The sequence below is a fragment of the Macrosteles quadrilineatus genome, unplaced genomic scaffold, assembly GCF_028750875.1.
Source record: "Macrosteles quadrilineatus isolate MER2022 unplaced genomic scaffold, UCM_ALF_1.0 Scaffold_1__1_contigs__length_201487025, whole genome shotgun sequence".
Taxonomy (NCBI): Eukaryota; Metazoa; Arthropoda; class Insecta; order Hemiptera; family Cicadellidae; genus Macrosteles; species Macrosteles quadrilineatus.
Genome location: NW_026542594.1, coordinates 72,035,930 through 72,145,886, shown reverse-complemented (window position 1 = coordinate 72,145,886; position 109,957 = coordinate 72,035,930). Strand labels below are relative to the sequence as shown.

The 109,957-nt window shown below is 36.1% G+C and overlaps 1 protein-coding gene across 1 annotated transcript; it reads left to right on the top strand.

The window, feature by feature from the left end:
* Positions 1 to 22,106: 22,106 nt before the first annotated feature.
* On the top strand, positions 22,107 to 99,059 carry LOC128983569 (uncharacterized). The gene is made up of 4 exons (XM_054402891.1): positions 22,107 to 22,131; positions 78,703 to 78,774; positions 95,236 to 95,368; positions 98,171 to 99,059. The coding sequence occupies exons 2-4, from the start codon at positions 78,703 to 78,705 to the stop codon at positions 98,980 to 98,982; spliced, it is 1,017 nt and encodes a 338-aa protein (XP_054258866.1). The 5' UTR covers positions 22,107 to 22,131; the 3' UTR covers positions 98,983 to 99,059.
* Positions 99,060 to 109,957: the final 10,898 nt, after the last annotated feature.

Below are 109,957 nucleotides of genomic sequence, written 5' to 3'. Positions count from 1 at the left end.
ATATTTTACTCAAAAACACACTTTATTAGTTTCCTTGTAGCAGCAAACCTAGGTACTCGTTAAACCTAATGTTATTAAAATATATTTAACTGAAAAATCAATTCAGACAAATGGAAATTCGCTTAGTCGGCAGGTTTGCTGCGGCGGGGGTATTTTTACTCTTTCCCGCTATTTCTATGACTCTTCTTAACTTTCTACTTCCAAAAATCTATGTTTAACTTCAGTTTTTTGCCTCTATTTAATTGTTTAATAAGGCCTGACACCGGTGAAGACATGGTCTTGTCTGCCCAATACGCTGCACAAGGAACGTTCTTCCAGGGAGTGCCAAATTACCCTACCCATAATTCAATGTTTTAGTTTTAAAATCGGCCAAAAGATGTCACCACTTGATAGACAAAAGCACAAGGAACGTTTTTCTATCAAAAACCTGCAAACTCTAATTTTGGTGCTTGGAACGTTTTTCCGGGGAGCCATTCATATAGAACTATTCCCGCTTCGATATTGTCCTAGGGCTCTGCCCCGTGGGCTTTCAAAAATTTGAGGTGAGAGATTTAAAAGTAAATATTGATTGATGGTATCCATGGTAACAAAGAACAAACCTACAAAGCTCAAAAATGTAAACAAGCAGAACTAACAAACTGTCAAATGAATTTTGATTTCACAATGCCACACAGCTGGTTCAAACAAATTAAATACTGCACGAATGTTAGAACAGAGAGGGTACGGATTATAAATTTAAAATAATGATGTCACTAGCCCTATTGTAAACATTATTTAACATTACTTAAATGGAGCTGTCAAACCATAATATGTTAATGTGATTTCATAAGTATATGATTCTTTCAGTTACTTCATTTGTTTATGTTTATGATCTATTATACTGAGTCTGTCTAATATTTGTGAAATGCTGTAATAATGTTTTACTGGGAAAAATTTTTTGTAAAAAAATCATTTATAGATACCGGTATAGGAACTAATTAATATTCTATAATCATTGCCGTATCAACCGAGGCCCTTCCTTATCGTGAGTTTTATAAGGTTTATTTCTTTGCATTATTTTTGTGTAAACCAGTAATATATAATCCCCCTGCCGCAGCAAATCTATAGACTGAGCGAATTTCCTATATGCGAATATCTTATATGCATTAGAAATCATATACTACCACAAAGTCTTCTTTTACATCAATTACAATTCCATAATACCCCCACCGCAGCAAACCTGCAGCCAAAGCAAATTTCCATTTGTGTGGCTTTATTTTCAATTCAATCTAATTCAATAACGTTAGGTTTAACGAGTACCTAGGTTTGCTGCATACAGGGAGGGTAACGAACTGTGATTTTTAGAAAAATATTATTAGCTTAGTATGAAATAAATAAATTTGCCAAGTTTAAAGAAAATCTATTCATAAACGAGCAATATTACAACAGTTTACTTATCCGGCTAAATATTATAAGTAAGAAAGTTTGGATGTATATGGATGTATGGATGGATGGATGGATGGATGTTTGTGACAAGTAAACGCCAAGAATACTAAACCGACAAGGTTGAAATTTGGTATGACGATAGCTGACATTCCCAATTAACATATAGACATATTCTTACCTCAAAAATCCTTTCAGGCTCCGCCCCAGTGGCTCTGGCCATGGAGTGTCTCATGTTAACCTTATGAGTATTCATATTTAAAGAATTTTGCCAGCCTTTTCAACTGCACAAGTTGGTTCTATGATATTAAATAGCATTAAAAAGTTATAAGGCTTGCCAATAGGGTACAGCACTATTATGTTTTTTTGCATTTATGACCACAGCTAATTTGAACCAACTAGCAACAAAAAGTTGTGGTACACAATGAGAACTTTACTTTTTTCCATGGTTTAGGTGCAGTGGTAGAACATTAGGGCTATGGTAGATGTGTGTTCCACTATAGGATACTGTATAAATTAAAAGACCAAATTGTCTTAAACCGCGTCTTCTTCCATAATTGCAATAACATTTATACTTATATGCAAACCCCGTACGAAGGACGGGTACTCTGCTAGTTATAGATAAAACATAGTCTCTTAGCTATTAACCTACAAAATCAGAGCTATATTGCTTCGGTAGTTTAGGTGTGGTTGAAAGAACTGGGCGCTGGGAGGCAAAACGCGATAATTCCTCGGACGATTCGGTAACGGGGATATTCCCCGCGAGCCGGGTAGATGCAGGGAGACGTCCGCTCAATTACCCACCCGAACCAGTTTTGTCCGCCTCACGCACTGTCCGCCTCAAGCACGTCCGGGGGGGCACCATCCTCGAACATGAGGTGCAGGGCTACCGCCAGAACAGAGCCAAATAACACGTAATTTCGGTGCCGTGTTTCCCCCGGACGTGCTTGAGGCGGACAGTGCGTGAGGCGGACAAAACTGGTTCGGGTGGGTAATTGAGCGGACGTCTCCCTGCATCTACCCGGCTCGCGGGGAATATCCCCGTTACCGAATCGTCCGAGGAATTATCGCGTTTTGCCTCCCAGCGCCCAGTTCTTTCAACCACACCTAAACTACCGAAGCAATATAGCTCTGATTTTGTAGGTTAATAGCTAAGAGACTATGTTTTATCTATAACTAGCAGAGTACCCGTCCTTCGTACGGGGTTTGCATATAAGTATAAATGTTATTGCAATTATGGAAGAAGACGCGGTTTAAGACAATTTGGTCTTTTAATTTATACAGTATCCTATAGTGGAACACACATCTACCATAGCCCTAATGTTCTACCACTGCACCTAAACCATGGAAAAAAGTAAAGTTCTCATTGTGTACCACAACTTTTTGTTGCTAGTTGGTTCAAATTAGCTGTGGTCATAAATGCAAAAAAACATAATAGTGCTGTACCCTATTGGCAAGCCTTATAACTTTTTAATGCTATTTAATATCATAGAACCAACTTGTGCAGTTGAAAAGGCTGGCAAAATTCTTTAAATATGAATACTCATAAGGTTAACATGAGACACTCCATGGCCAGAGCCACTGGGGCGGAGCCTGAAAGGATTTTTGAGGTAAGAATATGTCTATATGTTAATTGGGAATGTCAGCTATCGTCATACCAAATTTCAACCTTGTCGGTTTAGTATTCTTGGCGTTTACTTGTCACAAACATCCATCCATCCATCCATCCATACATCCATATACATCCAAACTTTCTTACTTATAATATTTAGCCGGATAAGTAAACTGTTGTAATATTGCTCGTTTATGAATAGATTTTCTTTAAACTTGGCAAATTTATTTATTTCATACTAAGCTAATAATATTTTTCTAAAAATCACAGTTCGTTACCCTCCCTGTATGCAGCAAACCTAGGTACTCGTTAAACCTAACGTTATTGAATTAGATTGAATTGAAAATAAAGCCACACAAATGGAAATTTGCTTTGGCTGCAGGTTTGCTGCGGTGGGGGTATTATGGAATTGTAATTGATGTAAAAGAAGACTTTGTGGTAGTATATGATTTCTAATGCATATAAGATATTCGCATATAGGAAATTCGCTCAGTCTATAGATTTGCTGCGGCAGGGGGATTATATATTACTGGTTTACACAAAAATAATGCAAAGAAATAAACCTTATAAAACTCACGATAAGGAAGGGCCTCGGTTGATACGGCAATGATTATAGAATATTAATTAGTTCCTATACCGGTATCTATAAATGATTTTTTTACAAAAAATTTTTCCCAGTAAAACATTATTACAGCATTTCACAAATATTAGACAGACTCAGTATAATAGATCATAAACATAAACAAATGAAGTAACTGAAAGAATCATATACTTATGAAATCACATTAACATATTATGGTTTGACAGCTCCATTTAAGTAATGTTAAATAATGTTTACAATAGGGCTAGTGACATCATTATTTTAAATTTATAATCCGTACCCTCTCTGTTCTAACATTCGTGCAGTATTTAATTTGTTTGAACCAGCTGTGTGGCATTGTGAAATCAAAATTCATTTGACAGTTTGTTAGTTCTGCTTGTTTACATTTTTGAGCTTTGTAGGTTTGTTCTTTGTTACCATGGATACCATCAATCAATATTTACTTTTAAATCTCTCACCTCAAATTTTTGAAAGCCCACGGGGCAGAGCCCTAGGACAATATCGAAGCGGGAATAGTTCTATATGAATGGCTCCCCGGAAAAACGTTCCAAGCACCAAAATTAGAGTTTGCAGGTTTTTGATAGAAAAACGTTCCTTGTGCTTTTGTCTATCAAGTGGTGACATCTTTTGGCCGATTTTAAAACTAAAACATTGAATTATGGGTAGGGTAATTTGGCACTCCCTGGAAGAACGTTCCTTGTGCAGCGTATTGGGCAGACAAGACCATGTCTTCACCGGTGTCAGGCCTTATTAAACAATTAAATAGAGGCAAAAAACTGAAGTTAAACATAGATTTTTGGAAGTAGAAAGTTAAGAAGAGTCATAGAAATAGCGGGAAAGAGTAAAAATACCCCCGCCGCAGCAAACCTGCCGACTAAGCGAATTTCCATTTGTCTGAATTGATTTTTCAGTTAAATATATTTTAATAACATTAGGTTTAACGAGTACCTAGGTTTGCTGCTACAAGGAAACTAATAAAGTGTGTTTTTGAGTAAAATATTTATAGCTTAGTACAAAATAAATAAATTTGCCAAGTTTGATCAAAATATATCCATAAACAAGCAAACTACAACATTTGACAATATTCTCCATAAGAATAACATGGGAATTTTAAATTTACAATTTTTTTTAATTTTCTCCGTTACTAATAATTGAACAAAAATACTTTTATATACTAAATTATTTGTTTTTTTAAGCTCTTTAAAAAGGTCTAAAGAGAAATTGGGAAATTTTGTGTTTTGAGGGTCAAAAGTGAGAAAACCCAATTTTTACCCCATAAAACCCCCCGTAAAGCCCCGTTCCCATGGTCCGATCGTGCTGGTTCGCGAACTCATTCAAGTTTATCCCGCTTTACACCTTTAAACCAAATTTCATCAAAATCGGACAAAAATTACTCAAGTTATCGCGTTCACGGACGTATATATATATATATATATATAAGTCTATATATATATATATATATAAAAATTTGAACGAATGGTGTTTTTGGCCTCTGGGGACATCAAAATGAAAAAGTAAATCGGTCCCGGGTCTAGGTCTTACCGTGCCACCTACGGTAATAGCTACTTCCCTATAGGGAAATTCGCTAAAACTACAAAAATGAAGTAGTGCCTGAAAAAGTACCTATTTCTGAGGTAAGTGGAAAAACGTTACTTGTGCTACAACGCACACTACAGTTGAACACTATAACGTTTGTCATCCAGAATATTTACCAGGACATAGGAATTTGATTTCCATTTCTAAATACAAAATTCTCTATCTAAAATTTCTAAATCAAAAAATCTAAAATTTCTAAATGTACTTATTATTAGTAAATTACAACCTAGATGTTGTCAATTTACTGTTTACTGTCTTATATGTTATTTTTGTAAAGTGAATGGGCTGATTTATTTAAGGATTTCTCATGTTCCTGCACACACAAGGGCTGCAAGACTGTACCTTTTGTGACTGACTATACTGTTGACTATAGTGTACCAAGATAATATGTTTTTTTACAAGATTTGTGTGTTCTTTTAGTTAAATGAAGTGCAATATTGTAAAATAAAAAGTCCCAAGCACACAAACAATATCAGCTTAATACAAAGGCTAGGGGTTAAGTACGTTTCATTAACAAGATATTGTGTATTCTTTTAGTAAAATAAGATTCAATATTGTATAAAAAATCTTTCACTTGCAGTTTGAGAATTTCTTTACCTAAGCAATAAAAATAATGAATTATCGCAGCTATTAAAACTTTATTCTTTACAAAACGTTCCAAACGCCAGTATTGTAGAGTGCTATGTTTCAGTAGAAAAACGTTGCTTGTGCATATCAACTATGCCCAAGCAACGTTTTTCCACTACATTTACACTTAAAATGTCAGAAGCTTAATAATTTGGATTTTTACTTGAAAAAAATCCTTATAACATTGTTTTGACTAGACCTATCAAGTAGAATCTAAAAAAAATCCAAAAATAATCTTTAAAAAATTACTCTCTTAACGTTTTTTTTAGTTTCTGTAAAGTTTACAAAACGGCGCATGGAACGTTTTTCCAGGGAGCCATTCATATGTATCCTCGGAGCAGTAGCTACAGTTGTGTGCAATTTGAGCCCAGTCGGTTCAGTAGTTTTTGAGATTATCTCATACAAACACACAGACACCACCTCTTCTTTATAATAGTATATCCTTATATGTATAATACGTGAAGGCAATTTCTACGAAACACTACTCCTCCGTTAATAATGGAGGGATTTTTACAAACGACGTGTCAAAATAAAGTATTTTTTGTGTAGACACCCCGTTCACCAATACCGTAATAAAAGTCCTCCGGCTTTTCCCCACAGGCCATCAATGTTGGAGTTTCTCCCATAAGATTAACATGGGTGAATCTAAATATTTAATTGGAAACTTTGTCCCCACTAATTTGAGAGAACGGCTCGGCGTAGAAACTTGGTAGAGGTGTCCAAAGAAAGGTCTGTAGATGAGTTATCAAAAGGAAAACTAAGCAAAATCCCTTAGTAGGACTCTGCCCCAGAAGCCTTTAAAGATCCCTCCACAGAGTTGTTTACATTTTGGCCATGTGACTTTTTAATGAAACAGCTGTTCATTTTTAAATTGTATTTCAAACAACACACATTTATTGGGAGTTACTGAATTCTACCAAATAAGTATTTGCAATGTTATTTTCTGATTAAACAAAAATTGATTTTCTTCTTTATCATGTCATGTTTTGCAACGTTCCATTACGAAATCAGTGGAAATCCTTTTATCACAGCAATTCTTAAATTATTTCTTATTGAACTATCTTATATCTATTGTACGGGTAGGTGTCTGCTTTTTCACCATTTTTGCCTACATTACATTTTATCATATTATTCTACACACATCAAATATTTATGTGGAAATATCTGCTCTTATCGTGTCTAATAAAATCCAAACATAGAAACCTTGCCTAAAATGGTACCCATCTTGAAAAAATATTTGCACCTGCCTTTGTTACGGACTTTGGCACACTGGTTTGGTAACATTATTGAAAATAACACGACGTTTTGGCTGTAAAATATGGCACAAAGAGAAAATACTATTTAAGCAGCTACTCTCATGACAGAAAGGCCATATTCCTTTTAAACTAGATCACATAATCCTTTATAAGATACGTTGATTAACGATATGTAAACGTCAATATATTTATACGTAACAGCCAATTTATAGTATTTTTGCTTTTTGGAAATGTCCCATTGCTATGTCATTTGCATTATTTGTTGTCAATGAAACCGCATGACCATATGAACTAGAAGGCCCCTAACAGTTCAAGAATAAAAGCCAACTTCACTTCAAGTATTCCACTACACCTAACATTCCGTAGAGAGATTATATTGACAACTTTATGGATAAGGCTGAGACAACTAACTGACATCCCCCATGTCAAGGAATTCCATCAGTAAACCACAATCAATTTCTCAAAAATATGCTAGAGGGTTCATTCATTAGCACAGAAGTGCGATATGAACTGACGCGACGTGACGAAGGAAAAATTAAACTTACACTGTAGAGTGAAAATTTAAAAACGTACGTTTTCATGTCCCTGGCCTTTTACTTCGTAGATACTGGATTTGTAGTTTATTACTATGTGTTTTAATATTTTTTGGGACGGGGGCAACATGTTACACACATTTATTTGGTTTTAAATAGGTTCTAGGTATTTTTTTCGTATTTTTAAAGTATCAAAATTCACGACCATGACGTGTCCCTAGGGTACATTTTCCAACTTTCACGCTGTTTTTAGACTAATTATTCATGCCAAAATATATAAAGCCATATTTTTATGTTATCAATGGTTATTAAACTTACAAAAAAGGAGCATATTATAATTTTATTGTCATTGCAAACTGACTACCATGACAAAATAGGTCTGTCCCTCGATTTGGCGTCACGACCATTTGGGAAAAATTTTCAACTTTGGAGCCCGACAGTGGCAAGCCTGGCGTCGATGGAGTCAGTTGGTTTGAGAGACTAGTTCGGGGTGTACGTCAGGATTGTAGTGCCGGTAGTTTCGAGTTGAAAGGAGGAATTACAAGATTAATAAAGGAAAGTGTGTTTTTTGTAATTTTGGTGTGTCCATGACCGTACGTAGTCATTCGATGAAGTAGACATGGTGTTAATTTTTGTTTATAAGTTATTTCAATTGCTAGATTAACCTAGAAGTCCACTTTGTATCCTCGAACATGAGGTGCAGGGCTACCGCCAAAACAGAGCCAAATAACACGTAATTTCACGACCAAAGTTTCACGACCATCGCGGGTTTTTTCACGACCAATCCAGCCTTATGGAGTATAGTGTGTTTGGTCGTGACAATAACTTTAATATAATTGTGAATTGAACAGTTTAGTTCAATTGAAACACATATTTTTATTATAACTAAGAGTATAATTGAAGGATTGCCTAGAAAGATTTAAATTATTCCAGACAATTCACGACCGTACCGCTTGTCCCTGACCATCACATTTATGATTTCTATCATAAAAATTTCAAAAATTAAAATATCGTCATATTTCAATGTTTTATACACAAAAGAAGCACACCTCTATACAAACATAACGATTTTTCGGGTCTCAGGTAAGTTTTTTCGTAGTTATACAAACTTAAAAAGATTTTATTGGCTTTTTTTCAATTTTTGAGTTTTTTTATTTTTTTCTGGAAAGACCAAATATACTAAAAGCTTAGTGACCTTTTTATTGTATAATGGTCATAAAAGTAAATTAGTTTATAGCAAAACATAGTTATAAAAATAATATTAACCATTTTTAATATTCATTTAAACGTCCGTTATGGTCGTGACAGGATTTTGTGTTTTTCCACTAAAGATGCTCTTTTAAAAAATAACTACCAAAGATATTGCGTTGCCATGGACATTTTATGAAACTTAAAATGTTGATGAAATAAAAAAAATAATAAAAGTTTTGAAAAAAGGGGAAAAAAATTTGCAAAGTGCTTTTCCTGAAAACGTACGTTTTTAAATTTTCACTCTGTAACGGATATACCCCTTTGAAGTTAGAATATGTCTTCCCAAACATTATTTTCTTTGGAAATAAAACCATGTTACAAATCACGGAAGTGATTAACTACAAAAGATCCACCAATACGATTTTAATACTGTTTAAAAGTTCTTCCTGAGAAAGAGATACAATATAACATACTAATAATAACAGCGATGACGTACGGTATGGGGAATATGTTATTCATTGAATGATCAACCAAATTTGGCAACTAACGCAATTAATATCATTATTGTTGTTACACTTATTACTCTTAAAACAATGCTAAATGCTCAAAATGTGTATATTTCACCCAATTTATTGCAGTTAGATGAATTAAGGTAAGCCTTGAAGAGAGTAACCGTCGATTTCGACGGGTTTCACCTAGTAGATTTCTAATAACCCAATTACAGTAACATGTAGGCCTATTCACCTCTGGTTACTCCCCGTGGACGTCCAAATTTTAAATGTTAACATTTTAGAAGGGTTAGACAAATCATGAAACTCTAAAATGCTGTGGAATCCAACCAAAAATAAGGTAGAAAATAGAATTTAAGACAAACATTCGGTGATTGGCTCACACATCTACATGTTTTTTTAGTTAAAAAATGGCGACAGCTGGTCCATATAGATGGGATGTTTACTTCAGTACCCAATAGTGAATACGGTGTACATTACATGTTTTGGTCGAGTTTTCGACCACCGGACGACCACTAGTATTATTTAATTTATAGATCACTTGACTTGATTAAAGTAAAGCCATAGATCAAACATACTCCTAGTAGATTTCTCATCCCGTTTGGAACAGCTGAAGCCGGTGCATAACCAAACAGTAAAGCACAAATCCTTAAATTAACCCTAAAATAATAAAAAAATCCGTCGACACTAACGCACGCAGTGTCGCCGAACTAGACACGAAAGACGAGCTTCAAAATTTACAATGGGATAATAAGTCTACTAGTGGTTGGTTAGTCAATGGTTTCACCTAGAACAAAATTAGCCTTACGCGCAAAACTGGGGTTTTGAGTGTTCGTATTTTTTATTTCCAATGGACATAGGCACGTTTCAAGTAATTAAAAGCCTTCTCAAGCTTGTAGAGAATACATCAAAATAGTTTCATCGTGATCTGTTTGTTCGTTTTCCCGTCGAAGAGAGCGTAAAATAACATCTTGTGCGTCACAGACAGACAGGCAGAAATTGAGTAAGCACGCGTTTCTGCTTTCCTATAGTATGACTCGTTCCATACGATGAAACTAACCGAAACATTTATCATTCTTAGCCATGTAAAGACAAAACTCTAATTTTAGCGAATTTCCCATATATTCCATATAGCAATTACAGTAGGTCTCATGGTAAGACTAGATCCAGGACCGATTTACTTTTTCGTTTTGATAGGGTGTTTTACGGGGTGAAAATTGATTTTTCCTATGTTTGACCCTAAAAACACAAAGCTTTATAATTTCCCTCCAAGCCATTTTGTACAGCTTACAATTTTTTATGAATATTTTAGTAAAAATCGAACCCGGTAAAAGGAAATTCTGCAAAGTCTGCAGGTTTGTTGCGGCGGGGGTATTATTTACATAGATTTTTGGTTCTTATGTCACTGAATTGTATTCACAGCATTAGTCATCAACATAAATTTCTGTGTATTCAAAATATACTGAACTAATAAGGTAAACAATTGAAACATAATTCAAAGATTTGAATATAGTCGAGTAAATCCGTAAGACAACCCTAAGAAAATTGCTTAATTAAAGATTGGTTATTTTGACTAAGAATTGTGTGCATTTACTAGTGAAATGGTGTAAAGAAATCGGAGTCTCTGAAGTCCATAATTAAAGATGGCGTAAACGATTTTTGTCAAATACTTGTATACTGTTCATTCAAACATTTTTTATTTATGAGTATTTTTTGTTTGAAACAATCATTGTTGGGGAGAGTGTATTTAATTAATCTGTTGGGTATATTTATATTTATGCTGTTAGGAGATAGTTACGTTTCTAAATTTCAAATATTGTCAAACATCTAGAGTTGTTTACGATCGCATAAACCACTCATTCGTTCTGCTAGGGCAATTAGTCGGCTTCTTAACAAAGCAGTTAAGACCGTCCTTCTGCGTAAAGAACAAATACGGTCACAAAAACTCCTTTTCTATCTAGGACCGTGGGGTGGTATATAGTCCTATGTGGTCTGTGGGGCTTACCCCAACTCCGCGCGGTGGTCAGAAATCTGTCAAAACCGACTGCCCAATTCCGCGCAGTGGTCACTTCGGGTCCCTCGCGGCACATGCCCAACTCCGCGCAGTGGTCAATTTTGGCTCTCACAGCCCTGACGGATGGGAGTTTGTGCTCTAAGTTTGAAATTATGATATATTTTCATCATTTATAAGAAAGGGAAAGTAAAAAGGTATATGCCTACCCAAAACAGGAGACGAAGCTTAAAAACCACTAATATAAGAATTTTTAAAAAGCCCGTGAGAAAGAGTGACTGTAAATTTATATGTTCTAAAGTCTACAATACTCAATCATTCATATTAGCACTGGGTTTATGAGCTTGCTGATAAACTTGAGTACCAAATTCAAAAATGTTAGTCTTGTAAACAACCACAGATTGCTTCAACAAATTGGCTGTAATCTCTGTTTCATAGAACAGTTTGCTATACACCTCAAATTGGGGGGAAAATTGGCTGAAATTGGTTTACGAGCATATTTCTTTTACATCTTATTAAAATTGGCAAATTTTACGTCTATGACGAGGGTTTTCATTGAATCCAGACCCAGACAAACGTTTTCGCGAATTTCACATATATAGGGAATAAGCTATTACCGTAGGTCTCATGGTAAGACCTGGACTCACTGATTAAATTTTTCGTTTTTATTTCCCAAAGGCCGAAAACACCATCCGTTCAAATTTATATATATATATATATACCGGTATATATATTTTATGTGTATATATGTAAGTCTGTTAGCACGATAACTCAAGCAAAATGATCTGATTTTGATTAAATTTGGTGTGAACGTGTAAACCGTTTATTCGAACGAGTTCACAAACCAGCAAGATTGAACCATGTGAACGGGGGCTTATGTATATATTATGAAAGTATAACGTTTTGAAATTTCTTTTGAAACCACTTTGTAAAGCTTAAAAAGAAATAATTCAGTATATCGAAGCGTAAAAGCGCCATAATAGTTACAGAAAAAATGTCAAAGAATTCTTGTTTTTAAATTCTCATGTTATTCTTATGGAGAACTAGCAGAGCACCCGTCCTTCGTACGGGGTTGGCATATAAGTATAAAATGCTTATTGCAGTTATACTCAAGCTTTGCGTTTGCAATGGGGGGAGGACACAGTTTGATAAAATTTGGTTCATAAATTTACGTTATGATATAGTATAACACATCTACCATTGCCATTGTTCTAACATTGCTCCTAAGCAATAGAAAAAAATCAATTATCAAACATTCACACATAATATCTCAAATTATTCATTAAATTAAAAACTCAAATCTAACTGTAAACAATCCTACTTTGACAGTTCTCATTGTGTATCATAGCTTTTTGTAGCTGCTTAGTTCAAATTAGCTGTTGTCATATATGCAAAAACAAAATAATAATAGTGCTGCACCCTGTTGGGAAACCTTATAACTTTTTAATGCTATTGCATATTATAGAACCAACTTGTAAGTTGAAACAGCTGACTACATTCTTTAATTCCCTTTAAATATGAATACTCATAAGGTTAACATGGGGAACTACAGACCCACTTGGGCGGAGCCCGAAAGGGTTTTTGAGATAAGAATATGCCTAAATGTTAATAGGGAATGTGAGCTATCATCATGCCAAATTTCAGCCCAATACGTCCAGTAGTTAATGCGTGATTGAGCAACACACAAACACACGCACAAACTCACAAACTTTCAGATTTATAATATTAATATTAGTAAGATAAGTAAACTGTTGTAAATTCCTGTAAAAGGAACATATTTTGATTAAATTGTCAAATGCATTTATTTTACAATTAACTATTGACATTTCGCACTTTTTACCCTGTCTCAAACACTTTTTGATGGGTCTGTAATTGACGGGTAACCTTAATATTACAAGTGGCCACCGCGCGGAGTTGGAATTGGCCCTAAAAGTGACCACCGCGCGGAGTTGGGCTGAACCCTTCGGGGGCCATACAACTTTTCCTCGGATTAATTTTGACCACTGCGCGGAGTTGGGCAATCCCCGGTCTGTGGTCTATGTGATCAGTAGCCTACTGATTGTCGTGTCAGCCGAGTACAATTGTTTTCTTTCAGCATCTCACGTATTTCATTAGTCTTAAATTATGACTCTTAATCCACATTTAGTAGTTTCGTTATAGAAATTAATTTATTACAGTTTCACTATACAGTCCACTGATATAATTTGCTTTACATCATATCTACATCAATAAAATCATAGTTAAGTTGAAAGTGTTAGTTTGTATTATTACCAAAACATTGGCGCATCACGTGCCGCAACAATTATTAGTAGATATGAAAATAAAGAACATAAGCTAAAGATCAACATGTATATTTTATCTATACTTATTTAATACGCAAGCAGGATTTTTGTGACAATTACTCCTCCGAAACTACTGAACCGATTGTCATGTTTTTGGTGTCATTGGAAAGAGCGTAGCGTGAAGTTGTGCAGGAAACTTTTTTTTTTTGGGGAAATAATGAGAGAGTGAGGCCCTGGAGCCCTTTAAAGTTTCGTATTTCTCCATAAGATTAACATTGGAAACAAAAATTGTTATGAAACTCCAGCTGTTGTCAAAAATCAAAAGTGAGAAGAAGAGCATAGGTTAATCCTAAACAGTCAATAAGTTTGCTAATATAATATTATAACAGTTTGCTACAAATATTTTCTTAGCAATTGCTCGAATTCGAGCAACAGGGACACTAGTTTACTTAAATATGTCATATTTATGACGGAAACCTTATCTTAACCTACATTAATTTTGTATTTAAAATAACGGCATTATAGCCCAGTTCCGATTGCTTATACAATTATTAACGTGGAACACATGGGTTATGGTTTAAACGCTTGAATCAATGCAAATGTGGATGTCAATATAACTTTTTTAACGATATTTTTCGTATATATTTCGTGGTTTCGCTGATATACTCACCATCATGTTTTCTTATGCTGTAATTAGTAGCCAAAATGGTGGAATCCGAAACTGTTAAGGATTTATTTCTAGGTTATAGCTCGTACCGCTCTGTTTTAGAATAAGTTCATGACCAATCCTTAGGGTTTTTAATTAACATGTAAATTCAGGTCTCCGAAAATGTCTAAAATTACATCTCTATCTGTGTTTTAGCGAATTTCCCTATAGGGAAGTAGCTATTACCGTAGGTCTCATGGTAAGACTTAGGCCCGGGACCGATTTACTTTTTCATTTTAATGTCCCCAGAGGCCAAAAACACCATTCGTTCAAATTTTTATATATGTATATATATATATATATATATATATATATAGGTATATATATATATAGATTTATATATATATATATGTGTCCGTGAACACGATAACTTGAGTAATTTTTATCCGATTTTGATGAAATTTGGTTTGAAGGTGTAAGGCGGGATAAACTTGAATGAGTTCGCGATCCAGCATGATCGGACCATGGGAACAGGGTTTAATGGGGGGTTTTATGGGGTAAAAATTGGTTTTTCTCACTTCTTACCCTCAAAACACAAAATTTCCCAATTTTTCTCTAAACCTTCTTAAAGAGCTTAAAAAAACAAACAATTCAGTATATCAAAGTGTTTTTGTACGGTTATTGGTTACGGAGAAAACTAAAAAAATGATAAATTTAAAATTCCCATGTTATTCTTATGGAGAATATTGTAAAATGTTGTAGTTTGCTTGTTTATGGATATATTTTGATCAAACTTGGCAAATTTATTTATTTTATAGTAAGCTATCAATATTTTACTAAAAACACACTACTTTATTAGTTTCCTTGTAGCAGCAAACCTAGGTACTCGTTAAACCTAATGTTATTTAAATAGATCAATTGAAAATCAATTCGGCCAAATGGAAATTCGCTTAGACGGCAGGTTTGCTGCGGCGGGGGTATTTTACTCCCCTTCATTACGAACAACGTGTATCTTACACCAATACCTATCTTTACACAAACGTTCTCTTCCTTCACTTAAAATTGTTGGTAAAAATTATTACTATATGGAATCCTGATGACTCCGCTCAATTTTGTAAATGCCTCTGCAAACGCCACCTAGTTAATATACAGTATATAGATGTGTCATAATTAAAAGAATCCGGAACCGCAGTAAAGCAGTATATAAAGTACAGGCTGAGAATCATGAAACAGTCTTGTTCCCATCCGTGGTTCAGGACTAAAAGTGAAGTTTAAATTTTGATTGTAAAATAGACACCTAAGTAATCATTATCAAGTAAATTGTTATGGAACATGCTCAGGTTCATTGTTCATAAGCATGTGCAATATTTGATGTAATACTAAAATTTAAAGGCTTTACTTTCAATTTTTTTTAAATTTTATTGTTAAATTTAAAAGTGATTACTAGAACCAATATTTATAATTTATAATAGTATAGATTCCGTTGCACATTGCAACGTGCTTGCAATTATACAGGTCTTATAATAATAATGTTTCATTTTTGAAATCCGAATGGAATTAATAATAAATAAAAGTTTTTTCTCCCACTGGTAGCTACGGGCCAGTTCTGGTTACGATAATTATAAATCTTTGTGTTGTGAGGGAAACGCCACCGAGCGTCCTTACTCGATAATGGGGGCGAAAGGTGCCGAATTACCCAACCGGCCTTGGCGCGGGGATTTCTAAAGCGTCCGTCCGCGCGCAACACCATTTTGAGGGTGTCCGCGTCAAACACGTCCGGGCTAAACACGGAGCCTTCGAGGATACCAAGTGGACTTCTAGGTTAATCTAGCAATTGAAATATCTTATAAACAAAAATTAACACCATGTTTACTTCATCGAATGACTACGTACGGTCATGGACACACCAACATTACAAAAAACACAATCTTTCCTTTATTAATCTTGTAATTCCTCCTTTCAACTCGAAACGACCGGCACTACAATCCTGACGTACACCCCGAACTAGTCTCTAAAACCAACTGACTCCATCGACGCCAGGCTTGCCACTGTCGTGCTCCAAAGTTGAAAATTTTTCCCAAATGGTCGTGACGCCAAATCGAGGGAGAGACTTATTTTGTCATGGTAGTCAGTTTGCAATGACAATAATTTATAATATGCTCCTTTTTTGTAAGTTTAATAACCATTGATGACATAAAAATATGGCTTTATATATTTCGGCATGAATAATTAGTCTAAAAACAGCGTGAAAGTTGGAAAATGTAGCCTAGGGACGCGTCATGGTCGTGAATTTCGAGACTTTAAAAATACGAAAAAAATACCTAGAACCTATTTAAAGCCAAAAAAATGTGTGTAACATGTTGCCCCCGTCCCAAAAAATATTAAAACAAATAATTATAAACTACAAATCCAGTATCTACGAAGTAAAAGGCCAGGGACATGAAAACGTACGTTTTTAAATTTTCACTCCTAAACTTAGTTGATACTACTAACAAAATAACTTAGCCATCTTAAAGACATCAAGTAATTAAGTAGATCCATTTTATTGGTCGTTGAATAATCACTGATTACTATAGACCTCGTCCGAGACACATTAACTCACGGTAGGCTACTTGATCAATAGCGATATATTATCACAGTCACATTTTTTATGCATAGCCTATCAAATATATAGGCTCTATCACAGACGTTAAAATACATAATAAGTATAGTTGTGCAGTTAAATAGATCAGGGTTAGTACTTGTTGTAATATGTAGTTCTACTTCATCAAATCCATTTCAATGCATCAAGCAAAAGAGCTGTAACCCCATGTCTAATAAGTCCTATATAGTCTAATAATATTTTAAGACATTTTTATTTTTTGATATTAAAAACATTAGGCTACACTAAGCTAATGAAATCTTCCCATAAACTTAGCCTACTCGGCTTTTAATTTTTGCTTCTATTTTGACTGCCCTACCCGTCAATGAGGTTAAGGGTATAAGTTAGGCCTAACCTATACAAAATCCTGCCTTAATCTGAATGGGAAAACATTATTATTTGCAGATGATACAACGATGCTGTCCAGAACCTTTAGGATTATTACAGTTGTTCGGCATTTTGATCATTGCCGGCCAATCTTAAAGGATCTTAAACTACGTTTCCATTCCTACAAATTTGTGCCGGCACAAATCTCCGAATTTGTAGGAATGGAAACATCCTGGCTCAAGTCGCGGCACAAATTTGTGCCCGCCAACTGCGCGACAAAACATGTGCCCGTGCCGCGGGCACATGTGCCCAGTTGGAATGGAAACGGCCGGGCACATGTGCCCAGTTGGAATGGAAATAGCCGGGCACATGTGCCTGCAACTCGCGCATTCACAGGTCCTCCAAACTACCGCATGCTCATAAATGACAGGTAATCATAACCTCAAATTTCGTTGAGTCCGTTGGAGGAAATTTTCAAAGCCACTTTGTACGTGCAAATCTCTCATCAATTGATTAAATGCACCTTAAAAAACTTCTTATCCACTATCTAGGTAGTTTCCTTCTTTTTCTTCTAAGTTCATTGTATGCACCAGCCATAAATAAAAAAGCAGAGGCTGTTATGTCATCCATGGTGATTTGTAGACCACAATATAATCAAAATCAGCCACCGAACCTCACCACATCACAATAAAAGAGAACACTACATTTGTCTGCCAGTTGTAGTCGCGGGACTTGTGCCTGGAATGGAAACTGGAAACGGCATGACAAACTACGTGCGCTGCGACTTGTAGGAATGGAAATGTAGCTTAAGGGTACTCACGGCGTAGTGCTTGATATCCTGACCCTAGAAAAGATGAGGTGCAGGCAGTGGTGGATCTAGAACAGTCACAAGGGGGGGACCAGGGTGTCTGAGAGGTTCGGGGGTACCCCCTCCCACCAAAAAATTTTTTTAAACTAAGTCTCCAAAAATGGCAGTTTTATACCATTTCTTTGTCCTAAGTTAGTGTGACAAATTATTTTACGCAATTTGTATGCACTACTGTATTACATGCAGTCAAAAATATATGACATATATTTCCAAACTGCGACTGCCCCTCTCTGGATCCGCCACTGGGTGCATAGGAGTACTATACCAGAAGAGCACAAAATATAGACTTTTCCTGCTGTCGTCTCAAACGTACCTAGAATAGCTATCCTCGTTCTACTATTAACTAACTGTACTATTAATTAACTGTCGTATTAACTGTCGTACTATTAATTAACTTATTAGGTAACTCATAACTGCCTATTCATTTGCAGGAGATAGATGCACCCTCCTTCAGAAGGCGCTGAAAGGAATGCTAATTATAGGCCGCTGTACTCCTGAACTGTTTCCTTCGTAAAAAAACTTAAGGAAGAGCACCTAGTGAGATAAGTGTATGTCTGCCATATCATCCGTTAAACAGCCAGGTTTTTGAAGGTATAGTTTATTGTAAATATTATTTAAAGAGTTAATTATTAAATCACTTAATAATTTGCTAGCTGCTGTGCCCGTGCTTCGCAACGGGAAGATGAACTACTGTATACCGCCTAATCCAAACAGTTGTTAAGTAGTCCGAATTTATGAACAAAAGCCACCAAATGTACTGTATAAAAACAATTATGACCAACATTGTAATTGCCCTACTGTTTACGTTAAAATATATCAATAACATAATATTAATTTTCATATTTGAGTTGTTTTGTCTCTAGATCACTGAACCAACTATAAAAGGTATAAAATTACCTCAGTACTGCCAGAGTCATCCTGTATAGTCCTGATGGATTACGGGTTTTAAGGACTTAAGTCCTCATCATGAGATCTTGTACAAGAACATTTAACACTGTAACTTTGAAAGGGTCATCAAGAGTTTAAATGCGAAACACGGACATATACTATTTACACTTCATAGACGTTTTATGAAAAAAACGAGTAGGCTTACTGACAAAAACTTACAATGTCCAACCACGTGCGCACAGTTGCAGATGAGGGTCATAACTATGCGATGCGGAAGATGGTTGGGCGGTGTACTTTTTACAGCTCGGCTCCTTGTTCATAAGCTGTTCTTGTTTTTTTTTTTATTAGAGTATCATACAGAGCGTTAGACTGTAAACTGAGTTTGTCGTTTAATAATGTGTTAGCTTGAATTTTGATTGTTTTATAAATTTCAAATTCCTCTAAAGCATCCATTTGTATATTGCTTTTACAATCAAAATAAACCCCATGGTCAGGCTCCCGCTCCTGACCCATGGTTGGTCTTCTTGTCTCTAGTGGTAGCTCTTGATTAAGTCCTGGGTGGGTGACCTCCCGTTGAATTCTAGTTAAATTGTTTGAAACTTTTTTTAATTTCTAGTAAAAAAAATTTAAAATTTCACAATTTCTGGTAAAAATTTTTTGAAAATTTCGAAAAGTCTATATATAGAAGTGGCATCCGGGTGATATTTCATTCTCGAGCGCAATGCCGACCTGTCAACACTGCTTCGTGTCGCTCTCCACCAAAAGTAATCTGATTCGCCACTACAAGGTAATTCATCAAATGAAGGTGAAACTGTGCAAAGTTTGCAATTTAATCTGTGATAATAACGTGGCTTTAAAATCACATATATTACAAAATCACAAGACTTGTATTTCTGTAAAATGAATGTTGTTGGACATTTTAAAAGACACGCCAATTCTTGTATCAAATGTCCATATACAATGATTAAATTTGTTGGTGAATCGATTAGAGCTAACCTTAAAAATACTCTTCAGTCTTGTCCTCTGCCAATAAAATGGACTTTAGTAAGGAGAATCAAATTTATAAAATATTCAATGGATCAAAATGGACAATTAGTCAATGAAAAAGAATGTATTGCAGATTTTAGAAGCCTTACTACCTTAACTATTGAGAAGAGAGATTTAAAGCCTCAAATTGAAAATGCACTTTTAAAGATTGATGCATCCATACACAAATATCAAGCCCAAGGCAGTGGATGGATTTATGACCATACTAAATATTTGCAGCTGCAATTTTTACAAGTATAAGCCCCTAACTCCAAAGTCATATATCCCTACACCAAAAAGTATTAAATTGACAAAAGCAGTTTTAAATATAAAAAATGCTGATAATAAATAAATGTTTCCTTTGGTCAATTTTAGCAGCATTACATCCAATGAATTGTATAAATGAACATGCTAATAGAGTATCCAATTATGTACCCTATGAATGTCAGTTAAATATGACAAATATAAAATATCCCGTAAAAATATCTGATATAGATAAATTTGAAAGACAAAATAATATAAGTGTTAATGTATTTGGAGTTGAAGACCAGAAATGTATATATCCATTATTAACAACCAAACTAAACAGTAATACTCATACAGATTTATTATTATTACAAGAAGGTTGTAAATCACATTACTGTTTAATTCGTGATTTTAATAGGTTAATGCTGCGGTCTACAAAAGATAACAATAAGAAGTATTTTTGCAAGTTGTGTTTACAACATTTTTATACTAATGATATATTAGAACGTCACGCAACATATTGTAAAAACTTTGATGCCCAACGAGTGGAAATGTCTAAACAAGATACATTACAATTTAAAAATTATAAATATCAACTTAAAGACCTATTTGTGATTTATGCAGATTTTGAATGTTTTGTAAACTCAAACAAGCGTACTACATCTGGATATGCATTTGTTGTAGTGAGAGATTCTAAGATTATTTCATCTGAAGAGTTATATAGTGGTGCAAATGTTATGGACGTGTTTTTCAAAAGGTTATTTGAGACTTATGACTTCATTAAAAGTCAAATGTCGATATATATTCCCCTTGTAATGACTCCAGAGCAAGAGGTATCTTTCCAAAACTCAACACACTGTCACTTGCGAAAAGCCCTTATATTTTGATAGGGTACGTGATCACTGTCATTCATCTGGCCGATACCGTGGAACCTTGAATAATATAATACAACTACAACCCCAAACTACTATCTATTGGTCCTTAGACAAAAACAATAGACCACGCATAGACGTAACCATAGCCACAGCGTTCAACAACACTACAATTAATTTGTTCGCAGAGGATACGCGTCCGGTAACCGGACGTGGATTAGGCGTCCGGCAGTTACTGGCATAACCTAACCTAACCAACCAAACTTGCTGATAATTAAAAAATCAAATGAAGGTTCAATTCTCTTCATAACATAAAATTATAAATGCCAAAAATTCTAACAAAAGATGTACAGTTAAGAAGAAATTACATTCAAAGCAAAATCTGTGACAAAAAGTTAAAGAAACCGATGGGTTTCGAACCAGGGACCTCTAGGATATCAGCCGAGAGCCGAGCACTCTATCCAGTCCACTACACCACGAACAACGCTGACCGAACATCGTCGTATCGTTGTGGTAATGGCGTTCCGGGACCCCACAACGGCCACAACCCGGTGACGTCACTACCGGACGCCTAATCCACGACTGGTTACCGGACGCGTATCCTCTGTGTAATTCGCAATTGACTACTTTTAAGAGTGATCCTGTCCTGTCGTCTGTCCTGTAATACTGTAGCCTATTACATATGGGTATAATTAGAGACTCGTGATAGTAGGAATGTTTTATCTCAATTCAACAGGTCCTCTCCTCCCAACATAAGCCTAACCTCAGCCTCAGACAGCGGAGTAAGGTAGGCTACTAAGACGTTGGTTAATCAGTCTTCTTATAGTTGGTTAATTATATTATTATTTTATTCTATAGGCCTAGGCCTACTCGCAATTTCGACTGATCTGTCTAGATTACCGGGCAGGTAAGTTAATTATTTACTATAACTTAACTAGCCTAGGCCTAAGTTAGGTGCCTCCATCCGAATTTGTACCGTAAGTTATTTAACTTTGTCGGCTTTTATTTCCTGAAGGCTGCACTTTACTTTACACTGAGCTAAAATAGGTCCTACACAAACAACCGAATGAAAATATTAGTCTAGGCATATTAGGAAAGTTTAGGTACAGTCCTAATCATCACTTTTCTTTATGTTTTTTGGGTCGCTGAACACGAATATGAGGTTTGCTGACAGATATTTTGCCCGGAACATTGTTTATTTTGTTAAAAACCTTAAAATTTGGCCACTTTTTTTAGGTTTTTGGGGTAAATCTTTGTTATTATGGGTTTTTGAGAAGACCCTGCTTTGTAAAATTAAAGAAGACAAAATCTACTACAAGTTTCCTATGTAATGGTATTTGTTTACTTTAGGGGCTTCTAACGAATTTAGAAAAAAATGTTTTTTTTCTCATTATTTGGCCTATTTTGAACACTTTTTACATTTGACACTTTTGGGGCAAACGCCTATTTCACCCTGAAAATCGCGTTTGAAAATTGCGAAAATTTTTCAGCAATTGCCATTTTTACTTAGAAAATCTGGGTTTTCCCCCCTTGCCTTTCTTTAAATATTAAATGTGTTTTTATTATTTTAGTAATAAGCAGATGTATATTTAAACTAACCTAACTTAACCTAACCTTGGTTTAACTAAAAATCCGCTATTTTCGGCATATTGCTAACCTAAGCATTGGTTAGGTAGGGTCGGGTTAGGTTAGGTAGGATTGGGTTAGGTTAAGTTAAGTTAGGTTAGGTTACATTAAATATAGTTATAGGTTAGTTTACGTAAGGTTAAGTTAGGTTAGGTTAGGTTAGATTTAAAATATTCAGGTGATTTTAGGTTAATTGAACTTAATAACTAGCCATACCTGACTTAACCTTAACTAACCTAACCTAACCTAACGTAACCTAACCTAACGTAACCTAACCTTGGTTTAACTAAAAATCCGCTATTTTCGGCATAAGTATTGCTAACCTAAGCATTGGTTAGGTAGGGTTGGGTTAGGTTAGGTTAAGTTAGGTTAGGTTAGATTAGATTAGATAAAGTTAGGTTGGATTATATTTAGTTCTGTAGGTCCTTAGTAATAGTAAAAACACATTAAGGGTTAAAAAAACTACGCAAATTTTTAGCATTTTTTGCAATTTTCAAACGCGATTTTCAGGGTTAAATAGGCGTTTGCCCCTAAAGAGCCAAATGTAAAAAGTGTTCAAAATAGGCCAAATAATGAGAAAAAAACATTTTTTTCTAAATTTGGTAGAAGCCCCTAAAGTAAACAAATACCGAACTATTTATTCATGATAATGAACTGAAACACACATAATAAATCTATGCCAAGATGTATGACTGACTGCTGGAACATTTCCCGTTCCCACAAAACCCCCATTTATTTTCTCAGCACAGGAATTTTGCTGGCCACATGGTTGACTGCTATAGTGATTGAGAAAAAAGGATGAAAGACATTAAAAGAGTTGTAGATAACTTTAACTTTGGTATCGTCAAATTCAGACGAGCAGACTGTGTCCAGGCACTTGCCATAATAAATAACGCGATGAAAGTAGAGAATTCTTGCCCGTAAACCCCAACACATTGTTTTCGTATCAGCATCGCTAAGAATTCTGATGAAGAGAACTAAAACACTTCTTGTCCTACAAACTGGGTCCAAACTCTTTCTCGTTGTTTGATAATAAGGATTTGCACAAGGAACCAAATCAAATCTTTATAGGCCTAAAGCCCCTGTCCCAATTGAAAACGAGCACTTCCATGGTCAAGTGCAGTATGTAATTGATGGTGGGTTCCTACTACACAATAGTTATGGCCAGAGCATCAACCTCTCAAAAACCACCACCATCAAAAACCAAACATCAACCAAGAAAAACTTAATCGACAACATACTCACCACTCCTTTCCTTGCTATAAAGAAGAAAACTGTAGGCAGCTGAGAATATTCAAAGATAAACTTGGTCCTCAGTTTCTTACCCTTGAGGAAGCTTTAGGAGCAAATAAGGATATGGTAGAAGATGCTTTTTCTCTCCTCTTGGGCCCACCAAAAAAAGGATGGATGGAATGCCAACCTTCAACCTGAAAAGAGTGAATTGCATGATCCTACCAACCAACCTATTGCTCTATTCATGAGGTTATTAACATAAAAAAAATGTCACCATTTTCCCCAATTTAATGTTAAAAGACGGGTATTTCTTTCAGGTTGAGGCTTGTGGTCAGGGGCACTAGTTTGTTTATTTTTAAGTGTGTTTCAGTTTATTATCATGAATAAATAGTTGAAATTATCGTAAAATGAGCTGTGTCCATGGAAACCCAATGTAAAAACGGCAGCATTTAGCAATGTTTTAAATTTTGTGCTCTAGTGGCGAAACGGTTCGTCGTAGAAACAAACATTGTATAGGAGACTTGTAGTAAATTTTGTCATCTTTAATTTTACAAAGCAGGGTTTTGTCCAAAACCCATAATAACCAAACCGAGATTAGACCGAAAAACCTAAAAAAGTGCCAAAATTTTAAGGTTTTTCACAAAATAAACAATGTTCCGGGCAAAATATCTGTCAGCAAACCTCATATTCCTGTTCAGCGACCCAAAAAACATAAAGAAAAGTAATGATTAGGACTGTACCTAAACTTTCCGCTAACTGCCGCTTATATCCCTAATATGCCTAGCCTATATTGATTATTTGATTGTTTCATTCGATATATCGTTTGGTTAGTTAGGTTAGGTTAACTAACCAAACGATATATCGAACAATCGATATATCGATCGATATTTTCATTCGAATGAGTGTAGGACCTAAAGTAAAGTGCAGCCCTCCTGAATCCAAAAGAATGAATGAATCAGGAAAGAATATGACAATTTTCACAGAAAATTATTAACTTACTGTAAGTTAGTTACCTACCGAAGATAACTTATCGCTGTTTAAATACGGTACACAACTTTTGAATAAACAAGGTCCCAAGGATGACATTTAACTTAGGCATACAATAGGAATGGGTCAAAATCCGTTAATTATTTATTTATTGCCATCGGATTTCACCAATTTACAATATTGAATTACATTATTTCATTGTGTTTCACCCACTATTTGTGCACAAACAGTCTGAAAGTTGCATAAATTAATTAGTCCGTTCATTATAACCTAACCTTTAACTTACCTACCTAATCTAACCTCACTTCAAAGGACTTAATATAGTCACGAATCCGCATAAAGTCCGACCTATCTTCCTCACATGCCTTTTCTGACATTAAATGTGATTTAAACATTAAAAGGTTGGGTTGGGTTAGATTAGATTAGATTATGTAATATAATTTATTAGTTGCTGATACATTAAATTATGCACTGTCGCACGTTTTCACTTTTAGACACAATGGGATTAGGCTATGTACTATGGGATTATGCACTATGGCACGTTCATTAACAGACGTTGAGGCATTAGTCAATGGTTGAGGATTATAATGAGGACGATATGATCATATCGGCAGTGGCCTAGCTTCTATTACTGATATTTTACGTGAATGAATTCTATTTTGTTTTATAATTTATGTTCATGTGATTAATAGTTTATGTACCGTAGTTGATTTATTGTATTTTCTAAACAGCATCAAAGTCCATTTTCTTTTAAAAATCTATTTATTGCATATTGTAACTCTGATTTTGCTCTCATGGCGTCGTGTGTGGTTTTGTCTGTTTAGTATCGAATGTAAACAACTTACACCTGTTTCCACTCCACAAACCTTCCACCCCTTTTAGTGTTAGTCGCCACTAGAACTTGGACTCGTCCATACCACAAATATGTTAATAAATCAACAAAACTTAAGCTTAATAGGCCTATTCATTATTGAACTGTACGGCCACTTAGGAATCTCTCCGACCAAAACTTATTGCATTTTTGGATTCAGCGTTAACAATACTGTAAGTTGACATATCAAAATTACCGGTACTTCATATCCCAGTGTAACTAGGGTAAATATTTTTTACAGGATCTGGAATATTTTTCCTTTGTGAATATAAGTACCAAAACTTGGAAGGATATAACTTAATGGTATTTTACATGTGTTTTCATTAATACTTATTCCACGTTTCTGATTTTAGCCTCCTTACTCTAATCCCGGTCGACCCCAACCCTAATTCCGTTTTTTACTGCCTAATTCGGGTTGATTGGTATTTACACCATAAAGTAATGATTTAACTTATTTGATTTAAAAAATTTAATAATCAAAGCAAAAAATGGTAAATAATGACATGAAATTAGTAAATAAGCACAAACTGATTTAGCAGACAAATCAAATGAAATCAAAACTTTATTTCCCAATAGACAATACAATTGCATGTGGAATGGTCAATGAAAGGTATTATGTTAGTTAAACATTTGTCAAGGAAGAGTACAATGGGTTTAGAGTACAAGGTCAAAACAAGAGATACAAAGAGAATATAAAATGCATGCAGATGAGGATAACTACAAGAGAAAAAAGTACAAACATTACTCAATATGTAATGGTCTAAGTTAGGAAGTTCTAAAAAATTGTTTAGTTTGTAGAACGGGTCCTTTACTAGCCACATATGAATTTTAGCTTTAAAAACTTTGTAAGGAAGTGATAGCAATTTGTTGGGCAATTTATTTAGACATTACTGTCCAAATAAATTCCATAAGAGGAAAACTGTCCATATTCTGGGTGTTTACCGTCCGCCGAGAGAGGACAAGGAATCACTGACCTTAGCTCTTCAAACACTTTCAAACATTTTGGACCAGTGGATCTCTCCTAATATTTTGATTGTAATCATGGGAGATTTCAATGTAGACTGCATGGAACCATCCTTAAAGAAAACTGCACTTGAAGATATTCTATCAACCTTCAATGTCCTCAGACTACAGCTTCCACCAACAAGGACTACTAGCATCTCGTCCACCTCCATAGACATGTGCTGCGTCTCTAACCATCTCAAGAATAATGTCAATGTCGGGGTTATACACACTGGTATATCGGACCACAGTGGCCAAATATGTGAACTGGGCCTCAGCGTCAACAGTGTAAAGCCATATTCAACTATTGGTAGAGTCATCAACCCAAATAACTTGGACTGTTTGAGGGCACTACTTGCAGCTCAGGACTGGCAAGACGTTATGCAAAGCAACCTTGTTGAAGTGGCGTTTGACCACTTCCTGGTCATAATTACCATGGCTCTCAACGCTTCATGCCCACTCAAACTGTCAAGAGCAAACCGACGCAATCCCATCAAGCACGTTTTTAATGAAGAAGCGGTCAAACTGAAAGACACCTTCCTTCAGGCCCAGGAAACCTATATTAGGACAGGGAGAGAAGAGGACAGGTGGACTGCCAACCACTCCAAGAAGGTCTATGACTTATTTCTAAGAGACCTGAGACGAGAGACTACAGCAAACTATATCAATCAGTCTAACTGCAAATCAAAGGCAGTTTGGAGGGTCATAAATAGTGAAAGAAGGTCTAAGCTAGAAGATAACACGGAAATTAAATACTTGACGCTTCAAGAAGGCCACAGAGTGGAGGATCCTTCAGAGCTTGCCAATGCGTTGAACTCATACTTCACATCGATAGCTGATGAAACATTGAACAGCCAGGCCGGGAGATCAAGTAACATAAAGACAAATTTGCCAGATATTACACACGCATTAACAGATCTAATACCCACGACTGAGAAGGAACTGCGAAAGGTTGTTGGCACAATGAAAAGTAAGAACTCTTCAGGGCTGGATGGATATTCATCCGAGATGGTGAAGCACTGCTTGTCCGAGCTAATGAAACCCTTACTCCATGTTGTCAACCTGAGCCTTGCCAGTGGATGCTTCCCCAGTAAACTGAAGACCACTAAGGTGATACCACTACATAAAAAGGGAAATAAACACGAGCTTGGGAACTTCCGCCCTATTTCCTTGGTATCTACCTTCTCGAAGATTATTGAGAAAGTTATACTCACCCGAATCGAAGACCACCTAGCAAGGAACAGCATCGACCTAGAAAATCAACACGGCTTCCGAAAGAAGAAATCAACTTTGACAGCCCTTGTGGACTTGGTAGAGGACAGTCTTGATCGGCTTGAGAGTGGTGAAAGCATTGTTGGAATATTTCTTGATCTAAGCAAGGCCTTCGATTGCCTCAGCCATGATCTCATTCTAAAAAAATTGGAAAGACTAGGTTTTCGGGATGGGACATTATCTTTGTTCGCAAGTTATCTGAGAGGACGTGAGCAGCTTGTTGAAGTTAGGCAAAAGACCAATGGAAAGCTATCCTACTCCAGATCGTCTTTGCTCCCTATCTGTAGAGGTGTGCCACAGGGCTCAGTTTTGGGACCTGTCCTCTTCACACTGTTCACGCTTGACCTTCCTGCACATACAGAGAACTTTGGAAGAGCAATAATGTATGCTGACAATACTGTTTTATTATCTTCCAGTCACAGTATAGAAGATCTTGAGGTAGCTTCGTTCATCTCCTTGGAACTAGCTATTGAATACTGCTCTGGAAATGATCTCGTATTCAACGAGACTAAAACTAGGCAGCTCAACATGGGAAAGGAAAAAGAAAAAATATCAGAACTTCCAAACATTTCATCTGTTGAATCTGTTAAACACCTTGGAATAATATTAGACTCCAATCTCAGATGGGACGAGCACATCGACAGCCTCTGCCAGAAATTAAGCAGCAGTATATATGCTTTAAGACGCGTTAAAGCCATTAGCACATATGATGCAGTAAAAACCGCCTATTTTGCTTTACTGGACAGCCACATCAAATATGGAATAGCTCTTTGGGGCGCCACTGCCGGGAAAAACCTGCAACGTGTGTTAGTTCTGCAGAAAGAGGCTGTTCGTGTTATGGCGGACTTAGAATGGAGGGCGAGTTGCAGACAAGCTTTTGTAGACCTAAAGATATTAACACTAATAAATACTTACATACTTGAAGTTGTCACCATGGCCTGCAAATCAAGATTGCCACGGAATGAGAATGTCCACCAGCACTTTACCCGGCATGCCTGTAATTTTAATCTGCCTACACACCACAGTAGAAGATATGAGGGTAAGCCTTCTTACATCGGAGCCAAATTTTTCAACCATCTGCCAGCTGAAATCAAGAGTTCCAGTCCTGAGAAGCTGAAGACAGTACTCCGGGATTGGCTGCACCACCATCCTTTCTACGGCGTTGGAGAGTTCTTGGACTGGCAAGCTCTGTAGATCAATTATTCTAAAAGACACTCTCGAAAGAAGTTTCTGTAATATATTTGACGCAATTTTCAATCTTAACGATTTGTAAATAAAGATCTCTCTCTCTCTCTCTCTCTCCCCCTCTCTCTCTCTCTCTCTCTCTCTCTCTCTCTCTCTCTCTCTCTCTCTCTCTCTCATTTTAGGCCCAGAATTTTATGACTTTTCTTTGTTTTACTCAGTCTAACATGGGGTACCATATCAAATTGATGTCTATTTCTAGTTTGAAAATCATGAAAATCACTCCTTGTGGCATGGGAGTCCATTTCCTCAAAACTAGTTTTAACATGATCCTACTAATATTATAAATGAGAAAGTTTGTTTCCTACTATTAATATTATAAATGAGAAAGTTTGGATGTATGGATGGATGGATGTATGTTTGTGACAAGTAAACGCGAAAAATACTGGTCGGATTGGGCTGAAATTTGGTATGATGATAGCTCACATTCCTGATTAACATATAGACGCATTCTTATCTTAAAAGTCCTTTCGGGCTCCGTCCCAGTGGCTCTGGAGTTTCCCATGTTAACCTTATGAGTAATCATATTTAAAAGGAATAAAAGAATTTTGTCAGCTGTTTCAACTACACAAGTTGGTTCTATGATATTGAATAGCATTAAAAAGTTACAAGGTTTACCAACAGGGCGCAGTAGGCCTACTATTATTTTTTTTACATTTATGACAACAGCTAGTATCCTATTAAGGCCATAAAGGTAAAATTTTGTTTTTAAAAGGCTTATGTGTAACTATTTTATCAACAGATGTAAAGATCAAAATGTTTCTATTTCGTGTTCTCTTCCCGTTGCAAAGCTCGGGTAAAACAGCTAGTATTAAATATATATAAGTTAAAAACGGTTAAAATATTAAATTCAATAAAAATGGGGCGACAATGTTCCTCAGGATCAACCCTAGCCATTATGCGCAGGACCTTTTTTTGTAATATTAAGACATCGAAGACATGAGAACTAACTTATTACCCTAAAGAATGATACCATAGTTCAAGGCAGACTGAAATAAAGCAAAGTAAACTGATCAATAACTAATACAAACTAAATCATTAAGCTTACGAAAAAGGCAGATCATTCTACTTAACCTAGTACAGAGTTGAGTTATATGATCAGACCAAGTCAATTGTTTGTCAATATGGACACCTAGAAATTTTACAACATTGGACAGTTCAGCTTCAAGTGGGCCTATATCATGTAGAGGTCTTAGGCAAAATATGACTGATTGTGTTTTGTCTTTATTCACAAGAAAACTATTGGCTGAAAACCACTCGGCAGCAGTGTTGACTGTGTTTCTGACAATGGACTTAAGATGCAAAAGGTCACTGTGACAAGTAGCAAGGTGGTATCATCCGCATAGAGATGGGAATTGCAACTAAGATTCATAGGCAGATTATTTATGGCAATTAAAAACAGAAGGGGACCCAAGACAGAGCCTTTTGAGGTACCCCACAGTTGCTGAGGGCGATGGAGGACCATTCACCATCAGCATATACCGCCTGTCTACGATTTGTTAAATAAGACCACAAAAGATTTAGAGCACTGTTTCTGATTCCATAAAATTCCAACTTATGCAGCAAGATCCCATGGTCAACACAATCAAAGGCCTTGCTAAGATCAATGAAGGTGGCCCAGGCAAAATCTTTATTTTCAAAAGCCCTGTGAATGTCCTGAACCATGGCATCAATTGCATCCACAGTGGACTGTCCAACTCTAAAGCCAAATAAATTGTTGTTTGGTAAAGAGAGAATTATTTTCAAAAAAGCTGTTAATCTGATTGTGAATAATGTGTTCTAGAACCTTGGACAGAACAGGTACTAGACTAATGGGCCGATAGTTTCCTGGGCAGTTTTTATCCCTTTTTTTTGAAAATTGTACACATTTTGGAAATTTTGAGACAATCAGGAAAGAATCCCCCCTGTAGACAGGCGTTTACACAGTAATCCAAAGGTGAAATGATTACATCAACAATTTCTTTAATACCGGTAAATCAGTTGGAGATATCATAGATATCTTTGGATTTGGTATTTTTCATTTTTGTTATGACTGACATAACCTCACTACAAGTGACCAAAGAAAAGTGAAACTCTGAATTGTTAAAAGGAACTTTTTGTTAGAAATGATCATAAGTATTTGCCGGTTTCTTAATACTGTTTCTAATATTGTTAACAGAATTAATTAAAAAACTATTTATTTTATTTGGATGAAATGGAAGCTTATTACTGGCTCTGAGAGATTGGGAATTTTCTTTTACAATTGCCCAGGCTGATATACTATATATTATATATATATACTATATATATACTATATACTATATATATACTATATATTATATACTATATATTTGTTGCTGGAGTTTTCAATGAATAGGGCATTAGAATTAACTCTTCCCGGACGGGCGAAATCGTGACATAGAACGGAAATTTTTTTTAGGAAAAAATAAAAATTAATTTTCTTTATTTGTGTTTTGTTATACAAGTATACGTAAAATAAACACAATGGAACACTTCATACTGTCAAAATAATTTTATACTCGTTTTTAACTATGCGGTACTGTATATCCACTACCCGTCCGCGGATGAGTAGAAAAGCAGCGGATATATCCGCCACCCGTCTTTGAAGATATGACTATGACAACGTTAGGCAATAAATAAAGAATAATATGAACAATAAATAAAGATAACGTAGTATTGAGCACGAAACGTCGAGGGGGCTGCGTCGTCAAAACGTCGAGTAGGAGAGGTGGGGGTGCGTGGGAGAAGGGGAGGCGTGGGAGAGGGGTAGGCGTGAAAGAGAGAGAAGGGAGTGCAGGAGAGAGCGCAGCCATGGAGAGAGCAGGAAAGTGGTGCCTTGGTACCGCGAAACATCTGTTTACTGCTCAAGCACCTGTCAGTTTGTCTGAAGAGAAGGCGGATATATCCGCTTCCCGTCCGGAACATCAAAAACCATAAGTGGATATATCCGCCACCCGTCCTTTATCGCCAAAGACTTAGGCGGATATATCCGTCACCCGTCCGCGAAGGGTTAAGCTTGGCCTCCATTACTGCCCTTTTGTAGTTCTTAGCTAGGGTCTTATACTCCAACTTACAAAGACTGTCACTACATACACAGGTCAGATCATAGGCATGTCTTACCTGTTGCTTGAGCCTGTCAAGATCAGGAGTGTACCAGGCAAATGACCGTGTCCCTTTTGGGTTTGGTTTTGAGTGAGACTTGCACACAGGAAAACACTCGTCAAACACATGCTTACAAATCAAAAATACAGAAAATATGTCATTACCTGTGTAGTCAGTCGAACTCCAAAATTGGTTAAATTTATCCTGCCATTGATCAAGTTAATTTTGAATTTGAAATTTGAGATATTTTGAAGAGAAAAGGGTCTTTTTAAGGCAAAGGTGCAGATCTTATCAGGCTCGTGAATGTTATCAATAACTATCCTGCCCAATAGACGTTGGTCTGTAGTTAGGCTCTGTGTTTAGGCAACAACAAAGAGTAAACGTAATCAATGAAATGTAGTGGAGGAATTTAAACACAATAAAATGCAATAACTATTTTATTTTCATGGTAACAGAGAATTAATTGCTTTTGGTATTTTTTTTTTACAAATAATCTTAAATGTAAATGAAGAACAGAAATGTAAATGAAGAACAGAAATGTAAATGAAGAACAGAACAAATATAAGTTAGCCTATACATGTAGAATAAAAAATCTATATGTTAAACAATAAAAGGAACATACTTTAGGTAACAATTTCAACAAAAAGGTCAGTCTCGTTAGGGTATTATTATTGTTATGCTAAGTTTTGTAACAAGTTTTAGTAAGCTATGTTCTATTGCAGGAAGATTTCCACTATTGTAGGTCTACATAAAATGAGAATTATGTTAAAGTAATCTTTTAAATTTAATAAATATAGTTATTGATAAAGCATTATACATAGCTTTTAACCACAAAAATAACTTAGCACACTAATGCAAAAAGTCTTTTCAGTTACTTATTCAGTCATTATTTTTTCATGAATGTGAAAATTTTACAAAGCTTAAAAAATAGGTAGGTAACTTAGCACAGCCTAACAATTCAATCATAAGTTATTAGTTAATATTTAGAAGATAAACATTTTAAGTATACCTTAGATATTTATGGTTAAAAATCTGTCTTCATATGTTGACCGGGGTAATTGTGAATGGTTTTTTATAAATTTGGGTAAAACCGTCGATAAAGAAAAAAGTTATATTTTTTTTTGCCCTGGAGGAGAAATATTTTGAATTCTACATTATTCAGGATGTACCATACAAGTTTTCAGATGATCTCATTAAAAAACAAAAATGTTATAAGCCGTTCACAATTACCCGGAAGGGTTTTTCAAATCATATGAATTTTGGGGCAATTGTGAATGCCATCAGAAATATCATTTAGAATGCATTAGGATAGAAATGGGGGATTGGAGAATGAAGTATAATTCATCCCGTTCAAAATTACACCACCTAAAGAAAAATTGTTCATGTCTTATTATTCACAATTGCCCCTTCCAAAACCTCATTCACAGATTCCTGAATTTTGTAAAAAACAAGGTACTTTATTATGAGCTCAAAAAATGGACAACAAATAATACAAATTTTCTTGTTCTAAATAAAAACAAACTTGTTTATAAAAAAATAAAAGAAAAAAAAGTGAAAACAGACTAAAATGTTAGGGCTACTGTTCGTTTACTCCCACATACCCATTGAAAATATAGGTTATTTGCCTGTTTTTGAATGTGGTTATGGGGTATGGGAGGACAGCGATGATTTCAAAAATGTTAACTGAAAAAACATCATTTTCCTTACAAACAAATTCAGTCTTTTTTAATATTCTTTTGAAAATTAGGGGTCTCATATTCAACTTGTTCTATTGTTTCTTGCTCAATATTAGCAAAGAAATCTTCATCCGTCTCATCGTCAGTTTCAATGAATTTAATTTCAAAATCTGAATGTTCACTGTCAGTACTTTCTGGTTTATTTCTTTTGATATTTTTCTTCTTCATAATCTCCAACTCCTCTTCTAAATCAACTTGCATATCTTGATTACTCTGTGCAACTTTACTTTCCTCAATAGGTTCAGTATTATCTCGCTTACAGCTAGGTTTATTTTCCTTTGTCATTTCTTGTTTTTGTTTAGTTGCTCTCTTTACTTTGGAACATTTTACGCTAGATTCATTAGTTTTAAGTGCTTTCTTTTTTCCTTTTTTCTTTAGCTGTTTTCGGTTGAAGTTTGTTCTCCTCAGCTTGTTTTAACCGTTCTAAAACTGCACTATAGGTCGGCCGCTTAGAAAACGACCTCCTCCAGCATTGGTTTAGCATTAGCGCGCAGGTCATTTTCTAAGCGGCCAAACTATAGTTGTTAACACCTCACCATATTTTTTTGATCATCATTTAAGGATGCCTTGTCAAATTTTGGGTTCTTTGTGTTGTACTGTGCTTTATATTCAATAAGTTTTGTTAAAAACAGGTTGATGACTGATCGGGTATCTTCACTTATCACTTTCACAGTACAAGGACTGACAGACTCTGTGTCTTTAGATGCACTAGGTTCTTCCATATTCAACTATAGGTAGAGTCATCAACCCAAATAACTTGGACTGTTTGAGGGCACTACTTGCAGCTCAGGACTGGCAAGACGTTATGCAAAGCAACCTTGTTGAAGTGGCGTTTGACCACTTCCTGGTCATAATTACCATGGCTCTCAACGCTTCATGCCCACTCAAACTGTCAAGAGCAAACCGACGCAATCCCATCAAGCACGTTTTTAATGAAGAAGCGGTCAAACTGAAAGACACCTTCCTTCAGGCCCAGGAAACCTATATTAGGACAGGGAGAGAAGACACAGGTGGACTGCCAACCACTCCAAGAAGGTCTATGACTTATTTCTAAGAGACCTGAGACGAGAGACTACAGCAAACTATATCAATCAGTCTAACTGCAAATCAAAGGCAGTTTGGAGGGTCATAAATAGTGAAAGAAGGTCTAAGCTAGAAGATAACACGGAAATTAAATACTTGACGCTTCAAGAAGGCCACAGAGTGGAGGATCCTTCAGAGCTTGCCAATGCGTTGAACTCATACTTCACATCGATAGCTGATGAAACATTGAACAGCCAGGCCGGGAGATCAAGTAACATAAAGACAAATTTGCCAGATATTACACACGCATTAACAGATCTAATACCCACGACTGAGAAGGAACTGCGAAAGGTTGTTGGCACAATGAAAAGTAAGAACTCTTCAGGGCTGGATGGATATTCATCCGAGATGGTGAAGCACTGCTTGTCCGAGCTAATGAAACCCTTACTCCATGTTGTCAACCTGAGCCTTGCCAGTGGATGCTTCCCCAGTAAACTGAAGACCACTAAGGTGATACCACTACATAAAAAGGGAAATAAACACGAGCTTGGGAACTTCCGCCCTATTTCCTTGGTATCTACCTTCTCGAAGATTATTGAGAAAGTTATACTCACCCGAATCGAAGACCACCTAGCAAGGAACAGCATCGACCTAGAAAATCAACACGGCTTCCGAAAGAAGAAATCAACTTTGACAGCCCTTGTGGACTTGGTAGAGGACAGTCTTGATCGGCTTGAGAGTGGTGAAAGCATTGTTGGAATATTTCTTGATCTAAGCAAGGCCTTCGATTGCCTCAGCCATGATCTCATTCTAAAAAAATTGGAAAGACTAGGTTTTCGGGATGGGACATTATCTTTGTTCGCAAGTTATCTGAGAGGACGTGAGCAGCTTGTTGAAGTTAGGCAAAAGACCAATGGAAAGCTATCCTACTCCAGATCGTCTTTGCTCCCTATCTGTAGAGGTGTGCCACAGGGCTCAGTTTTGGGACCTGTCCTCTTCACACTGTTCACGCTTGACCTTCCTGCACATACAGAGAACTTTGGAAGAGCAATAATGTATGCTGACAATACTGTTTTATTATCTTCCAGTCACAGTATAGAAGATCTTGAGGTAGCTTCGTTCATCTCCTTGGAACTAGCTATTGAATACTGCTCTGGAAATGATCTCGTATTCAACGAGACTAAAACTAGGCAGCTCAACATGGGAAAGGAAAAAGAAAAAATATCAGAACTTCCAAACATTTCATCTGTTGAATCTGTTAAACACCTTGGAATAATATTAGACTCCAATCTCAGATGGGACGAGCACATCGACAGCCTCTGCCAGAAATTAAGCAGCAGTATATATGCTTTAAGACGCGTTAAAGCCATTAGCACATATGATGCAGTAAAAACCGCCTATTTTGCTTTACTGGACAGCCACATCAAATATGGAATAGCTCTTTGGGGCGCCACTGCCGGGAAAAACCTGCAACGTGTGTTAGTTCTGCAGAAAGAGGCTGTTCGTGTTATGGCGGACTTAGAATGGAGGGCGAGTTGCAGACAAGCTTTTGTAGACCTAAAGATATTAACACTAATAAATACTTACATACTTGAAGTTGTCACCATGGCCTGCAAATCAAGATTGCCACGGAATGAGAATGTCCACCAGCACTTTACCCGGCATGCCTGTAATTTTAATCTGCCTACACACCACAGTAGAAGATATGAGGGTAAGCCTTCTTACATCGGAGCCAAATTTTTCAACCATCTGCCAGCTGAAATCAAGAGTTCCAGTCCTGAGAAGCTGAAGACAGTACTCCGGGATTGGCTGCACCACCATCCTTTCTACGGCGTTGGAGAGTTCTTGGACTGGCAAGCTCTGTAGATCAATTATTCTAAAAGACACTCTCGAAAGAAGTTTCTGTAATATATTTGACGCAATTTTCAATCTTAACGATTTGTAAATAAAGATCTCTCTCTCTCTCTCTCTCTCCCCCTCTCTCTCTCTCTCTCTCTCTCTCTCTCTCTCTCTCTCTCTCTCTCTCTCATTTTAGGCCCAGAATTTTATGACTTTTCTTTGTTTTACTCAGTCTAACATGGGGTACCATATCAAATTGATGTCTATTTCTAGTTTGAAAATCATGAAAATCACTCCTTGTGGCATGGGAGTCCATTTCCTCAAAACTAGTTTTAACATGATCCTACTAATATTATAAATGAGAAAGTTTGTTTCCTACTATTAATATTATAAATGAGAAAGTTTGGATGTATGGATGGATGGATGTATGTTTGTGACAAGTAAACGCGAAAAATACTGGTCGGATTGGGCTGAAATTTGGTATGATGATAGCTCACATTCCTGATTAACATATAGACGCATTCTTATCTTAAAAGTCCTTTCGGGCTCCGTCCCAGTGGCTCTGGAGTTTCCCATGTTAACCTTATGAGTAATCATATTTAAAAGGAATAAAAGAATTTTGTCAGCTGTTTCAACTACACAAGTTGGTTCTATGATATTGAATAGCATTAAAAAGTTACAAGGTTTACCAACAGGGCGCAGTAGGCCTACTATTATTTTTTTTACATTTATGACAACAGCTAGTATCCTATTAAGGCCATAAAGGTAAAATTTTGTTTTTAAAAGGCTTATGTGTAACTATTTTATCAACAGATGTAAAGATCAAAATGTTTCTATTTCGTGTTCTCTTCCCGTTGCAAAGCTCGGGTAAAACAGCTAGTATTAAATATATATAAGTTAAAAACGGTTAAAATATTAAATTCAATAAAAATGGGGCGACAATGTTCCTCAGGATCAACCCTAGCCATTATGCGCAGGACCTTTTTTTGTAATATTAAGACATCGAAGACATGAGAACTAACTTATTACCCTAAAGAATGATACCATAGTTCAAGGCAGACTGAAATAAAGCAAAGTAAACTGATCAATAACTAATACAAACTAAATCATTAAGCTTACGAAAAAGGCAGATCATTCTACTTAACCTAGTACAGAGTTGAGTTATATGATCAGACCAAGTCAATTGTTTGTCAATATGGACACCTAGAAATTTTACAACATTGGACAGTTCAGCTTCAAGTGGGCCTATATCATGTAGAGGTCTTAGGCAAAATATGACTGATTGTGTTTTGTCTTTATTCACAAGAAAACTATTGGCTGAAAACCACTCGGCAGCAGTGTTGACTGTGTTTCTGACAATGGACTTAAGATGCAAAAGGTCACTGTGACAAGTAGCAAGGTGGTATCATCCGCATAGAGATGGGAATTGCAACTAAGATTCATAGGCAGATTATTTATGGCAATTAAAAACAGAAGGGGACCCAAGACAGAGCCTTTTGAGGTACCCCACAGTTGCTGAGGGCGATGGAGGACCATTCACCATCAGCATATACCGCCTGTCTACGATTTGTTAAATAAGACCACAAAAGATTTAGAGCACTGTTTCTGATTCCATAAAATTCCAACTTATGCAGCAAGATCCCATGGTCAACACAATCAAAGGCCTTGCTAAGATCAATGAAGGTGGCCCAGGCAAAATCTTTATTTTCAAAAGCCCTGTGAATGTCCTGAACCATGGCATCAATTGCATCCACAGTGGACTGTCCAACTCTAAAGCCAAATAAATTGTTGTTTGGTAAAGAGAGAATTATTTTCAAAAAAGCTGTTAATCTGATTGTGAATAATGTGTTCTAGAACCTTGGACAGAACAGGTACTAGACTAATGGGCCGATAGTTTCCTGGGCAGTTTTTATCCCTTTTTTTTGAAAATTGTACACATTTTGGAAATTTTGAGACAATCAGGAAAGAATCCCCCCTGTAGACAGGCGTTTACACAGTAATCCAAAGGTGAAATGATTACATCAACAATTTCTTTAATACCGGTAAATCAGTTGGAGATATCATAGATATCTTTGGATTTGGTATTTTTCATTTTTGTTATGACTGACATAACCTCACTACAAGTGACCAAAGAAAAGTGAAACTCTGAATTGTTAAAAGGAACTTTTTGTTAGAAATGATCATAAGTATTTGCCGGTTTCTTAATACTGTTTCTAATATTGTTAACAGAATTAATTAAAAAACTATTTATTTTATTTGGATGAAATGGAAGCTTATTACTGGCTCTGAGAGATTGGGAATTTTCTTTTACAATTGCCCAGGCTGATATACTATATATTATATATATATACTATATATATACTATATACTATATATATACTATATATTATATACTATATATTTGTTGCTGGAGTTTTCAATGAATAGGGCATTAGAATTAACTCTTCCCGGACGGGCGAAATCGTGACATAGAACGGAAATTTTTTTTAGGAAAAAATAAAAATTAATTTTCTTTATTTGTGTTTTGTTATACAAGTATACGTAAAATAAACACAATGGAACACTTCATACTGTCAAAATAATTTTATACTCGTTTTTAACTATGCGGTACTGTATATCCACTACCCGTCCGCGGATGAGTAGAAAAGCAGCGGATATATCCGCCACCCGTCTTTGAAGATATGACTATGACAACGTTAGGCAATAAATAAAGAATAATATGAACAATAAATAAAGATAACGTAGTATTGAGCACGAAACGTCGAGGGGGCTGCGTCGTCAAAACGTCGAGTAGGAGAGGTGGGGGTGCGTGGGAGAAGGGGAGGCGTGGGAGAGGGGTAGGCGTGAAAGAGAGAGAAGGGAGTGCAGGAGAGAGCGCAGCCATGGAGAGAGCAGGAAAGTGGTGCCTTGGTACCGCGAAACATCTGTTTACTGCTCAAGCACCTGTCAGTTTGTCTGAAGAGAAGGCGGATATATCCGCTTCCCGTCCGGAACATCAAAAACCATAAGTGGATATATCCGCCACCCGTCCTTTATCGCCAAAGACTTAGGCGGATATATCCGTCACCCGTCCGCGAAGGGTTAAGCTTGGCCTCCATTACTGCCCTTTTGTAGTTCTTAGCTAGGGTCTTATACTCCAACTTACAAAGACTGTCACTACATACACAGGTCAGATCATAGGCATGTCTTACCTGTTGCTTGAGCCTGTCAAGATCAGGAGTGTACCAGGCAAATGACCGTGTCCCTTTTGGGTTTGGTTTTGAGTGAGACTTGCACACAGGAAAACACTCGTCAAACACATGCTTACAAATCAAAAATACAGAAAATATGTCATTACCTGTGTAGTCAGTCGAACTCCAAAATTGGTTAAATTTATCCTGCCATTGATCAAGTTAATTTTGAATTTGAAATTTGAGATATTTTGAAGAGAAAAGGGTCTTTTTAAGGCAAAGGTGCAGATCTTATCAGGCTCGTGAATGTTATCAATAACTATCCTGCCCAATAGACGTTGGTCTGTAGTTAGGCTCTGTGTTTAGGCAACAACAAAGAGTAAACGTAATCAATGAAATGTAGTGGAGGAATTTAAACACAATAAAATGCAATAACTATTTTATTTTCATGGTAACAGAGAATTAATTGCTTTTGGTATTTTTTTTTTACAAATAATCTTAAATGTAAATGAAGAACAGAAATGTAAATGAAGAACAGAAATGTAAATGAAGAACAGAACAAATATAAGTTAGCCTATACATGTAGAATAAAAAATCTATATGTTAAACAATAAAAGGAACATACTTTAGGTAACAATTTCAACAAAAAGGTCAGTCTCGTTAGGGTATTATTATTGTTATGCTAAGTTTTGTAACAAGTTTTAGTAAGCTATGTTCTATTGCAGGAAGATTTCCACTATTGTAGGTCTACATAAAATGAGAATTATGTTAAAGTAATCTTTTAAATTTAATAAATATAGTTATTGATAAAGCATTATACATAGCTTTTAACCACAAAAATAACTTAGCACACTAATGCAAAAAGTCTTTTCAGTTACTTATTCAGTCATTATTTTTTCATGAATGTGAAAATTTTACAAAGCTTAAAAAATAGGTAGGTAACTTAGCACAGCCTAACAATTCAATCATAAGTTATTAGTTAATATTTAGAAGATAAACATTTTAAGTATACCTTAGATATTTATGGTTAAAAATCTGTCTTCATATGTTGACCGGGGTAATTGTGAATGGTTTTTTATAAATTTGGGTAAAACCGTCGATAAAGAAAAAAGTTATATTTTTTTTTGCCCTGGAGGAGAAATATTTTGAATTCTACATTATTCAGGATGTACCATACAAGTTTTCAGATGATCTCATTAAAAAACAAAAATGTTATAAGCCGTTCACAATTACCCGGAAGGGTTTTTCAAATCATATGAATTTTGGGGCAATTGTGAATGCCATCAGAAATATCATTTAGAATGCATTAGGATAGAAATGGGGGATTGGAGAATGAAGTATAATTCATCCCGTTCAAAATTACACCACCTAAAGAAAAATTGTTCATGTCTTATTATTCACAATTGCCCCTTCCAAAACCTCATTCACAGATTCCTGAATTTTGTAAAAAACAAGGTACTTTATTATGAGCTCAAAAAATGGACAACAAATAATACAAATTTTCTTGTTCTAAATAAAAACAAACTTGTTTATAAAAAAATAAAAGAAAAAAAAGTGAAAACAGACTAAAATGTTAGGGCTACTGTTCGTTTACTCCCACATACCCATTGAAAATATAGGTTATTTGCCTGTTTTTGAATGTGGTTATGGGGTATGGGAGGACAGCGATGATTTCAAAAATGTTAACTGAAAAAACATCATTTTCCTTACAAACAAATTCAGTCTTTTTTAATATTCTTTTGAAAATTAGGGGTCTCATATTCAACTTGTTCTATTGTTTCTTGCTCAATATTAGCAAAGAAATCTTCATCCGTCTCATCGTCAGTTTCAATGAATTTAATTTCAAAATCTGAATGTTCACTGTCAGTACTTTCTGGTTTATTTCTTTTGATATTTTTCTTCTTCATAATCTCCAACTCCTCTTCTAAATCAACTTGCATATCTTGATTACTCTGTGCAACTTTACTTTCCTCAATAGGTTCAGTATTATCTCGCTTACAGCTAGGTTTATTTTCCTTTGTCATTTCTTGTTTTTGTTTAGTTGCTCTCTTTACTTTGGAACATTTTACGCTAGATTCATTAGTTTTAAGTGCTTTCTTTTTTCCTTTTTTCTTTAGCTGTTTTCGGTTGAAGTTTGTTCTCCTCAGCTTGTTTTAACCGTTCTAAAACTGCACTATAGGTCGGCCGCTTAGAAAACGACCTCCTCCAGCATTGGTTTAGCATTAGCGCGCAGGTCATTTTCTAAGCGGCCAAACTATAGTTGTTAACACCTCACCATATTTTTTTGATCATCATTTAAGGATGCCTTGTCAAATTTTGGGTTCTTTGTGTTGTACTGTGCTTTATATTCAATAAGTTTTGTTAAAAACAGGTTGATGACTGATCGGGTATCTTCACTTATCACTTTCACAGTACAAGGACTGACAGACTCTGTGTCTTTAGATGCACTAGGTTCTTCCGCGTTGTCCTCTTGGGATGAGGATCTGTCAATTTCTTCTTCAGTGGTCATATTCTGATGGGAAGTTTCGTCAACTTTGTTCTGGCTTGTCATGCTGTTTTCGCTCCATGAAGAACAGCTTGGCTGCTTCAACTGATACAAATCCAACGGGCCATCAATTATTCCTTCCAAACTTTGCGTTGGTACTTCGGGAATAGTTTTCGCTAAATAGTTGTTGAGATCCACAGGATCAAATAAATCGATTGAAAATTTTTCTCTATTGAAAAGAAAGATGCCTGTGCTTTCAAAGCCCGCGATAATATTTTTCTCGCACATGGAGTTATCCCACACTTCAGAGAGCAGTTGCGCAAACATATCCTTGGGTAGATAAGCTGAGGATTTTCCCATCTGTGATTTGCCAAAAGCAACCAGTTTTTGGTCCCAATGAACTTTAAAGGGCCCAAACACAGCCTTATCTAATGGTTGCAGTTTGTCACTGAGGTGACTGGGAAGTTTGAGATGAAGAGTTTTCTTACTTTTTTTATAGTTAAATAAATAAATACTCACTTTTTTTTAAAATATGAAACAAAATTATTATTCACGAAAATTATCACAACATTCCTAAACACACATTTTACTATTAGTTATTTACACCATAAATATTGTTCTATTGTTGTTTTAACTAGTTCACAACAGCTGTCCTTTTCCAGCACAGGCAGTCTTAACAAGCAATACCACTACACCATAGTGTTAGGTACACAAACAAACATTTTATTTTTATCTTACATTTAACACTCCCCCCTAAGAATACAATTTTTCATATATTTCTCAAAGCTAGATTCTTGTAAACCCTTACTGCTAGCTTAGTTAATAATATTGTTTGTGTTTTACAAAGTAGTTGAAAAACAATTTTAACATTTGAAATACACTGTTTTTATTAGATTGTCTATTTATTGTCCATTTCATTTAATGAATAATATTTACATTACATTGTCTACCTCATTAACTTATTTCTAAGTTTCAATTCAAAATTAGGCTAAACTTTTAATGAGGATTTCTTTGAACTTTTGAAATTTAGGGTAAGTAAGAGATTTAGTGAAAATGTCACCCAACTGTTCATCAGACCTACAGTATTGGAGTGCAAACAGGCCTTCATGAAATTGTTCACTTATGAAGTAATAGCGTACATCAATGTGTTTGCTTATGCGGTTTATTTGGCCAGATTGAATCATTTTCATTGTGCTTTGATTGTCAATGTTTAGTGTTATTTTCACTGGCTTGTTAGTAAGTTCACTAATTAGAGTTTTCAAATATTTTAGTTCCTTGCAGCATTCAGCTGCGGAAATATATTCTGCTTAAATATATTCTGCTTCAGCTGTTGAAAGTGCTACAATGGGCTGTTTTCTTGAGCTCCAAGTCACTGGTCCACCTGCGAACATTATTACATAACCACTTGTACTTTTTCTGTCTTGAGTGTCTCCTGCAAAATCAGAATCACAATAAGCATTCAGCTCAATTTTGTCATGCTTAATTGAAGAGAATCTTATTCCATGGGTTTGTGTTCCTTTTAGATATCTAAGGGTTCTCTTTACATTTTGGATATCATTTTTGTCAGGATTTTCCAAGTGTCTACTTTCATAACTGACTGAAAAACTCATATCAGGTCTGGTTTTGTTAGTGAGGTAAAGCAGACTTCCTACTGCTTCTCTGTAAGGAAAAGCTCCTTTAGTAGTATTTTCATGTGGAGTTTCAGTTGTATCTTTTAGGTTAATTGGTGTCTTTACTTCTTGGCAGTTCTTCATATTGAATCTTTCAAGAATTTGTTTTGCATACTTTTCTTGGCTGATTAAAATTCCGTCCCTGTTACGTTTGATCTCCATCCCTATATAAACTGTTGGATTTGGACTTATCTTCATCTCAAATTCATCTTCAAGTTGTTTTAGTAGGTTTGCAATTTTTCCTTCATTTTTACCAATCAAAATACCATCATCTACATGGATAGCTAAGTAGAGATCGTTATCGAGATTCTTAAAAATACACTGATCTGACTTCAGTTGTGTCAATCCTTGACTTTTAAGAAATGAAGTAAATTTCTTGTACCACAAGCATGGTGCCTGTTTTAAACCGTACAATGATTTATTTAGTTTACAGACTTGACCTTGTTCTTCAAAACCTTCTGGTATCAACATATACACGTCTGCTTCCATTAGACCATATAGAAATGCTGTTTTTATGTCAAATGTTCGTATATGCATGTTTTCTTGTGCTGCTATAGCAAGAAGTAATCTTAGTGAAGTACTGTCCACTACAGGACTAAATGTATCTTTGAAATCTATTTTCCCTTTTTCCTTTAGCAACAAGTCTCGCCTTATAGGTTCCATCATCTTTGACTTTGAACATTTATTGAGTTGTTAAAATTTGCTTTCCTAAAGTTTCTTTTCTGTCAACAATTTCCCAAGTTTCATTTTTCTTCAGAGATTCTTTTTCATTATTTATTGCAATTTTCCATTTTTCTTTTTCGTCTCCATTGATACATTCATTGTATGTCAAAAATGCGTTAAGATCGTAGTCTTCATATCTGACGGGTCTTTTTATGTTGTTTCTTTGTCGAAGATTACATCTTTGGTTTCTTATTCCAGGTTCTTCTTCATCAGTATGTCCATTTGCTTCTTGATATAGGTCTTCTGGTTCCTGTTCATGTTCTTCTTCGAGTTCAGGTATAGTGTCTTCTTCTTCTAGTTCTTCACTAGTACAGCTTCTTCTTTAACGTCTTGTCGATCATCGGTTTTAAGTTTAGTTAATTTCTTCATGTTCTGAGTATTTAGGTGTCCTAACTTTTTATGCCATATTTTCATTAATTCACTAGAATTTTTTGATTTTTAGGTTCATTTTTATCCCGGTCATCATTTCCGTTACAGTCTTCATTGCTTTCACCATTGTCTTCTTGTTGACTGTTGTTATTTACCACCTCACCTGACTGAATTGTGACATTGCTGGTACTACCATTAGAGAGATTCTTACTACAAATGCTGCTTCTTAAATTGACTATATATAATCCCTGACTATTTTTATTACCTTCAAGTATCATTTCATCGTTTTTAATTACTTCTACTTTATTTTGAGTGAAGACAACTGTACCACCTTTTTCCTTAATGGCATTTACAGACATTAAATTATTACTAAGTTCTGGTACGTAAGAAACATTATTTAAAATACACTTGTCTGTTTCAATGCTACCAATACCTTGAGAAAACATTGACTGGTTTTTCTTAGCGACTGATATTTCCTGTTTGAACTCTTTTCGGTTATTTAAAATATTACTGCAGTTGTTCATACGGTTTGGGGTGCAACCACTGTCAACAACAAAAGCCTTGTTAACTTCATTTACTTCATGCTTAGGCATACTTGTTTCAAGGATTATGCCTACCTCTTCCTCCTTAACCTTGGTCAGAAAAACAGTTTTATGGGTGTTTTTAGGATCTTTGTTATTGTTATTTTTACTAGACCTATCTCTAAAAAAACAATTCTTAGTATCATGGCTACTTTTCTTACAAATAGTACACATCATTGGCCTATTTTCCTTAACTATATTTTTAAGATAATAACAATTAGACTCATAATGGTTATTCTTTTTACAAAAAGAGCAACACTTTTTACTAGGACAATTCTTTTGAATGTGACCTATCTTTTGACAAGTAAAACATTTTACATTATTAGGCTTATTAAATTTAGTCATACCTTGTTCATATTGAGTAGAGCTAGCCTTAAAAACTGTACTTTCATTACCACTACTGCTGTCCATAGATTTCATCTTACTTTCCTCTTGAACGAGTCGAGCTTTCAGATTTTCGAGTGTCCTTTCCGTAGCTGATGTCGAGTCCCAGGCACTGTTGAAATGTCTGAAGCTTTCTGGTAGTATCATCAGGATCTTCGTTATCACCATTGTGTCATCTATTTTCTGGTCGAGTTGGTTTAGTTTATAAGTTAGGTTCTGTATTAAGCAAAGGTTACTCATCATATCAATTTCTCTATTGTACTTGAAGTTGTAAAAGTCCTGAAGTAATGCACATTTTTGGGTTTCAGTATCTTTTTGAAAAAGTCTTTTTAATGTTTTAAACATTTCGTGGGCGTTTTTACAAGTTAAAATATGAGGCTTAATTTGGTTATCAATTGTTAGCAATATATAATGTTGGGCTTTGGCATCCTTTACCTTCCTTGCATATCTAAAGTACCTTGTTCATCTAAAGTTTCAGTTCCGTTTACTACATCTATCATTTCTCGTGCTTTGAACAACACACTAATCTCAAATTCCCACATAGCAAATGTTTCCACGTTTTTAAGTCTTTGAATAGTGTTATAATCATTTTCATTGGTCATTATTATCAATAAATGTTGATATACTCACGTTAAGAGACAACTTCAAACTTTGTTCTTCTAGTTTTAGTTTTATGGCATTAATAGCCCTGTTCTTACTTGGTTTTATTTTATGGCATTAGCAGTCCTGATTGTTATTTCTTAGTTTTATGGCATGAGCAGCCCTGATAGTTATTTCTTAGTTTTATGGCATGAGCAGCCCTGGGCCCATAACCTGAAGAGTTTTCTTACTTTTTTATAGTTAAGTAAATAAATACTCACTTTATTTTACAAAATGAAACAAAATTATTATTCACGAAAATTATCACAACATTCCTAAACACACATTTTACTAATAGTTATTTACACCATTTAACATTGTTCTATTGTTGTTTTAACTAGTTCACAACAGCTGTCCTTTTCCAGCACAGGCAGTCTTAACAAGCAATACCACTACACCATAGTGTTAGGTACACAAACAAACATTTTATTTTTATCTTACATTTAACATGAGAAGAATAACATTATTCTCAATAGCCAGGCTAACAGTTCTGACACTGATGTGGCTTTTATGCCCATCGTAAATCAGAATAGCTGTTTGCTCCTTTTGGCCGGTAGAGTCTCTTATATTTTTCACATGCGGGATGAACCCTTCCTTGAACCAGTAAAAAAAAACTGGGATTCCTACATCCACCCGTTTTTAGATGTGGCATAAAGGGTGCCTTGCATAGCCTTCTCACTAACCCATCTGGCTTGAACTGCTGCCCCTTTAAAGACTATTAATGGTGGGAGGGCCTTACCATCAGCAGAAATACAGGCTAATACTGTAGTGGACTGTTTACCAGAACCACCAGATATTCGGTTTAAAGGCTTACCTTTAATTCCAATTGCACGCACCTTTTTCGGATCACTATTAAAGCCGGACTCATCTGCATTAAAGATGAAAGCCCCCTTACTTATATCATTTAGACCCTTTTCTTCCATTACTCCCTGAAGGATATCAAAGAAATCGTAAACAATGTCTGGCTTTCGATTCATCTTTCTAGATTTCTGCAAAAAATCTGGTTTTTTTAAAGAAAGTGTAGAAGCTCTCTTCATGAAACTATTGTACCAGTCATCCCCTGGTCTTCCAGTCTTAAATGGGGTTTTAACACGTTCGCTACTGAGCGTCGCATATATGCGACCCCGCGGTCATTGCCACAGACCGAGGTATACATTTGAATCTTACACATAGACCGACTGTCACTTGGATAACAGTACACACAGACCACGGGCGAAAACCTGTAAATTAGCGATCATTTACATTGTAATACGCTACAATGGTGTTTGTAAATAAATTATTCTTGTTTATTTGTATTTTTTATACCCTTTTGTAATGTTGCATATTTGCGACGCCCGGTCTACAGCGAAGACAATAATGAAAATTATCATAGTTCTCTTGAAATAGACTAAACGTCTCATATATGCGACAGTTCATTTTTTTGTGTTTTAAGGTGAATGTAAGTAAAGAAATAAACAGATTATTCAAGAACAGTTTATAACTGAACAAATATAAAAGCTACATAGGATAATGCAGCATACATACTGCATACATACATACAGTGATGCAGAAAAGTAAAGACCAGTTTTTCCAACTATTATATGACGTCACCAATCATCATATCCACAGACCAAGCGACGCAGTTGTGCGTCAGACATCTCTGTAGACCACTGCAGGGAATTCAGTGCCTTCAAATAGACCACTACAAAGATATAAGCATTTTAATAACATTAGAACCCCGACGCAAATATGCGTCGGCAGTCTATTTTAATGTGACTAGCCGTCGCATATATGCGACGGCAGTCCATGGGTGGAAACCGGCCGTCGCATATGTGCGTCGCTGGTTCATGTGAATGGAAAATTTCGTACTATTGCAGTAGCGAACATGTTAATTCCATGCTGTGCTACATATACTTGTACCATATCGAGCAATTCATTTTTGTCTACAGGATAGCCCATTTCTGCTCTGGCTTCAATGCATTTTACAATTTCTTGTTCGGTGTCCTTAGGCAAAACTGTGGGCCTACCAGCTCCCAGCTCATCCTTTTTTGTTACCCTCCAATTGATTCGGGTGCAAATTACTCCATATTGAAGCAGGTACTCCATATTCTTGAGAAGCTTGTTTGTATGTTTTCCTTTTTGCTCGGAACATCTGCTACAGCCTTTTCTAGATCTTCAATTGTATATTTACAAGTTCTTTTTTTAATGTAGTTACGAGGCATTTTTAAAGAAAGACTTAGTTTAGAAACTCAAATTTAGTTCAGTTCCTGAAACAAAAGAGCACTGTTGTAATTTTTTTCTGGATGGGGTAATTGTGAATGACGTTCACATTTACCCCGTTTTGAAGTTCACAATCACCCCGAGATTAAAAAATCACGGGGTAATTGTGAATTTGCAATAAAGTAATTAAAATACCCCCGCCGCAGCAAACCTGCCGACTAAGCGAATTTCCATTTGTCTGAATTGATTTTCAGTTAAATATATTTTAATAACATTAGGTTTAACGAGTACCTAGGTTTGCTGCTACAAGGAAACTAATAAAGTGTGTTTTTGAGTAAAATATTGATAGCTTAGTACAAAATAAATAAATTTGCCAAGTTTGATCAAAATATATTCATAAACAAGCAAACTACAACATTTGACAATATTCTCCATAAGAATAACATGGGAATTTAAAATTTAAAATTTTTTTAATTTTCTCCGTTACTAATAATTGAACAAAAATACTTTTATATACTAAATTTTTTGTTTTTTTAAGCTCTTTAAAAAGGCCTAAAGAGAAATTGGGAAATTTTGTGTTTTGAGGGTCAAAAGTGAGAAAAACCAATTTTTACCCCATAAAACCCCCCGTAAAGCCCCCTTCCCATGGTCCGATCGTGCTGGTTCGCGAACTCATTCAAGTTTATCCCGCTTTACACCTTTAAACCAAATTTCATCAAAATCGGACAAAAATTACTCAAGTTATCGCGTTCACGGACGTATATATATATATATATATATATATAGACGTTTTCACAGAACTTTGGCGTCATGGGCGATTATACCATGACGTCAAAATGCTAAAAGTTTGGATCGAAAATGGTATGATTTCGTTGCGAAAATCCAGCAGTTTGAAGTCATACCTATTTGCTCATAATTGTTAACGGGATTATTAAGTCCTCGCTTACATTGCACATAATCACTAAATCTACTTTTTAAATACCTATATTTTCAAGAAATATAAATATTTATTATGTTAACCTTTTTATAAGCCAATTTGTATTATTTGCTCTTGAAGACTGTTTGTACGAGCATATAATAGTCAACGTACCTCCATTGTCTTTAGATTTAAAATCCTATGGTGAACGGTTATATGTACCAATATTATCATTATTGATTATTTATTTTCTAAATGAATTGATATGTGAAGTCGTATAAGAAGGTATATGTTTTGCGACACATTTTTACCGTTTGGGGTTAATTTCTTAGCCAAGTATTGGTCTACTTAATTGTTTTCATATTACCGTTGATTGTTCTGTTGGTTGGTAGTAACTGGAAAATGAAAGAACTTTTTTGCCGGGAAGCAAGCATTCAGAGCAGGCGACTATTTGGAGGTCAAAGGGCGTTCCGTGTCATTTATTATCAGACGCTAGAAATCAGTTAAGTTAGGTTAAGTTAGTTTAGTCAGTTTTTTATGTATCCAGTAAAAAATTTGGGTTATAAATACTGCTACATGTGCCTAAACTAACCTAACCTAGTAGTAACAGGAAAATGCTGGAATGTTTTGCCGGAAAGATAGTATTTGGAGGTTAGGTTAGGTAAGTTTAGTAAGTTATTTTATGTTTCCGGCAAAACGATTAGCGTTTAAAATAGTGTTAGATATGCCTATAAGCGAACCTAACTTAAAAAAACCTAGCCTAACTAAACCAAACCAAACCTAACCTAACTGATTTGTAGCTGCTAATAATGAATGACAACGTGGAACGCCCTTTGACTTTCAATAATCAATTAGTCAATTAGTCGCCTGCTCCGAATACTTGCTTTCCCGCAAAAAGTTTTTTTTTAGTTACTACTTACCAACAGAACAATCAATGAGTATGATACATAATAAAGGCTATATCGCAACGTTGGATTTATGCATTATATAAAATTGTTCTCTTTTAAAATAAATTACAGTATGTTTATGACATCTTTGCCCCCTGGAATTAAAGTGTAGCATAATCAACTCAATAGCTGCAGTTTTTAGCTTTTAGCTTTGGAAGACCTCTGAAGCGAAAATTCATACATAATCTGCAAGAGAGAGAAGCTACAACTAATCGTAAGGAAACTTTAAAAATTGATACTTTTCGATGTCATTGGTTGCAATATAAGCTATAATTGTCTAAAAATTATTTATATTAACTTTAAATTGAAGGCATAACCTAAAAAACTCTATGAGTTTTGTAATGAAGAAAATAATTATTCTTTGTAGTTTAGCGAAAAGTGACGTTCAAAACACGAGTAAAATTGGGTATACACATATTCTCGACCTGATAAATCTGGCACTTCAAACAAGGTCTCAAATATGAAATGACTCATTTTCCACTCTTGTTATTAAATATACTATTCTGTGAATCATGTTCAACAAAATAAATAACTGACGTCATTGTGATGCATACAATTTTTGCACTCTGGTTTCAAAGTACTGTGAAACATTTTGAAAATTTGCAGCACTTTGGCGTCATTGATCGATTTATGCCCTATTAAGGAATTGGGATTTTATCGTAAGCAATGTGTTATCCATTCCATGATAAAAAATTCTCGAGTTATTTACCATATACAAAATCCTATACTCTAAAAAAGCAAGTTGACGGACACATTTTTTTCGTACTACGATATTTGATTTTTTTGTTTAAAATGGGGTATTTGGCCACGAAAAACCTATTGGAGTTGTTCACAAGGCTGGGAAAATCAATTTACCGTCATACAGCCCTTTAAAAATGCCCATGTTATCGTCAACACCTTTTTGTATCAATATAATTGCACTCTGTATATTATACAATCTGTATAAGTATACACATATTTCTAAGTTTTGCGGGAAATTATAGAAATTGTACCGCATATCAGCGTCATTATTGCTATCTACCTTAATTAGCCGAGTACTCTCAGCATTTTGGTGTCATTAGTTTTATTTATAACCCATACTTATTTGTTTTTAATATAAATCATTCAATAAATCTATAAATGTATGCCTATGGTTCAGATTCTACGAAAAAATTAAATAAAACTGCTGACTTCAATGTGCTGCGTAAATTTTACAAATCTTACAACATTTTGGAGTCATAATTGCTCTCTGTATATTATACACACTTTTCTTATGCACACACTAATTTTTTAAGTGTTGCGGGAAATTATATAAATTCAAGAACATATTAGCGTTATTATTGTTGCCTTACTCTATTAGCTTCGTGCCATATTAAAAATCTAAGCATTTTGCTGTCATTAGTCTTAATTTATTACCTATACCTACTTGTTTTTAATAGAATCGTTCAATAAATCTATAAACGTATGTCTATGGTTCATATTCTACGAAAAAACTAAATACAACTGCTGACTTCAATGTGCTGCATAAAATTCAATAAACTTACAGCAATTCGGCGTCGTCAATGCTCTCCGATTTCGAAGTGCTGCGTAAATTTTACAAATCTTACAGCATTTCGGAGTCATAATTGCTCTCTGTATATTATAGACATTTTTTTATTCACACACTAATTTCTATGTGTTGCGGGAAATTATAGAAATGTTACAGGTTATTAACGTTATTATTGCTGTCTTCCTCTATTAGCTTCATGCAATATTAAAAATCTCAACATTTTGGTGTCATTAGTTTAAACTTATCAACCTATATTTATTTGATTTGATTTTATTATAAATCATTCAATAAATCTATAAATGTATGTCTATGGTTCATATTCTACGAAAAAAACTAAATACAACTGCTGACTTCAATGTGCTGCGTAAAATTCAATAAACTTACAGCACTTTGGCGTCGTCAATGGACTCAGTTTTCGAAGTGCTTCGTAAATTTTATAAATCCTGCATCATTTTGGAGTCATAATTGCTCTCTGTATATTATACACACTTTTCTTATGCACATATTCATTTCTAAGTTTTGCGGGAAATTATAGAAATTCAACAACATATTAGCGTTATTATTGTTGCCTTACTCAATTAGCTTCGTGTCATATTAAAAATCTAAGCATTTTGCTGTCATTAGTCTTAATTTATTACTTATACCTACTTGTTTTTAATAAAATCGTTCAATAAATCTATAAATGTATGTCTATGGTTCATATTCTACGAATAAACTAAATACAACTGCTGACTTCAATGTGCTGCATAAAATTCAATAAACTTACAGCACTTCGGCGTCGTCAATGCTCTCCGATTTCGAAGTGCTGCGTAAATTTTACAAATCTTACAGCATTTTGTAGTCATAATTGCTCTCTGTATATTATAAAAAATGTTTTATGCACACACTAATTTCTATGTGTTGCGGGAAATTATAGAAATTTTTCAGGTTATTAACGTCATTATTGCTGTCTTCCTGTATTAGCTTCAAGCAATATTAAAAATCTCAACATTTTGGTGTCATTAGTTTAAACTTATCAACCTATATTTATTTGATTTGATTTTATTATAAATCATTCAATAAATCTATAAATGTATATCTCTGGTTCATATTCTACGAAAAAAAACTAAATACAACTGCTGACTTCAATGTGCTGCGTAAAATTCAATTAACTTACAGCACTTTGGCGTCGTCAATGCTCTCTGATTTCGAAGTGCTGCGTAAATTTTACAAATCTTACAGCATTTTGGAGTCATAATTGCTCTCTGTATATTATACACACTTTTCTTATGCACACATTAATTTCTAAGTTTTGCGAGAAGTTATAGAAATTCAACAACATATTAGCGTTATTATTATTGCCTTACTCTATAAGCTTTGTGCCATATTAAAAATCTAAGCATTTTGCTGTCATTAGTCTTTATTACCTATACCTACCTACTTGTTTTTAATAAAATCGTTCAATAAATCTATAACCATATGTCTGTGGTTCATATTCTACGAAAAAACTTAATACAACTGCTGACTTCAATGTGCTGCATAAAATTAAATAAACTTACAGCGCTTTGGCGTCGTATATGCTCTCTGATTTCGAAGTGCTGCGTAAATTTTACAAATCTTACAGCATTTTGGAGTCATAATTGCTCTCTGTATATTATACACACTTTTGATTTGATTCATAGATTTGATTCCACAATACATAAAGGTGAGTAAATTAATATAGTTTATTTTTATTAATATACAATATATTGCTTATAATAGAATAATATATGGGTGCTAGTAAAAACAAACTTTTACAAGTATAAAAGTACTATTTATTTATTTAAAATTGTATTACAATTTTTAATTTTTAATAACATCATCTTTCCATCTTCCATGAGTTTTTACTTGATGGAAAGCCTAACCACTTTAGGAGAACCTTATTGTCTTTTTTCTTGATGACTTTTTCAACCAGGTATGTATCACTATGTTTCACCTTTGTTAACTCCTTTGGATAGAATCCTCCAGATATTGGCTGATTTTCAATATCCACAAGTTTGTAAGTGATGGGATCTGTTAGTTGCACTTGAATGATGCGGAATATTTCAGTTGAATAGTTTGGAGTATACCCCTTTTCAAATTCACTTTTGTACTTGCTTATTCGTACAAAATCATCAATATCAAATTTTTGTTTGCTTTTAAGTTTTGACCGATTGTACGAGTAAACTGTTTGAGGTAATTCACTTTCATGCTTTTTAGTAACATCACAAGGTTTCATTTTGATGGTAGAGTGTTTTTTTTTGTATTGTAGAACTTCATCAATGTTTGAAGTTTATTGATCCAGTTGTAATTACCATTTATTTATTGTACATTTTTTCCACATGATATTCTTTAAAGTGCGGTTAAACCTCTCAATCATACTAGCTTTTAAACTGCTAAATGTAGAATAATGATTTATCTTATATTTTATTATTAATTTTTTGAAAATATCATTATAAAATTCAGTCCCCAAGTCAGACTGAATATTTTTTGGAAATCTACCCTGTTTAAAAACCTCTTCCATAGCTAAAGTAATTTCCTTTCCAGTTTTGGTTTTTAATGGTTTTGACCAGGTATATTTAGAAAATACATCAATTATCGTAAGGATGTATTTTTAACCTTTGTTAAATTTAGCATATTTAGTCATATCAATTAAATCACATTGCCAATGATTATCATATACCGTTACAACTACTTTACGTCTTATAAAGTTTTTTCTCACTGGTTTGTGTAGCTCATTTGCAATATCTTCCTACACCCATCTTACTTAATATATAACTCCACTATCCTTAAGTTCTGAAATAATATTGACTATTTCGTTATTATGACTGTTATTACCAGCCCCCTCGGATGCTTTTAGTATTCGCAATCTTTCTACTATTTCATTGACATCATTATAATGGACATAGTCTGGAGCGCATGGATAACTATCAAGTTTTATGTATGGTGCTTTTAAACCACTTCCTCTTTTAAATAAGCTTTTTATATAATTTATATATTTAAATGTGTTTGTCGCTTGAATGTATTTGACTAAGTGAGCATTTGTGAGCAGCAGGATTTCTTTATAAGACTCCAAATCATTTTTCGTGACAAGTGATTTATTCGGTTTCTTTTTAAACATAAATTCTAACAATCCTTTAGTAGGTTTAAAGCTTGAGTTATTAATTTTTATAATATTATCCGATGGTCAATATCCGATTTTACTTTTACCAATCATCCATTCACCATCTTTTCCTAAATAGACTCCATATGTATGATCCTTCTCGTTTTTTACATTCTTAATAGATTTTTCTAAATAATTATTAAATGATTCACCACTTTCACTTTCAGACTCCGATTCCTCTGATATTTGTTCAACACACAAATGCTTTTCTCATTTTTCTTTTTTCATTTTATCTTTAATATTTTTCACAATTTCTGAAATTGGCTCAACAATTGGTTTGAAATTCTTTTTAAATATTTCCTCATCATCGATAGTACCTCTTTTTAAAGCTAAATATTTTTTTCTAACTGCATTGCTGGTTTTAATTAACTCCTTCTTGATGTCCATACTCATCTAGAGATGAATGTAAACTGTTTAATATTCCCACTTTTATTAAGTTATAATGAATTTATCAAAACCATTACGATACCTCCCATTTTTCAAATCATTCTCCTTATCGATAACAAGAAAGCAGTATTTTTCTTTCCAACAATTTTGACACATTTTTTGAAAATTTTCAAATGTCATGTCTGGGTTAACATGATTGTTAAAAATATGTTTGAGGTGGTTACTATCCTGCTTAAAAATAATTAACATATTCGCATTATCTCTTATTAACTGTTTTGGTACTCGGCTGTATGATTGGCAAAGATAAAAACAGTCAACATCTTTATGTCGACCCATACTAAAAAAGCGCTTACGTTGTTTTGCTTATCACATATTATGTCATCAAATATTGAGTTTTTCTTAGCATCACATGTTTTAATTACTTCTTCGTTTTTTGAATATTTGTAATAACCAACGCCTTTAACTTTATTTAAAACATTTTCTAAAAAATTATATTTTGGCTGATATAATGATTTTGAATGGATGCAAATATTTTCAAACCTTAACCCGTTTGGGTCAGAAACCAGCTTTAATAATACTGCAGTTTTACCACAGGATGGCCCTGCTATTATACACCTAATAGAGTTAGGGAGGAGATTACTATGCCTCCGTCTGGAAGATGCATGTTTCCAATCAAAACTTTCAATATTGAGTTTCTGTTTTTGTTTTAATATTTTCATTTTCCAATTTGCAAGTTAGGGGAACCTTCTAGTTTGAAGTCTTGTTAAAAAATGATGATAAAGTATTAAAATACTAACTTATGTTAACTTAAGAATAGAGATGTATAAAATATAAAAGAGAAATAAAATTAAAATACTTTATTTTCACATTGTCCTATTTTCCATTCTATAATATAACAATTTCATTTTTTCTATAGCAAGTTTTACAGAATTTATTTTTGAACTACCAAAACTATTTAAAAACAAGTTGTTAATATGAATGTCTTCATCCTATTCGGTATGGTGGGTGAGTTTGTAAATGAAGTCAACAGTTTCTTGATTTGATGAATGGTGTTTCAAGTATAATAATACACATTTTCCAGAAATAATGGAACATTCACTTTGCACTCTCACATGGTTATAATCCCATTTTGTACAAATGTGTTCAAGAAACAGAAACATCTTGTAAGGAGGAGGTAGGCCGTAGCTATCAAAATATTCCCCATGATGAAATTGGTCAATAAATACTGCAACCCAACGATTTCCAGTATTAAAAATATACGAACTTGGATATAGATTTACTCTTGTGTCAAATATCCCATTAAAATGTTGAGTAATATGGGAATCTCCGGAGATGAAAAGTTCTAGTTCTGCTGCATACATAGTTTGGCAATGCTCCTTCTTCGGTGGTGGTCCGTCGATGTGGTCCACGTCTTTAGGCTTATTATTGTGACCGGTACAATAGATGAGATCCCTCAGTTTATTCTTCGTGCAGCTCGGAAGAAAGTCCCACACATACTGTTTAAACGGGCAGTGACACGTGATGGACTATGTACTCCTTTGGGAGATATGATATTTCCGGTATGTGCAGATTCGATAATGATGGATTTCCATATTCATCACGTTTATTGAATTTACCAATTATTTCACCAATTTTTCTCATGACACCTTCTTCAGTTTGCAAAAGTGTGGACGTTTTTAAAACGTTGTCCGTATACCAGTTTAGAATCAATCGGACATTTTCACTAGCACATTGATATGTTTTTTGTATGTGATAAAAGCATTTTCTAAAACGTGTTTGTTTTTTTAATTCGTTTATTCGAGGGCAAAAGATTGTGTCTATATCAAAACATGTTTATTCTTGTCTGTCAAAATACCTTTAATAACAGTTAGTTTTTCCGACCCTTTGACGTAATAGTCTTCTAAAAGTAGTAGTAGTCATAGTCTTCTAAAATCTTATTAAAAACGTTCTTTATTTCATTGTATGGGACGTATCCATCATTCCAATCCATTCCGTGATAAAAGTGTTTTACCCATGATGCGACCTTTAGCTAACCTACCTTTATATTACCTTTCAATTTTTTTTTTTTGTCATGAGTAATGCCAATAGATTAGGTGACTTTCCTTGCATAAGGAATGTTAGTTTTGAGATTACAAAGTATAGAATAAATTATAAAATGATATAACTTCCGCACGACTCATAAAGGCTTTAAACAGAAAGATAATCCTTATTACTATTTTATTGTTCGTTAATGTAATAACTGATGAGATGGTGAACTAGTATATTACGTTAATAGTACGGAAAGTCAGTGCCCTCTAGGACAAGTGTGGTCGTTCCTGCGTAAGTCGAAGTTGAGGGTGTGATTCAAGTACGGTAAACACATTTTTTACGAGTAACGTACGTTATTTTTAGCCTTTACTACCCTAAACTTACCTAACAATAAACCAATTTTCAAAATCTATTTTATGTTACATTTGACTTAAGGACTTAACAGTCACTACCGCTACCCATATCTTCTATGAGAGATTGTACTTTCGTTTGTAACCACTAAATTTCATTGCAATGCTACACTAAGTTTAGATCTACTTATTCCCAAAGAATGTTTGCAATATTATCTTTATAATTAAGTTTATTAGTCTCTTTCACGTTCCGAATCCGTATTTCTAATGATGTGGATGTTTTCTTCCTGTAAAAATATTATGTATTTACTTATTTGTTTCCGAAAATACAAAATTACAAAACTTATACAATTTAGCTACAAAAGCTTTTAATGGCTTATTGGTAACAATTATTATAAATTTTTATTTCACAGTGCTTTTTTATTCAATCGGTCTTTTCTTTTTCAATCAGTCTTTTGCTTTCCTTGTTCTTCTGTAAGTAAAATACCATTAAACACTTAACTTAGTACCATTAAACAGAATACAATAATACACCAAATTAAAGAACAAACCAATCATAGAATTTAAAGTAGTCAGATATGAACAATTATTGATAAGCAATGAATAAGGTAACAGTAATAAAGGAATTTTTAAAATTATTAAACTATGGTAAAAATACAAAATAATAAACATTTGAAGCAGTTAACAACAAATATAAAGGGAACGAAACACAGTTAGTTTAAAATCAGATCTAGATATAAATTCTTTAACCTTAACATAGTCTAAGCTTTAACTTTAAAACTCTACAGTAACATATATTCCTCAGCTGTATCGGTAAACTATAACATGAATGGAACCAAAATGGAACCAAATATTCCCTTGTTCTTTTAGAATATTTATTTCTTGTTCTAGGCACAATAAAGAGCATTTGTCTTGAGTTGTAACTGTACATTAGGGTTTTTGTAAATGTCCCCGTGTGATTAATAATGGTAATAAAAATGTTAAAAACGTATAAATAGGCATAACAACAAAAATCTGCAATTCTCAACAATTTACTCAGCACATTGAAAAATGAAGCTAAAATGTTGTAGGTTTCATCACATTCATTCATCAGATGAATTAGGTTTTTTTTTATATTATTTTGTTTCGTGGAATGTAATCCAGTTAAAATTATTTACAGTTAAAAAGAATCAAAATTGTGGGAATACTTTATAGATTCCATTTGTAGAGTTGTTTATAGTTAAACAGATAATAATAGCTCATATAGAATATAACTATAACACCGAAATGCTGCAACTTTTAAGGCTTTATGCAGCTATTTGAGATCAGAATGCACTGATGATATCAATATGCTGTACTTTTTTCTAATTCTACGCAAAACTTAAACATTAGTTTTTCCATATACAGACATACGTTTAGAAATAAAGGAGCATCATTTATAATGGAAAAGATAAAAACATAGCTTAAGTAATAATCTTTGATTCCTAATGCATCTTTCCATGATGCCGAAATGCTGCAACATTTGAACAATGTACCCAGCACTTTAAAACGAGAGTGCAATGATAACACCAAAATGCTGTAGGTTTTTTTATTTTGCACAGCACATAGAATTCAGTATTTGCATTTATTTTGTTTTATAAAATATGGTGAATATACTTTTAGAATTTTATTGAATACTAGTGAACCCGAGCGGCTAAACGTGCCGCAAAATAACATACGAATTTAGACAACAAATCCATCGTGTTATATATTGACTCCTAAGTCGAAAATAAAGTAATGAATGAAGCCTGAGAAGGAAAGTAGTCCATCCATTTTCTATCCTATTTTATTAAATAAGAACTATTGTAATGGTTAAAATACCTTTAGTCCCCAGTTCAAAATAAGTCGATCTATGCGATCTAGGTTTCGGTACGTTGTTAAGCCATCTGATGAATTTACAACAATTGTTTTAATGGGGTTACGTTATAAATATGTAAGATTAAGGTAAAAGTGTATGAGTTTCTGCATGCTTTAATGCATCTCTGAATATTTTACTATATATAGGGCCTTTTTTATTAAGCTTTGAAATCACGGACACCTTTTTCGATGACCCTGTATTTTATGCACCTAATATAGGTCCGAATGCAATGATCAGCTGACATACTGTAATTGTTCTATGATTATATGCATCACTCAGAAATTAGTTTTCATAACTTTACACTTAACTTAGAAATATTTTTTTCTGTATAGAGACGTATGTTTGGAAGTTAAAGAGCCTGATTTATAATGGAAAACATAAAACATTGTTTAAGTTGTAATCTTTTCCTAATTCTATATCCATGACGCTGAAGTTCCGCAACATTTCTGAAATTTACACAGCACTTCAGATTCAGAATGCAATGATGACGCCAAAATGCTGTTTGTTTTCTAAAGTATCACGCAGCACATTGAAGTCAGTATTTTTTGTTTTGTTTGTTTCATGCAATATGATCCAAATCATACATTTATAAGTATACAATAAATAATGGAAGCAATGGAAGCTTATATGGGGAGCGAGCTGGCGTAGTGGTTAGAGCGCGGGACTTCAGTCCCTGAGGTCCCGGGTTCGATCCCCGCCAAGTCACCAATGGATTGTATCTAAGTGATAATGCCGCAACCCCTAGGTCTAGCCTGAAGTAATGTGAAAAACAATCCCAGGCTCGTGCCTAGCGTCCTTAGGACAAAAAAAAAAAACGGAAGCTTATATAACCTCCAATTTACGACATGAAATGCTCCAATTTTCCATAATTTAATGGAAAACTTATAGAGATCAGTGTTTTTCATATATACTACAAACACATACACATTTTTAGAAACTAACGAGAATATATCTATACATAAAGAAAGTAATTGCCATGTACTTACTTACTGGACGAATGACTGATTCAGTCACTGATGGCTATATTTCAAAAACTACAATCCGCAAGAGCTCATGAATTGACTACGGTCCAACTTAAAGCAATTGATACGCAATCCGAAGCTTTAAACAAATCTATCAGGGCTCTGCCCCAGCTATCCTTATGGAGAACAATTTTTTTTTATATTTAAACAGGTGTATACTTTGTAACAAGCTGCAACTTTTTAAATTAAACTATTAACTTTGTAAAGAGCTGGTTATAATTAGATTGTTTATAATGGAAACATGTGATGATCTATTTGACTTAATGAATCAGTTAGAATCAAAATATTTGCTTTGGCTCTTTGGTTTGAGATTTTGTTTGAAACTGCATGACACTTTTAGTATTGGTTAAATGGACTTAGAAAAGAATACATAACACTATTCAGGAGTTTTGAAATTTTGAGTTTCACTCCGACAAAAAACATTACACATTGTTATTAAAGTCGGTAGATTATCAATTTCAATGAACAATTATTTACTATATACTCATTTTTCTATCAAAATTTCAAGAACTTGGATTATATGAGATTGTTGATGTTGCCTGTACTTCTTGAGTAGGTAAGATTTTTGTTTCACACTAGGCATTTTGCCAGCTTGTGTAGCGTCTTATTGAGGATAATCATATTTACACAAGCGCAGTCAGTCACGACTATTGTGGCTGGGTTCGGTTGATCGGTCAACTCAAAGTTGGATATGTGGCGTCTATATTTTGTAATTATAGACCATAGTGTTCGTGATAAGAAGATAACTTAAGAAGAACACTGAAAATGCCACATAAGCTGGCAAAATACAATGACGCTGATATGCTGTAAGATTTCTATAATTTTCCGCAACACTTAGAAATTACCGTATTTGCATATACAAAGTGTATAATATTTTTTTTAATTATGACGCCAAAATGCTATAAGATTTCTAAAATTCACACAGCACTCCAAAATCAGTGTGCATTGACGACGCCAAAGTGCTGTAAGTTTATTGAATTTTACACAGTACAATGAAGTCAGTAGTTGTATTTCGTTTTTTCATAGAATATCAACCATTGACATACATTTATAGATGTATTGAATGATTTATAGTAAAAACAAATAAGTATAGGTTATAATTTAAAACTAATGACACTAAAATGCTGACGTTTTAATATTGTACGCAGCTAATAATGGAAGGTACCAATAATAACGCTAATATGCTCTAAAATTTCCATAATTTCCCGCAACACTTAAAAATTAATGTATGCATAAAAAAGTGTGTATAATATACAGAGTGATGCCAAAAGGAGACGCCATGACATAGTGACGACAAAATGCAGTAAGATTAAAAAAAACTATGCAGCACTTCGAAAACAGAGTCCATTGACGACGCCAAAGTGCTGTAAGCTTATTGAATTTTACGCAGCACATTGAAGTCAGCAGTTGTATTTAGTTTTTTCATAGAATATAAACTATTGACATACATTTATAGATTTATTGAATGTTTTATAGTAAAAACAAATAAGTATAGGTTATAGTAAATTAAAACTAAAGACACCAAAATGCTGAGATTTTTAATATTGTACGCAGCTAATAGAGGAAGTTCGCAATAATCACATTACTATGCTGTGAGAAATCTATAATTTCCTGCAACATTTAGAAATTAGTGTATGCATAAAAAGTGTGTATAATATACAGAGTGAAATTATGACGCCGAAATGCTGTAAGATTTCTACAATTTACGCAGCACTTTGAAAACAGAGTGCGTTGACGACGTCAAATCGCTGTAAGTTTATTAAATTTTACGCAGCACATTGAAGTCATCAGTTGTATTTAGTTTTATCATGGCATATCAACCATAGACATAAATTAATAGATTTATTGAATGATTTATAGTAAAAAAATGAGTATAGGTAAAAAATTTAACTCTAGAGCTAGCAGTAGTGTAACACTGTACTGGCATAGGGATATTATTGATTATGTAATATCATTTTTAAACCATCATAAAAATTAGAAATAGCAACATAACTATGGATTTTTGTATATCATTTTGTTCGGAATTAGACAAAGAACAATATTATAGGTGATTTACATGGTTACCACAAAAAATATTTTTTTGTTTTTCCAAATTGTGGGCATTATTAATTTTTTTATAAAATGTTTTTATATTCCGTCGTATAGCTAAGTGCATGTAAGACTTAGCATCATAAGGTAAACTGTAAAGTTGTGGTAAATTTTGTGCTGATTCCAAAAATAGATAGTTTATATAGCTTATCTTGTGTATTTTGTTTGGTAGCCCTATTACTATGTCGATCGTGCCCCCGCGCTAGTACCAAATAATCACCCAACCCAGGTCATGTACAAATCCGGACACCTAATATAATATATAATTCCAGGGTACTCTGGTTTGTATTATTTAACTTATTTATTACAACAGTAGCCCAAAAAAGTTAAAAAAACTAAAAAAAAAATTATATATAGACCTACCGAACACCGACATTGGCGCCGTATATCCGGCGTCGCCATTTCGGCCGCGGCCGGAATATAAAAACATTTTATAAAAAAATTAATAATGCCCACAATTTGGAAAAACCAAATGTTTTTTTGTGGTAACCATGTAAATCACCTATAATATTGTTCTTTGTCTTATTCCGAACAAAATGATATATAACAATCCATAGTTATGTTGCTATTTCTAATTTTTATGATGGTTTAAACATGATATTACATAATCAATAATATCCCTATGCCAGTACCCTATGTTACACTACTGCCAGCTCTAGGGTTAATATTGTGCACAGCTAATAGAGGAGGGTAGCATTAATAACGCTAATATGCTGTAAAATTTCAATAATTTTCCAACACTAGGAAATATGTGAATGCTTATGACGCCAAAATGCTCTAAGTCTTCTTTAATTGTACGCATCACAGATAAGTCAGTCATTCATTTGGTAGAGCATGATCCATGGACAATATATTACCTGTTTAAACAATTGATTTGGTTAACTACAGCTACAAAAAGACATTGACAGTAACATGAGCAGTGTAGGACGGTAACTGGATTTTCCCAGCCTTGTGACCAACTCCAATAGTTTTTCGTGGCCAAATACCCTATTTTAAACAAGAAATTAAATATCCTAGAACGAAAAAACTTTGCCCGTCAACATGCTTATTTTAGAGTATAGGATTTGTTAAATGGTAAATAACACGAGAAAGTTTTGTAATGGGATGGATGACACATTGTTTACGATAAAATCCCAATCACCTAAGTAACGAATCCCAATCGATCAATGACGCCAAATAGCTGCAACTTTTCAAAAACGTTCGCAGCACTTTGAAACCAGAGTGCAATTATGACGCCAAAATGCTGTTAGTTCCCTATAGTTGTACGCATCACATTGACGTCATTTATTTATTTCGTAGAACATGATCATGGTAAATAAATTATAGACAATTATAGCTTATATTGCAACCAACGACACCAAAAACTTTCAATTTCTTAAGTTATTTAGAGCCAATTGATGTCGGTGTAAAATAAAAATGCTGAAATCATATTATTGTTCTAATATTCTAAGTAATACTTAGAAATTCCCGTGTATTTTTGAATCATATGCTGATAGTTTTACAATCTTTAATAACCATAGAATAAATAAGCATTGCTTTAATTATGACATATTGGGTTTTGAGAATAACATTACGCAGCACTTTGAGGCTAGGCTTGCTATTTTTATTTGACTTCTTTATCATGTATAGTCATTTATTGTTTTCTTCTAACTAGTATTGAAACACACACGCTTACTTTAAGTAAGCAGTAAGTTTTGCATGACTTTAAGTTTATGAGGGCTCAGATGTTTTTTTAATCGAAAAAAATTTTCTGAATATAGTCCTAAATGAATTATTTCACAAGAAATGCGTTGCACTTACAAAACCCCCAAAATGCATATTATAAGCCATAAGCTGACGTAGCCATATGAGAACGTAAATGTCAACCACACACTTTAAAGTGAGTTTTTCAGACCTAATGTAGCAAGCTAAATTCCTCTCTTGACGCCAACCAGTATGGCACGTACTATAGCATTTTTAAATTATTTCTACGATAGGTTCTGTTTTTGTCTTGTTTAAATTAGGGGCCCCAACCAAAGTCTCCGGTTGGGAAAATTAGAGGGTTAGCAAGTGGATCTAACGACGGATCTAGAACAGATTCGCGTTTAACATTAGTTTATGAAAAAAGAAACTAAGATTTATTCGGCCAGGCGGTGCTCTGTTTTCAGCTTTAAATAGCTGCATCGTCTATACAGGTAGCACCATTGGTAGCGAGGAAAGTAACTTCTTGTGTGTCTTATTATGTACCTACATAAGGATCTCACTTGACTCCTCGGAGCTCTCGTCGCTACACATTTTCTGTCACATTTTTGAAAGATTGGGCAAATGGGTTGGCAATGTGACCATATTTCCCGCATATTTTTTTCATTGCATTCTTTCTTTGAATTGTGTTTCATGCGCTGTTGGGTTCCAGAGCCAACATCATCCTTATTATACATCTGAGTGTGTTCAGGATGACCTTCTTAAGGAATTAGATTACCTACTCGGAGGTTAAACCTGTCGAAATTGTAGATCCCCTGGGTGATCCTCTCATATAAATGAGCTTCAGAGCTGACCATGGCAAAGGCGGAATTGAATTGATGATTTTTTTTAAATAATTTCTAAATCTAAGCCTCAGAGCTCTGTTTTTAGATTGGGAGTTTCCAATAAGTTCCTGAAAGTGTGGTGAATACCGCAGATAAAGGTACATACACGGTTCTCTCATTTATGGGAACAAAGAGTAACAATTGAACTGTCTCGGCCAGTCTTTTTTGCTTAAAATGTAAGCCAACACAATGTTTTCATTTAACGTTCATGTTTCCGAGGTTGAATGTATCACCAAGGTGGTACTGCCACTCTGTAACCTTAAAATGTTCCATTGGGAGATTGATGCAAGCAGCCATGTTCAAATTTCCTCCAGCTACTCAAAGTTCTTCGTCTTACTGGTGGCATTTAATTTTAAATTTGGATAAAATACTATGGTTAATCAAAAAACAGAAAACACTACAACAGAATTTTGTAAATTACATGGTATGGTAATATAACGGGTAACTGCACTGTAAATAATTACTTTCAAACATCCATTTCATCACACCGAACTGTAAGCAAAACAACTCGATAATTCAGTAAAATACAATGTAAGGTAAATAAATTAAACTATTACAAACAATTTGTTGTCAAGTCTTGCTAAGAAACCATTAATTTATGATCCAGACTTATTTAACAGATGTTTAAATAAAAGTATAAATTCCGGCTTTGCTCTGGAAGTAATAAGCCCTGCAGTCTGTGGTTAACCTTAAAAATCATTTCAAACTACGTTCATATGTTTAGTTGTAAACAAAGGGAATTGAGTTTTATACAATGCCAACAGATAGCGCTGCCATTCCCTAACTTTTGGCCTTAACTGTACTTAAGGGTTGCCCTTTCTTAATTTTCCGAGACGTATTTGCACATCTACGTGAAAATACCTTTAATTTGACACCTCAAACGTTAAAATCCGTCAAGCCGTTATCGAGTTATAACTGTGAAAATAAAACTGCTTGCGTATTAATATATAGATTAACTAACTGCATTGGTAATATAGATACAGTACTAGGAAATACATTTTCATTATAGAAATATCTCAATTTGATAGATAATTCAAAAGAAACCCATAAAATATACCTCGGACTTTTACATAAGTAACTGATAATTCGATGACACCGGAATACTGCAAACGTACATTTTGCACATACATTACTAAACCAAAGGACGATTACTTTAAAAAGCTGTAACTGTGTTTATAATATTTTGAAACACATTCTTATATTTATATGAATATTATTTATTTAAAGAAAATAACTAAAATATACATGATGCAATTAATACAGAATAAGGTTGGCAATCTTGACAGCAGATTGGAGAGAATGACGACCAATCTCATGACGCTAGAGCTTGTAGAAAGACTTATGTTTATTACTGTACTTTTTGACATGGTGAGATTTGGACTTGACGCATCAGTCAAATAGTTTATATTGGACGTAGTTTAACAGCTCAATAATTGTATTTTGGACATCATGACATTGACTTATATCATTGGGCGTCGTGCAATGCATCCGCAAATTATAGCGCTTATGATAACTATTAGAAATTATCTGGTGTTATCTAAAGTTCTATATACACAAAATCAAACACACACACACACACTCACAGACATAACTTGGAAGCCCATTTCTTTAATAAGGGGGCCTAAACAAACAAGTCTAGCCAAAACTAAAACTCAATTTTTTTTCAAGTACGCTAGGAACAAACCCCGAATTGCTTTTCAAAATTCTTCAGATTAGACCTAGGGATTGCGGCAATATCACTTACATCAAATCCATTGGTGATTTGGTGGGATATGAACCCAGGGCCTCAGGGACCAGAGTCCCGCGCTCTAACCACTAGACCAGCTCGCTCCCAAAACTCAAAATGTCGTTGTGAGGAAGTTTCCTCCAGAGCACTAGGCCTTATCAAGGGTGGTAAGGGTCGATAAGTGAAAAACTCTGGGTATCTCAAACTTCCATTTTATTCCATTCTATCCTTATCCTAACACATATGTTTCTATACAGGGTGATTTGTACTCAGTGTGACAAAATTTGTTTGGTGTAAGTACATAGTAAATGAAGTGTGATGATGCATATCAAATGTTCCAAGTCTAAAAATTAGCTTCCCAAAAAATTATTTTATGTTTTTCAAATATAACCCTGTTTTTAAACTTAATACAGCGATTTCTCAATTACTTGTATATGGATTTGAGTAGATAATGTAATTTTCGTGTTCTTCATTAAATTTTGAACAAGAATAATAGAAAATCGCGGAGGATCAGTTGTAAAAACCCCATTGGAAATAGATTCAAAGATAAAAATTAAGATGTTTGATACAAATTTAAAAAACAATGGTCCATTGCATTTTTCACACCCTGTATACAAGAAAGTGTCGGAATATGTTAAAAACTGCGCCATTTTATAAGCTTTCCAACCATATGCTACACTATTGAGGTTTATGTCTGCTTATGTACGCATTAATGGTTTGAAGACTACAAAGCATGGTGTCTTTAACATTTAAAACATAGAAAGTCGGCATGTATTTAAGCAAAAGTTGTATTTTTGTTTCAACTTGAACAGTAAAAACAGTAAAAATGTTCCCTGTTTTCTGGTATTCAAACCACTAAAACAACCAAAAAAATATCTAAACCTCAATAGTGTAGCATATGGTTGGAAAGCTTAAAAAAAGCTTAACATATTCCGACACTTTCTTGTATACAGGGTGTGAAAAATGCAATGGACCATTGTTTTTTAAATTTTTATCAAACATCTTAATTTGTATCTTTGAATCTATTTCCAATGGACTTTTTACAACTGATCCTCCGTCATTTATAATTATTCTTGTTCAAAATTTAATGTAGAACACGAAAATGACATTATCTACTCATATCCATATACAGGTAATTGAGAAATCGCTGTATTAAGTTTAAAAGCATGGTTATTTTTGAAAAATATAAAATAATTTTTTGGGAAGCTAATTTTGATACTTGGAACATTTTATATGCATCATCACACTTCATTTACTTTGTATTTACACCAAAAAATTTTTGTCACACTGAGTACAAATCACCCTGTATACAATATTATATTCAGTCTTGATCCTGGGTCCGTAGTCCTCCTACCAGGCAGTGTCTCCGGGCTCGTATTCAGGGGTTGGGCAGAGGTTGGAACAAATCTTGCTTGCGCCCTTACTGGCCCGGTGGTCTACGACACTCCTAAAAGATATCCGTGTGGGTCCGCGGTCTAGATCCTTGGCACCTTTACCCTGGAATCCTCGGTCCCCTAGCTGCTGCTCTCCACTGGAGATGGTTCTGGCGTCACTTCCTCAGAAGTTAGCACTCTCTAGGCAGTCTACTCAGTCTGCAGTCCGACGTAAACTCCGTCAACACTTAGCGTATACCTAGTTATACGCTTTTAAGGTGGTGGGGGACTCCAAAGTCCTCCCCTCCACCAACAACTACGGACCCGCGGGCTCAACACGCCCATGCGAGGGTGTCGGTGGCTCAACACGCCCATCCGACAGTGCCGGTAGCTCAACACGCCCATCCAGCGGTACCCGTGGCTCAACACGCCCATCAGGTGACCCACGGGCTTAACACGCCCATGCGGGGTGTCGGGGGCTCAACACGCCCGTCCGACGGTGCCGGGGGCTCAACACGCCCATGTGAGGTTGTCGGGAGCTCAACACGCCCGTCCGACGGTGCCGTTGGCTCAATACGCCCGTCCAGCGTACCTGTGGCTCAGGACGCCCATCAGGTGTCTCGCGGGCTCTACACGCCCATGCGAGGGTGTCGGGGGCTCAACACGCCCATGCGAGGGTGCCGGGGGCTCAACACGCCCGTCCAACGTACCTGTGGCTCAGCACGCCCATCAGGTGTCTCGCGGGCTCAACACGCCCATGCGAGGGTGCCGGGGGCTCAACACACCCGTCCGACGGTGCCGGGGGCTCAACACTACCGTCCAGCGTACCCGTGGCTCAACACGCCCATCAGGTGACTCGCGAGCTCAACACGCCCATGCGAGGGTGCCGGGGGCTCAACACGCCCGTCCAGCGTACCCGTGGCTCAACACGCCCATCAGGTAACTCGCGGGATCAACACGCCCATGCAAGGGTGCCGGGGGCTCAACACGCCCGTCCGACGGTGCCGGGGGCTGAACACGCCCGTCCGACGGTGCCGGTGGCTCAATACGCCCGTCCAGCGTACCTGTGGCTCAGCACGCCCATCAGGTGTCTCGCGGGCTCAACACGCCCATGCAAGGGTGCCGGGGGCTCAACACGCCCGTCCGACGGTGCCGGGGGCTCAACACGCCCGTCCAGCGTACCCGTGGCTCAACACGCCAATCAGGTGACTCGCGGGCTCAACACGCCCATGCGAGGATGTCGGGGGCTCAACACGCCCGTCCGACGGTGCCGGGGGCGCAACACGCCCGTCCAGCGTACCTGCGGCTCAGCTCGCCCATCAGGTGTCTCGCGGGCTCAACACGGCCATTCGAGGGTGCCGGGGGCTCAACACGCCCGTCCGACGGTGCCGGTTGCTCAACACTCCTGTCCGACGGTGCCGGGGGCTCAACACGCCCGTCCGACGGTGCTGGTGGCTCAACACGCCCATCCGACAGTGCCGGTAGCTCAACACGCCCATCCAGCGGTACCCGTGGCTCAACACGCCCATCAGGTGACCCACGGGCTTAACACGCCCATGCGGGGTGTCGGGGGCTCAACACGCCCATCCAGCGGTACCCGTGGCTCAACACGCCCATCAGGTGACCCACGGGCTTAACACGCCCATGCGGGGTGCCGGGGGCTCAACACGCCCATGTGAGGTTGTCGGGAGCTCAACACGCCCGTCCGACGGTGCCGTTGGCTCAATACGCCCGTCCAGCGTACCTGTGGCTCAGGACGCCCATCAGGTGTCTCGCGGGCTCTACACGCCCATGCGAGGGTGTCGGGGGCTCAACACGCCCATGCGAGGGTGCCGGGGGCTCAACACGCCCGTCCAACGTACCTGTGGCTCAGCACGCCCATCAGGTGTCTCGCGGGCTCAACACGCCCATGCGAGGGTGCCGGGGGCTCAACACACCCGTCCGACGGTGCCGGGGGCTCAACACGCCCGTCCAGCGTACCCGTGGCTCAACACGCCCATCAGGTGACTCGCGAGCTCAACACGCCCATGCGAGGGTGCCGGGGGCTCAACACGCCCGTCCAGCGTACCCGTGGCTCAACACGCCCATCAGGTAACTCGCGGGTTCAACACGCCCATGCAAGGGTGCCGGGGGCTCAACACGCCCGTCCGACGGTGCCGGGGGCTGAACACGCCCGTCCGACGGTGCCGGTGGCTCAATACGCCCGTCCAGCGTACCTGTGGCTCAGCACGCCCATCAGGTAACTCGCGGGTTCAACACGCCCATGCAAGGGTGCCGGGGGCTCAACACGCCCGTCCGTCGGTGCCGGGGGCTGAACACGCCCGTCCGACGGTGCCGGTGGCTCAATACGCCCGTCCAGCGTACCTGTGGCTCAGCACGCCCATCAGGTGTCTCGCGGGCTCAACACGCCCATGCAAGGGTGCCGGGGGCTCAACACGCCCGTCCGACGGTGCCGGGGGCTCAACACGCCCGTCCAGCGTACCCGTGGCTCAACACGCCAATCAGGTGACTCGCGGGCTCAACACGCCCATGCGAGGATGTCGGGGGCTCAACACGCCCGTCCGACGGTGCCGGGGGCGCAACACGCCCGTCCAGCGTACCTGCGGCTCAGCTCGCCCATCAGGTGTCTCGCGGGCTCAACACGGCCATTCGAGGGTGCCGGGGGCTCAACACGCCCGTCCGACGGTGCCGGTTGCTCAACACTCCTGTCCGACGGTGCCGGGGGCTCAACACGCCCGTCCGACGGTGCTGGTGGCTCAACACGCCCGTCCGACGGTGCCGGTGGCTCAACACTCCTGTCCGACGGTGCCGGGGGCTCAACACGCCCGTCCAGCGTACCTGTGGCTCAGCACGCCCATCAGGTGACTCGCGGGCTCAACACGCCCATGCGAGGGTGTCAGGGGCCCAACACGCCCGTCCGACGGTGCCCGGGGCTCAACACGCCCATCAGGCCCCACACCGGTGGCTCAGCACGCCCATCCGGCGGTGCCGGGCCCGGAGGCCCAACTGACTTCTGGTTAAGTACCCGCCGAATGGTACCCAAGCGGTGGGGGTAGAGTACCTTACCTCCCCTTCGGAGCACCTTTCCCCTCCTTAGGAGTCATTTTCGTGTCTTCGAGTACTTTTGTACCTTTAACCTCAAAATTCTCTAGGGAGTCAAAAACACTTCTTTACATCGTAAACAAAAAAATGCTTTATACCTTATGTATAAAATCACGATTGCAAAGTCTACTTGTAGCTTCACAAAACCAGGTCTGGATATTAAATTTGGAATCACACAAAACTTAGTGTAAAAGTAGAGTGTCAGTGGAATAAACGAAGTAAAACTAACTGTGATAAAACTAACTTTTATAAAAACCACTTTAACGATTAAATTAAGACAAAAGTTATATACCCTGACTCCGAAGTGCTATGACATTTTGAAGTCACGAGACACAAAGCATTTTGGCGTCTCAGACTTTCGGAGTCTGACTTCAAAGTGCTGTGAAATAACTCAGAGTGCAGCATTTCGGCGTCATGCTTTCGGCGTCACGATTTGATGCCGAAGTGCTGGATATCAGTGTAAGTTGACTTCAAACTGCTGCGAATTCAAACATATATATATATATATATGTCTATATATATATATATACATATATAAAAATTTGAACGAATAGTGTTTTTGGCCTCTGGGGACATCAAAATGAAAAAGTAAATCGGTCCCGGGTCTAGGTCTTACCGTGCCACCTACGGTAATAGCTACTTCCCTATAGGGAAATTCGCTAATATTCAACAAGTGTGAAAAGACCAATTGAGTATTTAAAATTATTCCTTATAAGTTCTTTCAAGTATTTATTGCCAAACAAAAAAAGGTTTTACTATTTTTTTTGCAACTTTTCATGCTACCTTGTCGAAGTGAGACACCATAAAAAATACAAGGGTAAAAAAAATATCATTGATGACAGTATTATAATAATATTTTAATAGAAGTTTAACAAGAATCAGAAAAGCAATATATTACTTGTTTTAAAATTAAATAATGATAATTTTCAAAGATATAATCACCGTTCACAATTCCCCCAATTCACAATTACCTCGGCCAACCCTATGTATGTTTGTGACAAGTGAACGTGAAAAATACTGGTCAGATTGGGCTGATATTTGGCATGATGATAGCTCACATTCCCGATTAACATATAGGCATATTCTTATTTCAAAAATCCTTTCGGGCTCCGCCCCAGTGGCTCTGGAGTTTCCCATGTTAACCTTATGAGAAATGGGATTATTGAATCTTAACAGCTGTTTAATTAAACAAGTTGGTTCTGTTCTATGATTTTTAATAGCATTAAAGTTACAAGGATTACCAACAGGGTGCAGCAAATATTATTTTTTTTACATTTATGACAACAGCTAATTTCAACTAAAAGGTGAGTGAGCGTAGCGAACGAACTTCAACCTGGAGGCAAGTTAGCGTAGCGAACGAGCTAACCTGAAGGCAAGTGAGCGCAGCGAACGAGCTCCAACCTAAAGGTGAGTGAGCGTAGCGAACGAGTTCCAACCTAAAGGTGAGTGAGCGTAGCGAACAAACTTCAACCAGGACGTGATTGAGCCATGCGAACGAGATAATCTTGAAAATTAAGAAGTTAAACGGGGCAAAGCCCGCGGGTTACAGCTAGTAATATTATAAATGAGAAAGTTTGGATGTATGGATGTATGGATGGATGTATGGATGTTTGGATGTATGTTTGTGACAAGTGAACGCGAAAAATACTGGTCGGATTGGGCTGAAATTTGGCATGATGATAGCTCACATTCCCGATTAACATATAGGCATATTCTTATTTCAAAAATCCTTTCGGGCTCCGCCCCAGTGGCTCTGGAGTTTCCCATGTTAACCTTATGAGAAATGGAATTATTGAATCTTAACAGCTGTTTCAATTAAACAAGTTGGTTCTGTTCTATGATGTTCAATAGCATTAAAGTCACAAGGATTACCAACAGGGTGCAGCACTATTATTTCTTTTACATTTATGACAACAGCTAATTTGCAACCAAAAGGTGAGTGAGCGTAGCGAACGAACTTCAACCTAGAGGCGAGTTAGCGTAGCGAACGAGCTAACCTGAAGGCAAGTGAGCGTAGCGAACGAGCTCCAACCTATAGGTGAGTGAGCGTAGCGAACAAACTTCAACCAGGACGTGATTGAGCCATGCGAACGAGATAATCTTGAAAATTAAGAAGTTAAACGGGGCAAAGCCCGCGGGTTACAGCTAGTAAGTAATATATTAAGGTGAAAAATCAGTCTTTTTACAAATAGTGTAACTAATAAAACACACTTGTTATTCTTTTCTAGCAACATCAAAATCTTTCATTTGATGTTAAAAAAGTTTAGCTGAAGCGTGGGTTGGAATCCATGGTGATGTCTTTAGGCGTCAACCGCGTCATCAGTGCTAGGTCACTGTCAGACGTTTTGCCCTTAGGCCTACTATAAAGTGGCCTCCCCAGTGGCTTGACTGAGACTAAACCAAAGTTCATCTATAGTCCGTCCGTTTGGCTATGATACCCAGAGGATTAGGAACCTTCTCGGAACTCAACTCACCCTCTCGACCCGCTCGTCGGGTTGGCCGGAGACAAACGATGACTCACCCACTGGCTCAGTCCCACAGATCTGTAACTTTTTTGTTTTAAGTTAAAATAAATTGTGCTTTATAAATTTGAGTTCTACATGAAATTCCAAAAATAATGAGCCCAAACACGATGTGGATACTTAATATCTACGATCTGATAGTATTACAATTACTCTGTATTGTCACCAGCTTTGTCAAAACTTTCAGATCGTAGATATTAAGTATCCACGTCGTGTTTGGACTCATTATTTTTGGAATTTAATGTAGAACTCAAATATACAAATAACAATTTATTTTAACTTAAAATAATAAAAGTTACATACATGTTATTCTTATAGAGAAAATGAAAATTGTTGTAGTTTACTTGTTTATGGATATACATTGATAAAATTTGGCAAATTAATTTATTTCATCCTATACTATTGAGGTATGGTCAACACTTTTTACCTTCACCGTAGCAGCAAACCTAAGCACTCGTTAAATCTAATGTTATTAAAATTGGGAATAAATATGTCTTTATGGAAATATTTTAATAAAAATGTAATCAGACGAGTTGAAATTCCCTTAGTCTGCAGGATTGGCGGCGAGGGTATTTTGTATTCTGTTCCTGAAGTAGTTTGAAGTTTTCTCTTAAATTTCTTGTTTATCATTTTATCTATTAGGCTATAGATGGATTGTATCCATTTTTCATTGGCAAATATACAGAGTGTCCTGTAACTCTCTGGACACATGTATATAGCGTTATTACTTAGGTCAAGACAAACACATTTCACCATAGGAACATGGGTCTGTGGTGTCTAGTTTACCGACTGTTGGCATTTATGTGTTTTTTACAAAAACATTAATTACTCCTAAACGGTTTGAGATACAGCGTTGAGATTTTGCAGAAATGTTAATCTTATTAAGGCTTATTTTTGTTGAAAATTATACTAAAAAATCATTAACTGTTTCAAAATAGCAGCCATTTAAAATATTTGATGCCAAATTTAACGAAAACCGTTAACTTAACGAAAAAATTGCAAGAAACAAAAAAGTTAGTAAATTTTATGTAGTTTATGGGGGGTTTTATGGGGTAAAATTGGGGTTTTCCCATTTTTGACCCTAAAAACAAAAAAAATTGCAATTTCTTTTTAAACTGTTTTGTAGAGCTTGAAAAAATAAATAATTTAGTATATTTAAGCGCCCTTGTATGTCGGAGTAAATTCAAAAACAATTTAAAATTCTTATGGAGAAAATGAAAACTGTTGTAGTTTATTAAAATCCATATTTTAGCCCCTGAGCTGTATAATAACTAAAATAGGCTTTACCCTCGAATTATTATATATTATTAAGATATATCAAAAAATTGCAATTTTTTTTGTTTTTAGGGTCAAAAATGGGAAAAAAACCCATTTTTACCCAATAAAACCCCCCATAAACCCCCGTTGTCCGATTATGCTGGTTTGCGAACTCGTTCGAATAAATGTAGGTTTACACGTTTGTACCAAATTTCATCAAAATCGGATCATTTTTGCTTGAGTTATCGCGCTAACGGACACATATATACATATATATATATATATATATAAATATATAAATATATATATAAATATATATATAAAAATATGAATGGATGGTGTTTGTGGCCTCTAGGGACCTCAAAACGAAAAATTAAATCGGTCCCGGGTCCAGGTCTTACCATGAGTACGGTAATAGCTTATTCCCTATATGGGAAATTCGCTAAAATCGGATTAAGGTTTACTAATCAATCGATGGTTTCAATCAATATTAGCTTAGCCCAGTTAAGAAACTGTACCCAAGATAACAATAAACTTAAATAATAATTGATATTTGGAGTGATAAATATAATACCGTGGTAACAAGACAATATAACTTACAATAAGAATACAGTACATGCAATGGATGGATAATAGAGCTAAGTTAGGAACGATGAGAACTAAATAATACATTGAAAGAGGATACCTAATTAATAACTTACATTGACGTTTAATACTGATATATGGTGTAATTTGCTAGAAGTGTATGCTTGAAGGATGCAATTGACTCATTAAAGAAGACTATGTGAGATGCAGCTTTGCTTCAAATCCTCAGTAGACATGATAGTCCAGTATATTTTTTTATTTTTTTTAATAGAGTGCCAGGCTTACAAGTAACAATGGGATTGCAGCGCAGCTGGAATAGCTTATTGTGCACCCTCATTCACAGGTCCTCATTCTCCGTCAAATCCCAGGTCCTTTGTGAACCATGAGATCCTTTTGACTATGGTGACCCATTCTTCCCTTTGATCTCCAGTCGATAGGCCAAGGGATCTCATGTGCAGACCTTATAGGGGGGCACATAAATATCACGTGGAAAGCTGTCTCCTCCTCCTCACCACATTTCCTACATAAGAGGCTTTCAACTTGAATTCCCATCTTGTGTAGATGTCCACGAAATACCCAATGGCCGCTAATAAAGACAACCACCTTCCGCAGGGTCTTCCTACTCAGCCCAAGGGCATCTGCCGCTATCGCACCAGTAGGTGTCTGCAGCATTCTCTTTGACTGTACATTGCCTTCTGTTCTTTCCCAGCTCCTTCGATGTTCTATGCCCATCCACTGGCGAACAGCTCTCCGTGCTGTGCTGTAAGCAATGCCACACATCGGCTCTGGACCCATGAGCGGGCTTTCAGCTCCTTTGTTTGCCCACTTGTCAGCTTCCTCATTGCCATCAATACCTTTGTGCCCTGGAACCCAACTAAGGATGATCTTGTTGTTCTTTCCCAGGGCTTTCATGGCCTGATAACAGCCCCATACAGCCTTGGAGGTAAAGTCAAAACTGTCAAGTGCCATTAGTGCTGCTTTGCTGTCCGAGTTCATGTATACAGTGTGGCCTGTAAGACCACGCTTCAAACACACTCTTGCACACTCGGACAGGGCAACAACTTCTGCCTGGAATACAGTGGCCATTTTCCCCAGGCTTACGCAGAACTGCGCCTTGGGTCTGACTGCATATATTGCAGCCCCCGTGCCCGTTGGCTTTCTCGAGCCATCCGTATACCAAGTGATCCCCCTTTTCTTGTATTCAGGTTCACTCTTGTCCCAGGCATCCCTGTCAACAATGTTGACATTGTCTGGTTTTTCTGTGATCTTCACCATCCTGTCTTGTAGCATTTCCTCTCACTATATACAAAGCAACTGGTCCAGAACAATAGCAAATTTAAAAAGATCAGCTGTTTGTAAAAAGGCAAAAGGCAAAATAAATCAACTGCTGATTCCAACACCATGTAATCCTACTGTATATCCCACAATTCCCTGGTTGTTAATAGCAAAGCATAACACTTTATAGTTTTCACCATGTAGCAGTTAGGAACTGTTGAACATCTAGCGGAAATAGTATGTACCTATTGATTATAATGAAACTGTTCAAAACGAACCAAAATCAACCAAACTTGCTGTAATATTTCTACATTCGGTTTGATAATAGAAAACACATGAGGTGGAAGCTGTTTGATTATAAAAGGAAACTGTTCCAAGCTAACCAAAAACTTGCTGAAACAATTCCAAATTCGTTTTGATAATACAGTAGTTAAAAGGCATGTGGTAAAGGCAGGTGGGGCAGTATGCGGATTCGTTACTACATTAACTCTTTTGAAACAGGTCAGATTAGTTAAGTTAAAGTGTAGGTTATAGGATTAGTTAAGTTATAGTCAATGGATATAGTTAACTGGGTTGTTTATTCATCATAAATAGGCCTACTGTTTCCCGCTATCGTTTGGAACGGTGGGTCAAACCTTAAGAAACAATTAAAATAATTGTATCCATAATTTAAACAAGACACTTTTCAGATGGATCAAAACCTTAGATCAAGACGAAGTATTCACTCATTAAAACTGGTTGATGAAGATGGAACTCAGCTGGTAAGTTAAATACTTTTAAAAGTTTTAAACTTCTAAAAGAGCAGCGGTTTGACTGTAAGAATGCATCACCTAGTAAAACAAATCTAATTAAGAATTAAGAGTAATGGAACATGAACATTATATTGTAGCTTGCGATATCATCTATACTGTATAGGGCTCTGAATAAATATATAAATAATATATATATATATGATATATATGTTGATTAAAGTAAGAAGTAGTCTTTATTTTATCGTCCTAAAGTGCATTAATTAATTGTAAGTATGTAATGTGATCCTTACTTCAGTTATGTTATTGGTGGTTGGTAATGTTTAGTAACTTAATTTTACTTTCAATTATTTTTTTAAATAATCATTTTTGAAATATTTTTACTTTAAAATTACTGTAAATAATAAATTGTAAAATGTCGTATGTAGTGAAATAGTATCCAGGAAGTGTGGAAGTACGGAGAAATGCCATTGTTAGTTTCCTTGGAGGTTATTGGGGGGGAGGGGGTGAGTCTACAAATAGGGGTGCACGGGGAATACTTGCATTGGGGCGCAGTCAGACTAGTTACGTCACTGGTACTGGTCACTGGTGGCAAATTTGTACATGATTTAAGCTGCAGTAGGCTACCGATCCTACCAATACGTAGGCATGCACAGGTCCAAAGATTATTCCTATGTACTAAAACGACAACCTTTTAAAGTAAATAGGTGTAGTTAAGGTATTAGCAGTCATGCTGTTCATAACAAAGGACACGGTACAGGTACATTAGTTTGTTCTTATTATACACTATAATAAATTCCTTTGTTTGTAATGATAATACGTGTATTATTTTAACATTTTTATCGAATTTCCCTATAGGATAGTAGCTATTACAGGTGGCACAGTAAGACCTAGGCCCGGGACCGATTTACTTTTTCATTTTAATGTCCCCAGAGGCCAAAAACACCATTCGTTCAAATTTTTATATATGTATATTGTATAGCCTATATAGAACCATTATGGTTTAGTGTAAGACATGGTGGCTACCTGCGAGGAGCCTAGGTTTGTAAGGATCATTTTTTGTTTAATAAAGCACTGTTTTCATTTAATTCATTCATTCATTTTATCTATAAATACTAGGTGGCGTTCGCAGAGGCATCCACAACATTGAGCAGAGTCATCAAGGGTTCATATTATATTGTTTATGTCATACTGCAGTAAAAACAGTCGTTTTTAATGCATGCGTTGCGGGTCAAAAGTAGCATTTTTACTCTTTAGGGAGTAAAAATAGTTTTTAGCCTCTATGGAGTAAAAATCAGCTGTTGTCAACTCAGTTGTAAATTTCTATTGTAAACGATTGCATGTATCGATATATGTATCGATTCGTGCTTCGTAATCATTTCAACCTACAGTCTACAGTCTCTTCCCATAGCATTTTAGCATTGCAAATACATTAATCCATTCCCACACTCAACACTGCTCAACTTTACTACTTCCTTCACCACCCCCTACGTCGTGGACATGGTTCCCTCTCTTCCCATTGCATTTTAGGATTGCAGATACATTAATGTAATTGCCAAAGACAGTGCCCACACTCTGCACTGCAAGCCTTACTACTTCCTTCACCATTTTCTACGTCATAGACCTGTTTCCTTCTCTTCTCATATCGAATTTCAATATTTGGAAAAACATGAAGCCGTGGAGCAAAAAATGTCTCCAGCATATGAATATAACGTTGAGATGTTACAGTTACAGTTGAACCATTTTCATCCTCAAAAAGTAAGGTCCAATCACACCCCGACAAGACACTGACACCATACAGTAACTTAGGGACTGTGTAAAGGACGTTGATGAAGTTCAGCGGGATTTTGTTGAGCCTAGTAACGCATATTCTGCTTATTGACGTGTCCATTTAAATGAAAGTGGGCCTCGTCGGACATCCAAACATTTTCTAGGAAGTTTGCGTCATCATTGATTTTAGTCAGTAGCTGTTGACAAAAGGCTAAGCGTAACTCGCCATCATTTGGATTTAGAGCTTGAAAAATCTGAAGCATGTAAGGATGAAAGTGCAGGCTGTGCAATATTCTTTGCACGCTCCGACGTTAAAGTTGCAATGGCGAGGCAATTTTTTGTACAGAACGACGTGGACTCATTTCCACTGCGACTCCCACTGCATCAATGTTTTCTGGGGTTTGAACAGTCATTACACGCCCAGGAGGTTTCTTCTTTAAGGCCGAACCAGTATCTTCAAAATTCCGAACCCATGTTGTTATTGCATGCGATGAAGGAATCCGATCATGGGGAGGAATATCATAATGGCGTCGTAAGACTCGTTGTACAGCTGTTGCACTATCACCATTTTTGTAGTACGCTCTCACGGCGACTGCACGCTCCGCACCACTCCACTGCTCCATCTCAACTAAATGTCCATTGTTATACTTTCGTCATGACTTCCGTTTTGCATTGTTGCGAGACTTACAGGTGTGCCAACAGCCACTTCAAAATTTCCCGTTTCTCTGCGCCACCCTGTACTTTTAAACAAATGCTATTTAAATGGGGAATAAATGTGATATTTTTAAGGAGATGTAAATCCAATGAGGCAAATGGAAATCACTTAGTCTGCAGGTTTGCTGTGGCGGGGGTATTATTATAAGTAACTGCGTAACAACTGAAATATAAATAACAAACAATAATCATAACATGTGTTGTTAGCAAATTAAATGAATATTATTTAACCAGCTGTCAGCTGTCACTACACCTTCTCTTCTCTTTTTTTAAATTTTACTAGTTGCTCTGCCCGTGCTTCGCTACGGGGTGAGAATGCAGAAAAGAATACTTTGGTTTTACTATAAGATACTACTTCCACCCTACGTTGGTCGATGAGCTGCACATTTGTGGCGGTGACAACCAGCTGGTCGAGCTCCGCAAATGTGACAGGTTTGGAACAAAACACCAGGCGGGAACGCTCTTCCGGTGTTATCCCGTCCAGAATGACCTGAACCACCTCCTCCTAACTGAGGTCCAAACGCAACACACGACTGGCACTGCGAACCTCCGTGCAATAGGCAGCGAGGCTTTCACGAAGCCCTTGCGACCTATAAAACATCTGCATTTTGAGGTCCTCACGCATCCTCCCAGGGACAAAAGTTTGAAGCGTTTGCCTGTGAAATTCCTCAAAATTTCCCTTCTTGGACAGAACCAGATTCAACAAATCAGAAAGTGGAGAACGGCAATATGGGATCAACAAACTGAGAAGCAGTGAGTCATCAACACCCGGAATTTCCCTAATTCGAAACAAATCTGCCAAAAATTTCAACAATCTGTGGACTTCCAATCCATCAACACAAGGCAGAGCCTGCAAAAGAGGCGTCAAAGGGTTGGGAAACTTGTTGTACGAGGCAGAGGCCAAAGAGCCAGAACACTTGGAGGTGGGCTCGGTTTGTTGAGCCGGAGCGCACGGAATGGGAGAGCAAGAAGCTGGAGCCGGACCAACTTCGGTCGAAACCTCATTGCGACTGACCGGAGTAACCTCGGTCGCCACGTTCGGTTCTTCCGAAGTGCGTTGAGTCTTAGGGCCAAGGGCCGCTAACATCTCATCCAGGCTCCCAGAAACTTGTTTGAGCCAGGCAAGGTCGTCCCCCTTGAGTGAGCCTACGGTAGCCAACAGGCCAGCGCGTCCCCTCAAATGTCCAATGCGAGAAATCGCTCGGGATCTCGCTCTACCGGCCAAGGGCTCATCTTTCAGTTCCTCGACACGACCATCCCACTCCTCAAATTTTGACCTGCAAGCCTCCAACTCATCAGTGACCCCCCACTAAGGTGGGTGGCCACGATGTGACAAACTTGCTCGCTGTCAATCCTCGCAACTGTGTACGCAAAGAGCTCACATCAGTCGCAGGTTCAGCTCCCCTAGCCTTCACCTCAAACACAAGCTCGTCCTTGAGCAGAAACTCGGGAATCAAAGAGCTAGCCATTCTGACACCTAACACAAAAATTTGACACTTTTCAGACACAACGATGCGACAAATAACAATCACTAACTTCCTAAGACCTCTAATTCACAGATGAGAACACAACCACGGGGCCAACAATCAAAATCAGCCTGCCACCAACAGGCCAAAAATCAGAATCATGAGACGACCACAAAAACAAATAAATAACTAACAGACAAAGAACAAATAACCACTATGACTAAACACTAATGCCATGTCCTCCTAACCTCAACAAATTTCATTAAAAAAAAAACTATATTTACTGCGCTCAATTTTTTTTTTTCCTACTACTTTAATCAAACTACTGCACAGTAAATTGGACTAACCACGCTCTGCTACCATTTGTAACCGAATTCCCAACTCCATTGATCAAAAGGGTGAAGCCCTTGGAAGCGCAAAATCAATGGTAGGATTCCGGCACAATATTGCTGAGGTGGAGGACCAACAATAACAACACAAGAGCTGGCTGGACACAAATATAAATTTATTCATTCTAATATATATATTTAACAAAACAACAATAAATAACAATAAACATTAGGCATTGCCCTAGCCAAGATAATAATTAAAGCTTTAAAATATTAAAAGATTTCTTTAATAAAAACAGTTTAATTTAAAATTAGAAATGCTATATTTTGCTTAGGCCTGAAATTGCCATAAGGCGAAAACATTTAAATTAGGGGTGTGCGAATAGTGATTTTCAACCTCGAGCCGAGCCGAGCCGAGCTTTTTAAAAAATGTTCGAGCTCGAGCTTTTTCGAGCCGAGCTTTTCCTAGCAAAGGCCTAACCTTATCTTAATTATTAAACTTTTTTTTTTCTTAATGTAAAAATGGATTGTATGTTTAACAATAATTGCAGTCCATTATTGTTAAAACACGTTCACTGCTAATGACGCACTTGTGCGTCATTCATAAGTATATTAGCCTATATATAATACATGATGTATATAATTACATAATATATTTTAATCCACAATTTATAGTATAAAATTTATTTAATTAAAGATATATTGTCACTCAATTAACATGATCATGTTAATGTTTATGTTTTTTAGCCATTTATAAAAGTATTACATATCATTAGCAGTGAATGTGTTGCAGTATGGTCCCAAATTATTGTTTTTGTTTTTAAAACATCGCAGATCATTTGTAAAAATTAATGTTGAAACAGCCCAATGGCTTGTGCAATAGTTTGTTTACAAGCTTTCTCCAGACCACGGGGGAGGGGTGGGTCTGATAAGCCGTCTATTGTTCACCCGCAAGAAGGTCCGACCCTCATTAGTGCCGCTCGGCTGCACTCAGTGGGGAACCCAATACAACAAATCAATCTTTTAAATGAATACAAATATTTGGTAATAATTGTTTTATTAACATTCACCTTGAAATTTCAATAAACTTGGTGTAAAATTTGACAAAAATCGGCCATTTTGACCGATTATTAATACAGTACCAAATACCAATAAAGTAGTACTTAATTGGTAGGTAAAAATTAACCGATTTTCGTCACGTTTTACCCCATGCTGTGCGCTATGTCACAAAAGCTGATAACGACATGGGTGATTAGTAACCATGACAACATGTTGAATGCGTGATGAAGGGAAACCCAAGAAATAGAAGAACAAAGAGAAAGAATGACGTTGTTATCTTTACAGTACTGTAACAGTACTGTAAATAAACTATTACAGCGCCCCTAGTATCAGGAGCGAGACAAGCACGAGTTGACTTTTATTTGACCATGGTAGTTCTTTTTTGCTTTATGCCTGTTCATTCCAGACGAATCTAATCGTAAAGCAAAACAGCCGATAACGACTAAACTAGTTATCAGTATTGCATCATACGGCTTCTTTGCCGTTTGCTGTTAGGTCGTTGGAAACGTATTGCTGTAATTTTGTCCTGGGAAACTAATGGTAGCTATGGAGATTTAGTTTTCTGTCCAAAACGTCAAAATATATTGTATATCCGAAAAAGTCGGATAAATAACGGATAGTGTCGGATATCGAATTTGGGCCCGGTTTGGATACGGATATCCGAACCGAATCCGACCCGATTTTTCGGAAATCCGCACACCTCTAAATGAATCCTATTAATCAAAAAAGAACATGGTTGGTTTGGATCCAAAAAGGTGGAGAGACAAGTTTTACTTATATATTAAAAAATATATAATTGACATATAGAGGAAATAGACCAAAGCACTAGAATTAATAGAATAACACACAAAGTAAACAAGAAATGAAATGCAGAACACGATGATTTAACACTGTCACTCAATTTTGTCATCTAGAAGGGTCGGCGAACTAATCAATAAATAGCCAAAACCAGTTTCCTCCCCTTCACACAGTCTCACCGCCCCCTCCCCCCCCCCATCCGGGTGGCCCAACACTTTGTCCTTGAAACACCCTTGCGTCTGAAACAATAAACTCTTTAACCCTTACACCCTCGTTGTTGTTTTGACAACAGGTTTATGAATGCGATCACTATTTTTCATTTCCAGAATTAACTATCAATTATTATTATTTGCAAGATACAAATAGGAAACTACATCACATTATGGTATTTAATGACCCGTACTATCAAAAATTAATAACTCATTACTTATTTTGAAAATAAAAAGCACTCATTACAGCACGCGCCACTTATTGATATATATATAATCCTCAAAGTAACTGTTACTTTTATACAAAATAAAATAGGTACAAAATTGTGTGGCTAGTCAAACTTTATAAACAAACATTTTATTCTATAAAATACAGATGGTAAATAGGGGTTGGTTTAAAGGAAATAAAATACAAAACATATTAATTAATTATTTTGATAAACATTAGAAAGGTTATGGGATTGATTGAACTAAAATAACCGCAGGGAAACTTAAGTAGAAAAGTCGTCAACCACAATCTTGTTTAATCAGTACATTGTTAGAGAGAGAGAGAAAGAGAGATAGCAGATAGGGGCGTTTGATAAAGAATCTTAAAAAGTAAACAAACAAGGAACAACGACACGACGATACTCGTTTACAGCCTTATTGTGTCGCCCACTACATTTGCACACGTGACCACCTTTGTTTCTTCCTTATCTTTCATCCGTCCCAAAATAGAATTCCTGAAATAGTTTGTTGGTATAATCTCCCCTCCCACACAAGGCGCAGTGCTCAGTGCGCAATGTAGGTTGCCGTGGCAACCGTGTGTCGTCATAGCGACTTAGCCAATCACGCACTCGAACTGCGTTGTATATTACGATACGAATAGTTGTGTTGGAAAGACAACGCGATAGGTGGTAGTTTCCTCAAAATTACGATCGATAATCATTGCGTCTTGACTGAGCTGAGGTTCTTGCTTATCAAGACAGAATTATGAAACGGAGAGTAAATTTAAATGAAAGTTAGTTCCGTATTTATTAATTTAATTTTTATTTGCTAGTTCAATAAGTATTCGGCTCGAACATTTCGAACTTTTTGAAAATCACGAGCCGAGCCGAATAGGACGCTATTCGGCTCGAAAAAGCTCGATGTTCGAATACTCGCACACCCCTAATTTAAATGTACTATTTCAAACAAATTTAACTTCAGTTAGGTTCGGTGGCCACCTTATAAAATCATTTTAAAACATTTAAAAGAAATAACTTTAGCCCTAGGCCTACATTTAAAATAAATAATTTTTACATTTACAAACATGAAAAACATTTACACTATCAACAAATGTGGTCGCCTCGCAAAAATATATTCCAACAATATATTCCAAGCGGTAAAATAACCGTCAAGGGAGAAAAAAAGTTTTACCCTCAATCAAGGGGTGTGAAACAGAATTAAAAGGAAAAAAATTTAAAATATGAATAAAAGTTAAAGTTAAATTAAATTTAGAGATGAAAGCCTAATTAATAAAATTGCAGGTAAAAAGATTACAGGTTTTATTTTATAAGTTAAATGAAAACGTTGATGTTGAGTTAGATTTCTTCAGGTGGATGAGACTCTCCAAATGGGCTGGACTGACCTGACCGTAAACCTTGTTGAAATCCAGGAAGCAGAAGTAGAAGTAGGGCCAAGTACAGGATGGCCGCTCCCCAGACATGGCAGCATGGCATTAGGCCGGAGTGGGCGTAGGCCTAGATGTGTAGCTAACTCCATCAGTAGGTACCGCAGTGGCAGTGCGAGGACTGGCCGTGGCAGTGCAGTCCCATCAGTCTCAGCGGAGCAGTCCAGGAGAATGCTCATGTTAAGTCGGTTAGCATCTAATGGTGGCAGGTTTCAGGTGGAGTCGCCGACCCTGATACAAAGTATAGATCACTGACCTGGCCTAATTAAGGCTAACATGTCCCAGAGTCCATTTATTTAGTTTGCACTAGGCCTGAATAAATCAAAGGGCGTAAAACATTCTCTTTACCTGCAGTCAGCGACCACATTTTTACAAAAGCTGTTCTGTAGTCTAGCCTAATCAGCATGGTTTTCTAAAGAATAGTAACATGATCTCACATGAATGAAAATGCATGAATGTGCTTGCATACTGTTCACAAGTTAAGGGCAAACAAAATGGTTTTTTAAAAGTTATTATCTTGGCTAGGCTACTAGAATTGAATAGAGCAAATATTTAGGCTAGCAAAAGTTACTAGCACAAACAAAATTACAACTAGCCTAGAAACTTTTAACAAGATTGGATCCAGACCAGCTCACAGTTAAACACAAAAATGACTCAAAATGACACAGAAATTATGTTAACACTTTACTAACTTGGTCTTTTAACCTTAGCATGAAAATTGGCTCAACTTTAAATATCACTTGTACTGACCAAGTTAACTCAACGAGGCATGCATATTGTGTTATCTAGTGGACTCGAAACTCTCAGAAAACAGTACAAAACACATGGAAAAAACTCTGTAAAACATTTCTGAACAATAATGAAACAGTGGAAAATGAAACAAAATGAAATAAGCGAGGACTAGGCCTGGCGAATTCTACTTACCCGTGGTTGAAAACCTCTTAGCCAAAGTACGTCATGTTGACGGGAAATGAAACGGATCTATGAAATCCAAACTGCAAGGTTCACAAAAAGAAAACTTTTCCAGATGAGGGCCCCGTATTAGGGACAATCTCGAACCCAAAATCTGAGAAACGGGAGACACAAATGTCACCCGACAAACGTCCGGCAGACGCAGCCAGTTAGTGCCAACCACGCAACAATTTAAACAGTGCCGTTGAGCGTTGAGCACGTACACACGGCACAAGTTACTACAGTAGACCCCCTCTTAACCGACCTCGTATTAACCGATAATCGGATTATCCGCCTTCGATCGTGAAATAATACAGTTTGTTTTAACCGACCTTGCTTTGAGAGCAGTTCGGTTTAACCGCCGCTTTCTAGGAATCTCGGCATTTCCGCTCCCACGCTGGGCGATGAGAACTGAACCATTCACTTATCTCCACAGGATATGACTAAGAATAAGTTATTTTGTGTTGATCACAAAAAATATAGCATGGCCTATTGTCAGTTTGTCATCATCGTTCGTTATCGTAGCTCGAGCACATTTGATCTGATATGTTATCTGTGTGGCAAATTTATAACATCATAAAGTGCGTTACGATTTTGAGAACTGATTATCTTATCTCTGGAGTAAACACACAACGCAACTTGTAGGGAGGGCAGGGAAGAGGGGTTAACAACTCCAAGGTCAAGCTAGTTTTTGTGCCTCGCTCCAGCCTACAGTGAGAGGTTATAAATAAACATCCTATCCCTTGTAACAAAATGTTTGCTTGTATCTTTAATTTCGACAAAAGGCTCTGTACTGTATTACGATGGATTTAGAGAGCATCAATTAATACATTACAGTACTAAAGTTATTAAGATAGGAATTTTATTGACTGTTGCCTAGTATTATAATATATTCCACTGAAAGTAGGCATATTAGACTTAACCGTGTAATGTGTTTATTTGTGACTTTTCTATCAATACTAAAAATGATATAAGAGTAGTTTATTTTATAACTAATGCAAGAATGACTTCAAAATATTGATTATATAATTCCAAATGAATAGCATTTCATTATGTTGTGATTTTAGGGATTGCCCGTTTTAACCGACCTTTTGAGTTATCCGACGAAGGTCCGGTCCCATTAGGGTCGGTTAAGAGGGGGTCTACTGTATAAGAAACAGTTAGAACACACTTACCAGGAAACATATAGGCAAAGGCTCAATTGTGCTTATTTGATTATTTAAATTAAGATCTCTTAATGTATTACAATCACTTTATATAGTGTAGCCTATTGCATTAAAAATATATGCATAATAATAATTCATTGAACACATGGCACCAAGAAACAAATCTCCTTGTAAACAAATTAAATTAAATAGCAGAACAGCATTTCTGACAACAGCTGGAGTTTCATAACAATATTTGTTTCCCATGTTAATCTTATGGAGAAATACAAAACTTTAAAGAGCCCCAGGGCCTCACTCTCTAATTATTTCCCTATAAAGAAAGTTTCCTGCACAACTTCATGTTACGCTCTTTCCAATGACACCAAGAACATGTAAATCGGTTGAGTAGTTTCGGAGGAGTAATTGTCACAAAAAAACCTGCTTGCGTATTAAATAAGTATAGATTTTCCCTGTTCACGTGTTTGGAATCTATTGTTTGTGGGAACTAAAAAGACTATTTCTTCTATATAATTTCCCATCGATGTTGACCATGTAATCTCTAGTGTTGGAATTTGTTCCAATCACTATTCCATATCGCTTCAGGTTAGACACCCACACTTTTTCCCCCGCGACCAAAACTCGTAGCTCTCTTACGCGATGTCTTTTGTCGTAGTTTCGCTTCTGTTTTTCTTTGTCTGAGGTGTCCCTTGCCTTAATATTTTTCAAGTCTGGCCACTTCGGCTCCAATGTTTTGTCTGAAGTAGGAACAGTACTTCTGATTTTCCTACCAAAAAGAAGCTCAGCAGGACTGTAACCGCAGCTTTGTGGAGTAGAACGATATGCTAATAATCCCTCATAAGGATCTAGATTTTTCTTCGGAATGTTTTTAGCAATTTGAACTGCTCGTTCTGCCTGTCCATTACTTTGTGGAAACATCGGGCTGGAAGTAATCATTTCAAAGTGGCATACCTTAGCTAACTCCTTGATAACTCTCTTGAATTGAATGGGCTGTTATCAGACCTTAGAACAGAAGGCAAGCCATGTCTAGCAAAAATGCTTTTCAAAGTCTTGATTAATGAAGGGGCATTTGTTTTGTTCACTTCAACCAATTCTCTATACTTGGAAAAATAGTCTTGAATGACTAGATAAGTCTTTCATGCTGAAGCAGATCAGCTCCCAATACTTGCCACGGTCGATCAGGCAACGGTGAAGGAATGAGAGGCTCACAAGGAATATGTGAATTTTCAATGCAAATAAAGGCATCCCTCCACCTTTTGTTTGATATCATTAGTTACTCCTGGCCACCAGACGGCATCACAAGCTCTTGAAATACACCTGTTAACACCTTGATGTCCAATGTGAATACTGTTCAGAACATCTGCTCTGATGTTACTAGGCACAAATAATCTACTAACAACTTGATTCTCCCTGGCAGTAGATTATTTATGTCTAGTAAAATCTGAGCCGATGTTCTGAACAGTATTCACAGGTGGAGATAGCTTTTGTGATTTCTTCAAAAAAATCAGTCAACACTTTTGTCAATTTATCAATTTCCGACAATTCTGACATTGTGGTTTATACTAAACCGCTGCCACCATGTAGCGGTGCCAAATAATATGTCACAAGAAAAATGTACAACCTTTTATTTTAAGTAACTAGGTAACAACTTAAATATAAACAACAAACAATAATCAGAACATGTGTTGTTAGCAAATTAAATGAATAATATTAAACCAGCTGTCAGCTGTCACTACATTTTATTTTTAAACTAGTTGCTCTGCCCGTGCTTCGCTACGGGGTGAGAATGCAGAAAAGAATAATTCGGTTTTACTTTAAGATACTATAATATTATATACTACGAGAAACAGTTACAACACACCTACCAGGAAACATATAGGCAAAAGTAATAAGTTATAAAGTTAAATAAGTATAGATGTAAAATGCCACATCAGCCTAAATAATGCATTGCTAATAAGCCTAAAATAAGTTAGCTTGCACTATTGCATGCATTTTCCAAACAAGAATTACATGATGAACGAAACTATTGCCCGAAGGCTCTCTGTTTTAGGTACATTACATAAACAATTTATATGTTATATAAAATTGGCCAGATACCTGCACAGTTGTTTTTGATTTGAAACTATATCATCAATAATAACTAGGTATGCGGCCTCATGTCTGCTGAAGTTATGAACTCACAAATGCTAGACAAGAGTAAAAATACGTGTATTTAGTATAAAATTAAAGTGAACAATAATAATTGAATGAATTAGTAAACAAATAAATATCATCTGTTAAAATAAAGATTTATATACAGGTAAGTAGTCGTCAGGCACTACAGTACCCCCTTGCCAGTGGTTGAGCTGTGTAGTTGAGCAAACACGAAAAAAAATCAACTCTGGAACCGTACTGGAAAATGAACTTGCCTCCCAGAGCGCCTAGTTAATGGTTTAGATCTCAAAATAGATTTAGATGTCAAGGTACCTCGTTGTTGAATGTCAGAATGAGAAAAGGGAGGAGTAGAAGTTATGGTGCCTCTGGAAACGCTGGTGTCATCATGGTCGAGTTTTAAGGAATAGACTGGCTTAAGTCGATCCATTGAAATGGTTACATCATTGCCTCGAATCCGAATTGCTGCAGTCTTGTCAGATCTTCTAATGACGAGGTAAGGACCTGAGTAGGGGGGATCGAGTGCACCCTTAGAAATGTCGGTACGTACGAAGACATGAGTGCATGTGTTGAGATCCTTGAACACGAATGGCGTCCTACCTCCATGTCTTGTTCCATCAACTGGTCTTAAGTTGTTGAAATGTTGACGTAGATTTTTGGCAAAACTTTGTGGGTCAAGTTCATGGTTGGAATCGCTAAGTGTAAGGAACTCTCCAGGTAGGCAAAGTGGTTGACCATACAGGAGTTCAGCTGAAGAAGCTTGTAGATCATCACGCCATGCTGTCCGTATTCCCAAAAGTATGACGGGCAATACCTCAGTCCATCGTGCTGTTGCGTGGCATCTGATGGCTGCCTTCAGTTGACGGTGAAAACGTTCAACTAGTCCATTTGACGATGGGTGATAGGAAGTTGTTCTGAGACGAGTCGAACCTAACAAATCTCCTAGGTGTTTAAACAGGCTTGACTCAAATTGCCGACTTTGATCTGTTGAAATTCGTAGTGGTGTTCCGTACCTAGAAATCCAAGTGGTAAAAAGTGCTCGTGCTACAGTTTCTGCTTCTATGTTTTCGATTGGTACTGCTTCTGGCCACCTTGAGAAATGATCAACACGGGTCAAACAGTACCTGTAACCTTCGGAGACAGGTAGCGGACCTACAAGGTCAATGTGTCATTGATAAGGCTGAGGCAACTAACTGACATCCCTCATGTCAAGGAATTCCAGCTTTAACAGTAACCCCACAATCAATTTCTCAAAACTATGCTTGAGGGTTCATTCATTGGCACAGAAGTACGATATGAACTGACGCGACGTGACGAAGGAAAAATCAAACTTACACTGTAACGGATATACCTCCCTTTGAAGTTAGAATATGTCTTCCCAAAAAATATTTTCTTTTGAAATAAAATCATATTACACTGATAAAATCACGGAAGTGTTTAACTACAAAAGATCCACCATTACGATTTTAATACTATTTAAAGGTTCTTCCAAAGGAATACCATATAACATACTAATAATAACTCCGATGACGTATGGTATGTGGAATATGTTATTCATTGAATGATCAACCAAGTTTGGCAACTAACGCAAATAATATCATTATTGTTTTTACACTTATTACTCTTTAAACGAGGCTAAATGCTCAAAATATTTATACCCAAATTAGTTTTTTGTAACCCAATTTATCGCAGTTTGATGAATTAACGTAACCCTTGAAAGTAACCGTCGATTTCGACGGGTTTCACCTAGTACAACCTAAGAGTAGTAATCAATGATCAATGGTATTATTCGGACTGTTCTCTTTAGGACTGTGTTTTGTAATTTGCTAGCTTACTGTAGATGGTTTGTGATAACCAAAATGACATTAGTCTTTCTTTATTTACATTTAAGTTGTTTTGCTAATTGGTAACCATCATAGCAAACCATAAGGCCAATGTTAAAAAATTTTGATTAGTTTTCATCTGTACGGACATTATCAAATTGAAATTAGTTTGTGTACAAACATGCTCACTGTTTGTCAAAATAACCCTGGAAAGTTTGGCTTTAATATGTTCAGCCGTTATTGAGTTATCTGATTACATAGTTTGCATAAGTTCCGATCTCAAAGACCTTCGCTCGCTCCGCTCAATAAAAAAACCCCATGTAACTTAAATCTAAGATATTATGTAATAATGTGCATTGTAGGAATATATAATAAAACATCGTTGGGTTATATTAATCCATTTATAATTAGGAAAGTGATTTTAGTTTCAAATTAAATTTTATCATTCGGAAACATTATAATAATAGATAAAACGTATATGAGTCAGTAGAGTAAAAATCTGTTTCATATTTTACAGTTATTTACAACATAATTTTAAAAAGTTAAAAAACTATACTTAAATAATATTTATATGTACATTTTATTATCAGTAACACAACTACAGCAGGGTAGTTCAGTTCTAATAAATAAATATCTGTAGTTAATAAATTGATTATACTCGTACCAGTATGTTTGAAATTAAATAAAAACATTTGGCAACATTATTACAAAATGAATGAAAAATATGGGTCAGTAGAGTAAAAACCCGTTTCATATAATATATGAAACGGGTTTTTACTTAAATATTATTTACAACATAATAAAAAAATAAATTTGTACACTTAACCATTGATGTGTACACTTAATTGAATATAAGTAAAAATAACACAGTAAGGCAAATCTATTAAATAAATAATTTATCTGTAACTGAATATTTACAAAGTACAAGTATAACTGTATTAATCAGTTTACTTAATTCGCAGTAACTGCAATATGTTCTATTCAATTGGTTATTACAATACTGCGGGAAAAGATAGATTTATATCCATATATCACAACGTTGCAGGGCAGATGTAGTTTAACAATTTCATTACATCAAGTGTAATTTAGGTAGTTAAAAAATATAAAACGTTTTTATGGCAAGAGATAAAACGCAATAATAAAATTAAACTATTAACTCATAGTATTGACTAAGATATGGAAGTAAATAGTATAATCATTTTTAATTATAGTTCATATTAGTTTTGACCTAAAGACCTAGACAAATTGAACTAAACTTGTAAATGTGAATTTGACAGTTTGCGATGATGATTCTTAACAATTTTAGGCTTCCATCCCTTTCAGCTCGTGGAATATCTCTTTCAGGCATTATTCAAGGATGGTTTTCGTGAAGTTTGGTGCAGACCCGTCAAAAGGGCTCCGCCCCAGTGGCTCTGCAGTTTCCCATGTTAACCTTATGAGTACTCATATTTAAATGGAATTAAAGAATCTTAACAGCTGGTGAGTGAGCGTAGCGAACAAACTTCAACCAGGACGTGATTGAGCCATGCAAACGAGCTCATCTTGAAAATAAACGAACATTTGACATAAAACCACATTAGGACAGAACGGAGTCTGTCGGGCCAGCTAGTGTGTATATATTTCCTGAAATAAGTCAAATGTGTCGCCGCTCCATGTTAAACTAGCGGGTAGCGCTGAGCTCGGGCGAGTTGGCTCCCGTCACCTCTTAAATCATCAACCACAATAACACTTTTTCCACCATTTGCCATTCGCTGATTTTTTTAGATCTCTGTCAAGATTTTTGGTATTAAATCTTGCACAAAACCTGTGTGGTAAACAAGCTTTTCAGTGATAATTTTGTGCACGTTATCGACAAGTCTGGCAGTCACAATGCTGGTTCTTTCACTTCGCTCTTCGTCGTGAACGTTAGTTTGGCCATTTTTAAATGTTTTGTTTGACCCACTGACGCACTACACCTTATGTGATAATGTTGTCTCCATACACATCACAAAGCTTGCAATAGATTTCTATTGGTTAACAGTTTTTTGCAGTAACAAATCTTTTTACTGTAAAAACCTCTTAGTTCCTGGCATTTTCAATTAACGTAACCCTTTCAAACTGGCACAGTAACTCAAGGGAGTACAACACGAGCCTCTCACTAGTAGACTAGATGTTGACTGAGCTCCCAATGCCCTGACACCAAAATGCTCGCGCTAGAAGAACACACAACAGACAAATTGAAGAACAAAACACACTGTATTTCTTGTAATTATAGCTGTTAATAATAATTAAAACTAATAGATAATAGACGGATCCTGTGGGGATTAATTTTCCTATTGGACGGGAAAATCTAGATAAAGATTTTTCATTTAATTTTAAGCCTAATTTCACAAGTTACAATCTTTTGCAGGCCAAAAGATGTACAGCAAGTGGAAGATCTAAAAAACCAACTCAAGAAAAAATTGAAGCTGAAACCAACTGTGAAGTGGACAATAATCTGTATCCAAACTTAAATGGAGTTGAAGATGTGATCTGTAAGGAAGGTAGGTATTATGCTTAATATATTGTTGAGGCTGCTGTAATAGTAAGCAAAAATGCACCTTTTGTTCTATTACAATAAAAAAAATTAATTAGAACTAGAATAGCTCAATAAGGATCAATTGCAATGCAAGTAACTGTAACAATCTCAAGATTAAAAAGACATTATCCTGATATTATTGAAAGCAACTTGATTCTACATTCTGCACATTTACATTCTCTCAACCAGTCTTCTATATAAAGGTTTTTAACGTCATTTTCACTTAATCCAGTACAGTTTTGCAAAAAACCAGTTCATAGATTCTGAGGATTTTAACCTTAAACCTAGATAGAATTGTATTTTGTAATTTCATGATGGAATGGCCTCTAGATCGTCTGAATAAACTAATATAGGTTTAAATTACCTGTTTTCCGTCAAAACGATCAGTTTAGTAGTATGATGACTACAGCTGTTTCGTGCTTAAAAAATAGCACATCTTCAGGTCCAGAATGTCTTGCTAATCCCTCATGTAGAGTTTGTCAAAAATATAAACAAATAAATAAACGGGACACACATACGGATACGACACACACGAAAATACATTTAATATAAACTGGTCGACCAGACGCTGATTCACGAGACACGGCGCCGGTGGAAGGTAAGTCGCGACTGTCACGTGTCGGCAGCGTTGACCCCTACCCCTGTGTTATCCTTATCTCGCTCTTTTCTGATTGTATTTTGTAAGTAAACAACTTTCTTTATGTATAAAACATGAGAACTAAAAAATCTGAGAGCACATATGACAACAAACCATTGGCTGGATTTTTCTCCCCTCAACTTAAGAATAAACCCCCTCTTATATTCAGGGCCGGATTTAGCATTTTGACTAATATAATTTTTCTGCCCCCTAGTCTGGTTAAAGTTACTTTCCTACGAACCTTTAAATAAATTATATCAGGCTTATTTTATGTCACTCTACACTGATTGTAATTTACAACAACTCCACTCCACAATGCAATTTAACCAATTAAAGTTTGTTTAACACTTTACTTGGTTATGTCTTTAAAAAAATCCTTCTTAATCACTCTAAGCAATTTTATGTATTAACTTATAGCTCAAGTTTTGAGGGACTGAAACACAACGAACTGACTCGCAGAGCATTCCTGCAACAAAGCAAGGCCATTGCTGCTGCCACAGTGGCTTCAAAAACATGAACTCTGTACAGTACGTGATACCATAGTAACGTTCTAACTCACTTGGTAGATTTGTCATCCTAATGATCAGTTAAAGACAATTCTTGTTATTTAAAACTTCATTTAACCAACCAGATAAAACGATCTAATCATAAACAATAGCTCGTTCCCTAGTTAGTTTACAGGAAATAAAAACACATCATCAAATTAACCCAAAAATAATAGAAACAAAATTTTTTGACACCAGCGACCAGTGTCACCAACATGAACTAGATATTTAAAATAATCTTTAGATTTTTTGTGATGTGTTTTTTGCCTACTTGTGTTGGTTAGTCTAATATGGATTTTATTTGCAAAGCAAAACAAAGCAATATATTTCGGCCAACTATACCAATCCTCAGGCTTGAGGATAGAATGGCAGAATTAAAATGGCACTTTTTAAAACCTATTGCAAATTCAGATTAATATTTATGTCTTTTATTTTAAAGACGAACTCATAGTTTTTTGAACATTCAACACAATACAAAACGTATTAAGTACAGGACTCCCTCTTATCCGGACACCTTTTAACCGGACATCGGTTTAACCGGACCACACTCGGCGGAAATGACATCTATTTAACCGGACAATTTTTATCAGCACATTGGTTTAACTGGACTAAATCGGCAGGAAGTGGGCGGTACTGAAACGACTATTCTCGTGGGAAAGGTTTGAGACTAGTGATCACGTGTCTAAATACAATGCTCTCCTAAATTTAAGTCTAATATCACAGTAAATGATCCGTTTTAACGAGTTTTTGGGGACGTCGGTTTAACCGGAAAACCCGTTATCCGGACTGGCCTCGGTCCCGAGGAGTCCGAATAAGAGGGAGTCTACTGTATATGTTTTAACTTGATCCTGCAGGTGGAAAGCTAATCAAAAGATAGGTTAGTAGTAACTTTTGTTTTGCGAGGTAAGGGTAGTAAGTAACTATGTCTTGACTATAACATTGGCATGCGCCCCTATTCACGCCGAGCAGTAGCGTTGAGCCAGCATAGTGGCAGTGAGTGGCAATGGCAATACGATGCGTACCGCTTGCCAATATCCCTACAACATTCTCCCGTGTTTAAGACCAATGTTGTGACAAAGTTGATGCGCCAACAATTTAATTGTTCCAACCAGCTCCAGAATCAGAATGCTATATTAGCCAGATTTGTTAAAAATCAATTAGCAAAATAAATAAAGCTATTGCTATTTATTTATTTATATTAATAGAGATTTCTATTTTTTCTCTCGGCTGTGCGTCCCCGAGGGGCTTTCGCTCATAGGCCTGGGTCTATTGGGAAATCCAGCCCTCCTTTAGATTGATGACAAATTATCGAACAAGCCAGATTATTGGGATTTTATGAACATGAACAAAAATTTCACTCTACTTGAAACTTGGAAATTGAAATATCTTATGTTCTTTGGTTATTTACAATTCTAAGACTTTAAAATTGTTATTGTAGAATAGTATTCAAAGAAAACACTGTCAGTTTAGATTTTTATCCACAGGCCTAGTTATACTTACTAACCACCGATGCTCATATGGGCATGTATGTTTAGGTAGTAGGCTAAATGTAATCAAAATTTTTCAATCCTGTAATATTTTTCAGATACAACAGTAACAAATGAAAAACAGCAAGTTCTAAAAGATACAAGCACAGGCTCGTGTTCATTATCAAAAGAATTTATATTGTTTCTGGTGCTGTGTATCATAATAATAATATTTGGAGTTTATTTTAACAAGTTTAAAACCTCTGAAAAATCTTTTGAAGTGAAGATGTATAATCAAACTCAGGCTGAAATCAACTTGGACAATGCGCTTTACAGTCTAGAAGACAACATTTATAAACGGCAAGAAGAAAAGACTTGGATTACCTTTGCTGGTGGAATTAAATCAGTGACTTCAGAAACCCCTAATAAGCCGTCAGTATTTTTATTATTGTATGATGATGATCTGGCAGAAAAAACAGCTAAATGCATTGCTTGGGACGTTGCAAAAGCAGCATCAAAATATCTTATGAATAAAGAGATCCCACCTGTTACAGTTCCAGGAGCAGAACTTAATGATCCAAAATTAATAAATGATCCTGGGAAGCTCTTAGAAATGATGGAAAACCGTATTAAAAAAGCAGGTTCAATGATCATCACACACATCGAGGATATCGATCCAACAGTAGCAACAAGTTTGCATTACCTTTGCGATAGATTCTCACCACTTGTTAATAAGGCTATATATCTGTTTACACTAAAATATGAGAGTGATTCAAAGTCCCCAGTGAAGAAAGTTGCTGAAGACACATTGTTCCGCCTTTGGGCCGACGATCTCCCTGACAGTAAACTGCATGCGCTCATCACCAGGATGACAGGAAATGTTTTGAAAATATTGAGTGAAAAGAGTGACTGTGATTTTAGTTTTAGTTAATATTATAATCTGAGTAATGTGATGTCTGGTAGTTTGAAGACAAATTAAACTTTATTTTTGACATAATACCTCACATACATTGATAGCTAACATTTGTTTACTTATTCCCTAAAAAGATTCTACTAAGCTTTTAAGGACAGGAAATTTTAGTTAAAACTAGCTGTGTGCCCGTCCTACGCACGGGGACCTTATAGTAGTCAGTTGAAACCTTCTTATATTAAGAACAACAGTTGGTTTGAATATTTTCAGATATGCTGGCAAAACTGTATATAAACCTTATATACAGTATCTGACAGTTTCAAACCAAAACAAATGCTTCGCAATTAGGCCTAAATGTCACCCGGATCGTGTTGGTCCATATGTTAAATCCTATGATAAAACTAAAAAAAGCTTTCTAGGCCTAGATCTATGAGGCAGCCCTGAGGAAGGTCTATAGTTGAAAGTTACTTTGAAAGTCACAATGGTTAAAAGTATTTAAAGTACTACCTCAACCTCACCATTTAACACTTTATTCGGTTTGACATTTTCATTATTAATGGTGCTCTTGTCCTTTTCTTGACACTGAGAAATAAGGACATTAATGCGTTACCTACAGACAAACACACAAAAAATACAGGACTTAATATTAATTAGGGAATTTGCTACGTTTTAAGCATAGCAAAGTACTGTACATATAAAATTAGTATTTGAAATCTTTGTCAATGTTATCAAATTTTATCATAACAATTAATATTTGCTTGGACCAAAGATGACCCGAAATGCTGTCGAAATGACGGCTTACTATATGAAATGAAGTACTATAGACGATTTAGATTGGTAATTTAAAATAAAAATTACCAAAATAAGCCACAAACTATTGATACATAAACAACGTAAATCATAAACAATTCATGATGGTATGCCGAACAAATGTTTTACTTAAATGAGTTATCATTTTCTTAGCATAAACTAACATTTTGGAATCCAGACAGAAAAAGCAAAACTTGTACAGTTAAGACATCAATTAAATTGAATACAGCTGTAATACGACTGTATAAATAAGGTGCAACACCAACGATAACTAATTTGTAAATTACAGTGATGTGTTGGTACGTAAACATGATTCTTGCTGCTACCAACGGTTCTAAAGAAGAGAACCAGTACCAAAAACCAACGTTTACAATTAAGAATTACGTCCGACTAATTAAATGCGTTAATCAAATCCGAAGGATTGATTTCTTGGTTTTAGATTTTCTCGTGAAAAGTTATCGGCAATCAAAGTTATTTCCTATTAATTGCTTTATTCGTAAACAACTTTTAATGTAAACTTATTGGTGTCAGTTTGAAAAAAAAAACCTTATACAAACTATTTTTTGTTATTTAATAGATTACGTATTCTCTAAACAATGATTGGTATATATTTTAACATTAGAAGGAAATGTGACAAAAATCACACAATGCTGGGTTTTTGGACGTTTGTAATTTTATTTCTTAAGTAGGGAGGCCGTGTATTCTAGGGCAAAGTACCGGTATCAAGGATCGTAGTCGAAAAGGTTGTTATGAATAATTGGGTAGGCATAAGTACCTAAGAGATAGGCTATGGGCTTATTGGCTGTATGGTCTAGCGATTGCATCACACGGTGAGTAGGAACTATTGACTATATATATAGTCAATCAATGGTAGGAACAGAAGGTGACACATAGGAAAAGCGAGTTTAGCATCATCCGTAAACCCCTGTTACAATCACCCACTGCAGTTGTGATTTTTTACTTTACACTTTACACAACCGCCATGGAAGCGCCGTCAATGAGTGGAAACCTTGTTTGTAAGCTATTGGCGACGATCATTAATAAATTTAAGTTTCCCAGCCGTATACAACACTGATTCAAGGTCTTCTTTCTGGTTATCAAAACTCAAGAACAATTTTATACACAAAGAATCTCTGGTTCCTGACCTGAATGATGCCTAGTTATTTCATTTCATTTACGGTTACACTATATTATTCCACTTGCGATTAATTAAATCCGTTATGTAAGAAAAACGTTTTTAATCTTACTTGGTTGGGATTTGCCTTCAAAACGTGATCGGAAATGGTTGCGGTATTTGTAAACAACATTTGTAAACATATCAGTGACAGCTAGAAAAAATAGTCTTGATCCGGACAGCTGTTCGTTATTTCATAGATGATTATGTGATACAAATTGGACGAAAACTTGACAAAAATCGCACAAAACTGCATTTTTGAACGTCCGTAATTTTATTTACAAAGTATTGAGGCCATATTTTAATGGCTAAAGACACTCTCGCCAATTCAGTGAATGCATTAAAATGGCTTGGATCTTGATAGGTACTCTCGTTTTCCTGGAGAAGATTGGGTAAAATGCCATCTTGAGTGTTACAGACAGACAGACAGAAATTTATATGAGACTTGTTTCGGCTTCTTTAATGTATAAAACGTAAAAATAACCTAAAAATGTATGATTCTGAGCAATGTACAGACAAAACTCTAATTTTATTTATATAAAAGCCAACATATGTTCTTAGTATCAGCATGGATTAAAAATGGGATTTTACTAATTTATTATCATATGAATCAGTTGAAGGCAATTTTAATATGTAATTTATGTCTTGCAATGTTAAGAGCTCTTATCATATTGTCTTGTGCTTCAAATTTCTTGGTAATAATTAGAAAACTGGTAAAAAAAGTACAAATAAGATAGACAGTTGATTTTTAAACTAGAACCAGGGGACCGAGAGATGCTCTTTGGTGTATAATTATTTTGAAATGTAATAAATATATAAAATAATCTTGTTTTTTTAACCAACTATAATAATATAATAAAAACCATATAGGGTAGCTCAAATTTGCGGCATTGTATTCTACTAATTATGTCCTAATACCTTTTATGTGCATATCAATGTATGCTTACATTTAAGATTTCCTCCTGAATCCTTGATATGACAGAAAACTGATATTTCCTTAAAAATTAGATTTTCAGATGTCGTATGTAATGTACCAAATCTTATTAATTTATCTGATATTGTTCGTTCAGAACATATTAAATCTGTGCAGGACTTTTTACACCCTGTATTGAACTCTTTGTATCAAAATTGTGAGCGTCTGTCAAGCTGTAGAAAGACACGAGAGGGCTCAAAGGTCCTTATTATGTAAAAGCGGGAAAAATAGGGAAATTCCCATCTTTTTAGCATATTTTAGATATAACACCAAATGTTCTTCATAAAAATAACATTGGAAGTCTTAAAACAGCTGATTTTGTTTAAATCAATACTTGTGATCAAGCTATATCTTAAAGCCAGTTCCAAGCCGCCGCAGCAAACCTGCAGACTAAGCGAATTTCCAGTTGTCTGATTACATTTTTACTCAAATATTTCCATAAATAAGACATATTATTCCCTATTTAAATAGCATTAGATTTAACGAGTGCTTAGGTTTGCTGCTACGCGGAAGGTAAAAAGTTGTTTGTAATAGTATAGTATGAAATAAAAAAATTTGCCAAATTTTATTAACATATCCATAAACAATTAACTACAAAAGTTTTCATTTTCTCCTTAAAATAACATGAGAATTTTAAATTTACACTTTTTTGAGTTTTCTCTGCAACCCTTAGGTATACAACAATGCTTCAATATACTAAATTATTTATTTTTTTAAGCTCTACAAAATGGTTGGGAAAGATATTCCAAAATTTTATGTTTTTAGGGTCAAAAATGGGAAAACCCATTTTTACCCCATAAAACCCCCCATAAACCCCTGTTCTCATGGTCCGATCATGCTGGTTTGCGAACTCGTTTAAATATTGTAGGTTTATACCAAATTTCATCAAAATCGGATCATTTTTGTTAGAGTTATTGTGCTAACAGACACACATATATATATATATATACTAGCTGGCCCGACAGACGTCGTCCTTTCCTAATGTGGTTTTATGTCAATGCTCGTTCATTTTCAAGATGAGCTCGTTCGCATGGCTCAATCACGTCCTGGTTGAAGTTCGTTTGCTATGCTTACTCACCTTTAGGTTGGAGCTGGTTCGCTACTCTAACTCGCCTCCAGGTTGACGTTCGTTCGCTACGCTCACTCACCATTTGGTTGCAAATTAGCTGTTGTCATAAATTTAAAAAAATAATAGTGCTGCACCCTGTTGGTAAACCTATTATCTTTTTAATGCTATTAATCATTACAGAGTCAAATTGTTTAGTTGAACCAGCTGTTAAGATTCTTTAATTCCATTAAAATATGAGTACTCATAAGGTTAACATGGGAAACTCCAGAGCCACTGGAGCGGAGCTCTTTTGACGGATCTGCACCAAACTTCACACAAACCATCCTTTAATAATGCTTAATAATACCTGAAAATTCAAGCGGTTTCGGAGTCCATAAACGACAAACTAACATACATTGGATTTTATATATATAGATGAATTTGAACGGATGGTGTTTTTGGCCTCTAGGGACCTCAAAAGGAAAAAGTAAATCGGTCCCGGATCCAGGTCTTACCATGAGACCTACGGTAATAGCTTATTCCCTGTATGGGAAATTCGCTAAAAGAAAAAAATTGGGTTTCTTTTTGCCAGCCGAATCTGAAATATATTATATACTATAACTAAGCCAGGAAAATGTAATGGAAAAGTGTGACGTTTTTGTATTGGTCTTATAAATTTTGAAATATTTTTTTTAAATAACATTTTATTAAAAAACATTTTTACTGAAAAATATCGCTTTACTTTACTTTTGTATTTTCAAGCATTATTCTACATTATTTAGTTTTGTTTACATTTCTTCAAATTTAAGGTATTTTTATTTATTTCTTTATTCAACGGTAACAACCACTTTATTTTTTTAGATAATTTCCCTACTGGGAAGTAACTGTAGCTCTCGTGGTAGACCTAGGCCCGAGACCGATTTACTTTTTCATTTTGAGGTACCCAGAGGCCAAAAACACCATTCGTTCAAATTTGTATATATGTATATATATAGAGAGAGATATATGTGTCCGTCCAGACGATAACTTGAGTAATTTTTGTCCAATTTTGATAAAATTTGGTTTGAAGGTGTATTGTAAGGCAGGATAAACTTGAATGAGTTAGAGAACCAGCATGATCGCACCGTAGGATGGATCATGTTTAACAGGGGGTTTTATGGAGTAAAAATAAAAATGGGGGTTTCTAATTTTTTGCCCTTCACAACAGTAATCAATTTTTCTCCAGACCTTTTTAAAGAGCTTGAAAAAACAAATAATTTAGTATATCAAAGTGTTTTTGTACGGTGATTGGTTACGGAGAAAATTTAAAAAATTGTTATTTTAAAATTCCCATGTTATTCTTATGGAGAATATTGTAAAATGTTGTAGTTGGCTTGTTTATGGATATATTTTGATCAAACTTGGCGGATTTATTTATTTAATACTAAGCTATTGATATTTTAATAAAAACACACTTTATTAGTTTCCCTGTAGCAGCTAACCAAGGTACTCGTTGAACATAAATGTGAACTTAATAGATTATTTGAAAATCAATCAAGGCAAATGGAAATTCCCTTAGTCGGCAGGTTTGGGGCAACGAGGGTATTTTTTTTTACAGAGGGCCAGGCTTATAAGTAGACTATAGGATTGCATCACAGCTGAAACAGCTTATTGTGCACCCTCATTCACAGGTCCTCATTCTCCATCAAATCCCAGGTTCTTAGTGAACCATGAGATCCTGTTGACTATGGTTACCTGTTCTTCCCTTTGATCTCTGGTCAATAGGCCAAGGGATCTCACACGCAAACCTTGTAGGGCTGGGCACATAACTATTACGTGGAAGGCTGTCTCCTACTCCTCACCACATTTTCTATATAAGAGGCTTTCAACTTGAATTCCCATCATGCGTAGATGTCCGTGGAATACTCAGTGGCCGCTGATGAAGCCAACCATTTTTCGCAGGATCTTCCTATTCAGCCCAAGGGCATCTGCTGCTATCGCACCAGAAGGTGTTTGCAGCATTCTGTTCTTTCCCAGCTCCTTCAATGTTCTATGCCCATCCACTGGTGAACAGCTCTCAGTGCTGTGTTGTAAGCAATACCACACGTCGGCTCTGGACCCATGAGCGGGCTTTCAGCTCCTTTATTTGCCCACTTGTTAGCTCCCTCATTGCTAGCAATACCTTTGTGCCCTGGAACCCAACTAAATACTAAGGTAAAAAAAACTAAGGTTGTGTGATAACCTTGTTCTCTCCCAGAACTTTCATGGCCTCATGACAGTCCTATACTGCCTTAGAGGTAAATTCAAAAGGGACCGCGCCGAACTTGGACAACGACACACGCGGACAACGTTAAAGTTGGACAGATTAAGTTTCCAGGATTGTCGTTTTTGTGCAACGTTAAACTTGGACACATTTAAATGTGTCCAGTTTCGTCGTGTCGTGCAACGCCACCCCTGGACAACTTACAAACGTGTCCAGGTTCGTCGTTTGCGTGCAACGTTAAACTTGGACACATTTGAATGTGTCCAGTTTCGTCGTGTCGTGCAATGACGAATCTGGACATTTGTCTTAATTCTCTTGTTTTGGGACCTGACTGTACATTCTACCTGTCAAAGTCCATTGTTTGGGATTTCGACCAAGGCCCCACTAGAAAAAGAGGCCATGCTGAAGGTTCATGACGTCACACTAGTGGATAGATTCACTACAATATCCCATAATTATGTTTTAGGTAATAAAGCTGGCTGTTTTAAGATTTTACGGTTACATTTTCGTAGAACTATCCACCACTGTGACGTAGTGTTACGCATTGTCGGTATTTTTGCATACATAAAAGTAAACGAGCATGTTCTATTCCCTACGGACGGAAAACTAACACTTGCTTGGAAAACAACACATGTGTGTAGTGGGCCTATAAGACTACTTTTTAATCGGTGAATAGCAAGACAAATAAATCACTGAACGTTAATATTTTGTATTTGGCGACTGGCGCATGTCTGGAACCGCCTTTAGGATAAAGAAAATGCATCCCCCAGGCTTTGTTTTGCGTTGTCCATGTTCGTCGCCAATCGCCATATCTTTCAGATCAGTTTTAACTATACGTTTTCTGTTGTCGTAGCAATATTATTTTTTAATTTCCGGATATTATAGATTAAATATGAATGAAATAATCATGACAGTATTAATAAGATTACATATACGTCTTACGTTGTCAATCCTAATATAGTTTCGCGCGACTATTTCAAAATATCTGTTTGGGTTTCAAGCCTCTTTTCATTTTACATAAAATTATTTTTGATTGGAATGTGTGTATTAAGACCAGACTTTCTATTTATTAGCAGGTAAATATTTAATATGTTGTCCATACATAACTTAATATGAAACGTAGCTTCTATCTTCAAACGTGACGTAATAAAAAACAAATAGTAGTTCAGGTTTATTTAAACTAGTGTCCCTGTTGCTCGAATTCGAGCAATTGATAAGTACTTTTTCTGTATTACAGGCGTTAAGGCACGTTTAAATTAATTCAAGCTCGCATTCCAGTTCTGCTCGCATTCGTGCTCGAATAAGTGTCAACCACAAATTTACTGGCATGCTAGTAGTGGAATGCGAGCACAAATGACATTTTGCCGTTTGAGTTACTTTCCAACATGTTGGGAAATGCTCGCACGCTCGCATGCGATATCTTTGTAAAGCCAGTTTGTGAGAACGTAGGTGTAGTGGAAAAGGGATGTTTCTGTTTGTTTATAGCTTTTCTGTTTACTTAGATAAGTGATGGCTAAGTTAATAATGTATGTTAAATTTATTTTTTTTATTAAATTTATTTTTCCCCACAGATCACCAAAATACCTTGAATAATTTCACTAATACTACTTATATATACTGTATATATTCTTATAAAAATATATCATCCATCCCTACACAGTTCTTGAATATGTTCACTCATTAAACATACTACAAATAAACTTATCACACAGCGTTCACTTAAGACCAATGTGATCGTTGATTATGAATACTTAACTTTCGCCTTACAACTACATCACTCGCGACTGCTACTATTATTCCAGTAACACTACAATGTAAACGCTGCTGGAATTCGATCCGTCATTCGATACTCGAATAATTACTCGCTCTCACTCGCATTCCATTAACTCGAATGCGAGCTCGATTTAATGTAAACGCGCCTTTTTTAAAAACGAATTTCAACCCAAATTAGCAAACTTATTCACTGTTTACAATTAACATGTGCTCTTCTTCTCACTTTTGATTTCTGACAACAGCTGGAGTTTATAACAATTTTTGTTTCCAATGTTAATCTTATGGAGAAATATGAAACTTTAAAGGGCTCCAGGGCCTCACTCGATCATTATATCCCTAAAAAGAAAGTTTCCTGCACAGCTTCACGTTATGCTCTTTCCAATGACACAAAAACATGACAATCGGTTCAGTAGTTTCGGAGGAGTAATTGTCACAAAAAATCTGCTTGCGTATTAAATAAGAACTAGGGGTCGTCCAGTGGTCAAAAACTCGACCAAAAATATGTAATGTACACGCATTAACTATTAGATACTGAAGTAGACATCCCATCTATATGGACCAGCTGTTGCTATTTTTTAATTTAAAAACATGTAGTTGTGTGAGCCAGTCACAGAATGCGTGTCTAAAATTCGATTTTTTACCTAATTTTTTGTTGTTGACAAAGTTGATGGGTCATAACAGTTGCTTTGCTATAGCTCATAATTCATTCCATAAGTTTGACTTGGTAAAAAAAAACTCGTGTTTTCACAGAAATCAGTGCAATCTATTGGTGGCTCATATCATGGCCACACTTTAGTGTTTTTTTCCACACTTTAGTGTGGCCTTGCTCATATCAACTACGACAAATTTAATTAAAACTTGCAACAACTTTAACATTGGGATGGAATGTCTAGTTGTAATTCAAAGGTACAGGCTTCTCTATATTATTTTCACCCCTCGCTGTAAATAAAACATGTGATTGTAATTTCTTCAATTTGTTTTGATTTTCTGTTTATATTTCGTTGTTATTTTGTCACCAGCATTGCAACACATGAAGCCCTTGTTAATTTTTGTTTAATTTCAAATTCATTTTTTGTGCTTATACTTGAGCCTATTTTAATTTTTAAAGGGATTCTGCACATCTACAGGAAAATATATTTCTATTTTCAACGGTATGCGGTGACTTTCCCTGCGATGCACACAAGCTGAGAAAAACGGTTTTAAAGAAACATGCTTGCCTAATAATATAGATAGATGTATAGATTGGTGGATCTTTTGTAGTTAAACATTTCCGTGATTTCATCAGGCTTATGCAGATTAATCTATGATTTTATTCGAAAAAAATATCTGTTTGTTGGGAAGACACGTTGTAACTTCAAAGGGAGGTATATTCAAGGTCCGTTACAGTGTAAGTTTGATTTTTCCTTCGTCACGTCGTGTCAGTTCATATCGTACTTCTGTGCCAATGAATAGACCCTCTAGCACAGTTTTGAGAAATTGGTTGTGGGGTTATTGTTAAAGCTGTAATTCCTTGACATGGAGGATGTCAGTTAGTTGTCTCAGCCTTATCAATTACAGTAGAACTCCAATTATCCGAACTCCGATTAACCGAATCTCCAATTATCCGAATCGCTTATTTCAACAATTTTAAAAACGTAAAGCTACAGTAATAAGTTTTGCAAAATATCAAAGAATTGTTATTAAACACATTTAGCCAATTTTGGACTTTGATGGAACACTATTGACTTAATAACATGTAGCCTATAGAACACTTGTACTATGAACATTGTAAACTGTAAACATGTTCTGATTTAAATTATTATTAATTAAAAGTTCACTTAGTACCGAAAATGAGGATTTTTCTTTAAAATTCCTGGAATTCCGGTAAAACTCCGATTATACGAATTTTTGATTATCCGAATGGGGTCTGGTCCCTATTGATTCGGATAATCGGAGTTCTACTGTACATAAAGTTGTCAATATAATTTATCTACGGAATGTTAGGTGAAGTGGAATATACTTGAAGTGAAGTTGGTTTTTATTCTTGAACTGTTAGGGGCCTCCTCGTTTATATGGTTGTGCTGCTTTATTGGCAACAAATATTGCAAAGGACATAGCAATGTGGCATTTCCAAAAATTAAAAAAATACTATCAATAATTGGCTGTTACGTAAATATTGACAATCAATATATCTTATAAAGGATAACGTGATCTAGTTTAAAAGGAATATGACCTTCCTGTCATGACAGTAGCTGCTTAAAAAGTATTTACTCATTGGGCTTTTTTTACAGCCAAAATGTCGTATTATTTTCAATCATGTTACCAACCCAGTGGGCCACGGTCCGTAATATAGGCCACTGCAAATAATTTGTCAAGATAGGTACCATTTAGGCTAGGTTTCTGTGTTTGGATGTAAAAACACGGTAAGAGAACAATAAAATTCTTCTGCAGACGAATTATCTGTTGGAGAAATATAAGCTGAATTATACATGTCACACAGCCAGTTTGAGCATTTTGTAACTATATGGGTAAGTTGCATCGATTTTTTTAGGCTGCTGCTTAGTGCACTTTAAGAATATATTTTTTTGAGATAAATTAAATGGTTTTTGTTGCTGAAAAGCGCTATTAAACATCCACAACCCTTTTCGTTAGTCTTATAACATTCAAAGGCTCTCTAAGAGTTCAAGTTCTTATTTGAATACATATTATGTTTTCACTAAGCTGAATGAATACATCGAAGTAAAATCACTGAAAAGTCTGCAGTATATTGCAGTTTTCCAGATTAATGACTTTCTTAATCATGCACATATATCTACATAAATATTGTAAAATGTTTTATCCAGTTACTGTAAACTACTATTAATTTAACAAAATATGGAGACTGCTCAAATTAGTCTAGGCGTCAGCTAGGGGGACCTGGAAAATTGGGTGAACAAAGGTTTTTTGACTGATTCTGACTCAGTTTTTTGCGCTGATTACGAATATGCCGGGTGCCAC

Coding starts and splice junctions, on each gene's coding strand:
- LOC128983569 (XM_054402891.1), top strand. CDS start 78,703: ATGGATCAAAACCTTAGATCAAGACGAAGTATTCACTCATTAAAACTG. Junction 78,775..95,235: donor ATGAAGATGGAACTCAGCTG/GTAAGTTAAATA, acceptor AATCTTTTGCAG/GCCAAAAGATGTACAGCAAG. Junction 95,369..98,170: donor AGATGTGATCTGTAAGGAAG/GTAGGTATTATG, acceptor AATATTTTTCAG/ATACAACAGTAACAAATGAA.